Source organism: Lissotriton vulgaris, chromosome 4_1 (assembly GCF_964263255.1).
Source record: "Lissotriton vulgaris chromosome 4_1, aLisVul1.2, whole genome shotgun sequence".
Classification (NCBI taxonomy): Eukaryota; Metazoa; Chordata; class Amphibia; order Caudata; family Salamandridae; genus Lissotriton; species Lissotriton vulgaris.
Window position 1 is genome coordinate 976,927,458 of NC_141691.1, and position 144,179 is coordinate 977,071,636.

Here is a 144,179-nt window from a genome sequence, read left to right on the forward strand (position 1 = left end):
CTTACAATCAACCAATCATTTTTATTTTTTAAACCACACCCAGCCTCTTCCTTTTTCTTTATTTAGAATTTCAACTTCTAACTACCATTCCACTTCCAGAACCGATCGGAGGACGACTACAAATCCCTTGAAAATGAAGGTCTGGCTAATAGGACACAGTTATATTCACTGGAGTGAAAAATATGCAGTAAGCAGACGAATTTGCAACCTCGGCTTACCAAATGTACACATAACATGGATTGCCAAAAGAGGATTGAAATGTCACCAATTGATTCCATTGGTGAAAACTTTTATGCATCTCCCAGAACCAGACCTTATAATTGTGCACTGTGGTGGGAACGATCTAGGCACAATCACTGGGGTAGGTCTGGAAATGCTTCTAAAAGACACCTTTCGACAATTGATGACACTTTTTCCTCGATCTGCCTTGGTATATTCCAATATATGCCAAAGACAGAAATGGAATTGGTCCAATCAACATTGTGCACAATTTGAGAAAGCAAGGAGACATGTAAATAAATCTGTTTCTGCTTTCCTCAGAGATTATAGCATGGGTTCTATTTACCACAACAACTTGCGATACCACATGCAAGACGTCTATAGGAGAGACGGTGTTCATTTCACGAATGAGGGAAACAGAATCTTCCTCTGCAACATCAGGCTCTGCATCGGTACTTACTTATAAATGCAGAAAACACTCAATTAACACAATGGCTCTTTTCAGAGCCACCTTATATCTAAGCACTCAAACTTCTGATTTATCTCCATTTTCAAACTCTTGTAAAAAGATGTGCGCGACCGAGTGCGCGCACCACGCAACTTTAAAAAAAAAATATATATATATATTTTCGCCTTTAAGGGCCTTACTGCACACCCTGAGAAAACCTACGCAGCAAAACAATATCTACCTTCTCCCCTTTCCATGTTCCAACGCTTTGAAATCAACAATATATTTACTCGCAATGACAAAATGGCGGTCAACACTTCCTGATTTCCTTCGAATCGAACGTTAACAGACGTCACGCAGCAAAATTCCGCTCGCGCGCGCAGCCGCTTGAGTGCGCGCACCCGTGCGCGCGTATAGATATATAATTGACTTTAACTTTAATTTCCTCAGCAACTACTGAACGGATTTACACCATTCCAAAAAAAGCGTAATCTGCGAGCCGGACTGTACAGTTTTGCCAAATTTCTTATAAATCCATTCACCCGTTCGACCTGTAGCCGAGTCTAAAGGTCCTAAGGAAAATAACATGGAGAAAACACGTTTTGGGACCCCCCTTTTATCTCAGCCCCCACTTGACCAATCCCCCCCAAACTTTTAGGGAAGGAGCGCAGCGGACCGAGCCATCTTCTTTGAGAAATTCGCTAAGATTCTTCAACCAGGGCCAAAGTTATTCCAAATAGAATGTTGAGGATTTCCTATGGAAACTAGGTCCTAACTATAACTACCTACTGGCGACCGCCAGTAGGTAATACCCCCCAAATTTTCAGGGGCTGCTCAGAAACAAAATGTGCCATTTTCCTGAAAATTTCAGCCAATTCCGTCCACAAACGCCAAAGTTATTAGACATAGAATTTTCAGAAATCCCATAGGGAAAAAATCCTAAATATATATACCTACTGGCGACCGCCAGTAGGTAATATATATATATATATATATATATATATATATTACCTACTGGCGGTCGCCCCAGCGCCCCAGGTAATATATATATATATATATATATATATATATATATATATATTACCTACTGGCGGTCGCCAGTAGGTATATATATTTAGGATTTTTTCCCTATGGGATTTCTGAAAATTCTATGTCTAATAACTTTGGCGTTTGTGGACGGAATTGGCTGAAATTTCCAGGAAAATGGCACATTTTGTTTCTGAGCAGCCCCTGAAAATTTGGGGGGTGTTCGGCAAGGGGGGGCCGAGAAAAAAGGGGGGTCCCAAAACACATTTTTCCCATGTTAATTTCCATAGGGCGGTTGGCCTCACTTTTAGCTCGAACGGCTGAATGGATTTGCACGAAACTTGGCAAAATTGTAGGGACTGTTAGCCCGATGTGCCTTTGCTAGGTCTCAATATATGTGCTCCAGTGGATTTTGAGAAATTAACGTTCAAAGTAAGATATATATCTGTAACAGCGCTCCGGGTAGCGATCCGGTTCGCGTACTTTTCGCGTAACGGAACTTTGCGATGCGAAGCTGATTGGCTTTCCGGTGTCTGTCAACATTCTAAACAGTCCGGAGCGGCCGCCATCTTGTCTCTCGGTAGGATCGAGAGACAAGAGGAGGCCAAAACAAAGGGGGAAATTACCATAAGGGGGCATAGTAGATCCTCGTTGACCCCCTAGGTTTTATGTGGAGGTTTTAAAAGGTCCCAGTAGGGCAAAAAAAAAAAAAAGAAATTTTCTTTTTGCGTGGTGAGCGCCTAGTACGCGAACCGGAAAGCGTTCTGGGCAGCGTACTATAAGGATAAAAGAATGATAGACTTTTCTAATACTGTATGTTAATTGTTTGTTGTTTTTGTTGATTTTTTTTTGTTTTCTTTATTTTTAAAGTTTTTTTTTTATTTTGATTGTGTTTCATAATTCATTAAACTTTCTAACATTTCATTGTCAGAAATTTCAAAATTGAATATATTTTGTATTCTATGAGGGTGTAACATGTCCTCATTTTTAAGCAGGTTATCCACTGCTTCAACACATTGTAGTAGTTCCTGGTCTCTACTTTGATCCATAAAATCATCAATTTTTCCTTGGCTGCTCTCTTCCAGTACAATTGTAAATTGAACTTGCTGCTCGCCTTCCATTTTGCCTGAAATTTGGATTAAAAAAATATATATTAGTAGAGATAGGGCACTGTTGGGATTAATTTTAGATAGGCAGTTTTTATCAGTGAATTTATCTTTTGGCAGTGTATAGTATCAGAGTGGAAATAGGACTATAAAAAAGTGTATGTGATTTAACCAAGACAAGCCTAACTCTATTCATAACTATAACAGAGAAGTCTATCTAAATCCATAACTACTACAGAGGGATAGTATATATCTATCAGAAAAAGTCTACCATATTAAGTTATAGTGCACAATATACTTCAGTTTTAAAAATAACAACTTACCTTCACAAACAAGTTGAAGTGTTTGGTAGCTATTCAAATGTGATGTACAACAAGAAGTAGCAGTCAAAATGGCTGTGTTTTCTTCTCTTCCTTTATATATATTCAGGTATATAACCAATCAAATGTCAGGTAATATAAGTAGAAAATGAAAGTAACATTTTCATTGGTTGTCAATTCCAACACTTCAGATGTGTTTTGTGAAGTAATTTACCTCACGGTATTTAGAGAGGTCTACAGGCTTAATGGCTAAATGGAATTTCAATCAAATTTGTGAAAATGAAAGGGATTGTTATGTAGTATGAGCTAATCTATATTTGGTGAGTGTGTCTCCAGTCGTTTTTCTGTGAATTACTTTCCCACCTTTTTTTTGGACCGCTTCCCGGAAAGCGGTCCGGTCCGCGAACTAGGAGCGTAACGGGAGTCCACCATTTTGTGTTTCGGTCGAATTAAGATATAAAATGGAGGGCAAATAATGTTCAGAATGGGTAGAAGGGGGCACAGTACAAGTATTTTGACCCCTAGGTTTTCTGAGGGTGGCTGAGGAGGACCATATGTGCGGGGAAAAAACATTTTTTTTTTAATTTTGCGCGGTTAGCTTCCAGTTCGCGTACCGGGTAGCGCTCTTTGAGCGTAGTTTGTTGAAAATTACAGAAAAAAGTTAGAGAAAAATAATAATTGTGAGTGATCAGATGTAGGGTAGCTCTGAGAAGAGCTTTTGGGTTTATGGTACATTTTGGTACTTATAAGTAGGTACCAATGCACAGTCTTAAATTCAAAATGAAAATTCTGTTGCCCTCATCTGAGAAGTGAACTCCATCTCCTCTGTAGATATCTTGCATGTAGTAACGCAAGTTATTGTTGTAGATGGAGCCCATTCCATGGTTTCTCATGTAAGCTGAAACAGATTTGTTTACATGCTTCCTCGCTTTCTCAATTTGTGGACAAAATTGGTTGGACCACCTCCATTTCTGTCTTTGGCATATATTGGAATATACCAAGGCAGTTTGAGGAAAAAGTGCCATTAATTGCTCAAAGGTGTCCTTTAAAAGCATTTCCAGACCTACTCCAGTCAAAGTGCCCAAATCATTACCTCCACAGTGCACTATTAACAGGTCAGGTTTTGGCAAATGCATAAAGGTTTTCACCAATGGTATCAATTGGTGACATTTTAATCCTCTTTGGCCCAACCACTTAATTTCCACATCTTGTAAATTGAGGTTAGGTAAATTTCTGTTCTCAGCATACCTTTGAGCCCAGTAGATGTAACTATGTCCAACAATCCAGACATTAAACATGGTGAGAGAAGGTTGGGCTGCAGTCAGATGAAGTGTGGTAATGAAAGGGCAGTTGAAACAGTAGGAGTTTGTAAAGAAAAAAAACTGTGGATTTCCAGTCCTAATGATTCATTAGCAGTGATTGGTGTATTTTCATTTCTGAAAACAGAAAGTTAGGGTGCATGGTTGTGTTCTTTGAAAGATGTAATTTGAATGGTCAAGGAAGAAACATTTAATGAAAGATTGCACTGGATACGCAGGTGCACTGAGAGTTCAGAGTTCAATTGAAACATTGTTGTGTGAATTTGCAAACATGAGAGGTCTTTCAGGAGGTGGTTGCTAAGCAAAAAATGCAGAGAGGGCAGAGGGGGGAAGGGTTTTGATTTGAAAAAAGTGAGGGAAGAGTTATGATTGGCTAATATGAGAGATATGTGTAATGAATATCTGTATTTGTGTGCTTTCAATAGCTGCAGCCTCTGGAGTGCATCCTCTTTGTTCTGCTGAAGACAAATTGGAGTATTTCTGAGACTGTTTTGAAACTCAAAAAGTATTTGCTAAGGTGAGAAAAGATTTATTTAATTTAGATAGAGAATAGTATGATTTAAGGAGAAAATGATGAAGAAAGCTGTGTTTTTAAAATGTGGCTTTGTCTCAAGTGATATACAAATAGATTTTGTTTTTTTGGAGAAATTGTAATTGCATATTCGGTTTAGCATTCTGGCATGCAGTAACACAAGTTATTGTTGTACATGGAGCCCATTCCATGGTCTCTCATGTAAGCTGAAACAGATATGTTGTTTTTAAAAACGATTTTTGAAAACAATTACATTTCTGGATATGTACTGCTAGAGCTTCATAGGTTGTTTGGGTCATATTTATAAGGCATTTGAGTGTCTATGATGTTATTTTTCCCTTTTTAAATGGAAAGCGTTCCTCATGGGGCAAGTTTCTTGTAAATACGCTCCCACCTGTGGTTGGCAAATTTAGATTTTGATTATGGGAGTTACATAGCCATGTTAATAATGTCCCAAAAATGGTGCAAGGGCATTCAATAAAACGCTTTCATGTGTCTCAAGGACATTTTCAGTCATTTCCTCTTGAATGTAGGTATACAATTGATTTATATGCTGTGTTTAAAAATGATTTTTTGAAATCAATTACATTTCTGGATATGTACTGCTAGAGCTTCATAGGTTGTTTTGGGTCATATTTATAAGGCATTTGAGTGTCTATGATGTTATTTTTCCCTTTTTTAAATAGAAAGCGTTCCTCATGGGGCAAGATTCTTGTAAATACGCTCCCACCTGTGGTTGGCAAATTTAGATTTTGATTATGGGAGTTAAATAGCCATGTTAATAATGTCCCAAAAATGGTGCAAGGGCATTCAAAAAAACGCTTTCATGTGTTTCAAGGACATTTTTAGTCATTTCCTCTTGAATGTAGGTATACAATTGATTTATTTGCTGTGTTTAAAAACGATTTTTTGAAATCAATTACATTTCTGGATATGTACTGCTAGAGCTTCATAGGTTGTTTGGGTCATATTTATAAAGCATTTGAGTGTCTATGATGTTATTTTTCCCTTTTTTAATGGAAAGCGTTCTTCATGGGGCAAGTTTCTTGTAAATACGCTCCCACCTGTGCTTGGCAAATTTAGATTTTGATTATGGGAGTTACATAGTCATGTTAAAAATGTCCCAAAAATGGTTCCAGGGCATTCAAAAAAACGCTTTCATGTGTCTCAAGGACATTTACAGTCATTCCCAACTGAATGTAGGTATACAATTGATTTATATGTTGTGTTTAAAAACGATTTTTGAAATCAATTACATTTCTGGATAGGTACTGCTAGAGCTTCATAGGTTGTTTGGGCCATATTTATAAGGCATTTGAGTGTCTATGATGTTATTTTTCCCTTTTTAAATGGAAAGCGTTCTTCATGGGGCAAGTTTCTTGTAAATACGCTCCCACCTGTGCTTGGCAAATTTAGATTTTGATTATGGGAGTTACATAGCCATGTTCAAAATGACCCAAAAATGGTGCAAGGGCAATCTGAAAAAACGCTTTCATGTGCATTAAGGACATTTTAAGTCAATGAGGAAACACAGGTGATGTAATTCTGAAATGAGGAAAAGAAACTTCACATTTTTCAATTACATCACTAGTGTTTCCTAAGTTTATGAATGACATTGTGCAGATGAAGTTTAGGTGTGACCACAGATTCAAAAGAGGTCTGCCCTTTGTTCAAGAGTGAAGTGGACATGACTTACTTCATTGGTAGGCCTTCACATGTATTATCTCCTTTGTTTTCTTCAACAAGTGAAAATCTCATCTGCAACCATGTGTTGGCCTCACCTCAAACAAACAAAACAGGTGATGGACCGAATGTGGATCAATGACACACATTCACCCCAGTCCAAAGATCTGGGCCCAAACAAACCTTTAGATAGGCCACACCTTATCGTCAACCTGAATCAATCATTTAAAATGTTAGGGAGAGATTTATGATTGTTGTATGCCTGTTTTGTACCACTGTGTGTCATTTTTGTGAGGCGGTGCTGGTGCAAAAGATTTGCTATGTTAAATAATAAGTAGGGTGTTAAGTTTTTGATGACTGTTATTCATTTACTGTTTGGTAATAGTGGTTAATAACATTTTTTATTATATTTTTCCACAGATTCAACTGCAGATCATTTCAAAATTTGAAAAATGCCAACTAAGAACCGAATTAGAAAGGCTAGAAAACGTCAAAGACAGCAAGATCATCTATTATTGCAGCAGTCCTCTCCCCAAAATACTTGTGAAATCACCAAGAAAGCTCCGGGTAAGAGCACGAAATCATTCTTAAGAAATATTTGTAGTAAAAAAAGTATTTCTCCAAAAAATGTTTCAGTCCAGAAAAAGAAAAGCAATTTAAATGGAAAGGAAAGACCAATCAAAAATGTTACTGGTAGAGCAAGAGATAACTCTGTGCATGATAGTAGAAGGAAACAACAGTTTAGGGACATTCGAAAACGAATGTTCCGCAACAGGATAATAGTTAATTTATTAAAAAATATTAAGAAAGGCCAACAGAAAGTGGCATTTTATAAGAAGAAGAAAAATGTAGAGAAAATTATTGTTCATGCTTTTGAAATTAAGCGAAAGTTGTTTATTTTGGTAATCAATAGAATTAGGAAACTAAGCAAGGTAATTTCTGATTTCAAATCAAATAGTAGATGGAAGAGAGTAGTAAATCGTAGTAACTTTTGTGAAGTTTTTTCCGGAGAATGGATGCATAGTTCAAGTTGTGAGGCATTTTTTAATGAGGAGAGTTATTTTCAGGATAATGATTTGGTGTTTGCAGTTGACACCAGTGGTCGAGCTTATGAAGTGAAGGATGGTTGTCCAGTTGAAAAAGAAAAACTTGTGACAACAGAGACAGAAGAGGTGTTAGGTAATGAGGTTTTAGGAAGACGTCCTAAGGGTCCTGTGTACATTTGGAAGTGTAGTTCTATTTGCAGTGTGCGACAGGTTTCCATCAATTTGCTTTGTGATTTTATACGGACATTTAATAAGAAAAGTTTGAAGCAGAAAATGAAGTTGTTGCAAGATTTAGATCCTTGCAGAGTGAGACAAATGACAGGTTTGCGTGGTCATTCACTGGCTTGTCTTTCCAGGAGAGTATGCCAGAGTGTTTTTCATCATTTCAGGATGCTAGCAGTGCATCATAATAAAGTGAGAAAATTAGTGAGAATGTTGTATTATGCTAAGAGTCCAGCAATTATGCTTAAACAATTATGTGCTGCTCTTTTGCATGGTTCTGAAATAGATGGCAAGAATATTTGTGAAGAAATTGAGTTTTGTTACTTTGGTAGTAAAGATGAGAATGTTCAAATTGACCCAGAAGTAGAAGGTAATGTTGAAGATAATGTACAGGTTTCTAGTACAGATAAATTTCAGAAGGAAATTGCCACGTTTCAGATGAAATCAAGTGAGAGGCCTAATTTCACTTGTGTGTGTTGTCGACGCACTCATTATAAGAATCAGACTAAGTTAGTGGATTTATATGCAAAAAGTGAAAGGGAAAATAATAGTGAATGGAAGGATTTCGCCACATACTTGATGGTAGAAAATTGTTTTGATTTGGGATCGGATCAACGTGTGTGTACTTATTGTTGTAACAAATTAAACCAAAACCAGATGCCTGCTAGGGCGGTTCATAATAATCTTGAATTGGTTGAGGTTCCTTCTGAATTGAAGGATTTAAATACTTATGAATCTATTTTGATTCAAAGTATCCATCCCTTTCAGGCTATTGTAAGAATGGAGCCAAAGACAGGGAAGTTGCCTCCATCAGATTTACAGAGAGGATTAAAGGGAAGAGTTGTTTATTTGCCTCTAGATTTGAACAAAAACATTAACACAATTGGAGTAGAAAAAGTGGAAGAGGAACCTCTGGTTATCTTGGTTAATGGGGTTCCGACAAAGAATAAGAAAATATGGCAAGATTTAGTGGATGTTAGGAAAGTCAAAAAGGCAACATTGTATTTGAAGAAAAATAATAAGTACTATATAAATGTATATGTTGCAGAAGAGGAAGTAAGTGATGAAGAGGATAGCGATTTGTGTGCTGGCCAAATTGAGAAAGTAGAGGCCTCTAAAAGTGAAGAAATATATGAACATTATAGTGTTCATCCTTTGCATTCCAAGGAAGTCATGGGGAATGCAATTGAGTTGTTTCAAATGAAACAAGCCAAAGGGAGTCCCATTAGTGTTTGGGAGGAAAGTTTGGAAGCTCGGTGTTTCCCACAGCTATTTCCCACAGGTCGAGGAGGAAGATATGATGAGCGACCTCATCAAATTCCTGCGTCTGAATACCGGACTTTACGATTGTATGCAGAAGATCCTAGGTTTCGTCAATGTATTCCCTATTTGTTTCATCTCCTGTTTGAAAGCGATCTGTCTGGACTGTCATATGCAGTGAACCACATCTTAAAAAGTGGTATACAGATGCGAAACATCTCGGCAAGTGACTTTATGCATAAAGTCAATGTCCAAGACAGTATTTTGGATTCTCACCTAATTAATCTCATGGCGTGTCAGCGTGGTACTAATGAGTACTGGTACCGTCGTCATGGTGATTTAAAATGTATGCTGAGGAACTTAGGAACTCCAACATGGTTCCTTACTCTGAGCTGTGCCGAGTATGGCTGGGAAGACTTACTTGAATTTCTACGAGAGGCAAATGGAAATATTGAAAACATTGAATTCAAGACACCTGGAGAACTGTGTTCTTTGGATCCAGTGAATGTATGCAGGTACTTCAATCATAGATTTGAAGCTATGATGTCTTTCATCACAAATAAGAAGAATCCACCTCTTGGAGAGGTGTTGGATTTCTTCTGGAGAAAGGAGTACCAAGCAAGAGGTGCTCCTCATATACATATGTTGTTGTGGATCAAGGATGCACCTAAATTTGGAACAGATCCGGATGACTTAGTGATGAATTTCATAGAACAGTATTCTACGTGTGCTGTTCCAAACGCAACGGAGAAGAAAAGCCTAAGAGAACAAGTTCTACGTTTCCAAAGCCATCGTTGTGGAAAGTACTGTCGTCGTAAATTCAGAAACAAGGACAAGTTCTACACCAAATGTCGTTTCAACTTTCCACGACCGGTGATTTCTAAAGGAAGAATGAACAGTTTGATGTCTTCGCTGCGACATAATGTGACGAGGAAATCACCCAAAAATACATACAATTTGAAAAGGAATGAAGAGTCCAAGTACATCAACGACTACAACCCAGTGATTTTGTCCATGTGGAATGCTAACATGGATATACAGTTTGTGGCTGACAACTGTATGGCTGTGGCTCGGTATGTGACATCTTACATCACCAAAAAAGAAAAGACAGAATTGAAGGATATGTGGGAGGACATTTCCCATGAAAAGAGCCTCAGCAAGAAGTTGTACAGTTTCAGGCTGAAGATGTTGTCGCATCGAGAAATCGGAGCTTACGAATGTTGTGACCGGTTGTCTTCAGCAAGTCTCTATGCCAAATCCAGGAGTATCGTTTGGGCGAGTCTTGGTCTTGCTGCAACGCAAAATCGAGTTCTAAAACCTGTCCGGGAAATTGAGTATTTGGCAGAAAAGGAACCAAACAGTACCGACATTTTGAAGACCAACATGTTGGATACATATTATCCAAATCGAAGCAGTCACCTTGAGAATGTTTGTCTATATGAGGTTCTACAAAATTATATATTCAAGAGGAACATCAAAGAAGATATTGAGAAAGGAGTGTATGCTGTAATTGGAAGTGAGGGATGTCTGGTCAAGCAAAGAAAATGCCAATTAGTAAACCATCGAAAATTGAGTGGCGAATCTCCAGAAAAAAAGGAGTTTTTCTATTTAGCACTTTTGCAACTTTTCAAGCCTTGGCGTGCAGAAGAGGAACTGCTTGGAGATTTCCTCTGTTACGAAGACTCTTTCACTGCTGCTAAGGAGACCATAGAATGTCCTGCTTTTCCCAAATATCAAGAAATGTTGACTTTGGAAATTGAGCAGGAAGCAACGATTGCAGCCGAGATTGCCAGAGACAGTTCTCAGGACAGTCAGAGTTCTGTTTCATTGAGTCAGGATCCACTAGGAGGACCTATTATCGAAAATGAAGCTGCCACTGCTATGAATGAAGTGGAAAGAGCCATGGCACATGCTCAGGAGGATGCAGTTAACTTAGAAGACTTGGAAATACAACTCAACGTTGAGCAGAGGAAAATATATGATGAAGTTACCAAGCAAATTGAGCATGGATTAAGTCATGAGAAGAAAGAGTGCTCATGTACATTGTTGAAGCCTGTCCGACTGTACGTGAGTGGAGAAGCGGGAACTGGAAAAAGTTTCCTCATTAAAGCAATTTCATGTTATTTGCAGGAAAGGACTGAGACATCGTTGTCTTGTGTTGTTACCGCTCCTACTGGATTGGCAGCACATAACATTAAAGGTATTACTTTGCATCGTCTACTGATGCTGCCAGTGGAGCATGACACCAAATTACAATACCACAAGTTATCTGGGGATGCTTGTTGTGAAGTTTCAAGAGTCTTGAGGAAAATGAAACTTCTTATCATTGACGAAGTAAGCATGGTTTCCAATGTCATGCTTGCCTTTGTGCATTTGAGAATGCAAGAAGTTCTTAAAACTGAATATGATGTGTTATTTGGTGGCAAACACATCATTGTTTTTGGAGATCTTCTGCAGCTGACACCAGTAAAAGGACAACCTGTGTTCAAAATACTCACGCATGAAGATACCAGGAAGTGCCTAGGGAGCATTGGCAACGTCAATATATGGTTAAATTTCAATTATGCTGAACTGCATGAAAATATGCGTCAGGCGAAGGATGAAGATTACAAGAATATTCTACAAGATATTAGAATTGGAAAAGTGACCGAGCATGGGAAAGAAGCTTTAAATGCACGATTACTGTCAAATTTATATCCCGAACGAGACATTGTGCCTGAGAATATTTTTCAGAAAATTACTGAGAAGAAATCCGGAATATGTTTGATGCAAACTCTTGCAGAATGTGCCATCTTCAAAAACAAAATGTTGAATTTAGAAAAGCAAGAGATTGTGAAACTTGAAGCTATTGACAGAATAGAGCATATGGGATCAACAATTATTTTGTCTGAGAATTTGAAATCAAAATTGGATTCATTAGAGAAGACTATATCTAAAACAGCGGGTTTTGAAAAGACTTTGAATGTGTGTTTAAATTGCCGAATCATTTTGAGAAGGAATTTACATGTTGAAAGAGGTCTGGTAAATGGATCAATGGGTAATGTTGTTGATTTTGAGAAATACAGAAGTAGAGATGGTATTGAATTTTTAAAAATTAAATTTGATGGCATTGAGGAAGTACAGCTAATTGGTCGTTGTTCTGCTAGGTTTTTGCTTGTTAAAGATTTATATGTTCGCCGTAAACAGTTTCCTGTTTGCTTGGCATATGCGGTGACAATCCATAAATCGCAAGGTTTAAGTGTAGATACTGCATTGGTGAATATTGGCAGTTCTGTGTTCAAGGAGGGTATGGCATATGTGGCATTGTCACGAGTTAGAACTTTATCGGGATTGTACTTGATTGACTGTGATGTCACAAACATTTGTGCGGATCTAGATTGTGTTAAGCAATACAATAGGTTAAGAAAAGAGTATGCACCACATTTGCCTCAATATCCTTTGTTTGAGAAACGTGTGGTAGGCCGGAAACGAAGAAATATCAGTAATAGTAGGGAGGTTGTAGCAAAAAGCCCAAAAGTCGATGAACTGAAAATTGTAAGCAGAAAGAAAGTGGATTCTGTTGAAGATGTTGTCGGTTTTCAATTTGAAAACAGTTCTGGTGTCAACTGCTATGCAAATGTAGTGGTTAATGTTCTCTTTTCACTAGAGACTTTAAAAGAACAGATTGTGTTCAATTCGGAACAAAGTTTATGCTGCTTGTTGAATTCTGTATTAGAGAAATGTAGCACTGATCGAACAAAAGTAGAAAGTGTGTCTGAAGTTCGTTATCTGTTAGATGAATGTTCAGGTCAAACAGACTTCTCTGAAAATAATCAGCAGGATTATCAGGAGTTTTTAATGTATATGCTTGATGTATTGCAAGATGAGGGTGTAGATGTAGATCACCTGTTTGGGCTTTCTTATCAATGGCAGCATGACTGCGAGAACTGTATGGTATCAAGTACTACTAGTGTAGATTCAGAAAGATTTATATATTTAACTTTGCCAGACAGTAAATCAGTCTCCTTTAATAAGCTAGTAAATGCAGCGGATCACAACATGGAGTGTAGCCAATGTAAATCTGAAATGATGTCAACATTATTTATACGAATATATGGCCAGTATGTCATTTTAATGATCCAACGATGTAGGCCTGATGGATCAAAATTGTCAACTTTAATAAAAAATGTTGTTGCTTCTCAGCTGTCAATATCAGGAAGGACTTTTGTAACTGTGTTGCGTGCTTATCTAGGTTCCTGATCGATACTGTGACCTTATGCCCCTATTCGGCTATAAATCCATTTATTCCCTATATTGGCATAACCGTTCAAGTGCGATTTTCTGAAAAGTCATCTCTGGCCTCACACGAACAGAGCCACATTCCAGCATGACTCTCTGCTACTTCCTTTGCGACCAATTAGTGCAATGACAGAGCAGCAGTCACTATCTGATATTCCTAGATAACACTCCGAGTTCTTCAACAAGATAAAAACTTAGCAAACCTGGAAATCCCCGCTTGCTATGTTTTGATTAGTAATGGAACTCTAATGAGCAACTGATAACTGTCACTTCCTAGTGACATCTTTAATTGACGTCTTATGTCCAGCAAACTTGCGTCAAACCCGGCACCTGTCAGGTATAAATATTACCAACGTTGCCTTAAGCAAAGAGAGAGATACGAGCTGTGAGTTCGTTCCCTGTTGCTGATGCCAGCTGCCTGCATGACCCTGTGTTGGTAAAAACTAGCACTCTGTCGCTGCAGCCTGCTATCCTGTGGTGGTGAAGCTGCTGATTACCATTATCGCCGCTACAGCGCGAACTATGGTGCAGTACGCTTGAGGAGCCGAGCAGCCGTCCTCTGCGAAGACATCCAGCCGATTCCAGCTGCCCGCGGACGCTGTCACCCCTCCTTCCTCGACGCGCTGAGAGAAGCCGCTGCATTTCTCGTGCAGAGAAATCCAGTCCCGGCGCTTCCGGTTTACCCTCGCAGGTGACTGGGATATCGAGAGAGACCCCTGAAGGAGATACCAATCCTCCATCATTCTATTCAGAGGTATGGTGTTGACTAAACCCTTAGACGAGAATTCTTGAAACAAACCTTGGCAAAACCAACTTAACTTAAGCTACTTACTTGCTCCCCTTTCACGTGTTAGGCTTAGGTCAGGCACACTGGGGTAGGCTTAGTTAGAAGCACCAGTTGAGTATGTTAGCCTAATGTATATATGACTGTATATATGTTTTATTACTTTTAAACCATTGTATGGCTAAGAAACCATATCAATGCTTTTACAGTTCTATTTCGCAATACTTATCTTACTGTACGTACTTTTTATAATAACAATTATTGCAATTGTGGCAATACATTTCTCTTGTACGAGAAGAAAGACTGTTCAATAAATGTTAACCCTTTATTGACTAACGCCCGTCTCTCTATTCTCTACATACCGTGAAAGTAAACTGCACTAGACTGACTGAGTGAAATCTATGTCTACTGTTTCACACGACCCTAGAGATTGACTCTTGATCTGAGGAGCAAAGTTGTCATGTTGCACGGTTGTTGGAAAACTGAATCCCTTCTTGTCTGTGCCAAGGAAGCTGATCACTTCCTATGCAGAGAAGAAAGTTTCCAGTGACCTCTGAGCTAGTTGGTAACACAACCCAATTAAGTTTAGCATAGTCAGTGGAGGCCTGGAATATAAGCAGTTCCACGTCGATACTACTGTTTATGTTATTCCAATGCGCAGGGCCTAGTGGGAAACTAGGAACTACACTACATGGCGCCCAAACGTTTGGTAAGGCGATAAACTAACGCAAGACAGTTAGAGTAACTCAGTCGTGCATATTTCACACAGACCCCTTTCTCCCGTAAATACTCCAATAGACGTCTGGAGTGGGTGAAAGGTTAAAATCCGCCCGACCTTAGTAGGAAGAGATTCCTATGTAAAGCTCTGGTTTATTCAACGTTGAAGGATACAGTGTTCCAAAATATTGTGCACCTAATCTTTGTCTCCTTGGAGACCTACTCTGCAAACCTCGCATTTTTACAATGCCAGAAAACGGAACCTCTGGGGCCGCAGCAGATGCGACTCAGCAAGGTCCCGAATACACAGACCCGGATGCTATTATCATCCCGGTCCAGTTAAGAAGATCTATAACTTTAAAACTTATAGAAAACGGACTGACACCTCAAGGTGGTACAGTAATTTTCGTGATAGAGGCTCACGAGTATCGGCAGACAGAGGTATTCTATTCATGGATAAACTTTCCAGCGGTAAACGCTATAACACAAGAGTTTCACTATTACAAAATAGAGAAACCTCCGGAAGAGTACGCTCCTTTCGAGGAGATTGAAATTCCACTTAAATTTCAAGAGCACCTGCTCTGGTTTAATGGCGCCCTAAAACATAATGATCACATAACTAGGCTCGGTCCACTAGGTAGACCAGGAGCCACGTGGCCGGTTCTAGCCAGCTACACACCACATCCTGACATTGCAAAAATGTCTAAAGAAGAGCTGTTAGCACAGCTCAAAACACTAATTAAAATACATAGGCAATTAGTCCAATATGTAATGCGGACTGCAACAGTCCAGCCAGCTGTTAATTCACACCAGCTGACCCCTCACCAGGGGAACACAAATAAAATTACACCACAGAACATACAGTCATGTCTTGGTAAAACACCCGTAAAACGGGAACAAATTCCTTTCTGGTTAGCCCAGAATATCACTCAAATAGAGGCAGTATTTCCTGATACTACCCCTATTGAGAAACACAGAATCTTGACCATCTGCCTTCCTATGGGAATCGCACCACACGTGGAGGACTGTGACACTTGGGGTACAGTCTTTGCTTCCATTTACACAAAAACACACGGTGTTCCGTCTATGGCGGTAATACCAGAAGTGCTAAAACAGATTCAAAATGAATTCGGTCCAGAGCCCGCTTTAAATCTAGGTATGAAATTACTGAAAGACTTCAAGCAGGTCACGGCTATTTTATTAGCCAACATAAAGGGAGAAGCAGCATCTGTGGCGATTCACCAGAAGTTGAGGGAAACAGATATAAAAGATCCTGTTGAACTTGCAAAAATCATAGAAAAGTGCTATGAAGAATTAGGTAGAGACAGCTTGGGTGGGAAACCAGTTAAGCCCCAACTGCTCGAAAATCCTGAAAAATTATTTATTAAAAATAATTTAAACACTCCTAAAAAGAGCTGGGATGGAAATAAACAATCCACTCCCAAGGAAAAAGTTTTCCAGTCCAGAGGAAGGTCTCCTCGACGGAGGGAAAGAACTCCGACTCGAGAACGCCAGTCTCCCCAACGGGAGCCCTCTGAGAAAAGATATAACCTTAGAAATAGGGATAATATAAAAAAACCTGATAGATATCAAAGTATTGATACACGTCCCTCTCGATCTTCTCCACAGAATTCGGAAAGAAGAGGACGGTCAGACCCAGGAGAGCACACCAAGTCCAAAGACAAGGAACCTGCTCAAAATAAGAAATCTCAATTTCAGAAAAAGAAGGTAGCCAGTATTAGAGTAATCAACCATGCCGAGAATACTGAGGAAACAGTTGAAAAACGGGGAGTGGGCATTGACAATGTTGGACAGTGCAGCAGAAATCAGTATAGCGCGCAAGATCTTGATGAGTCATCTGGAGACAGTGGACACGAATGAATACATTCAGGTTGAAACTGCCGACGCCAGACTTAGCGAGCCCCATAAAATATACGAAATAACATTGCGTATAGAGGGTGATAAGACTAGGAAAATTAAGGGTCTATTTTGGGATAAGCTCTCAAAAGGCTATGATATTCTGTTAGCTGAAAAAGATTGGCCCCCAGAGTTTGTCAGGGAGTGCCCTCGTGGCGAAGAAGTGATTATGCCTGCCTTCTCGAATCACATACCGATTCACAAAAAATATACATATGCAAGGAAATGGGCAGTAGCCCAGGCACCTGCATTATATAAAAATCATGTAGGATGGGATGAGGATTCACCGCCTCACAAAATCCAACTAAAAAGTGAACCAACTGCCCAACGGCAGTATCCCATAAAGCAAGAAGCTAAAAAACAGGTCAGGGAGATCTTAGATCAACTTGAGTACCAGGGGGTGATTGAAACATGCACCTCTCAAATGAACAATCCTTTGTTTCCTGTCTCCAAGCCAGACAATTCATATCGTCTAGTTTTGGACTACAGACATCTTAATACATGTTGCAAAACCTTTGCAGTACAAAACTCGCATAGTGCAGCCCTAATGAATAACATAGTTAGGAAAAAATACAAAACGACATTAGACATTTCTAATGGTTTCTTTTGTCAAAACATTGCACCAGAAAGCAGATATTTGACCGCTTTCTCAGCATTTGGGTCACAGAAAAAATTCTGTCGACTCCCACAGGGGTTCAAGAACAGCCCAGGACTATTCTCAGCTAGGGTAACAGAGTTACTACAAATCTATGATGATGAAGCATTATCTTACGTAGATGATATTTATCTCACAGACGACGACTTGGATACTCACTTGAAAAGAGTGAACACCATTATACTTGGGTTCGCAGCAGAGGGTTACAAATTCAACTTTAAAAAGTCCCGAATTGCCCATCTGACAGTACTGTTCTTAGGGTACGAATTATCAAGTGAAGGGAAAAGCCTAGCGGACAACTTCTTAGAGAAGTGCGCTGTACTCCAAGCTCCAAAAACGCTGAAGAATTTACAATCCATACTAGGTTTTCTGAATTTCGGAAGAACTTACATCCTAAATTACGCAGAGAGGGTTAAACCTCTCTACGAACTAATAAAACCTGATTTAAAACAAATCAATTGGACTCAAAAACACACAGAAATTTTGAGATCACTGCAAACAGACATGTTAGCAAAAACAAAATTAGATACGCGTGACAACACGATCGATCTTGTAATCCGAGTCATCCCAGGAAGATGCGGATTCACGTACCTAACCTCTAATGAGGGAGAAAAGGTACCAATTTCAATTAAATCTCACTTGTACACACAAGCAGAAAAAACATTCAGTCACACAGAAAGAACTGTGAAAGCAGTGCAAATCGCATTAGCAAATGAACGAGAACTAGCACACGGCAAAAGGATTAATATCCTTACAGCGGAATCCGCCTTCGAGGCGCTATTCAGCCTGGTAAACCTGCCTACAGTGTCACTGGATCCGAAATGGATACAGTACATAGATTCTCTAGGAGCGGAAGATGTGAAATACTATTTCGCCCCGCAATTTGAAGAACTGAATGATTTAGAATATGAAGAAGAATATCCTCTGCCAATCGAAATCCTGCCTCTCCCACAATACGCCTGTATAATCTATACAGATAGCTTTGTACAGCATTTCAACGTAGAGAGAAAATCCTACGATGCAGCATGTGCGATCATTAAAGGTCGTTGGCTGTGCGGTAAATTCAGACCGAAAGTAACAAAAACTGAATCTGTAAGAAACTGTTCGGTTCAGAGAACTGAAATCAGATCTTTAAAGATGGCGCTCGAAAATGCAGAACGTGAATTCCCGACACTTATAGTGTGCGATTCTCATTTTTGCATCAACTCTTACAACAATAAACTGCAGAGTTGGATCGAAAACGATTACAAAGATGACACAGGTGCCACAATAAAGCATAAATTGCTCTGGAACGAGGTAGCTCTTTTACACAAAGAACTACAAAAGACTCACGTGATTCACGCACAGAGTCTTCGACGTGATGGCGTTCACGTTGCAGGGAATTCATTGGCTAATACAGCCAAAGCGGAAGCAACTAAACCGGCTTCCGTAGCCACAAAAAAGCGTACAGATAAGTACATAGACGGGGAAACCATGCTGGCAGTAAAAACGACCGTAAAAGGCGACTGTGCAGCACTACCCGTAAACTATCCACTCAATTATGCATACATAATCGATGCAAACTCCGTTCCTTTTGCTCGAATCCCTGGAGTGGGGGACAGAGTAATTCCAAACATGAACAGGAGAATATTTTTAATAGCAGACGCACACATGGGTTTGGGTCTACGGCACAGAGAGATCAAGGAATCACTGACTGAATTACAATCAGTATTCTGGTGGCCGGGAATGAGTGTAGAACACCAAATATATGCAAACAACTGTGAAAACTGTAATAGGGATCGCAGTAGCGAACCTTGCTACCGGCTACCAGTCAGAAAGAGCGTAACGCTGCCTACACCCCACCCTGCGTCCTATTAACAGTTAAGGCGAAAAGCACTTAAAAAATGAGGTCCCCAGCGCTCGGCTGACGCTAGAACGGTTATAAAAGATTTGCGAGTCTTTATCGGGACATACGCAATTACCACGTTCCATTCTGACCAGGGTCCTGCTTTCAGCTCTCGAGCTTATAAGGAGGCCATGGCTAGCATGGGAATTGGGTTGTGGTATTCTTGTCCGTCGCACCCCGAAGGGAATAGTGTGGTAGAAAGAAAAAACCGGGACATAAAGCAATCTATAACAGCGAAGGTATTAGGTTCAGGCGCTGGGTGGGTCAAACATTTAATAAGTGTCCAGACTAGTCTTAACAACATGCCAAGAAATTCTCTAAAAGGTTTCAGCCCATACGAACTATTGTTCGGAATTAGAATGAACGTTCAGGACCTCGATAGTCAGATGTCAGTGGTACAAGAAGAAACAACGCAGTTTGATGTAAAAGACCGTTTGGCTGTTTTACAGGAACTGAATGAAACAAGAAAATCATTAAGCAACATAAAGTTAAAGCAACAGCCAAGTACCACTGACGAGGCACCACCCGCAACAGCCCCAGCAAGGCCTGTCTGGATTCCAAAGATCGGGGATCTAGTCAGAGAAAAGATCGCGGTTAAGAAGGAATTTGGGCCTTCTTACAGAAAAGCAGTACCTGTCTTAGCAGTCACCGGAACAAGATCAGTAGTACTACCGCCCCTTGCTGGTAAAAAGGAGAACAGAGTTGTGTCTATCGATCTGGTAAAACCACAAGCATGTGGCCTATAATCAACAGTAGGCCCAGTGGACTCCCAAGAAACAACAGAATACCCAAACTTGCAACAATCCAAGAGGTTCAAACTGAAAGACTCATCACATTCGATCAGCCTGCAGTGCACAATGAAGGACTATGCAATAATGCCATGGAACTCGTGCCTCTTGAAACACAGATTGAAACAGTTCGTCAAGAAACAACACCAGTCTACACTAATGTGGCATCAGAAAGTGCTACCGAGAGACAGATTGAAAGAACAATCCCATCAATTGACAGAACTGCCTCTGGTTATTTCATCAACTTCGACAACTTCTCTGAAGATTTAAACGACCCCGAAGTGATGCCAGAAACAAAAAAGTCTTTTAAAGAAAAAGCATCGGAACTCTTTCATCAACTGAAGGAAATCTACTTAATTTCCCCTTGGCTAGAGTTCTGGTTTGGTCTAGGTGTATTTTTCCTCCTGCTTTGGCTCATCATGGTACTGTGTTTGGGAAAATTCATTGAAGGAAAATATATTACAATGGACACAGCAAGTCAGAACATCAACCTAGTCTTGAAACCACACAGATCATCCCACGTGAAGAAAAGAGAACTGTCAACAGTAAATGTCACAGCAATTCCAATACCTGGTGGGGTAGTATGGGAGAAAACAGACTATGAGATCTATGGTCCGGTCGAAATCCTGAAGTATCCTCATCAACTAAAGGTTTCCTTAAGTGACTTTGTGACACCTAGTACATTCTCTGATGATTGGGACTTTAACAGTATTAATGACATGATGTCTGATTTAGTAATGTCAGCTAGATTCACAGATCATGATTATTTACAAGGTTCATCTAGTTATGAGCAGTTATTCTGTTACACCCATTATGGGGATCATTACTTGCATAAATCTGCACAGCCTAGAAATGTTTTTATGTATAATCAATGGGAACATTGTTCTACACCACCTAAAAGCAGTTCTAAAGCATTTTTTGAGAAATTCAAATACTTCTCAGGGTTTAACACCAGTGATGCAGAAACGTTTTATTACAAACTGTTAGATAAAACAGGAATGAAAACAATGCTGACAAATTCTAAATTGATATATTCAGAAGCATTTTATGACAAAATGATGACATTTGGTTTTGATTATTGGAAAAATAATATTGAAACAAAAACAATTTGGGGTACAAAAGATTGGCAGGTGCAAGGCATAGAAGCACTATTTAGAACCTGCATGATACCAGAACAAATGTTATTTTTAAATGACACTGTACACCAAACATCCTGTCTTGGCCTAGCTAAGATCAAAGACCTTAAAACACCGTCTATTCCAAAGCCAATACCTGAAAATGCAACAGCTGATATTGAGTTAGACGTGTCACAAATTTTACATTTCAACAGAACACATCCTGATTGGAAAAAGTGGTTAATCTGGCCTACAGACACAAATAGCTGTCAAGATAGGTTCCTGAATAAAACACAGGGGTTAAAAATGACCAGATTAGACCCTAGATACTCCCAGAGACAACATCCAGGGATTATAACAACATACAGTGTAGGGAAACTCTGCCTTGAATGGCTAACTTCGTCCACACTGGCTGAAATTAAGCAACACTTGTCTTTGCTAAAAGATGGTGCTGATTTGCGCGATTTCATTCTTGGACCACGCAAACAACGTCAAAAGCGTTTCATAGCGACCAGCATCTATGCTGCTTACAACGAGGCTTGGAAAGTAAAGCAAATTGAAACTGCTGAAAAAATACGAGAAATTGATCGTATTAATTTGGAGAAATCACTTTCTGTGGTAGACAATGGGTTAATGACTCTGTCTTCCAGAATATATTCTTTGGACAATATTGTATCCTCTGCCTTTGATGTGATAGACAGAGATTTGCTAATGTTACAACATGGCCAGTCTCAATTACGCTCTATTATAGAACTAGGCTGGACGCTGCAAAATCTTCGTTCAGGCTATGTGCCTTGGCGTTTAATCAACACAACGTCATTATTTTCCAGTTTTAACCTTACTGATAAACAGATCAGTTTGGCACAGAAAGGAGCAGACTATACAATCCTGAGCATCGAAAAACTCGAGAGATTACCATTGACAATGTCAGAGAGCCCTGTCATTGAATGGATAATACACAGAATTATCACAATTCCGATAACAACTTTCCGATTTAAAAAGTGCCTTGAGTACATACCTGCTGGCCAATATGAACAATTGGGTAAAGGATATGTAAAATCCGAATGGAAATTACCATACACTCATTCTTGCTATAGTGACAGTGACAAAAATGTATTTCTTAGTGGTAACAACTGTAAACATTCACTAAGCGGTATACTTTTGTGTCAGGGTATTAATTTACACGGAGCATGTGATGGAAATTCAAACAACCTTTCATGCCACCAGCTAGTCACACCTGCAACTCAGATAGAGCCCTTCTTTATGCAACTCGCAAACGGGAGTTACATTCTTAGAACGGATCACAGATGTTGTGGCCTGACGCCAGGGAAAAGTTATCTAATACAAGTAACGTCCATGGTCAAATGTTGTATGCAAGCATTGTTCCCGAGCGGGCCTCCAGACATAGTGACTCCCCTCTGGCCTCGTCTGAATCTCTATTCTATACGAATTGATACATTAAGCAAAATGAAATCTGTGCTTTTACAGACAACCGTGCCTATAACGTCATCTAAAGAGACGTATGATCTTCTAGTCGCAAGGACGGCTACTGAAGTCCATGACCTTTTATCAACAAATTGCCCCGTGCATTTCGTAGAAATGTTCAGCCAACTCCTTAACATGTCTAGTGCAACAAGCATCCCAGGCATATTTAAGACAGTCTTTACGGGACTGCTAACACCCTTCCAGGCAATTTTGGGAATCTTTCCTAATTTTGTGCACTCCATTTTTGGCGGCATACCACTATTTTTGGGACTCGTTGCAGGGATTCTATTTTTGACCATCCTGCTACGTTATGGCAAGCCTCGGCTCAGACATAGCTCCCATGGGAATGGAAGAGACAATCCTAGCAATGCGCTACAGGGACAGGATAACTAACGTCCTCGGATTGGCCAGGCTGAGAGATCTAAACATGACCTGGTTCCTTTCATTCAGACCGATATGGCAAAATTGCATTTTACCTGTGCTACGGTGTATGCTTTGCGGCGATGAATGCGTGTTGGACAACTGTCTTTCACTTCCATCAGCAGTACCAATGGACGTCGATACTTTGCTCAGTCCAATAACGGCTCACGCATTGTGTTGTCCCCAGCGGCTACCAATCCTGATGACGGCATTCGTGGAGACTCCTGTACTACAGCCAAGTGGTAACAGTGGAGCGAGTGACAAAAGCAACATCATCCAGGTACAACATTCTGTGAGCATTGCTGGTCCGGCCTTCGATGACAGCAATCATTCTCACACCTGCCAAGTTACAGCGCTATCTAATTTGGTTGAACTATCACCTGATTTTGTAGACCAATTCTTTGCGAGCCTGTCTGATACGATGTTCTCACCCACAGAGAAACAATAACTTTTTGAGAAGCTTTCCGACACACAGAGTTCCCATGAACTCTGAATTCGGCCTTCAGTTTTGATCAACAAAAACTGCCAGGAGCTTTGGAAAATCTATTTTCTTTGAATTGGACAATTTTTTAAAATATTGACCCTCGCTTTTTGGCACGAACAATTCTTTGCTTAACGTAAAAACTATTCTTAGAGAACAGAAGCTTCACACTTCTATTTCTAAACACATCTAGAGACATAACAACATAACACCAGCCTCTAGCACACATGTTATTACAATGCATTTTTATGTGATGATTTATCTCGCATTTCTTCTGTCGGAGATACTTTATGTGTAATTCCTTTTGCATAATCGTTCATTGATTTCATATGCAATAATTTTTTGAATGATTACTATGCTTTAAAAAACGTACAGTACCTAAATTCCATGTATTACAAGTACGCCTATTTCGGATGCATTTATGTATTTTGGGGTGGGCAATGTTACACATACATCTAATTGCTTAGTTTTAGTAATTTTGATGGACATGAAAACGTGGAGTGGGTGTTGCGTGCTTATCTAGGTTCCTGATCGATACTGTGACCTTATGCCCCTATTCGGCTATAAATCCATTTATTCCCTATATTGGCATAACCGTTCAAGTGCGATTTTCTGAAAAGTCATCTCTGGCCTCACACGAACAGAGCCACATTCCAGCATGACTCTCTGCTACTTCCTTTGCGACCAATTAGTGCAATGACAGAGCAGCAGTCACTATCTGATATTCCTAGATAACACTCCGAGTTCTTCAACAAGATAAAAACTTAGCAAACCTGGAAATCCCCGCTTGCTATGTTTTGATTAGTAATGGAACTCTAATGAGCAACTGATAACTGTCACTTCCTAGTGACATCTTTAATTGACGTCTTATGTCCAGCAAACTTGCGTCAAACCCGGCACCTGTCAGGTATAAATATTACCAACGTTGCCTTAAGCAAAGAGAGAGATACGAGCTGTGAGTTCGTTCCCTGTTGCTGATGCCAGCTGCCTGCATGACCCTGTGTTGGTAAAAACTAGCACTCTGTCGCTGCAGCCTGCTATCCTGTAGTGGTGAAGCTGCTGATTACCATTATCGCCGCTACAGCGCGAACTATGGTGCAGTACGCTTGAGGAGCCGAGCAGCCGTCCTCTGCGAAGACATCCAGCCGATTCCAGCTGCCCGCGGACGCTGTCACCCCTCCTTCCTCGACGCGCTGAGAGAAGCCGCTGCATTTCTCGTGCAGAGAAATCCAGTCCCGGCGCTTCCGGTTTACCCTCGCAGGTGACTGGGATATCGAGAGAGACCCCTGAAGGAGATACCAATCCTCCATCATTCTATTCAGAGGTATGGTGTTGACTAAACCCTTAGACGAGAATTCTTGAAACAAACCTTGGCAAAACCAACTTAACTTAAGCTACTTACTTGCTCCCCTTTCACGTGTTAGGCTTAGGTCAGGCACACTGGGGTAGGCTTAGTTAGAAGCACCAGTTGAGTATGTTAGCCTAATGTATATATGACTGTATATATGTTTTATTACTTTTAAACCATTGTATGGCTAAGAAACCATATCAATGCTTTTACAGTTCTATTTCGCAATACTTATCTTACTGTACGTACTTTTTATAATAACAATTATTGCAATTGTGGCAATACATTTCTCTTGTACGAGAAGAAAGACTGTTCAATAAATGTTAACCCTTTATTGACTAACGCCCGTCTCTCTATTCTCTACATACCGTGAAAGTAAACTGCACTAGACTGACTGAGTGAAATCTATGTCTACTGTTTCACACGACCCTAGAGATTGACTCTTGATCTGAGGAGCAAAGTTGTCATGTTGCACGGTTGTTGGAAAACTGAATCCCTTCTTGTCTGTGCCAAGGAAGCTGATCACTTCCTATGCAGAGAAGAAAGTTTCCAGTGACCTCTGAGCTAGTTGGTAACACAACCCAATTAAGTTTAGCATAGTCAGTGGAGGCCTGGAATATAAGCAGTTCCACGTCGATACTACTGTTTATGTTATTCCAATGCGCAGGGCCTAGTGGGAAACTAGGAACTACACTACAACTGTAGCAATTATCTATCACGATGGTCCTTCAACAACATCAGGACATTACACAGCTTATTTAAAGTCTCGAAACGGCTGGTCATTCTGCAACGATTCTGTTGTAACTTTCAAAAAAAAATTGCAGTTTGACCTTAAAAATTCTTACCTGGTGTTTTTAAAACCAAAATTTTAAGGAAAGAATCTCGGGATTTCCTCTGAGGAATTGCAAAAGGTTTATGAAGTAGAGGGAATGTAAGTCTGCAATGCTATCTAGATTATTGGTCCAAAACTTTTAATTATAATGTCAATTTAAAAATCCAACTATATAAACCTGATGCAAGTAAGTCTGCTTCATAGTAAGCAGTATCAGTGTCATAGGAAAAGGAGAACATGAGTGAGAAAGAAGGGTAAGATATTAGTAGTCCAGGATTGTGAAAGTAATCTTAAATGTTTTCTTTTTGAAAGTTGCGAAAATAGAAAATGACGGGATTTCATTAGAAGAATTACAAGAGTTGAAAAACGCTGCAACATGATTTGGCCAAGTGGAAACATGTGGTAGAATGTGAGAAGTCTTTTATTGTATGTAACATATTTTTCAAAACGATGGAGGTTTTCTTTCAGAAAGTGGCGGGCTGAAAATATTTATAGCACAACAGAGTGGACGCTGTTCATAGGACATCCTTCGACGTTATGGAAAGTAAGTTAATTTTAAGGAGTTTTGAATTCAGATTTCTTAGGTTGTATGGGTTTTTTAAACACAATCATTTTGATTGTGGTTTTTTTCCCCGCTGTTACATGATGAATACCTTCAAGTCACTGATTTAAGTGAAATTTGATACATTCTGAGAACAGCAAAAATAAACCATTTAACATGTATAATTAATGTTCTACTTTTTGTACTTATGATATACATTTAGAAATGTGAGGTAGATATGGAGAAACTGAGGCTTCTGTAAGTGTCAAAGTTAATGCTTACAGTGCTGCACTTCTGGGTACTGTTTTTTTTTTGAAAACTGAATAGGCCTCACCTTAAAGAAACTTCTTGAAAGGACACATCTTATTTGCATCCTGAAACAATCATTTAAAATGTTAGACACAATTTTAAGATGGCTTTACATCTTTTTTGCGCTGCTATTGCATCACTATTGTGAGACATCAGCAGTGCAAAAGATGCACCATGTTCCAAAATAGGCCTCACTTCATCAGCATCAAGATACTGTTTGTTTGAAATATATATATTTAGGATTGTGTAGGGGACGTAGAGCAGCAGAGGCTTCTGTAAATGTCAAAGTTGTTGAAAAACTGTTTCTTCTTGAACCTTTTCCCTTGTCTTTTCAAATTTTAAAATACATGTTTTAATATTTTTGAAATGTTTCTTCTCTCTTTTACAGATTGAAAGTATGAAAAAATATTTTAAAAAGGTAACAAGAATTATAAGGTAAATGTTTTCTACTCTTTTTACCCGCAATACACTGCTGATGATGTCACTGACTATGTCATGAATGATGTAATAAGTGGACATGACTTACTTCATTGGTAGGCCTTCACATGTATTAATGCATACACTGCTGCACTTCTGCGTACTGTTTCATATGCTGGACTACATCTGCACTATGAGATACCTAAGCAAAGGCAACACAGGTGATGTGATTGTGAAATGAGCAAAAGAAACTCCACGTTTTTCAATTACATTACTTGTGTTTTCTAAGTTTACGAATGACATTGTGCAGATGAACTTTAGGTCTGTCTATGGACACAGAAGAGGTCTGGCCGTTGTTCAAGAGTGAAGTGGACATGTTTTACTTCAATGGTAGGCCTTCACATGTATTATCTCCTCTGTATTCTTCAACAAGCATAAATTTGATATGCAACCCTGAGTAGGCCTCACCTTAAACAAACTTTTGGAGAGGACACACCTTATCGTCATCCTGAATCAATCATTTAATCTATCACATTTAACATCTATAAGTTCTACTGCTTCATTTCTTTAATCCTTACTTTCCTGCGTTTGCTACTTCCCTCATTCCTTTCTCTATTACTTAATTATTCTACTCCTTCCAGTATTTTTCTCAGTCCCTCTCTTCTCATACTTCTTCATTCTTATTCACTCATTCTGTCTCTATTAATGTTACTGTTTCTGAATGATCTCAAAAAATTTTTTAAAACAAGAACAGTAAGTATAAGGGTAGGAAACAGACATTTATGTTACAAGAAAGACAGCTATAGGAAGTAAACAAAAGATACTGTTACTCGCAATCCACTGCTGATGATGTCACTGACCATGTCAAGAATGATGTAATATGTGACATGATCAGAAGTGGATTGCGGGTAACAGTATCTTTTCTTTACTCCCTATAGCTGTCTTTCTTGTAACAAAACTGTCTGTTTCCTTCCCTTATACTTACTGTTCTTTTTTTTAAAAAAAAATGTTGGTTCGCTCCTGGTTCGCGTACCGGAGTGCGAACTGGGAGCGAACTAAAAGAATGGACAGGGGCGACCACTCGGTCCCCCCGAACGTATGGTGGAGTACCCCGATCCCCCCGGGAAGCCATCTTGGGCGGGAGGCGAGTCTCGGCTGGTATGCCCGAAGCGGCGTAGCCGGGGCGCGCTTTTTCCCGCCCTAGAGTGGGTTGTCCTAGACACTGAAGCCGTCAGCCACGCCCCCGGAGGCGGGCGGAGGCGGGTTTACGCCCGCCCGAAGAAGGATAAAAGGAGCAACAAGCCAAAGAAGCATCCTCTTGTTCCTGTGCTCTGAAGCTGCACCTCCCCGCTGCACGTGAGCTCGAGACGGAACGAAGAGCCATTTTTGAGCGTTGTAATTTTGTCTTTGTTCTTTCAGATATCATCGTTGGAGAATGCCGGGCAAGAAGGTCGGAAAGCGGGTCGGTACCGATCAGATGCTACGCATGCTCGTAAAAGACATGGCCGAGATGAAGAAGCAGATGGCTGCAATGAACGGTGTAGGAGGCCCTAAGCGAGTCGTCGGACCAGCATTGCCGGGAGTAGTCCCCAGCGGGAGAGGCAAGAGGTCCAAAAGGGGGGCATCTGGGGGAGAGGCCCCGGTTCCTGATACACCGACTGAGGAGCCAATCCCGGTTCCGAAGGAGGGGCAACCAATCCCCGTCGTAGTCACCCCTGTGAACGGGGGGGATATGCCTCCCGAGTTGGCTGCACAACTGGCAGCGTGGTTGGGGAAAGATAGTGAGGGCACCACGGCAGATGATGCCAGGGCAGTAATGAGGCAATTGCGAGAATCTAGAGAGGCTGCGAAGGCACCATGTTCTTCTGTTCCCCCACAGGCTCCGGTGGGTGAAACCGCAGCGGGCACGAGTTCGGCAGCGACTACAGCTTCTAATTTAGGTAAGCGGCTACTGCCGATTGCGGGGGAGGGGTCTGTACCCTCACGAAGGGAGAAAGTGGCTCAGCATATTCCAATTGAAGTCAAGGAAAAGATTTGGGCTGATAAGTATGTAAACATGTTTTCTTTGCTAACTGATCACTACGAGATCGAGCATGTGAAGGGTCAAAAAGAGTTTCTGCATCCGAGTGTTTGGCGCGCCAAGATGGCCGCCTTTAAGGTCGATGAGAACATAGGTAACTGGGGCAGAGCGTTTGGCATATTCACTTCAATTATGGGGGAACGAAGGCCTGAGATGTTGACCGAGTTGCCTATATATCAGACACGTATTATGGAGTATTCTCAATCATATGAGGGCAATCAGTGGTTTTGCTATGATAATGTTTTTCGGAAGGCCAAGGAGCACGACCCAGCTTTGACCTGGGATTGTTACGACTCCATTTCTTGGCAAAAGATGGAGAATTCAGGCATGTTAAAGGCACCATTGTCGGGGGGTAACGGGGGTGAGTTTTCCCGCCATTCATCTGGGACGCCCTTTCGGATGGGTGCAGGTAACGAGCATCACTCGAAGTCGAGTGGCAACGCAGGTAAAAAGGGAATCTGTTGGAATTTTAATAGGGGAAAATGTACAAGGCCCCAGGGGTCATGCAAGTTTAGGCACGACTGTGGGGGGTGTGGACAGTCCTCGCATCCTGAGACCATGTGCAGAGCCAAAACGGGTGATAACGGAGGTAGGGGAAGCGCCAAACAGGTCTGAAATAGTCCGAGGGGCGCCTTTACCCACCCCGGTTGATACCATGGCAATGATTCCTTGGCTCAATGAATACCCGGATCATGTCTCCGCTGGGGTGTTGCGAGACGGGTTTTCGTATGGTTTCCGCATCCCAGTGGGGAATTTTCAGGGTAAGACGCATTGTAGGAACCAATTGTCGGTCCTGCAAAATACGGCGGTGGTACAGGTAAAGATTGGGAAAGAGGTGACCCGGGGGCGGGTTGCCGGACCATTCGACATACCACCAGTTGCTAACTTTGTTTGTTCCCCATTGGGAGTGGTCCCCAAGAAGGACCCGGGTGAGTTTAGATTAATACATAACTTGTCAGCCCCGCGAGGTCTTTCTGTGAATGATGCGATAGACCCGGGGGTGTGTTCGGTGCGGTACGCATCTTTCGATGAGGCCGTCGCCATGTTGAATCGCCTGGGGCCCGGTGCGCTGATGGCCAAATCAGACATCGAGTCAGCGTTCCGGTTGCTCCCGGTACACCCAGACGATCAGCGTCTCCTTGGTTTTATGTTTCAGGGTCGCTATTACATGGACAAATGTATGCCAATGGGATGCTCCATATCTTGTGCTTATTTTGAAAAATTCAGTTGTTTTCTGCAATGGGTATTCACGAGAAAGACGGGGTTTCAGCATGTTATGCATTATCTCGATGATTTTCTGTTCCTGGGGGCAGCCGGGGACCCAGAATGTGCACAGGCTTTAAAGGAATTTTGTGGTCTGATGAGTCATTTTGGTGTGCCATTGGCGCCAGGTAAGACTGTGGGGCCATCAACTTCGCTCGAGTTTCTTGGAATAGAGCTCGATTCAGAAGAAGGTTGCTTCCGGTTACCCAAAGAAAAGGTGGTGAAATTCAGGGCCTCCCTTGAAACATGTATTCGGGAGACTAAGGTGAACTTGCATCAATTGCAGCAAACTGTGGGTCAGTTGAATTTTGCCCTTAGAGTAATGCCAATGGCCCGCCCCTTTTCGCGCTCGATTGCACAAGCCATGGTCGGTCTTAAAGAGGGACACCACCGCACGAGGCTCTCGGCAGAGATTCGCCAGGACATGCGCATTTGGTTGGCATTCCTGGCGGATTTCAATGGTCGGATTGTCTGGAACAAGCCGGCGGTGTCCTCCGAGGAGCTGGGGCTGTGGACAGATTCGGCGGGGAGGATAGGTTTTGGCGCCATATTCGGTAATCAATGGTCGGCTCAAAAGTGGCCGTCATGGTGGCACGAGTGCGGGCTGACGAGTAACATTGCTTTTCTCGAACTTTTCCCTATTCTGGTGGCCCTGAAAACATGGCCTGAGGGGTTTCGGGATCACTCTGTGGTGTTCTGGTCCGATAACATGACCGTGGTTGAGTGTATCAATAGTCAGGCAGCACGTTGCAAATGGATTCTGAGATTGCTCAAGGAAATTGTGTTGTTGTGTATGCAATTGAACGTGCTCTTTAGGGCAAGACATGTACCGGGGGTACTGAACCAGGCGGCTGATGCGCTTTCTCGTTTCCGTATGCAGGCCTTCTGGGGTTTTCTGCCCACAGCGGACCCGGTGGCGGCACCCTTTCCCGAAGCTCTCTGGACTCTCGGTGCCCCGAACTACAAAACCTCGTGGGAGAGAGTTTAGCACCCAGGACAAGGAAGGCATATGAAGGGGCGTTCCGTTCCTATTGGTCCTTTTTGGGTTCTGCTAGGGGGGAGCTTTGGGGTCAAGAGGAGTATGTCGTAAAATTTTTGCTGTCTTTACATCAGGCAGGCAAATCGGTAGCTACGGCCCAGAGGCATCGGGCCGCCATTTCCTTTATGGCAAGGGCTCATGGGATCCAGGACCCGACAGCGTCTTTCGTTGTGCAGAAAGCGCTACGTGGGTGGCAACGCCTTGAGGGTCGCAGAGTAGATGAAAGGCACCCGATAGGTCTGGAAAGGTTGGCCCTGTTATTTTCCGTACTCCCTGCGACATGTTCATCCCAGTATGAAACAGTGTTATTCCGGGCCGCTTTTGCATTAGCATTCCATGGGGCGATGCGAGTAAGCGAACTGGTGGCAAAGAACAAGCAGGATACGGTGGGGGGACTGTGCCGAGAGCACATTCAGATAAAGGGGGAGACGATGAGTGTCTCGTTTCTCAGGTCCAAGACTGATCAGGGTGCGATCGGGGACTGCGTAGTCATACATCGGATTCCCGGATCTCCCATGTGCCCCGTTGTTTGCGTAGAGGATTATTTAGCGCAGAGGGCGGCATCATGGGGGGGGACCTTGTTGAGACACGCTGATGCCACCCCACTGACGAGGTTTCAGTTCCAGCGGGTGCTTGCAATGGCAATTTCGGCCGCGGGCTTGAACCCCGGCGAGTTTGGGACCCATTCCTTTCGGATAGGGGCTGCTACAGAGGCTACAGCCAGGGGTCTGAGTGTGGAAAAAGTGAAACAATTGGGGCGTTGGTCCTCGAATTGTTATAAAAGGTATGTGCGGTTGCACATGTTGTGAAGCCGATATCATGTACTCACGCTTCTTGTTTTTGTTTGGTTTACAGTTTCGCAAGCTTACGAGGCGGGGCGGACTGTGCAGTCGACCCGACACCTGGGAACCAGCGGTCAGAGATCACCGGCTGCGGAAAAAGTGGTGTGGGTCGTGGGCCACTCATACGTGAGGCGTGCCGCGGACGTATTCAAAGCAGGTGACATGATTCACATAGCTGGGGAATACGGGTACAGGGTGACCTTCTACGGAAGGGGCGGGCTCTGTATTGACCAGTTTCAATCCTTTTTCGAGGGTTTGTTAGGGCGGACAAGGTCACCGCCATCTATAATCATAGTGCATCTTGGGGGCAATGATTTAGTGACCACTGGTAGACGACTTCTTCTCGAGGCGATACTATCCACAGTAAGCTGGTTAGCGAGAAGGGTTGCAGGGTGCACAATTGCATGGTCCCATATGATTCCACGTAAGGTGTGGCGGGGGGCGAATTCGGTGTCTGCTATAAATCATTCGGTGAAGAAAGTGAATAACAAATTGGGTAGACTGTTCCGTTCAAGTGCATTGCATTCTATTCCTCATGGTTGTATCAAGGGAGACAGTATGTATCTAGAGGATGGGGACCATTTGTCCCGGGTGGGGAATGCGTTACTCATAGGAGACCTCGTAGCCTGGCTAAAGTGTTTACAGCATGACCTTTAGGTAGGAGTTTTTGTGGGGGGTCCGGATAGCCGGTCAACTATCCGGCCTGTGGCGGTAAGGTCATGATCGGTGAGCAGTAATTGGAAGATCCCTATGGGGGGGGCGTCACCCATTACGGATGGGAGCGCCCGGGGGGAGGTGGCCATTGGCCCATCAACGGGGAGGCGGTCCCTTCTAAGGATGGGATGCCGAAAGGAAAGGGAAGGCGGTCAAGGCCCCTCCCTGGATAGGAGGGGCTACGGGCCCCTCCTGGGAATTTCCCGGGGCCAGGACATCTGCGACGGCAGATGTGGTAAGTTGTGTGGGGTGGGGAGGGGGGTCTACGCTACCTTCTAGACACCTCACACGAGTCCTCGGACGACCATAAAATGGCGTCGAGTTAATTGGGGCCCCCGTCAAGACAAGGGAAATTGGTATGTGCACATGAGGTACAGCCCTCTGTGCGGTCGCCCCTCGCAAGTGAGGGGGTATTTCTGGTTTAGGGATCTGACACCGGTTACGACCTTGCCGTTGGCCCTTAACGTTAGGATGTACAATTTCAAGTTAAAAATGTATTGGTAGGATGTTAGTTTCGGCTAGGAGAACTTTTGTATTAGAAATATGTTAAGGTTAGCCAAAACATCGTAATGTGGAAATGAAATTGTACATGATATGAAACCGTTATTTTAATGTTTTTAATTTTGTTTCATATTTTAATAAATACGGCCGGGAGGGTAACTCCCTCCCGCCTTCCAAAAGTTCAGAACTGTTTCCGGTTTCCCATCCTTGGGGATTGTGTTGAGAGGGGGTGGCGGGTATCTCAGCCAGATGGAAAGGGGCGACCACTCGGTCCCCCCGAACGTATGGTGGAGTACCCCGATCCCCCCGGGAAGCCAGCTTGGGCGGGAGGCGAGTCTCGGCTGGTATGCCCGAAGCGGCGTAGCCGGGGCGCGCTTTTTCCCGCCCTAGAGTGGGTTGTCCTAGACACTGAAGCCGCCAGCCACGCCCCCGGAGGCGGGCGGAGGCGGGTTTACGCCCGCCCGAAGAAGGATAAAAGGAGCAACAAGCCAAAGAAGCATCCTCTTGTTCCTGTGCTCTGAAGCTGCACCTCCCCGCTGCACGTGAGCTTGAGACGGAACGAAGAGCCATTTTTGACCCACCCACCAGCCCCTGGAGACAGCAAGCGGTTTTGAAAGAAAGTTTTGATGTGCTAACTCTATTTTCTTACAGGTTGTTGTGATTAAAGTAGTGATTCAGTATGCAATAAAGTGGATAATTCCTTACAGTATATTTTATCGAATAAAGTATTTGCACCAGTGTTGATCAGTGATGTTTCAATAGTCATACTTTGAGCATCTGTTGTCTTTTAGTTTTAGTATTTCTAGTTTAATGTCGTATTTATTTCGGTCGGGCGGTAAGGTCATGATCGGTGAGCAGTAATTGGAAGATCCCTATGGGGGGGGCGTCACCCATTACGGATGGGAGCGCCCGGGGGGAGGTGGCCATTGGCCCCTCAACGGGGAGGCGGTCCCTTCTAAGGATGGGACGCCGAAAGGAAAGGGAAGGCGGTCAAGGCCCCTCCCTGGATAGGAGGGGCTACGGGCCCCTCCTGGGAATTTCCCGGGGCCAGGACATCTGCGACGGCAGATGTGGTAAGTTGTGTGGGGTGGGGAGGGGGGTCTACGCTACCTTCTAGACACCTCACACGAGTCCTCGGACGACCATAAAATGGCGTCGAGTTAATTGGGGCCCCCGTCAAGACAAGGGAAATTGGTATGTGCACAAGAGGTACAGCCCTCTGTGCGGTCGCCCCTCGCAAGTGAGGGGGTATTTCTGGTTTAGGGATCTGACACCGGTTACGACCTTGCCGTTGGCCCTTAACGTTAGGATGTACAATTTCAAGTTAAAAATGTATTGGTAGGATGTTAGTTTCGGCTAGGAGAACCTTTGTATTAGAAATATGTTAAGGTTAGCCAAAACATCGTAATGTGGAAATGAAATTGTACATGATATGAAACCGTTATTTTAATGTTTTTAATTTTGTTTCATATTTTAATAAATACGGCCGGGAGGGTAACTCCCTCCCGCCTTCCAAAAGTTCAGAACTGTTTCCGGTTTCCCATCCTTGGGGATTGTGTTGAGAGGGGCTGGCGGGTATCTAAGCCATAATAGAGGTTGGCAGAATTTCAAAAATTCTACCAATTTTTTTTATAATGGGGAGGTAGTTCTGAAAAGAACTTTTTTTTTGTTTTTTGTTGTTTTAAATTTTTTTTATTATTTTTCTGAACATTTTCTATATTTTTTTGTTTTTTCTGAACATTTTGTAATTTTTTTGTTTTTTGGGGGGGAGGGGGGAAACAAAAATGATTCATTGAAAAGGGCTCAACAGGAGCAACGAAAAAAAGAAGAATTTATTTTTTGGGGCGTTTCGGGCAAACATGATTATTGATAGCTTTCACTATAAGAGTAATGCTACTTTCTCGGTAGCATATTAATTGGTTGCACCGCACGCACACTTGCTTTACTTCCCCCATGTCCATTTGAATGTTCGGGACCACCTCCCTCGCCTCTGGTCCCGATACTTCTTGGACGACAGATGTTCTCGCCATTGCCGGGGGATTTTGCTGTTCATCGCGAAGCTGGGCAGCACTATAATTGTTTGGGTGCCACCTACTCGTATGCCTGTGCATCGTGTAATTTCCGAAGCTATATTTCTTGTCAGTCCCCCTTGAAAGTCGATCGTCGCAAATACGGCAAAAGACATATCTGGCATTGACTTTTTTTTGCCCTTCTGGAAATTTGAAAAATTGCCAGATGTAGTTTTCTTTTCTATTGTATCTCCTGGGCTCCTCTGGCAAAAACTCAGGCTCTTCCTGCTCCTCCTCCTCTTCTTGATCTTCCTCTTCTTCAAAGATTGCTTGAGCAGGTGGTCCTCTCTTCCCATGAGGAGGTGGAGGTGGTGGTGGGGGAACACTAGCTGAAGCAACTATTGAAGCCATTTCTCAACAATGAAAAAGGGTCTTTCTCTCACCAAGATGAAAGTCAGAGTGAGGAAAGAAGGAGGGGTTTTCATCATTTGGGAAAAGCAAAAGTTCTAAACCAATGAAAAGTGTTAATTATAGATCACATGACCTAGTATTACATCATTAGGAAACCAAAAGTGAAATGAACCAATGAAAAGTGTTATTACCGAGTCACATGACCTGCTGTGTTTACGTTTCGCGCTTTGCGCCGCTTTCCGGTCCGCTTCCGGGTCCGCTAACTTGGCGCGTCCAATGACGTATTACGCGACAACGCAAAACGTCATGCTAACGTAACAGTTACGCTAAAGGAACGTTTACCGGTTCGCGGACCGAGCCGCGGCTTTAAATTGAGCTAACGGGAAGCAGACCGGTTCGCGGACTGGGAGCGAAACATAAAAAATTTTTTTTTTTTTAAATTGTCTAAAAAACATGTAAAATATATTTTAAGATTTAAAGAAGAATACATTTTACAGCTACAGATATTAGCTTTTAAAAAACCATTGAAATTCAATGAAAAAACCATAGGTTAAAGACCATATATAGTTAGGAATTTGCATTTACAAAACCTTGAAAATTCACTGAAAAAACCATAGGTTATAGACCATATATAGTTAGGGATTAGCATTTACAAAACCTTGTTTTATTCGCACAAAACCATTGAAATTCCATATATAGTTAGTTGCACTAACTATATATCGCGCACCCACAATCCACTGCTGATGATGTCACATATTACATCATTCATGACATGGTCAGTGACATCACTGATGACATCACTGATGACATCTCAAATGATATCACTGATGACATCACTGATGACATCTCATTTATACATCTACTCATTCTTCAATATGTAAGACATATTTTAACTTTACAGAAACATATAGTTTCTGGATGATTCAGACTGAAGCTGGCGTCAGCATGAGAGCACCACCATCTCGTGGCTCCGTCGTGGTCATTCCGCGAGCAATCATGGCAGCCGCTCCCCACCGGAAGCCTGCAGGAGTCGAGGGCCCCCAAGACTTTTGTAGAATCTTCACGGCTGAGGGGACGCTTTTCGAGAATGGAGCCCAAGCCCTAGCAGGCAAGCGTCCGAGTTCCAAGGTGTCCCAGGGCCATTTTAGTGGACCAGGCCCAAAACCGAAGAGCCGTCCGCCATTTTAAGAGTCATGTGGCAGCCGCCTATCGCTGCACTGCAAGAGTGGGAGCAACTCAACAACATGGTGAGCGAGACGATGTAGCCGCAAGAGCGGGCGCAACTCAGCTGGATGGCCGCCACCTGGGGAGGCCCGTTCACGCCGCCTCCCCCACGCCCCCCCCCCGGGCCGCCCCACGCCAATTTTCGGAGCAGCATTGTAGGATACCAAAACCAGTGCGGCAGTTTACTGGACATCACCTGGGTGCCATCAACATCTCAGCACGTTCTGCTGCCTTGGGACTATTCGCACAACAGACCGCTACTGACGAGGCCTCCCTCCGCACCACCCTGGACGCCCCACGCTGTTTTTCTTTGCTGCATTGTAGGATCCCAAAAACCAGTGCGGCACCCAGGTGACATCACCTGGGTGCCGTCCAGAACTCAGCACGTTGTGCTGCCTTGGGACTATTCGCACAAAAGACAGCTTCTGACCATTGTTGCTTTTTTTTGTGAAAAATGTTTAAATGTTTGTTACAGTTTTTGTTCCGTTCGTTATATTTAAAAGTTAATAAAGTTTTATAATCCTACTTAGTTGGAGTGTTATATATTTTTTTTAAAACGGGTGAATGGCGCCTTGAATCGGGTTATTGTCATGTGTGGGCTTTGCAAGTGTACTGCTACAGGATCGGACATTTCAAACTCAAATGCACGTTCTTTTTCTTACCTTTCCGAAGCATGGAGCGCAATAGCAGGCAGAGAAAGGGTGATGCAACTATTGAACACTGCCTGGCCTGGAAGTTGCTGGCAGTGCCCCCCCCCCCGCCCGCTCCTGAAAGAGGACACACACACACCGCCGCCCCGAGTACTTCACAGATCTTTAAAAGACCATGCGCTTGTTCATGAGGCTTAAATGGTTTATCACCCCTTCTAGAACCCCTGCATCGACCCTCTGACGTTTCCTGGAAGAATTACCACGTAACACAATACCAAGCCTTGTCAGCTGAAACCCCCGAGGAATCGTGGGGCATATTATCAAGGGGGTTTATCTCCGCTTTTTTGGCTTTAAAAGCCAAGAAAGCGGAGATAAAATTATCTCCCTATTACCAAGCTGTCGCTAACACCAGTTAGTGACAGCTAAAAGGAGATAGCGACCATCTTGGGCCCCGCTTTGCATGTCAGTGATATTTATCACTAATGACATGCAAAGTGGGCGTGCCAAGATGTTAGCGACTGGAAACAGTCCCTAACATCGCTATCTCCTATTACCAACTTTTGGAGATATTCGCGCTAAGCGCGAATATCTCCAAAAGCTAACACCTGACCTGAGCAGTTCTTAGCCATGTTATCCAATGGGAGGTGGATAACATGGCTAAGAGCATTTATTTTCAAAAATCCCATAGGGAATAAATCCTAACTATATATACCTACTGGCGATAACCAGTAGGTAATATATATATAGAGAGATATATATATAGAAAGATATATATATATATATATATATATATATATATATATATATATATATATATATATATATATATATATATATATATTACCTACTGGCGGTCGCCAGTAGGTATATATAGTTAGGATTTTTTCTCTATGGGATTTTTGTAAATTCTATGTCTAATAACTTTGGCGTTTGTGGACGGAATTGGCTGAAATTTTCAGGAAAATGGAACATTTTGTTTCTGAGCAGCCCCTGACAATTTGGGGGGGTTTCATCAAGGGGGGGCCGAGAAAAAAGGGGGGTCTTAAAACGCGTTTTTCCCATGTTAATTTCCATAGGGCGGTTGGCCTCACTTTTAGCTCGAACGGCTGAATGGATTTGCACGAAACTTGGCAAAATTGTAGGGACTGTTAGCCCGATGTGCCTTTGCTAGGTCTCAATATATGTGCTCCAGTGGATTTTGAGTAATTTAGGTTCAAAAAAAGATATATATCTGGGCGGAACCTAACCACACATCTGATCTGATTGGCTGTCAGCACTTCATCCAAGAAGTGTTGGCAGCCATCTTGGGACCAATATACATGATAGCACCTCATTAAAAAGCATTGTAGTTAATAGAGGGTTTTAGGACTTTAGTTACATTATAAATCATTTGTTGATGGTACCATACTCGTTTTAGGAATTGTGGTGGGTTCTAAGGTGATTTTACCATGTGAAAAAACCTTCTGCTGTGATATCATGAATATTGTTTGAAAGAAAACTAATATCTCATGATTTTCCCACAGTGGTTTGGAAGGGGATCTATAAGCTAAACTGAAAGCATATTTTCTGTAAATTCACATTATCTTTCTCAGTCATGTGAAAATGAAGTCTGACATTCTCAGTAAAACATGTACATCCAACAAGGACAGAGATTGTCAGCTGATTCCTTTGTGTTCTACTGCAGCCTCCTAGAGTGTTCTAAAGAACAACTAGAGCGCTAACAGTCCTACTTATTACAAAGGTATGGCACACCTGAAGCCATCTTGATTGGAATAAAGTGGTAACTCTTAAAACATTTAATTTAAAAAGAAACAACATGAGGGGGTATATTTTGCCATAGAAAGTATGATTAGTGCTGCAGAATGAAAAATTAGGGCACATTTTGAGTGACTTCTCAAATCCTTTTCTATTTCATTAAAACATTCTGACATGCAGTCTCCCAAAATGGCCACCAGAGACAAAAGAGCCCAAATGTAGCCCAAATATCACCCAGATGTAGCCCAAGTATAGCCCAATGACAGAATGTCCCAGAGTGTTCTAAAGAACAACTAGAGCGCTAACAGTCCTACTTATTACAAAGGTATGGCACACCTGGAGCCATCGTGATGGGAATAAAGTGGTAACTCTTAAAACATTTAATTTAAAAAGGAACAAAATGAGGGGGTATATTATGCAATAGAAGGTATTATTAGTGCTGCAGAAAGAAAAATTAGGGCACATTTTGAGTGACTTTTCAGATCCTCTTCTATTTCATTAAAAAATTCTGACATGCAGTCTCCCAAAATGGCCACCAGAGACAAAAGAGCCCAAATGTAGCCCAAATATCACCCAGATGTAGCCCAAGTATAGCCCAATGACAGAATGTCCCAGAGTGTTCTAAAGAACAACTAGAGCGCTAACAGTCCTACTTATTACAAAGGTATGGCACACCTGAAGCCATCTTGATTGGAATAAAGTGGTAACTCTTAAAACATTTAATTTAAAAAGGAACAAAATGAGGGGGTATATTTTGCCATATGAATTATGATTAGTGCTGCAGAAAGAAAAATTAGGGCACATTTTGAGTGACTTCTCAAACCCTCTTCAATTTCATTAAAAAATTCTGACATACAGTCTCCCAAGATGGCCACCAGAGACAAAAGAGCCTAAATGTAGCCCAAATATCACCCAGATGTACCCCAAGTATAGCCCAATGACAGAATGTCCCAGAGTGTTCTAAAGAACAACTAGAGCGCTAACAGTCTTACTTATGACAAAAGTATGGCACACCAGAAGCCATCTTGATTGGAATGAAGTGGTAAGTCTGAAAACACTCAATTTAAAAAGGAACAACATGAGGGGGTTAATTTTGCCATAGAAAGTATGATTAGTGCTTCAGAAAGAAAAATTAGGGATCATTTTGAGTGACTTCTCAAATCCTCTTCTATTTCATTAAAAAAATTCTGACATGCAGACTGAAACATGCACTTTGAATACCAGCAGCAGACGTCCCTGGTGAGCAGTAGCTTTACTACAGTGATCTAATGTGCAACTAGAGTGCTAACATTCAGAATTTATGGCAAATGTGTGACACATCTGAATGCCTTCTTGATGGAACCAAAGTAAACAAGCATTGAAAATGCAATAGATCTCGCCCTCGTTTAAGTTAAAGCCATTCTGTTTGTAATGAGGTGGCTTTTTAGCTTTGCTTTTATTAGTGTTTTTTCAACTTTCATGTAAATAACATGCATCTGTATGCATATAAGTATATGTATGCATGCATTTATGTTTGTATTTAAATAGATATACAGATGATATATGTTTATATATGTATGTATATATATATATTCACTGAAAACACCATAGGCTATAGACCATATATAGTTAGGAATTAGCATTTACAAAACCTTGAAAATTCACTGAAAAAACCATAGGTTATAGACCATATATAGTTAGGAATTAGCATTTACAAAACCTTGAAAATTCACTGAAAAAAACATAGGTTATAGACCATATATAGTTAGGAATTTGCATTTACAAAACCTTATTTTACTCACACAAAACCATTGAAATTCCATATATAGTTAGTTGCACTAACTATATATCGCGCACCCGCAATCCACTGCTGATGATGTCACATATTACATCATTCATGACATGGTCAGTGACATCACTGATGACATCACTGATGACATCTCAAATGACATCACTGATGACATCTCAAATGACATCACTGATGACATCACTGATGACATCTCATTTGATATCATTCATGTGATAATACGATGAACCTCTTCAGACTCTAATTTAACCTTAGATACAATCAGTGTAAACAGACACTCACAGACTGTCACTCATCCATGGAGTTACTCACACACCTACTCAGTCATGCAAAGAATCAATCACACCTCCATTTCCTCAACTATACAGTTATACAAACTTTACTTATTCAAACATATACTAACACATATTTACTCTCTTATACAATCCCTGATACAAGTTCACAATGATCCATACAGCCACTCACACATTCACTGGCTCTTATGCACAGTTATTTATATATGTCAACTCTCACATGTACTGTGTTTTACATATGTACTTACTTTGACATGTAGCACTGAGATATCCATTCACTCACCAATACACTCATGCACACAGTCAACCACCCATACAGCTGTTTCCACATGCACTTTTGAACCCATACATCTAGTGAATCAACTGCTCACATATCTATGCACAGAGTCATACACCTCCCAGCCACCCACACACACATCCAGTCTCCCATACAAATACTTGGGCAACCAATCAATAACCCATATAGTTACTCATATAGCTACTGATCAACAGATGCAGCAGTTTACAGAACAACAGACATAATGATGTACAAATTAAGACAGTTTAGTCACTAACTCATGCCCACAGTGAGACACATTTAATCACTCACTCATACAGTCAGTCATGCACCAACTAAATCCTTCATCCAGACACTTATACATCCACTCATTCTTCAATATGTAAGACATATTTTAACTTTACTGAAACATACAGTCACTGGGTGTTGTCATCAGTGATGTCATCAGTGATGTCATTTGAGATGTCATCAGTGATGTCATCAGTGATATCACTGACCATGTCATGAATGATGTAATATGTGACATCATCAGCAGTGGATTGCGGGTGCGCGATATATAGTTAGGGCAACTAACTATATATGAAATTTCAATGGTTTTGTGTGAGTAAAATATGGTTTTGTAAATGCTAATTCCTAACTATATATGGTCTATAACCTATGGTTTTTTCATTGAATATATATATATATATATATATATATATATATATATATATATATATATATATATATATATATATATATATATATATATATATATATATATATATATATATATATATATATATATATATATATATACATATATATATATATATATATGTCAATATGCTGTATGTATTTCTAAAAATTTATAACTTTTGGGAAATTGCAATTTAGCTTTTTGTAAGTTATGTTGATGCTAAAATTAAGAAATTTATAGGGTCATTCGGTGAGGACAAAACTATCCAAGTCTCTAATAGTATGATTACAGAAATCTAGATGTGGTTAGTTGATTAATCTGAATAATTAATATAATTATAAATATCTAAGTAGATCTTTAAATAGACTGACATAGAGTATGTTTCTAAAGAAAAATCCAAATATCTCCAGCTCGTCTCCAAAATAACATGTCTTTTATAATGTTTTAGGGGAAGAATGCATACATAGGTTCATAGAATGACACTACATAGGTTTCTATTAAAAATGTTTCATTCATGACATACAATAGCTTGTTCAGCTACAGTGGAGCTCAGTAAGTGACCTTGAACTTGTAATAGAAACACTTCCTTCCCTCCAGACTGGAACCACTATTATGCATTAGTATGGCTGTGGCTGTATTGTTGTTGCTAATTGATAAGTAGATAGATAGATAGATAGATAGATAGATAGATAGATAGATAGATAGATAGATAGATAGATAGATAGATAGATAGATAGATAGATAGATAGTCACTGAAAAAACAAAGGTTAAAGGGATATAGTTAGGTGAAAATGTTGGTCACAGCATACCATTTAAGAGAAACAGAAGCACTGAAATTCACCATTTAAATTTATCACAAGGAACTATAACTCATGCCCTAAAGAAACTATAACTGGTACCCCCACTATGCCCAGTCTTGTTATCAGAAATGTAATTTCAGATTTTGCATCAATGTTATCAACGATGTCAAACAGCATGTCATATGTGATGTAATATGTGAGGTAATGAGCAGTGATAACTACTCATCTGATTTACCCCAAATTTCAAAAAAGCACACTTTCTGGGTAAAGATCCAGGCTTCTACCAAATGTGGTGTAATTCTGTGCTGTCATTTTGGCTGTAGAGCTGTTAAAATATCCCTATGGAAACTGCAAGGATATTTGTGTTTTTGGACACTCTTCTCAGCCCACACTTGACACATCACCCCAAACCTTTCTAAGAAGGAACTGAGGTGGATGAACTTTTTTCTAGGAAAGTTTTGTGTAGATCTTTCAAACGTCACTGAAGGTATTAGCAAAATAAAAAATTAATTTGGTAGGGTAACTAGGTCCTAACTCTAACGACACAGTGGTGACTGCCAATATATATATGTAACTTTAGAAGTTTGTTTTCTGAATTGCAATGTTCTTTTGTGGTTGTGTGTTTTGTACTAGTGTGTTTCTTTAGATTCCTGCCTTAAATTTCCCTTAACCTCACCCATTTTTGAGTATTCCTTTCCTCATTTTCCAAGCACTCCCCAAGTCCCTCCCAAATTTACAACAAAATAGTATGCTTATGTGTGCGGAGATCTCTGCGGCTGTGGCAGATGTCTCTGCACAAAAAAGACTGGAGAGGCGGATTTCACTGGTTGTAGGTTTGTGTACTGCATTTTGTAGCACAAAAGAAGCGCTACTTAACATACTTCAAAATGTAGTTTCTGCCTGGGCCCAGGGTTTTCAGCATGGAAATGCCTCCAGATATTACCTTGAGGTAAGTGCTGATTCAATCAGGTCAGAACAAGGGAAAATGTGACTGATTCCACACGTTAATGTACTTTCCAACCCGTGAAACGTAGAATCAAGATGTAAAGCTATTCAGCACAAAAAACTTTGAGGTGTATTAATAGTGTTTCACTAGGGCGGTTTTACTTCCCAATAATTCTCACCCTCATCTTTTAGGAAAGAAAGTTACAAAAATGCAGCATGTATCATACAAACAGGTATTCATCCACAATCAATAATTTTGTAATGCATGGAAATCAGAGACACCATCACAAGACTTATCAGACTCTGACCATAAATTTGTGTAAACACAGCACAACATATGTCTTGGGGAAAAAAAGTAAGGTGTGCCTTTTTTGGTCTTGCCTCGGACAGCTCATACACTGTCTGTTGCAGAATATTTTGTTGCCTTACCATAGGCTTAGAGCAAGCCAATTTCTTACCATTGCTTGACTTTATTGTGGCTTTGTTTAGCTTGCTTCTAATTCATTAGCATGTGTGGGCCTAACTTTCTGTTTTTGAGTATGTCCCACTCCAGGGAACATGGTGGACCCATTACTTGTGTTCTTCCATTGCTCCATTTATTTTCACTACTTTTTCCTTTTTTTAGGTACACTATGAGAGTGCATGTGTTTTTCTGCTGTCTCTCTAGTGTACATCTCTCCATCATTCACTGAGTCTGTGTTTCTCCCTAACTTTGTTGCTTATTAGCCCATTTGCTTCTTCCCTCATCACCGTATTATGCTCTCTTGGTTTTGCTACCCCCATTTTCTTCTCTCTCTCCGTTTGCTCTCCCATGTTCCTTCTCCAAGCTCTCCATGTTGCTTTCTGCCACCCGTGCCCTACTCCTGCTGCTTGCCCAATCTGTGTTGCTTCCCATCCCTGATTTTGCCCGCCCCTGTTGCTTCCTTCCCCCTGCATTGCTTCATACCCCGTTCTCTTGCTTTCCCATCTGTGTTGTTTTGCCCTACCCTTGATGTTGCTCCAACTACATTGTTTACCCCTCCCATGTTGATTCCCACCACGCCATGCTTGTTTCTTGTTGCATACCAATCCAACGCGGATTGGCAAACAAAAAAAAACGCTTGAGTGATATTGTAGGTGTGTGCATGCTTAGTGTGCACAAGCACAAAATAATGCAGCTGGCCATGTGTGGTTTCTTTTGTTTTTAAATGATGCTTTACAACATCAGGGGTGCTGTACAGCATGTTCAGAACTGTTGGCATAACCAATGGGTCACAAAGGCGAAAAATATTGGCTTTGCTAATGCTTGTTCATTGTGTCATTTCTAGATATGTTTCAAATCAAAATCTTTAACATGGATTACAGCATTGTGTTTATTCACGCTTCGGACTGATGGGTGCAACCATTTCCAACCCTACAGGACATAATGCACATTACCAATGTATTTTGAGAGTATCTCTTTAAGGAGTACTATAAGAATCAATATACAGAACCTTCACACATTTGTAAAATGTTCACAGTTTTTCTAACAACACTTTCAAATAACTGCTGCTTTGCAGATATCACTGCAAAACATGAATTGCCAGCAACAGAGATAATACACTTGTTAACAAGTACATTTATACAAATTTAAAATAAAATGTCCACTCTGACACAAGTCTAATACGCAGAGTATTTGCCTGGGCTAAAATGATACAGGTGACATTGTTTTTCTTCTCATCTGTTATGTGTTCCATCTACTAAAATATTTGTTCAAAGACGTTTCAGTGAAAATTATGTAATTATGTAATTGATCTTTGTTTCTGTGGAAGCCAAAACACAAAAACACTCCGTTAGGAGCTGTATTTTAAGACTGTAACACCATCTAAGAAGAGGTTACCACCTTGGCAAACAAAGGAAACAGCAAATACCTGTTGCATGTCATTTCACATTCTACATATCTTGAAACTTAGTTGTCTTAGAAACTGTGGCCTGATTCACAAAGATAACTGAAAATTCTGAGTAATTTCACACATTGGATTAATTTTATCACTTTGTGTATTCACAAACTCTGAGTTTAAACTCACTACAAAAGAGTAAATTACATGTCTCAACCTCCTGATTATTTATATTGGCTAACTCTTAAGTCAGTGGATGACGTCTCTCCCTGAAACTCTCCCTGATCCTTATTATACACCCCTTAATCATCCAAATCCCATCCCTATTGTAGTAAATTTGTATTTAAGCTACTGGACCTGTGTCCCACATTTATTACTAAAACCTATAGAGAACTCCACACACATAAGTATAGGAATTGCAGAGTTGAAAATATCTGCATATAGGGGGTCATTATGATTGCGGATTTTCCGCATCCTCGGGGCCGGCGGAAGCCACCGCCAGCCCCGAGGATGCGGAAAATCCGCAGCGGACTGACCAAAGACCCACCGCCAGATTAGGATGGCTGGTGGGTCCTGGTTTCCGTCCTCAGCTTTTCCGCCGCGGTCGGATTACAACCGCGGCGGAAAAGCTCTAATATGGTGACTGTGTCTTCCAGACACCGTCCACCATATTAGGATGGCCAGTAAAGTATGCTTTTCCGCGGCGGGTTTTCCGCCGCGGAAAAGCATACGGAACTTCACTGCGGGGGTCCGTTGCGGGCCCCCTAGGTGAAGGGGGGGTGGGGGGTGCACATGGGGGGTACCTATGGTACCCCCCTGCATTTGCATGCAGAAAGCGGCAGGCACTGCGCGGTGCCTGCCTCTTTCTGCATGCAAATGCAATGCGTGCATTTTTAACAATGCCGCGGGTGCAGCTTGAAGCTGCACCCGCGGCAATGTTAAAAATAGAGGATGTGACCGCCAGGGTGGCGGTCACATCCTAATTGCACAGGAGGGAACTCCGCATGCCATGCGGAGGTTCCCTCCTTCTCTGGGGTCGCGGACGGACGCAAGTCCGTCCGCGATCCTAATCGACCCCATAGTTTGTGAATTGTAATTTGTAGTATGTTTTCCAGTACTGGAGCTGCATGATTTAGGCTCCACTCTTTATACGTCACAATCGTACGAATATATTTCATATAAGACATTTGTGAACAGTGTGTATTGTAACTTTATTAATGTGTGTGATGCATTTAATCCAATTAATGAATGTTGCTATTGTAGTCATCTGAATCCATGCAGAGGAGTATTAGATTTATCATTTGTTCGATGTAATCATGTTTCCTTGTATTCATTTCTCACATTTATTCTCAATATACACATGTGCATGTATAATTGTGTAACCAAAGTTCATGTTGACTATGGAGTTAAATTAGACGGACTTTAGGCACTAACTGAAAATGTGTTTTAACCTTGGCAGTATGTCGTTTCTTATTTTTGCATAAGTATGAGAAAGATGAATTGTTTGCATTAGATGTTGATAGTGAAGCCTGCAGGGAGGAAACTGGCAGCAAAGTCTGTGAAGTAATGATCAAAGGAGGCCTTCTGTTTATCATATACCAGTATGGTGGGATGTTCAAGGCTGACCGCTGTAGTCGCAGTTTCGAGGAGATGGGAAACTTAAGGGAGTGTATGATGCTCTTCACAGTCAACAATTTAGTTGGTTGCTGGTGGTGTAAGGAGAGATAAGGATGTTTTGAAGCTACTATTATATCTAATTGCTATTTCCATAAATAGTTAGGCAGACTGTTCCCCAACGCCGAGAGGGAACAGATCTTTCTCTTGCTGGGCTTATCTCGATATGTTAAACTTCATGCTGAACGCTCCTTTTATTTCCCTGAACTTCTCCCGGAGTTCGTCTCCATGCAGACACCTTCTATGCTCTGGGAATAGAAATCCCCTTTAAAACGTATGGTCTCTATCTATGTTCAGAATGGTAAAGGGAAGTTTCTTAATGGAAAACTTGTTTGCAACCAGTTGCTTTCTTTTCGTTGTGGGTATTAACATTCTGAATCTCATACTATTACACCCCAACTTATTGAGACATTTCAGCACCCACGGCCCGCGGAGGGAGTTTCGGTGGGGCGGAGAGGCGGGGCGGGGGGTGCTAAAAACTGGAGTATGGATAACTGGAGGTAAGTAAACAATTTAATAAATAAAATGAATTTCGTAGCGCACCCTGCATCACATTTTGCGATGCAGGGCGCGCTATGAAATTTGTTTTATTAATTAAATTGTTTACTTACCTTCAATTATCCATACTCCAGTTTTTAGCACCTCCCACCCTGCTCCTCCCCGTCCCCGCCTCTCCGCCCCACCGAAACTCCCTCCACGGGCCGTGGCTGCATTTCAGTCTGCATATCATATTATTGTATCTTGTGAACTTATTTTTATTCTGTTTATATGCTGGACTGATAAATATTCTGTATAAGTCCATGTAATCCTAGTTATTGATGCCTGGTTCTTATTGTGGTGTGTATTTGTCTTCACAAGTTAGAAATTTATTTTTGATGTTTTCTCCCTTACAGCGCTTCAAGTCAACTAACAAAGGTCCATACGGCTAATGGGGAAATCTCTTCAATGATTTTACAAAAAGATTAAGGTGTAAGCACTAGGACATCATCAGTACTACAAAACATACTATAAAGTGCAGTTTGTGAATCAGGACCTATTTCGTTGCTGAAATCTGCAGACTGTGCGGCAGGTGATCATGTTTATGGGAAATGAGGCAGTTTTCAAATTATGTCGAATTTTCAAGGCCCACTGGATCACATACTTCCAGTAGCGTTCCCTCTGTCCCTTTTGTCCTTTGGTTCCCAGATACAGCTGTCAATGCAAGCCCTCTGAGCATTTTTCAAAAAGAAGAATTGGCAATTTAAATATCAAGCTCGGCGAAATAAACATAACGGGGCATATTACCAAGCAATAGCGATAATTATCGCTATTGCTTGGTTAGAGACAAAAATTTACCGCTGAGCTGCGGCGATTTTTATCGCAGATAAACCTTGGTATTACCAAGGTTTATCGCAAATGTGATAAAAATCGGCCGCAATGCATGAATATCGCTGAAAAGTCAGCGATATTCATGCATTACCGAACTAATGCTCTTAGCCATGTTATCCACCTCCCATTGGATAACATGGCTAAGAACTGCTCAGGGCAGGTGTTAGCTTTTGGAGATATTTGCGCTTAGCGCGAATATCTCCAAAAGTTGGTAATAGGAGATAGCGATGTTAGCGACTGTTTCCAGTCGCTAACATCTTGGCACGCCCACTTTGCATGTCATTAGTGATAAATATCACTGACATGCAAAGTGGGGCCCAAGATGGTCGCTATCTCCTACTAGCTGTTGATAACTGGTGTTAGCGACAGCTAGGTAATTGAGAGATAATTTTATCTCCGCTTTCTTGGCTTTTAAAGCCAAAAAAGCGGAGATAAACCCCCTTGATAATATGCCCCGAGATTTCCATCAACAGTTCAATAAATGGCAAACTAGAATGTGTTTTCCCTCAAGACCACAACACAAGGAGAGATGAGGTTCTACTGTGGCATGGAACTGGCGAGTCTTGAATCAATTTCAAATGATAATGTGGTGCCAAATTGAAAACTGACAAGATTTTAGCCAGTAGCATCATTTAAGCAAAGCGGATCAAACCCGCATGCCCTTTCACCTCTTGCCCCACTGATATCACAGAACGTAATAGCACACAGCTTTAGGCTCAATCCTACACCAGCCTAAATTGACTTAATCAGTGCTTATTAAATCTGGAGGCTGAAGTGTGTAGTAACCTGTGATAAACTGGACAAACAATAGCTACTGCTGAGCTACTGCAACTTAAAAACCCTGAGATGCAGTAATCTCACATACCACAGCATCACTGATTGCTGCAAATGACAGCGGGCCAGTGGAGAAAAAGTACTACTAAAGACAGCCTGGTGACATGCGATATAGTGAAATAGTCATAGGTCTCAGCGTAATCTCATTTGCTGGTACCAAATATTTTTCTAGTCTGGTTTTTCCATCTTTTGATGCTCGAAATTCGTCATTCAGGACAATGCATTTCATTGGGAGGTCAAAGATGGGCTTCTAAGTGTGACTTAATTCTGACAATAGTAGTACATGCTCGTAAATTTTCGATAACAAGTCACTCTTAATAAAGGGAAATGAGATACGAAATAAACTCTCAAATTTTAGTGGATCCACTTTGAAATACTGAAGGTTTAAGCAATATAGATAGTTTCAAAGAAGGTTAGCTCAGGATAGACAATGTTGCAGGAGCTTAAAGCCACAGCATACCGCCGAAGTGAGTTAAAAAATTAAAAAAGAGGTATGGTAAATCCACTGCAAATATTTCCTCTGCAGTCAACAAGAGTGGTTGGCCATAAATTGACTGGGAACCCTTGCCAAGTGCAAAAGGGCCACTTTCTTTGCAGGCCTGTTCATGTTTATTGTTTCTGCTTAGAAAACAGAATTAAATTCATGGCCGTGGCAGAAAAGAGACAGCAATGAGTTATTCACTAATTCACAGTCCACGATTTATGAATATTACCTACCTGTAAAATCCAGCATTTTTTCTCTTTATTGCTGCTTGTAACCTGTAAGTGGCATAAAACTAACTGTGTACCTGGCAGGACTTGCTATACAAATGAGAGGCAAACGCCCGCATTAGAAAAACTGCAATACATGCACATGTGGCGAGGGACATAAATTGTGCCTTTCTGTTTAACTTGTCTAATCAGCTCTCCGCATCAAAACTTAATAAGTTGCTGCTCCTCATTTAAAGGTCTAGTAAAACTGCAATTACTATGGCTGTAAGATGCCTTGTTTTAGAAAGTGCATTAAATAGTTTTATAGATATTGTTGGAAGCACTTGTGTAGTTGTTTTTATGGAAGTGAATGAGTTCATTAATAACATCAGCCAGGGACAGGGGCACCAGCCTGCAGCTAGATTAGAAGCAGAAATTCTGCTTTTGAATCTGTTTAACAAATAACATCAAAGGCAGATTTCCTTGGAGCCACATTCGTGTCTGGAATTTAGGCCTGAGAATTATTGATGCTGTTAAAAATGGAGAAAGATGCATGTATGTATGTGGTGATAGGATGGCGGTTAGATTACTGAAAGGGAGTGTGAAGCACTGTATAGGGTCGAAGGGAAGAAGACAAGTGTTTGGAATGGTGGCTGGTTTCAGAGAGAGGAAGTAGACTGTCTTCAGGTGTCCATCTGCTGCCAACCTGGCATAATGGCTGGCGCTGGCCACAGTCGGGACGCGGATAGGTGCAGACGCGCTTGCCGCAGGCGCGCCTAGGTAATCCCGTCTGCACCTGTCCGCGTCCCGACTGTAAGACAGATCTATACAGCATCAGAGCTGTGAAGTATGGGGGGACCAAACATGTATTATCCTTTTCTTTTATACTGTGTAGTTCCCACTTCTTGTGCTCAATGCAAACATAGCCTACATTTCCTGAATCAGCCAAATATCACGTCTGAATAAAGCAAGAATCAGACGGAATTTTAGACCGTTTTGATGAATATATGTTCCCTGCATAAGCATACCTTGGACATTTACAATTACAATTTGCCAGAGGAGAGTAGTTTGGATGCTCTCTTACTAATAGAAACCAGGATGATTGAGGGCTCATGTCCAGATCTGCAACTGGCCATTCATATGGACAGGGTGGGAAAAAGAGGGGGAGGGGTCGCCATCATATTTAAGAAGGCCTGCAAATGTAGGAAGTTTAAGCTAGAGGAGGTGACTGGAGCAGAATCCCTTGGTTTAAGTGTCTCTGCCAGAGCGAAGCACACTCTCTCTCACGGGTGTTGGTCTACCACCACCTGGAAGCGCATGTAATTTCATAGCATCCCTGGATCAAGCTTTAGCCCCCAAATGTATCACCTATGCAAACTTCACTATTTTAGGAGATTTTACATACACCTGGGTAGGGCAGATGACCCGGTGTCCAACACAACAATACATAGGGAGAACCCGCACCAGATGACCTAGTCGGACCATTTTTTACACCTGTTTTCTTGGGAGATTGAATGTCTGAAGGAAATCATATCCCCCTCCCCCAAACTGAAGAGTGTGAATACGTGTTGGACCAAGGTTTCTACTCCAGGTCTTAGTAGGATTCTCACTGAATCCAAATCAGTAATCACAGACTAATTCATAGAGGATGATATTGCTATTAGGTCATGGCTCACGAAGGCCGCCGATTCAGAGGCTCCTATTGCGGGAGCTAGGAAAGTAGCTTTGGCCCGTTCAGCAAGATAGTTCTCTCAGGAGTTAGTCCTGGAAAGAGCAGCATGCAAAAAACAGGAAAGGGTGTGGCATCGCCACTATAACGAAACAGACAAAACTTACAGCTGGCCCTTAAGGTTTATCATAAGAACTTAAAAGTGACGCAACAGCGGCGCAAAAGAGGCGCAGGGGGCTTGTAAATCTGCCCCATTATGTATAGGGCTCTGACACCGACTCATCATGCCCTCTATACAAACCGGCCCATGTGCTTGAATGAGAGGATCGCGAAATATAGACATGGGAGGTCTCCTCGTTTAAAAAAAACTACAAAGAGAGGGTTCCCCTTTCACAGTCAGGGTAGCCAGCATGCGGAATCAGGTGCCTGGGCATTTGAGATGTATCACGGAGGAAACGAGATTAAAGAAAGAGCTGAAAACCTATGTATTCAAACTATAGGCATTGTAGTACTCCTGACTAACCATGCCACTATTTCTGTCTCTGATCGCTTAAGGGCCAGGACACTCCTGGAGTAGCAGTGCACTGTATAAGAACCTCGCATTCATAGTTGTGTCTATAGCTACCCGAGATATGTGTATATGCGTGTTTAGTCTCCCCAGTATGCTTCATGATATGATGTACAGTCTTTGTCAAATGAACACCATGGGCCGCATCCTGATCACATTTCCACTGGTGCACATGTGCAGTAAAGGGGCAATGATCCTTTTTCAACTAAATCGTGTTCTACTATGTCTGCACAAAAAATAATTGTTGTCCCCTGGGAGTGAGGTTTCTCCGAGCTCGCAATAGTGACACAGGTTCATACTATACAGTTTTTAGAGCTGGAGAAAGATTAATCAAATGATGTACCTCACACTCATACGTTTGGGTGGTGGTGGGAAAAAGAGTGTGTCCATACAGTTGACGTAGCTGCAGTCTCACTCTGTTCAACAATTGTATGATAAGATATGAATTATGTTTATAAAGCACACTAAAGCCCTCAAAGCGCTATTGAGAGAAAGACTAATCAGCAGAGTATAACCAATCATGAAAACTGGAAACTAGAGTGAGAAAAGCCAGGTTTTAAAATGTTTTGGAAGGACACAAGGTAGTCTGCTTCAGAGATATGAGTGGGCAGGGTGTTCCACAGCTCAGCAGCAGCAACTGAAAAGGAGCGCCCTCCCCATCTTTACTTCCTAAATCTGGGAATTGTAACTTTTTTAAGGCAAGTAGATCTGAGAGACTTACTAGGTGTGTACCAGTAAAAAAGTGCATTCAGTTATCTGGGGCACAGCTTAATCAAATCCAAAGAAACAGGACACAGAGCCTTGAAGGAGATGCACTTATTATTTGGAAGCCAATGAAGAGAGCAGATGTTTCTCTGACTTAGAGCCTCTATCTTAGGGATGTTTAAGAGAAGGTGGGCAGTCCCGTTCTGTACAACCTGAAGTTTATTCATAGAAGAACTGTTAATGTTGAGGTACAACGTTGAGCTTACAATAAACAAGCCACAAAGTGACTGAGGTGATGATGACTGATTGGTACAACTCTTCCAGGATATAACAAAAGATGTTTTTTACGATCCTTAGATGTAGAAACAAGTACTATTAGTACGACTGAGCTGTGTGTCAAAGCTCAAGGTATCGTTAAATATAACACCAAGATATTTTTTTGTCTTTACTATACAGAATTCACTGCTGTTCTTCTACTCTAATCAGAAGGTGCAATGGTAGAGAATATAGACTAAGTCCCGCGTTGCATGGGTTGCTGCAGTAAAATTGCTATGTGCAAGGAAGACAGATAAGATAAGGTGCAATAGATCTATGAGTCAGGTGGACACTGCAACTTGCTCTTTCTCAAGTGGCCATTTTGTGTTCAAATTAGTATTTGCTGGCTAGAAGAAGGGAAGTAGTCAGGCCACTCTAGCACACAAAGTAACATCAATCACATGGCTCCATTTCCCAGCATTAACTTGTCTATATCTCCGCAGCTTCAAAACAATGAGTCATTGCCATGGCCTTCCTTTTCAACAAGAAACAATGCCGCAGGAGCTGTCCTGGTTTGTAGAGTGGGAGTTTGAGTTAACATTTGTTTAAATGTGCACAAAAACAAGAGATTGGCTGTTTGGGGCAGTTCATGTATGAGGGCATATGAGACATTTCAAGTTGGCCCTGAGGCACCTTCATGACTCAATAGCTGATAAATTTGTAGCTCAGATATTGCATGATTTATAGGTTACCTATTAGGCAAACCATGGTTATATCACACTATTCATTGATATTTATGATTTAGAGGCTCATCTAACAAATGCATGACTCACATGTAGGCAACTTAATGGACAAAGCTTTCTTTGTAAGTTCATGGCTCAGATTTAATAAAATGTTTATGCTGGAAAATGTTATGATTCACATTCTAGAAAATGTATGGCTTCCACATTTATGTTGTTTCTGACGGAAGATATATTGGGGCATGTTCAGTACAGTAACAACTTTATTTCTTTAAAAACAAAAATCATAAGAGTAGCGTACAGTACATAATCAGCTAATAATAAACAAATAATGAACCAATCAAATTGCTGTCACGGACGCTGAGCCTTTTCCGAGCACCTTTGAAACAGCTTGCTGCAGCCGCTGCGTCTCGCCGGACCCGCTCCGCGGGTCCCGCTTCGCGGTTTGCAGCAGCTGTTAGGACAAACCAAGGGGCATTACTTCACCTGACTGGACCGGCAGGGCTGCGAGCAACGAACGGTGGACTCCACGGACCAGGAGTCCCCGTGCGCCCGTTTCCAGCTGGGCTGCTCTCCCTGCCGGCAACGCCCCCACCTCCACGGCGTTTAAGCGGCGCATCTGCAGAACCAAGGTGGATTGCTGTCACGGACGCTGAGCCTTTTCCGAGCACCTTTGAAACAGCTTGCTGCAGCCGCTGCATCTCGCCGGACCCGCTCCGCGGGTCCCGCTTCGCGGTTTGCAGCAGCTGTTAGGACAAACCAAGGGGCATTACTTCACCTGACTGGACCGGCAGGGCTGCGAGCAACGAGCGGTGGACTCCACGGACCAGGAGTCCCCGCGCGCCCGTTTCCAGCTGGGCTGCTCTCACTGCCGGCAACGCCCACTCAGTGACCTCTGTACAGTTACAAAGAGGAAGTATCATCCCCGCAGCGCGGGAGCGCGCGGGAGGGCGCCGGGAGAAGCCCGGGACAAGGGCGGGACCGTCTGTGGCCGTCCGGGGCCGCAGGAGGCCGGGCTGGGCCCATCCTCTTAGTCCTTCCTGGTAATCCACTCTTCCCATCAAGTGTTCTTAATGTCATTTTGTTTATTTGCCCTTTTATTTGTCTTTTACTGCCCATGGTGATGTCTTTTTCTGAGGCAATGCAGGCATCGGCTGTACAAGGGTCTTCTCTGTTAGGCCCTTTGGACAAATTCTTTGCCAAAATCAAGACTGACGTAGACCGGGAGCTCTTCCTGGCTGAAAAAAGGGCGGGTCGCCGCCTTTCCATTGACAGGTTGAAATTAAGACCTTCAACTATACTGGACCCAACAACAACAGCCAGTTCATCTTCAATGGATTTAATCTCACCACTGGATCATGTTAATATTTCACCTCCCATAGATGACATTCCCCTCATTTTTCAGATTAAACCCATTGCACAGAATGATATTATCATTATTTCTGATTCCATTAATTCTCAGGTACTTGATACCCAGCCAATAGATTTAGGTACCCCCATTGCAGAACCAGCCCCTCTTTATGACCCAGACATTCCATCTCCTGTGTTCACACCAAGTACATCTGACGACCATACTAAGTGTACTTCCGTGGGCCAGCCTCCATTGCCATCACTCAGGGGCACCACAAAAAGCTCTAAAACCCCCTCTAGCATATTCTCCTTTGGCTCCCCACCTAGGAAGCGAAGAAAGAAGCTGACAATTAAAAAGAGAGCCATGCCCCCTAATCCAGCGTTACCTTCCATATTCACTATTTCAAATAAGGCTGGGCCTGTAGACCCTGCGAAAGAGATGCCTTCCAGCTCCATCTCGGTACCTAGTTACGCGGGCCTACTGGATGACATCGATTGTATTATTAAGGCATTGATCCTTCCCCTTACCGAAAGGATTAAAAGATTAGGGGAGAATGTGGAAAAAATTCTACAGGGTCAATCGGAGTCATCTTCCTCGGCTCTGAATGCCCCTATAGTCCCAACACAGCCTTCTAAAGAATCTAATACACCTAAGACAGTGTCTGGTACACCCAAGGCAATCGCACTCCCAACACCCGGGCCACGAAAACCGGCCCCGAATTCTATATCACATGCTAAAAATAGTAATAAAAGTATCAGTAAAACAAACGCACTGGAAAAACCTACGACGACTGTGGATAAACCCCATACCTCTATAACGCCTCATAGTACGTGTCCCACCAATAGCACTAACTCAAAACCCTTACCCACCATGCCACATCATTCAATTAGGAAAACACAGAACATCGTAGATTTACCCCCCGAATGCTTAAATTATGTTATAGCCCTCACAGGAGTGCTGCCCCCGCCAGAAGGTGCGCGAACATCAGGCCAACCTAAAAAATAAGGTCATCTACTGGCTGAGGAGAAATAGACCACTCCCGCCTAACCTCAATGGTGATATTGTCTCGGCCAGGCGATGTCATTGGGTAGGTTCCAGACCCAAGGATATTGAAGGAGACGTGATCCTAGTAAATTTCAAGGATCACAGATTGGTAACTTATATTAGTGACTGGTACCCTGGAATAGGGGAGGGGGGAATTTCAACTCATAACCTAAGCTATTTCTACCCTGAGGCTATGCTGAGGAAACCACCTCCCCAGCCAAGACCTTACCATCCTCATAGCTACGGTCGTTCAAAAACCCCCGGTGGCTGTAACACTCCTACATTTAATAATCATCATAAGGGCCATAACACTTCTCTTCCCTACCATCCAAATACTTTCGCCCCATTGCCATATAGACCTTCCGTTCCAGATAGCCTACCCTATGTAAAGATACTAAGGGATCAGAATCTACTCGATAACACTAATGATTTCTGGCCGCAACCCAGCCAGGCACCATTACCACCAAGAAAACCTCATAATTCCAACTTCCATTGGGGCGATCCTCGTCTTTACAACCCAAAAGACTTTTGGAATATACCTTTGTCCAATTTTTATCATCCGTTATCAGGATTAGATGACAACGAATGACTCCATGAATCACTTACCGTAGAGAAATCTTCGGAGGACCCGTGGATCAGCCATTGCACTCCCACCCACTTCTTGTCATTCAGTCCGTCTAAAAACCATCCTAAGAGTAATATTGGCAGAATAGAAGTGGGCACGGATGCACTGAATGAGCCACGGTTACCTGATCATCCGCAGTCCCAACAGCCTGTGAATAGCGGTCCCATTTCCAATCCTTTGAACCCGCCACATACCCCTACTATCAGAACACAACAACTTGATTTATCCTGTGTGAACCTAGGCAGCTCCTGTCGGGACACCAGTAATGTCAATGCCTCTAATTCACTCATCTCATGGAATGTGGCGGGTCTAGACAGCAAGGTTTCCAACAAAGCTTGGCTGAATGTTATTCATATGTATGACATCTTATGTTATCAAGAGACCTGGTGCCGTGAGGAAGTACACCTACTGGGGTACCAAACCTTTCACTCTCCTGCCATACCATCAGCCCAAGGTCACAATAAGGGGGGGCTTTGTGTCTATGTTTCTACAACTGCTAAGGTTAAGATCCATAAATTCTTCTCTAATACCCACTTCCAAATTTTACTCTTTAGGTGGGGCACATTGGAGAACATAGTACTGTTGAACTTTTATAATAATATGGCCGACATTGAACTGGAGTCCACTATGTCGAATATATCCTGTTTGTTGTCACACATTGTTGATCACCTCAAGGGGGCAATAATAATGTGGGTAGGGGATTTCAACTGCACCATCTGTCCACAGTCAGAATCTCCTTTGTGTGGTATTGCGGATCTTGGCGAGGAAAATTTAACTCATTTTGTGCACACAAAGAGGGGGATGTTGTTAAATACTTTCCTCCTTAAATTTAATCTTTGTTTTGCCAACCTGCTATGTTCCTCACCCGTGCAGTTTGAGCCAACGTTTTTTGGTAGAGATTGCAATTCAATTATTGACTTTATATTAATTTCTACTGCCAATTCTGGGATTCTGACCTTGTGTGTGGTCGGCAAGGATGTATTTAGTGACCATTACCCTCTTTCTATTCGTGTAAAAATAAAGGAACGTAACGCTAAGAGCCCTACCCTTTCTAGGTATCCCTATAGCGTAGATCTATCTAAAACTAATGGCTACGTTGTGAAATGGGAGAGGATTGTTCCCGGTGTATTTCTGAAAAAGCTACTCTCCGATTCCACAAAGGATGTTAACCTCTGTCTAGAGGAACAGGCGGACTCTTCTTCTGTTATGGCCGCCTTTGCCAACATCCAACAGGGGATAAAAAACTTGTTGACCCGGGCAGCGAATAACAACTATTTACCTAGAGAAGGGTGGTTTGATGGGAAGTGCACAAAAGCACTAAAATCTCTTAAGAAAGCTTTGGCCCTCAAACCTAGGGACCCCGACACAATTCGTAGTGCAAGGAAAGCATATAAATGTGCATTAAAAGAAAGAACCCAGGCCTTAAAAAAGCAAGCGTGGGCTACACTAAGAGAAGCCTCTGCCCAGAAAAACACCACCAAGTTCTGGAGGCTTGTCAAGTCCCTGTACCAATCAAATAACAACGGCAATAAAATAGATCTGGCAATAACAGGGGATAGATGGTTGACACACTTTAGGCAGTTGTATATGGACACAAAGCCAACTGACTCTGAGGTTCCGTGACAATTGTAAGCGATGTTTTCGACTCGCACAAATATGGTCGAGTCTGATATCTACGAACCGCAAATGACGAGTTTAGTGGGTGTGCGCAGTTTTGCTGTGCTAACCTAAACCGTTCGTCTGTTTCGTGGGTTTGTACATCTGTACCCACGGGTTCCATCTTAGATATGGCATCCATTTTGTTTCTTGCCCTCAAGTAGCCAGCGAACGGACGCTGTCCGCTTCGCGACCCTGGGATTCCCAAAACTCTTGCGGAAGACACGTTTCCTTTGGAAGTGTCTTTACGATGAGGGGGGTGATACTGTAAGGCAGATGGCCCCGCTCGAGGCTCATCTTGCCGTGCCGGTCTGTTGTCTCAGCCGTGCATCTCATTAGGCACGTCTCTTTGATGCCTGTAGCTCGTGTTTCCCGATACCACCCCCTTTTTACACCCTTTCCGATCTCCCCACTGTTTCTGCCTTCCTCTGCACCTGTCCTTGTTCCTTTTTCGATCTGTTTACTGCCGATTGGAATGTACTAATGGTGGGAAGATGGGTTTTTACAGTTGGGAACCACGAATGTTTCTGTACTTATATTCCGGACCTTGAATGCATCAAAGCGACCCCTCTCGGGGATAATTATGGGAACCAAGTTGTAAACCTTTGTGTACCATGTTAGCCTATGAGAGAAATATGTATAAAAAGGAGCGATCCACAGTAGCAAATTGAAGCAGATCCCGAAAACATACCCGTTGTGTACTTCTCGTGATCTCTGTGTTCCCTGCAGTAAATAAACCTCGAATCTTTGACGCCGAAGGAAGTGTCCCGTGTCTCTGTCATTTGTACGCCGGAACAGGTTACCAACGAAGGTTTCAGGTGTTGTCCCCTGGCACCGCTGGGTCTTAAATAACCCAGTCCTTCAGTTGGCGCCCCCGTGGGGCTGCATCAGTGGTACCGGTCCAAGCCCGACGATCGTGAGGAACTTCGTGCGAAATCTCCGAGGGAAGGTGCACTCCGCTTCATCGATCCTGTTGTCGAAACAAGTGGCCTGACGACTTTTCCCGCGAAGATTCCCGCCTCCTGACGGCTGCGACGGACTGCTGCCCTGACTGTAGACCTGTTTTGGCGCCTGGCGTAGACCTTGGTACAGCGAGACGATTGACGGGCCTTCCTGGTGACGCCATTGATCTTTGAGTTAAGTATTTGTGGGTCGCTCCCATAGTCCTTGGTTGTGGTTGCTTAGTTGTTGCATGGTTCCATTGCATTTGTGGTTCTTAGTACTTGGTTCTTTGTTGTGTTGTTTGACGTCTGCAGTCGCCAAAAATCGAGGGTTTTTGCTCTTTGCTGGGACTTGGTAAATCCCGTAACCCTTGAAGTTTGTGAAACTCGGCTAGTGTGCAAGATGCCTGGTCGTAGTACTTTGTTCAGTTGTTTCAGACGTTGTGGTACGGATTCCCGACTGGAGGACTCGTGTCCCATACCTCCGGTTGGAACTCCAACTTATGAACTCTACAGTAAACATGGGTTAGGTCCTATTACTTTTAATGAATATTGGATTCGTTACACTAAAAAAGATGGTGTCCTTAGTTGGCCACCTCATGGTAGTTTTGAGACCCCGATTTTGGATAACCTTGAGGCAAAATTGTTTAAGAAAAAGTCAAGGCCGGCCATGTTTGATGCCTTTCGGTTGTGGCGTAAAGAAGCCCGACAGAAAGAGATCAGACAGACTAAACGTAATCAGAGAGATGGTGTTGCTACTATTGTAAAGAAAGCAGAGCAGTTTCAGCGTGATAAGGAGGATAAGGAAAAGGAAGTTTTTGACAGGCTTCAGCGTATGACTATAGATAAATGTTATCCCGCTTTGCCAACAGAGTCGGATAAGAAGGAGGAATTAGTTGAGGATACTTTAATGTCCTATCTTATGAAGTCACCACCTCCGTACGCACAGGGTACCGCAGCTCCTGTGGTTCCCCCTGCTCCTGTACCTGCTCCTCAACCTGTTCTTCCGACTGTTCCTGCTCCCTTGCCTACTGTTGTTCCTACTGCTCCTCCGCCTGTACTTCCACATACTCCTTCTCCCGCTACTGCTCCGGTTCTGCTTACTCCTACTGTTTCTTCTGTTCCTACTCCTTCTCTTGTTTTTACTCTATCGTATACTTCTCCAACCACTCGACGTCGTACCCCTTCAATGGCTGCTAATTTTTTCAATTCTCTTGGACCTATTCTTGAGTCCGCTGATTCGGACGGTCCACAAAGACGTAGTCAGCTTCCTGGTAATAGGGAACGTGCCGCGTTGTACAATATGGCGATGTCATGGATGTTGCATCCTCATAGAAATCCTCCACGTTCGGTGTTGGATACGTTCAGTCAATTCAATATACCAACACAGAGGTATGTTTTTGAAGAAATGTGCAAGGTTTTGCGTGATCAAATATCGGCAGATGCCTCGGAAGATGTACTAACTGCTTAGACTAACTTGCAGCTTCAGTTCTCGAGCGGAATGGTGGTGGGTACCAACGTTCAACGTGCTATCGAGCAATTATTAGCTTTTCGTCCCTCTCCGATACCTCAAGCATTGTTCGTTGAGGATGTTGAGAGACAATTGGATCCGTCTGGTCAGTTTCCCATGCGCGAAGTTCCACCAGTGTGGATGCCAGGTGATCCTAATGCTAACCCCATTATTTTACCATATTTCCAGAGAGTATGGATACATCTTCCATGGAAACGATCAGAAGTTTTACAGGTGAAGCAATCTTTGCCTGACCCTCGCAAAAATCCTGCAGGGTATTATAAGGAATTGTCGCAGCTCGTAGACGCTACGGTAATGAATCTTGCCGATATCGATATGCTGTTTGGTAATGTCGTACCGCAACCGGTATGGGCTAAGATTCGTCAGGAAAATCATGCAAACGAATTAGGTGGAGATTGGGCAGCTCTTATTGCGGCAGACGCACAACAAACTGGCGGGGCAAAGCCTGAACAGCTTATTGCTGCTCTCCCTCAGAGAATAATTACCTTAATGAAAACGCTTATGCCAGCTATGAGGGTGAACTGGGACAAGTTGTCAGCTTGCAGACAGAAGAAAGACGAGACTGTCTCCGATTTCTTTACAAGATTTGAGGAGGCATTTATCGACCATAGTGGTCAAGATATGAGTACCGAGGGTGGTCAGCGGTTGTTTGTGGATAAATTTGTTTCAAACTTATTGCCCGACTTGAGCAATAAATTAAAAAATTCTGAGAGTGCGTGGGCTGTTTCTACGTCCGCCCAAATATTGGCTACGGCACAATATTATGAGAATAGGGAGAAAGAAGAGAATGATCGTGCCGATAAGAAGACGAAAGAACTTAAAACTAAGGTGTTGTTGCAGCAAGCGTACCCTCCGCGCTCGAATCAGAATGATTCGCAACAACGTAATCGATCGCAGTCGCAATCTAATAGGTCGCAATCGCGAAATGACTCCTCTTCGGAAAGATCTTCATTAGGGTACAATCAGTGTGCCTATTGTAGACAGGAGGGTCACCTAAAATTCTATTGCCCTGTCCTAAATGAGCGTAATAGTGGTAACACATCTAGAGGAGGTCGTGGTGGTGCTCAGCAGACATCACGTGGTAGGGGTCGAGGTGCTCCCAACGATCGCTCAGACAATTCATCAAATTCTAACAATTGTTTTGATCAACGTGGATCATTGCAAGGACGATCTGCGCAATACAACGTAGATGATTATTACGTCGATCAGAATGCTGACGACGGTAATTACTAGGACAGCCGTAGACAAGGAGAGGGAGTGGAATCAGTTCCGGTCGATCAGAGAGGGCCTTACGTCCCAGTTGCCACCTCGGGCGTCGTTGAGCCTTTTCTGTTGGACACTGGTGCAGCGAAAAGTTCCATCATGCATTCGAAACTCCCTGGCGCACCTTTGTCTGGCTTAACAAATGTTTCCGTTGGATTCTCTGGCGCCCCTGTTACCAATCCGGTTTCGTGCCCATTGCCACTCACAATTGGGCCACGTGAGCTCGAAGCTCCGTTGATTTTGACCACTGGTTGTGGTGAAAATCTCTTGGGCCTGGATTTGCTAAAACGTCTGTATGCGACTTTGTATTATACTCCTGCGGGAGTAAAGCTTACGTTGGGTGAGAGAGTTGTCTCTCCTATGTATTTGTCTCTCGATAAGCTTCCACCGGAATTGAATTCTCTTCCTGCATCTTTGTGGGCAACAGGTCCAAATGACATGGGCCTGCTCGACATCTCCCCTTATGTTGTGCATGTGAAATCTAATGTGCGATTGCCACGTATTCCCCAGTATCGTATCTCCCTTGATGGTGAACGAGCATTGTTGGCGATCATCTATGATTTGATCGAGAAAGATGTCATTGAGGAGACTCGGGGAAACGTGTGCGACAGCCCTGTACTGCCTATCCTGAAACGTACCGATCCTTCTAAGCCACCTGTTTATCGTTTTGTTATCGATTTGCGGGAGGTAAATAAAATTGTGATTCCTCAGTTCCCTGTTGTGCCTGGCATCACGGCGCTACTGACTCTGATTCCAGCTTCTGCATATTGGTTTTCGGTAATCGATCTGAAGAATGCGTTCTTCAGTATTCCGATTGCTGAAGAAAGCAGAGACATTTTCGGTTTCTCTCTCGGTGGCCGTAGCTTCCGCTTTAAACGTGCTCCTCAGGGCTACTGTGAAAGTCCATCGATTTACAGTCAAGCCTTGAAGGGTCAACTAGATGCGTTTGTGTTGCCAGCTGGTGCGGCTTTGATCCAATATGTCGACGACTTATTGGTGGCTGCAGATACTCAGGACATTTGCAAACTTGCCACTATATCATTGTTGCAGCATCTTTGTGACTTACATCACAAGGTGTCTCCTTCTAAACTTCAATATTGTTGTCAAGAAGTAACCTATCTAGGTCACTTATTGTCAAAGGAGGGAAGAAGGTTGACCCCAGAGAGAATTGCAGCCATTGCGCGCATATCTGTGCCGACAACCCAAAGAGATGTGCGTGCCTTTTTAGGTATCACGTCATACTGCAGACAGTGGATTCCGAATTTTTCATTGTTAGCAAAACCATTGGTGGCTCTTACGTGCAAGGATGTTTCAACTCCTTTACCATGGACGGAAGAATGTCAGAAAAGTTTTTCTGAATTGCGTGACGCATTGTGTTCGGCTCCTGTGTTAGGTACTCCTGACTATAGCAAGCCGTTTACACTATACGTTCACGAGAGGGAAGGTTGTGCGTTGAGTGTTTTAACGCAACCTTTCGGTGATAAGCAACGTCCATGTGCATATTTTTCCTCGACCTTGGACCCGGTAGCTAGAGCATTGCCGAGTTGTTTGAGAGCAACGGCGGCAGCCGCGGTCTCCATCCAACAATCAGCAGGATTGGTCATGGATAATATGCTTACGGTGATGGTTCCGCATGCAGTTGACACTCTTTTGAATCGTACGAAAACTCAGCACTTGACGAGTGCGAGGTTGTCAGGGTACGAGTTGACGTTGTTGGCAAGCCATATTCAGATAAAACGATGTAATGTCCTGAACCCGGCGACTTTATTGCCAATTAGTACAGAGTCAGATGAAGTAGCAGCCCATGATTGCTATTTGAGGACTGAGGAGGAAACAAAAGGTCGAGTGGACCTTAAAAACACTCCTTTGGAAGATCCCGATGGGACTTTGTATGTGGATGGTTCGTGTTTTAAATTGCCGAATGGTGATGTGGCGACTGCGTATGCTGTTGTAACTTTGAATACTGTCGTGGAAACTGCAAGATTGAATCAGAACTCTGCCCAGGCTGCAGAGCTGATCGCTCTAACTAGAGCGTGTGTGTTGGCGAAAGGGAAACGAGTGAATGTGTTTACCGACAGCCAATATGCCTTTGGCGTCGCCCATAGCTTTGGACGATTGTGGAGAGAGAGAGGTTTTATGACGTCGCATGGTACGAAAATTCAGCATGGACAGCTTGTGAATGATCTTTTGGATGCACTTACGTTGCCTAAGCAGGTAGCGATTGTTAAATGTAGTGCGCATCGTAAGGTGACGGATGATGTTGGTCGTGGTAATGCGTTCGCGGATGAGATTGCTAAGGAGACTGCCCGGAACCTTAGCACTAGAATGTATGTGACGAGTTCGGTTAGGTGGCCTACAGAGACTAGCATGTGTGAAGACACTATCGAGAGTGTGAAAGTAATTCAGAATGAGGCCACTGAGACTGAAAAGACGAAGTGGAAAGAGAGTACGGGAAAGTTGGATGTGAATGGTTGCTGGGTCGATTTGTCGGAGCACAAGAGGTGGATGTTACCAGATGCGTATGTGCTGGCTGTTGTGACAATGGCACATGGGTTAGCACATATTAGTGCGAAAGGTATTTGTAAGTTGTTGTCTCCTGTGTGGAAGAATGATGGTATTACGAAGTGTGCTGAGAGATTGGTGAAGAATTGCATGATATGTATGTTATACAATCCTGGAAAGGGGACCCCCACACCTCCTGGCCATTTTGCTCCCCCTTCATATCCCTTTGAAGTAATTCAGCTAGACTTCATCCATATAGAGAGATGCAATAATCTGAAATACGTTTTAGTTGTGGTTTGCGCATTCTCCCGATGGATTGAAGCCTACCCTCTTAAAGACAATACTGCCCTGTCCACTGCGAAAATCCTGCTGAAGGAATACTTTCCTCGCTATGGAATGCCCAGAATTGTATGGTCTGATAACGCAAGTGAGTTTGTAGGGAGTGTGATGAAGAGTGTGTGTAAGGGCCTTGGAATTAATCAAAAATTCCATAGCGCCAATCATCCCCAGTCAGCAGGTTTGGTTGAAGGGTATAATGGCACCCTTAAACTCAAACTGGCTAAGATTCAGGCTACGACTGGTCTTTCGTGGCCTGACGCTTTGCCCCTTGCCTTGTTGTCAACAAGGACGACAGTACACTCCCGAGTAGGGCTCAGTCCCTATGAAATAGTGTTCGGCCGTCCTGCGAATGTTTTGGGGGTTCCTAGACCGGGTGTATTTTCTAGTCTTGAGTACCCAATGTTGATTGATTATCTTCATGATCTGACTGCTAAACTGAGGTTAATTCACCAACAGGTTTACGAAGCACTGCCGACGCAGACGGAGGGTCCAGGCCACCAGCTCCAACCCGGGGACTGGGTGGTTACCCGCAACTTTGCTCGAAAAAAGAACTTGGAACCCCGCTTCACTGGACCCTATCAGGTTCTCCTTGCCACGAGAACTGCCGTCCGTTTGGAAGGGCGGAAAAATTGGGTGCATGCCACCCATACCAAGAAGGTTCCTATACCTTTACCGGCAGACTCGTGGGTGAGAAAGGGCATTGCTTCATCTGAAACCGAAGGACCACAGACTTTTGTACCCTTTAGCGACGCACAGCCTGTCGGAGAATCCTCAGTGCAGCAGAAAGACATCGTTGAACATTTGTTATCACAAGACTCAAGATTAGAACACTCAACTGATCGGCAGAACTCTGTTCCTTCATCGGATTCTTTGTTTGACGAACAGACACGTCCTGGGAAAACTCGATACTTTTTGCGATCCAACACCAGAGACAATTTCCGTTCTGTCCCTTGACAAATAGCATTATTCCATTTGCCACGATCAGTTCAAAACACCCGTATTATTGTGATTATTTTGTAAAAATTGAGCTTCGTTCCATCTATGTGCTTTTACTTCAACAGCTAAGAGACTTTCTGTATATACATCGTGAATAAAGATACCTTGCATCCAGGTGTACCGTAGGGCCGCGCGTGTACTCCCTTCTGGTTAGCAGGTCTTGGCGCTAGGCTAAAGACCGTCGGTTCCTGGGAACTCCTAGGGATTGACTACTGCTACACAGAACGGAGTGCGTCAAGAAACGTTGCGGACGGTAGTAGGGGATGGCGTTTTCGAAGCTGATGGACTTGGAAGAAGCTCAGGCGCAAAGATTCAAACTGCAACAAATTATTCGTACCAAATGTTTTATGTTTCAAGTGTTCCTACTGTTTCTGACTGTTTCTTTGTTATTGGCGGGTGGGGTGTATTACATGATGTCGTACTTCTTACTTTCTGTCATACCTACTCCTACTTCTGAACCTAAATCTACCTCCACTGCGTCTCCTCATTCTTTCCATATCTTACCCGAACACGAGCAGGCTAGACGTGTGGAATTCAGAAATAATTCCTTTATTCAGCTCCTTCATCAGCATCAGTTAGTGGTTAATACTACCAATTGTTGGGTGTGTGGGTTAATGCCACATACCACGGATAAGGGAATTCCATATCTGGTTCTACCTTATAGTTCCCAGGGTTCAGCTCGAGCGTTCCAAACAATGTTTCGAAGTGCACTAGATTCTTACCCCAGTCGAGAGCCACGTTCTCCCTACTCTGGTCCTGGCTCGTATCATAAGCCTTTGTCTATAGCGATAGAAGATTTGGATAAAGATATCTACGAGCCGTCGCTCATCCCAGAGGAAGAGGTACAAGCCTATAGGGTCCTGAGTAAGGTCGAGTATAGTGCGCTCACAAATGAAAAACAGCTTAGAAGCTCGCCTCCGATATGGGTCGTACCCCACATTGGTAATCTCTGTCTAATGGGTCGTGGCCGAAGATCGAAAGCTCGTCTTGGAGAGAGTGCTTGCTCCGAGAATTATATTCTGCCGATGGTCTCGTCCCCTGTGTTTCTGGCTGCCAAGGGTACATACTTTGTCTGCCATGATCGTGCGTATACATGGTTGCCCTCCGACTTTGTGGGCTCATGTTTTATCGCAAATCTGTTGCCTCCGACGTTCACTGTAGGTGCAGATTATCACAAGACTAGAGTTGTGAGAGGCGTGATTAGTGAAGAGGACACTGCCAGTCAAGAGGCAGGAGACTTTTTCAAGGGTTTCCTCCCGTTTTGGGGACCTATGGTTAATAGTAGGAACCTGAGACAGTTGACTCGTGTGGTGGAATCGACAGCTAATATCACTGCCAGTGCCCTTGGTAATATCACCACAGAACTTCAGGTGGAAAGGCTTATGACGTTACAAAACCGTATGGTTTTAGACGTGGTCTTAGCAGATCAAGGTGGGGTATGTAAGGTGATCCATTCGAGCTGCTGCATTTTCATTCCAGATAATGCTCCGACTGTCTATCAAGCCATCTCAAGGTTGCATAAAATCTCTGAGTCCATACACGTGGACGTAGGGGATTGGACGCTGCTTGGGTGGTTTTGGGGCCTGATGTCGACTTGGGGTTGGAAGATTCTGATGATCATCGGAGTTGTTGTAGTGTTCCTGTTCACGTGTTGCCTTTGTGTGCAGTGTGGTCCTGCCTTATGTGGCCTCTGTGCTACGACGTGTATAAGACAGCCGCCTGTTACCAAAGGGACTCGGTTGGACAGAGCTATGTTGCAGCAACATCTAGATGGTCTGATGAATATTGAATATGATTCTGACTAGTGCTTGCCTACATGAGGGCAAAAGGAGCGTCTGAGGTTCCGTGACAATTGTAAGCGATGTTTTCGACTCGCACAAATATGGTCGAGTCTGATATCTACGAACCGTAAATGACGAGTTTAGTGGGTGTGCGCAGTTTCGCTGTGCTAACCTAAACCGTTCGTCTGTTTCGTGGGTTTGTACATCTGTACCCACGGGTTCCATCTTAGATATGGCATCCATTTTGTTTCTTGCCCTCAAGTAGCCAGCGAACGGACGCTGTCCGCTTCGCGACCCTGGGATTCCCAAAACTCTTGCGGAAGACACGTTTCCTTTGGAAGTGTCTTTACGATGAGGGGGATGATACTGTAAGGCAGATGGCCCCGCTCGAGGCTCATCTTGCCGTGCCGGTCTGTTGTCTCAGCCGTGCATCTCATTAGGCACGTCTCTTTGATGCCTGTAGCTCGTGTTTCCCGATACCACCCCCTTTTTACACCCTTTCCGATCTCCCCACTGTTTCTGCCTTCCTCTGCACCTGTCCTTGTTCCTTTTTCGATCTGTTTACTGCCGATTGGAATGTACTAATGGTGGGAAGATGGGTTTTTACAGTTGGGAACCACGAATGTTTCTGTACTTATATTCCGGACCTTGAATGCATCAAAGCGACCCCTCTCGGGGATAATTATGGGAACCAAGTTGTAAACCTTTGTGTACCATGTTAGCCTATGAGAGAAATATGTATAAAAAGGAGCGATCCACAGTAGCAAATTGAAGCAGATCCCGAAAACATACCCGTTGTGTACTTCTCGTGATCTCTGTGTTCCCTGCAGTAAATAAACCTCGAATCTTTGACGCCGAAGGAAGTGTCCCGTGTCTCTGTCATTTGTACGCCGGAACAGGTTACCCACGAAGGTTTCAGGTGTTGTCCCCTGGCACCGCTGGGTCTTAAATAACCCAGTCCTTCAACACCATCACTCCAATAGGGCAGGTCCCAAATGTCCCACAAACTATAGACAGGAGGAGAGAGACCAATTCCCACGTCTCTGCATTCCCCATTGACATAATATTTACTGTGGGGAGATGCATGAAGCAATTAGGGATAGTGCACCAGGCAAAGCCCCAGGGCCAGATTGTACCCCGGTGGACGTGTACAAGGCTGAACCAGATTTTTGGGCCCCTTTGCTCACAAATGTGTTGAACAAAGGCAACCAGCAGGGGTTTATAGAAAGCTGGTCGGACGCAATAGTGGTCCCCATTTTTAAAAAAGGCAGGCGTGATGATCCAACCTGCTATAGGCCAATATCTTTATTAGATGGCCTTATGAAATTAGCAGGGAGGATTATCTTAAAGAGACTTCAAGAGTGGGAGGAGGAACACAATGTAGTTTTGCACCTCCAATATGGATTCAGGAAGGGTATAGGGACTGCGGAGCAGTGTTTAAACCTGGCCCTTCTCTGTGCTAAATACACGCAGGCTAGAGGTGGGTCACTTTTTATTACTTTTGTTGATTTGAGTTCTGCGTTTGATTGTGTGGACCATTTTCTGTTATGGTCAACATTGGCCGAAATGGGTATTGAGGAACGTTTAATTATTTTCATTAGTGAATTGTATCATAACTGCGGGGCAAGAGTACGATTCGGCAGGCAGGGCGAATGTACTGACAAATTCGCCCTGTCAAGAGGGGTCAGGCAAGGGTGTATCCTAGCCCCCAGGCTATTTACTTACTATATCAACTCAGTGGGCCATTATCTTTCTCTTTTTCAAAATGACTACCCTACTGTGAAAGGTCTACCGGTGCCAATCCTTCTGTACGACGACGATGCGGCTATAATGTCCCAGACCCAGGTGGGACTACAGAGGGCAGTGTCTAAATTTGCAGGTTTTATGCAGGATAGAGGGCTGAAAGTAAATATTTCGAAGACCTTTATGATGCCATGCACTAATAAGCGCAGTAAGGTGCCTTGTAAAGTGTTCCTGAACAAACAGAACATAGCCACCGTAGAGAAGTTTTGCTACCTTGGTATAATGTTTGACAGGAAATGTTGTTGGAAACAGGCAATTGACGCAAGGAAGCTGGCCTTTATCCACACTATAGGCGCCTTACGCGCATTTTCAAACAGAGTGGGTGGTAAACCAGCCAAAGAACTGGTCCAAATATATCAGGCGAACTGCGTGTCCACAGCCACCTACGGGGCGGGACTTTGGGGCATCGAAAAGGACCAAACCTTGCAGAGCTGTGAGAACCAGTTCATCAGCTACCTTCTGGGTGTCCCAAAGACTACATCCTCATTTATGACACACATAGAGGCGGGAGTCAAGCACTTGGGCGACACAATTAAGATGGCCCCAATTCTCTTATGGCACAAGGTATGGACAACTAGAGAGGCCAGTTTCAATAGGGACCTCCTGGAGGACTGCTTGGCCCTAGATGGGGTCGCAAACTTCCGGTGGTTGTCGTACGTAAGATCTGTACTTAGTGACATAGGCCTCCCTGATTATTATGTAAATCCCAGGAGCATGGAGGGTGTATCTAGATCAGTTCTTAAGAAAACACTGACCGCCCATCTGAAAATTCTGAGATGGAATACTGAAAAGAACAAACTAACCATCCTAAATTTCCAAGAAATCACCCCCAATGAAGGCATGCAAAAGTATTTAAAAGTGGACCCCAGCCCTTATTATAGAATGCTTTTGACTCGTTTACGTTTTGGTATTTTCTTTCGTATGGTTTCTGTACCGGAGATGAACAACTGGTCCTCATTGACTTTGACATGTTCGTGTGATAACATCGCACCTCAATCTAATCTGCATTTAATGTTCTTTTGCCCCTTTTATTCCACCCCCAGAAAACTTTATATAAAACCTTTGTTAAAACGCTGGGGAGTAAGAAACTGTAGGCCTGCCTTCACAAGACTGTTAAAATTGGAAGATGAGCATGTGATCTTTGCAGTATCTCGTTTTTTAGGATCTGTTATGCTGTTGCGGAAAACCATGCTGTGAAATTTTTTGACTGGGTCTTCCCATGTCTTTGTGTGTTGGTTAGTACTAATTGTATTCCAAACTGTATGGCATTGAATGAAATTTTTAAAGATTTGACTATGTAAATAGCTGCTCTTTTTAACTGTTAAATCTTATATGTAAGCTCCTATTAAGTGTGATGCTTTTACATGTATCTGCTGTGCTTTTATGATTTTACGAAAATCGAATAAAGCTTATTTTTTACTTTTTTTTTACTTACTTTACTATGAACCAATAAAAGCAGAAATCACCAGAAGCTACAGTACCATAAAAGACTAATTGGGATAGAACACATGTCAAACATGATCGCAAATGGAAACCCTCAAATATCTTGCAGAGACAAAACCGTATACAGACTTTTTTATAACTCCTGATAAAAATCCAGACACATAAAAGCAAAGGCAGGTCTTGCGTGCCTAAAACTACTGGACATCAGAAGCAGCCAATGAATTTGTGCTGAAGCATCTTAACCTCTTTGGTGCTCATAACCGCTCCCGGCCGTCCTGAGTCACGGTAGGCGTGTGCTCATGACAGCGGGGAGCCGTCCGAACATTGCCGCTCCCCCCACGCGGTGTTGATTCCCCACCTGTGCGGGAGAATTAATTAGTGGGCAGAGTTCGACAGCTCCCAGCCATCATGAGAACACGCCCACCGTGATTTATGACGGCTGGGAGCCATTGTGAGCACTGCAGCGCCACCCCCACCCCGCGGCAAAGGGGTTACGACTTGGACAGATAAAAATGATGTGCAACATAATGCAGGCAGAGATCTTGTCACACTCACACAAAGGGAGATTTGCCTTCTTCAACTAGGAGTCAGAGTACAGAAGCTGATGGAAAATGCCCAGTCTTAAGTAGACGTTACCAAACTAAGGTAAGGTTCCATCCCACTGACCTTACTCACCAAGGAGTACTGTCGGATGGAGCTCTTGCAAACAGCAGTTTTCTCATGACTCGCTGATGCCCTTGAAATATAACTCTGCTTTAGCCAAGCAACATCTTATTTAACTATCTTATCCAGATCAGAGAAGAGTTCTGGTCTACCAAGCTCTTTCAAATTCTTCATAATGTAGTGTACCCAGAGAATGTGCAGCATGTTATCCAGATCCAGACAGTCCTGGATAATGAACTTATCTAACTTCAACTCCTCTTTCACCCAAATATTTAACCAAAGCAAAAAGGGTTGGAGTTGTATCTGGTCTGTAATGTAGCATAGACCAAGTTCTTCATGGGCAACCTTAGAAGGAATCCCCTGTGGAACACTCAGAGGAACCCTCAGAAACATGTTTTTCACTATCTGGATCTGTTCGATCCAGACATCCCAGCCTCAACTGGTATACATTTAGCCTTTAAGACTTCTACCAGACTCTTGATTGGCTTTTGGCCTAGTCATCAAGAGAATTTCCCAATGCCCACTGTGGCCCTTTTATAGCATATTGCAATCTTCTTGACCAGTGTGTTCCAGTTACAGCATGAGTGAAGTAGAATGCCCAGGTAGGAAAAATGTTCCGCCCAACTGAATTGATGACCTTAACAGCAAATTACTTCATTTTGTTATTTTATGAGCCCACCACCATCATATGGGATGAAAAAAAGTAATTGATATGTCAAGAGTATCTATAAATTAAAAAATGACATCTAAAAGATGCTGAAGGACCTGTGCCTTGGGGGCAACCAAAACTGCATCATCTGCATATAGGATAGCCGGTATTAATCTATCACCCACTCTCGGGACATCCAGTCCATGTTCAGTGGTTACTACTTTGATACAATGGATATACAGAATAAAAAGAAAAGGAGCCAAAATGCATCCCTTATAGACTCCTCTCCTCAAATTAAAATACTCGGTGCGTTCGCCATTGGGCCCAGATCTTATTGATGCCGTTAGAACATTGCGTAAATCTCTCAGAAAGGCAACAAGTGCAGGTTCTAACCGCATGGGCCCCAGCTCTTGCCAGAGGTTAATTCTATTCACTCTGTCAAATGCAGAGCTGAGGTCCAAGAAAGTTGAATGCACTGAACCCTTTTTTGCTTTCATATATTTGGGAAATTAGCAACAATAGGTTGAGATTTTGCTCCACTGTTCCCCGCTCCGGTCTGAATCCATACTGGATGTTGGACACAATATCATGCTTGTTGGTTCAGCTAGTAAGACATTCCATGATCCCCCAATGAATCTTTTTGCCTTCTGTATTCACCCAAAAATTGGCAGGATGCAGGCAGGGTCAGATCTTTTCCCCTTCTTGAAAATGGACACAACCACAGAATGGCACCACCCAGAAGGTATGGAGCCATGGAGTGCTGCATTTATTGTCTGCATCTCAATGTATGCCTAGAGATTCACCAAAGACTTGAACAGGACACATGTGACCCTGTCTGGGCCAGGCGCTTTTCCCGATGGCAGGGATATGATAGCTTGGCGCTGTATTGCCAGCCTCACAGCTGACTGCACTTCCATAGTTGGAGGATAAGAGCCCTCAAAATCATTCAGGGTTGAAAAGTGATCAGTCCAGGCCTGCACAGAGACTGTCATAACCTGGACTGTGGCCTGTGCTAAACTAAACAGGGGGTGATTGAAGACCCTCCAAAATGTAGCGCTAACCTGAAATTCACTAGCCATCTGAGGATTCTCCCACAGTTACTTTATAATGTAATTCTTCTTGCCCTTCAGTACCAGTGGTGGGAGGCCTTGGCCTTATTCACCCCACCACTAACACAGGATTTATTTTTGAGAGTCGAAAACAACTCTTTATTGGCACTTGATCAGACCTAGTCAAACCACTTACATGGAGGTGGTGGCAAAGCAACTCCTGTTTTAGTGAGGGTGGTCTTAATAGATCCACTCGATGAGTCAAATGCAAAAAGAATATGGTCATTGATGCATCTGCATCTAGACAAGTAAGATAATCGGACTGACAGGTACACAACATATTAAAATCAAAATCCTCTGAGATAATTCTGGCCCATTTAACTCTATGGCCCTGATCATTAGATCCCTCTTTAAGGGCGCTGAGAGCGGATTATGGTCACTATAAATGTCCCAATCAGTACCACATTTTAAAAGTGAGGAAAATCATCCAGTAAAAACAAATATAAAATCGATTATGGACCACGCCCCCAAGCCTTTAAAAGTAGGTGTTCTCTATTCAGCAATCAAATTTTTCTTACTAAGCAAACTGACCAAGTTAAAATCAAATATTAAATTAACAAAAAAGTCACCCTGAACAGAGAGCTTAGTGTGACACTCTGAATCTGGTATATTGTATGTATCATACAGGTAGCAATCTAAGCAAGGATGTAAATTAAAATCCCCCATTAGAATCAGCCTGATGTATTGAGAGGCATGAGAAAGATAGTCATTTAGAAACAAACATAAATCGTTGAGAACATGTTGCTCTGCCTCCCCCCCGACATTGAATGATACACTTTAATGGGTAAAATCCCTAAAGCATTAATTAATTAATTGTGGGTTTCTAACGCGCTAGAATCGACTCCCGAAGGAGTATCTCTGCGCAATAGACCGCAGGGGTACCCGTCCTAGCTTTCCCTGTTAGATGGTCCCTACTGGGTATCTCCAAGGTGAACCAGGCATCCCCGGCGTATGTGGGGGGCCGTTGTGGAGATGAGGCAAGCTAATGCCCAGAGTTGCCAAGTGGGATCCCTGGTTAGAGTAGGCACTGACGTGAGAATTATCGAGTCCGCTGACCCTGGTCCACGACCCTGCCACGTCGGGAATTGAACCCTGGTCCCGGGCCGTCCTCTGCTCCCGGGTCTGCCACCTCTAACCAGTGAGCCACACCAGTCCACTCCAGAAAGGACAGAAGGACGCCCAGAATATAAGGTGAGTTGCAAGAAATCCTCTCCAAAGTACAATTCAGATCCAATTTGTTTAACATAGCTAAACTCTCTCTTGCTCTCCCACCAGGCGAGCGGTACAAAAGGGGGTGGTGATGGACGGAGCATCTGAATCAATCAAACACTCACACCCAGTGAAAAGATCTGGGTTTAATCCATCACCGTTCTTTAACCCACTCTGCCACCCCAGTTCAGACATGGCTATATGGAAATCAGTCTGACCCTGTGCCTCATGGGAACAGTCCAGCCCAAACTGCCAAGCCATGTCTTCCCTGGACCGGAAACAAGCTTCCGAGGACCGGTTTCTGGCATTCCAGCCGTCTTCAGCCCGGCTTGCTTGAATCAAGTGGCAAAGTGAGCAAGGGACTCACGTCTGAGCATACCCTGCCACACTTATGGCGGCCAAAAGCGGTACAAAAGGGGGTGGTGATGGACGGAGCATCTGAATCAATCAAACACTCACACCTAGTCAAAAGATCTGGGTTTAATCCATCACCGTTCTTTAGCCCACTTTGCCACCCCAGTTCAGACATGGCTATATGCAAATCAGTCTGACCCTGTGCCTCATGGGAACAGTCCAGCCCGAACTGCCAAGCCATGTCTTCCCTGGACCGGAAACAAGCTTCCGAGGACCGTTTTCTGGCATTCCACCCGTCTTCAGCCCGGCTTGCTTGAATCCAGTGGCAAAGTGAGCAAGGGACTCACGTCTGAGCATACCCTGCCACACTTATGGCGGCCAAAAGCGGTACAAAAGGGGGTGGTGATGGACGGAGCATCTGAATCAATCAAACACTCACACCCAGTCAAAAGATCTGGGTTTGATCCATCACCGTTCTTTAGCCCACTCTGTCACCCCAGTTCAGACATGGCTATATGCAAATCAGTCTGACCCTGTGCCTCATGGGAACAGTCCAGCCCGAACTGCCAAGCCATGTCTTCGCTGGACCGGAAACAAGCTTCCGAGGACCGGTTTCTGGCATTCCAGCTGTCTTCAGCCCGGCTTGCTTGAATCCAGTGGCAAAGTGAGCAAGGGCATGGCTTTACAGTAAATTGAAACATAGTCATCTACAAACAAATCTGCCTTTGTATCACAAGTCTCCAAGAAACTTATGATATCAAAGGGGTTGGTCTTTTCCAGCCAAGCTATATCGCCTGTTTTTCCCTGTATCCCGGCAATAATTACGTTCATCACTTTCAACTCTCTGTCAGGGCTTTTGACACATGGAATAGCTAAAGGATCATTGTCGCAGGCCTGTTAGTCCTGGTCATTAAGCCTGCATAGTTCTCAAAGTGACTTTTCAGGGGGAGGTGAAATGTCTGTCCCTGAGAATGCTGGAGACTTGAACCATCTCTATATCTCTGGTCCGCCTCCACCTGACATTGACTACCTCCAATTGTAGGTTTGTAAAAAATAAAAAAAAGATAAAGGGAGTGTTTCAGTTCTGGCACTAAAAGTAGTAGAGGGTGGAGAATTATGCAGTAGGAAACCGGCCCTTCTAGCATTGAAAAGTTCACAATCACGCAGTCCCCTTGGTACATTTTGAGTGAGTTTCCGAGCCATCCCACTCTCCGGGTCATTATAATCTCCTTAAAGAGAGGCTGGGTAAAATTGGGATTGAACCTGCTAGATAGCCATTGAAATACTTTATATTTATTTGGCGATAATCCTCATTTTCATTGAATTTGAGAGGTGAAACATTAGCCAGAACAGCCACATATGGAGTAGATGCAGGGGAAGCCGGATGGCCACCTCACTTTGGCAGACTGCCATAAAAGGGCATGCTTGGATTTTGAGCAGGAGGATGCAATGGCTTCCACAAGCTTCCTTTTGCTGCTCGCAGTACCCTATTAACCAGAGGGGTTCGATCACCCAAGTTCATAAAAGCGGACCAGTCTGGCAATGCAGAGTCCCCATGTGGGTTTAACGGTGCTGGCAATGTGCCTAAAGAGGTAACATTAGAATTAACAGTGCACATCTGGTCCCTTACTCCAACCCCCATGGAAAGAGGGAGGCTTCTTAAGGGGATCCACCTGGGGAATTTTATAGGTATCGCCACTGACAATTGGCAGGCAAGACATTTTATTTAAGATATTTGATGAATAAGCAAGAATGGATCCTGCCCTTTCAGCCAATGTTTCCACCATCCCCTCAAGTTTAGAAATTCAGTTAGCAGAGCTTTAAAGGCAGTGGAAATATTTAGCTGCAGTTTAAAAAAAAAATCTGAAAGAGACAAGACTCAGGAGGAGGTGCCATAGCAGGAACCAGGGCACCCTTTTTGCCCCCCTACTTGGTTTATATTGTGCTTGAGATGGACGCAGTGGTGACCCCTTTTTGCGTTTCATCCTAGTAGCCCCCCTGCACACTGCCATTGGAGTTGGGGGTTCAGTACTGCCCTGATCTTGACTGCGTACCTCACTGGCCAACAAACTTGCCCTCTCCTGTCAATCAATCAATCGATCAGGGGTATTGCAAGGGTGCTACTCACTGGTGAGGGTCTCAAAGATCTGAGGGGGGGTCAGCAGATCTATTTAGCTGAAGAGTCAGGTCTTGAGAGTCTTCCTGAAGATGTTCAGGGAGGGAGCACATCTGATGTCTGCTGGTAGCTCGTTCCAGGTTTTGGCTGCAATGTAAGAGAAGGATCTGTCGCCTGCTCTGGCCCTGAGGATGCGCTGGGTTTCAGCCAGTGCAAGGTTGGCAGATCTGAGGTTTCTTTTGGGGACGTGGAAGTTGAATCTGTCGTGGTATTTGGGTCCGTCGTTGTGTAGGCATTTGTAGGCGTTAGTGAGGATTTTGAAGGTGACTCTTTTCTCCACGGGGAGCCAGTGGAGTCTACAGAGGTGTTGGCTGATGTGTCCGTGCCGCGGGTTGCCGAGGACGAGTCTGGCAGCGGTGTTCTGTATAGACTGGAGTTTGCGGAGTAGAGACTTGTTGATGCCGGTGTAGAGGGCGTTTCCGTAGTCCAGTCTGCTGGCGATGAGTGCATGGGTGACTTTCTTCCTTGACTCTGGGGGATCCATTTGAAGGTCTTGTGAAGGATGCGGAGGGTGTTGAAACAGCTGGAGCGAGTATGATGCTAAGCTTTTTGGCATTGTCTGAGGGGGTACGTGGGCTTCCGAGAGCAGTCAGCCACCAGGTGTTGTCCCATGCTGAAGGGGTGGTTCCAAGGACGAGGACTTCAGTCTTTTCAGCGTTGAGCTTCAGGCAGCTGTTGGTCATCCATCTAACTGTGAGGTAGGACAGTCCTAGGGACCCCCTAAAGTATGTGTTTTTCCATCGCATTGACCTTAGGAAATGTCACCATGTGTCCCCCATGTTTGGCAGACTCTAAAAATGTTTAAGACAACAGAACTTCAACACTCGAAATTTCTTCTGATAAAACCCCCACAGCATTGTTCAGTAAGCACAACATTGTACAACTATTCCTAGGTCTCTTATCTGCCACATTCAGAGAGATCATTTTCCTCTTCCCCATAGCATTGACAATAGTGAGGTAAAGGAAAAGGCGAAAGGAGGGGGTTCAGGCAGGTCAAGGCACACAATAGATTAAAAAGTTACTCGCAACAGCAGCAGAGCACCCCTGATGCAAAAGATGAAATCTCAGAGGGGTGGCCCAGCCCACCCTCCTCCGGGCATGGACAGATGTGAATGGGTCTTTCCTTGGCCCGGGCACGGCCTGCGCTGTGGGAGTCAGAAAGCACTAATAAGCATATCATCTGCAGCAGAGCATGCTGGGAAAACACATTGGTGCCACCAGGCACGGAGCCTGATGGGTTATGAATTTCCCTGGTAGCAGCCGGGTCAAGTTTGGTGTCTTCAGAAAGACTTGCATCAATTGAACTTATTTTGTAGGTGTGGCGGGAGATCAGACCCTTCTCAATGGGTGTAGCGAGAACCACATCCACAAAATCTCAGGCGGCTCTAGACCTTAACGTAATACTGAAAACGTATTGCTCGAGCCCCCAAATTTCAAAAGGGAAAGATTTATGGCTCAATCCTTCTCAGGCAATGCTGCTAGAATCTGGAACCCACTTCCTGCAAACCTCCAACCCACTACCTTTATCCGGAGTTTCAAAACAGATCTTAAATCTCTTCTATTGCAAAGTTCTTCCAGGACTAATTCACACCTTTTCATGACCCTCAAGCCTGCTTTGCATTTACTTGAGCGCAATGTTGTAAATATGTATTCTATACCTGTATTAACCTAATTTTGCCACCTCTTGTTTTATTTTTACTTTTTAAATTATCCTGATTGTATTTGTACCTTGTTAGTGTGTAAATCTCCTTATGTAACGTACTTGGTTCTATTGTATAGCTCTCTGACACCTTTGGGTAAAGTCTGCGCTATATAAAATGCTCTAGATCTTTATATGTCGCATGTTCGTGTTACACAAGGAAAGGATTATTAATCTTCACGCGTGTAAGGATATTGGTTCACCCTTACTAGTCAGTATCTTGTGGAGTCCCTGCTTTGTAAATCGAATTTCCCTTTTGTTTCTTCAGATTTGGACTATAATCTGAACTTAAGTTTTGTCTTATCTCCGGGCTAATACCTTGTGGGAAATTACTGGATCGGAATTCGGTGGGTATTGATTTCAGGACTTATTTTTCTTCTTCTTTTTTCTTAGCTTATAGTTCTCAGTGTACGTGCACATAGACAACTCAATTTCCAGCTTAAGGAACTTTTTTGTACTGACGGGCCCCTTCATTGCCTCATTTGAAGTGGCCAGTGGATAGGGGATCTTGTACTTGCTCCTGAAACATGAGACGACCTAGTATAGACTCACTTAGGTTCGGCATACAAGTGTGTTTCGGGCTTTGTAGTTTATTTCCCGACAGTTGAACCTATTTGCATCCTTACTTGACTCCAGTTGGCAAATAGGTATGAGCGTCTTGTACATAAATTGTGAGAGGAACTATGATAGTTACATTTAGGCTCAATACAAATGTTTGCGTCCAGTTTGGCAGGGTATTTATTTATCATTGAGAGGGTATTTATTTATCATTGAGCCTTTAGGAAAGCTAGAATTCTCTCCTTTTCTGTTCTTCTTTATCAGTATTGACTTTTGTCAATAAAGCTTCTAATGCTTGCCACTTTTGGACATGAGTGGTATTGGAAATATGTATTTGAACTGTTTGTCTTTTATTAGCACTTGTGAATTAAGATATTGTTTGTTTTGCTAATTATCTGCAGATTTGAGACGGTAAACAGTCAAAATATCAAGTAAAAAATATTGAATGGACATCATATCGAGTTTAAAATATAGAATGGACAGAATATCGAATGGACAGAATATAGACATCAAAAATATCGTATTTAAGGTAAGCAATGTAATATCGAAAGTTAAAAATATAGAAAGTCAAAATATCGAAGTATATATTATAGGTTATGAAAATTATCGAATTTTTAATAATATCAAATTATTTATTGTGCTTTTATGTTATTATATGTGTGAAAAGTGTGTATTTATGTTAAAATCAATTTTAATTAATGAATTAATTTTTTTTAATTTTTGCGTAATTTAATTCTGTAGCGGGTTGTGGGTTTATAGGGGAATAGGGTGGGAAGTAATTTAATTATATTTAATTAAATATGTAAATTTATTTATTGATATTCATTTTTAATTAATAGTTAATTCATTTATATTTGGTAATTATTTAAATTTTAATTGGCAATTAATTTTAATTAATTGATTAATTACTAATTATGTAAATTTTACTAATTTATTTTCTGTAGCGGGTTATGGGTTTATTGGGGAATAGGGTGGGAAGTAATTTTTTTATAATTAATTAAATAAATAAATTTATTTAATTGTATTTACGCTATCTAACGCTTTCCCTACTGTTGCACTCACTGGAGTGGGAATAATAATTTTTACCCCTACGCTATCCGACGCTTTCCCTACAGTTGCACCCACTGGAGTGGGAATAATAATTTTTACCCCTACGCTATCCAACGCTTTCTCTACTGTTGCACTCTTTGGAGTGGGAATAGTAATTTTAACCCCTGCGCTATCCAACGCTTTCCCTACTGTTGCACCCACTCGAGTGGGAATAGTAATTTTTACCCTACGCTATCCAATGCTTTCCATACTGTTGCACTCTTTGGAGTGGGAATAGTAATTTTTCCCCCTACGCTATCCAACGCTTTCCCTACTGTTGCACCCACTCGAGTGGGAATAGTAATTTTTACCCCTACGCTATCCAATGCTTTCCATACTGTTGCACTCTTTGGAGTGGGAATAGTAATTTTTACCCCTACGCTATCCAACGCTTTCCCTACTGTTGCACTCTTTGGAGTGGGAATAGTAATTTTTACCCCTACCCTATCCAACGCTTTCCCTACTGTTGCACCCACTGGAGTGGGAATAGTAATTTTTACCCCTACGCTATCCAACGCTTTCCCTACTGTTGCACTCACTGGAGTGGGAATAGTAATTTGTACCCCTACGCTATCCAACGCTTTCCCTACTGTTGCACTCTTTGGAGTGGGAATAGTAATTTTTACCCCTACGCTATCCAATGCTTTCCCTACTGTTGCACTCACTGGAGTGGGAATAGTAATTTTTACCCCAATGCTATCCAACGCTTTCTCTACTGTTGCACTCTTTGGAGTAGTAATTTTAACACTCTTGCTATCCTACGGTAATAATATTGTATATTTATTAATAATATTATGTTAATATATATATATATGTTTTAACAAATAAAATGGTATTTTTTTATAACTTAAATTAATTATTTAATAATTTTAAGGTTATTTAAGTATTTTTAAGTATATTTTAGTTATTTATTTTTTATATTTTATTAATTGTACATTAATTTTAATAAATTCGATATTTTTACAAAGTACATATTTTTAAACCATATTTTTGATTCAATATTTTTGTACTTACCTGTTTGTAGATAGGACTTCGATATTTTGGTAGTCGATATTTTGAAGTCAATATTTTCAATGCCTATATTTTTGTAGTCGATATTATGTCAGTGATCCATTTGAGACACGTCTGCAAATTAGACATCACTTTTATATGTTTCATATATGTGTTTTATACAATTGGTATATATGTATTTAATGATATGTGGATGTGTTTGTCTGTATGTAATGTGGTGACAGTGTTGTATTGTTATGTTTACAGCCCTGAAGAAGCCAGCATGGGCGAAACACATTGGCTGTGTTGCACAATTCGCTTGTATTGTGTTCAGACGTCTCTATTAATGTGCCTTCCTTATTGTGTGTTTATACGCTATATAAAACTGCATTAAATAAATAAAATAAAATAAATTAAATTAAAATTATTTTCTAGTGCAGCAGGAGGTTACAACCATCTCGATTAATGTAGAATGGGCTGCGGTGTTCTCCTACACAAAGCCTAACTTTGCCTCCGGGTGGTGTCAGCATGATATTTTCATTAGGGAGTTACAATTTTTACTATCTACTGTCCTGATGATGGTCTTGAAGAGTTGCCCATAAAGACCGAAACGTCGACTCTCAGCCTTATCCAAAAGGAAATTCTTCTAATCTTTATTTTGGATAGGCGGTCAACAGGCCTTACAGAGATCTTGATTTATTTTCAGACATATATCCTGTATTCCTGTTTTGCATACTTTCTTTTGCATTGTATATTTCCCTTTGTGACCTAATTTTGATAAAATTCACTTTTTTGCCTATACACATGTCTATTTATTTTTTGTCTCATTGTTAAGTATTGTCATGTTTAATCAGTTATAAGTGTTTGAATGTTTTTTTAATTAATTGGAATTAATTTTGTTCAGGACAATTAAGTTACCTGTATTCGACTCAGTTTCATAGTTAAGTCAATTCAATCAAAGACAACAAACTCCTTTGCAGGCAATATTACCCATTCTACTTTATTTTTACCCAAGCCCCCAAAGGTTTACTGGGTTGCTCACTTTATTTACCATAATCTTGCGCAGACAGCTGTCTGTTGTGAGCCGCTTAACTAAGTGGTCTTTTCTGTTTTTGTCTCAATACCTATGTCTGAGGCTGAAACTTTAGCATACACAGATGAATACATCTTAAAAGTAGCATCTGGCCCTTCTTTGCTTGGCAACAAAGGTCCAGTCACACAACTTCCTTATGAATCTGATATTAATCAGCTAGAACGCTTAAAGAAGAAATTGGTAAGAACAGAGCTTCATGCAAAATTCTTAACCGATTGTCTCAATTCCAACATTATACCTGCAGGGCTTCAGATACGCAATATCCCCATCATTTTTGTTGACGATGAGGAGTTCAAAATAGGTTTCAGTTTCTCTGCAAATCGATGTTCAAGAACATGGATGGTCTTGAGTATCGAAACTGCATTTAGACAAATTAAAATCCTCACTAAGGAAATTGAGACTCTTGAAAATAAAATTACAGGTGATAGCACAATCACTAACAGCAAGGCTTTATTAGATAAAGTTAAACAAACTGTGAAAGAATTCGAAGAATTCAATTCACATAAAAAAACTGAGAAACTACAGAACGATATCAGGAGATACAATAAAGAACGTACGTATCCCTATCTTAGGAAGGACTTCTACACTAACCAAGGAGCCAATCAACAACAATCTAAAAGAGTCACTTTTTCTGAATCAGGTTCTGACTCAGGCAGTGAAAAATCATATGATCCTAATTTCCATCGATACGATCAACAACCATCTACATCTAACAAAGGTTTTTTACCACAGGACCAAAGATCAACCAGACCCCCTCGGAGACCCCAGCCACCCAAGCGAGGATGGTACCGCAATCAGTACACTCCGGGATTCCGGCAAACCCGGAACCAGTACTACGAATGGTAGAAACTGATCAAACCATTCCTATTTTCAATCTCTCCTCCCATCTATTATCAGAGCATGAAATATCGGTTTTATCACAAGGTCTCAGCTATGTACCAACCTACAAAAATGACATTTTCAACACTAAACTTGAGTTATATCGTTTCTTTTGCACCATCCGCTTACGAAACTACTTTGCAAACAATACCAGCGACCCGAAGAAAGGTATTACAGGGCTTAGAAATCCTTCAACTTTCTATCCTACTAATACAATGGTGTGTAAAGAAATCCTTACCTTTGAAAATGCAACACTAATAGAAATAGAGAATTTATTTTAAAAACCTTTAGGCTTCAAATCTAACTTAACCAGACTATAACAGCAGGCTTTACAGCATTTACAGAACCTTCCAACAGCCATACTAAAACCTGCAGATAAGGGAGGTGGAATCGTGATCTGGGATAAAACGAAATATGAGACAGAAATGCTGAGACAAATAACAGTTCCATCTCACTATAAAAAACTGAAGCGCAATCCCTCTATACGCATTTTGAAAGAGATTGAAATCCTAAGCAAACAAGGTCTTGATGGGGGCTGGCTGAACGAAAAAGAAGCCTCTTTCCTTGTAAATAAAACAGCAACCATCCCAGCAATCTACTTGCTGCCTAAAGTTCACAAAGATCAAGTGGACCCTCCCGGCCGCCCAATTGTGTCAGGGTGCAATTCGATTCTTAAGCCCCTGGCACAATATGCTGATTTTTTCATCAGACCCTTTGCAGTAGACAACCCCAATTACATCAGGGATACCATGTCTGTTATTAATGCAGTAGAGAATCAGAAGTTCGATCCGATTGGTGATATCCTAGTCTCTATGGATATAGAGAGCTTATACACCAATATTCCTCAGTCTGAGGTACTTGACCTTTTGAACAAACTGCTTGAATCAAGAACTCGACCACATCCAGTACCAACACCGTTCATTATGGAATGCATTAGAATATCCTTGTGTGAGAACTTTTTCCTATTTCAAAATTGCTACTTCCAGCAACTCAAGGGGGTAGCTATGGGGGCAATTTATGCCCCAGACATTGCTAACATTTATGTTTCTGCCTTTGAGGATGAACATGTTCTCGATGTAGCTAATCCATTTGCTGATCACATACGCAAATGGATTCGCTACATCGATGATGTCTTTATGATATGGCATGGCAGTACTCAAGAACTTGAATCTTTCCATGAATGGTTGAACACTAGAAATGTCAATCTTAAATTCACTTTGGAACACAGCTCGAAGGAAATGCCATTTCTGGACATTACCATCAAAGTAGACGACAACAGTTGTCTATACACAACACTGTACACAAAAAAACTGCTAGGAATACATTACTTAGCTACAAAAGCCATCACCCACAAGCCCTCAAGGATGGCCTTCCTTTTGGCCAGCTTCTCCGCCTTCGGAGAAACTGTACCTTTAAAAATGACTATTTCTCTGAGGCGAACAAGCTGAAACTCAAACTAATGGCACGAGGATATCCTGCAAGGTTACTTCGTAAATCAATGAAGCGAGCTTGGTACTACAACCGAGAGGCCCTCCTAAGCGTTCATGAGCGCGAGAACAAAAATGACATAGTATGTGTATCAACTTTTGGCACCCACTCTAATATCATTAAAAAAATAATCACAAAGAACTGGAATCTATTGACATCCATTCCTGAATTAACAAATAAACCACTGTTCGCCTTTAAAAGAGGCACCAATATCCGTGATAGATTGATTCATTCATATGAAGAACCGGTTGAAAAAAACTCACTGAGCAACATGCTACAAACTACACCTGTTATAGGGCATTTCAAATGTCATAACTGTACAGCATGTGTAACGACTACAACAGTTAAGTCATGTGAAATTAATGGGATTAAATTCACAGCCAAAAGCTTTTCCAATTGTAACACAACCAGTGTAATATACTGCATTCAATGTCCGTGTCATCTTCATTATATTGGTAAAACAATTCAACCTGTCAAAAAAAGGATCCTACAGCACCAATCACGCATTAGGTGCAAGAAAGAAAATGCTCCACTTGTGGAGCACTATCTTTGCTCTGGCCATAAAGAAACCGACATGATCTGGTGGGTTCTTGAGGTCATCAAACCCAATAAAAGAAATAACAATGTGGACAGAATACTCTCACTAAGAGAGGGTAGATTGATATGTATCACGGATACAGTAAATAAGGGATAAAACTCTGCCACTGAATGGCACTCATTGGCATGCTTAAAATAAAATTCTGGCTCAACTGTTATTCACCTGTTCTTTTGTAATCACCTAATAGTGTGAGACATATTTTTGACTAGCATCCTCCATCAACAACTGTTCTGAATTTCAACACAAGCTGATGTTAGCTCTAATATTGTCTGACCAATGAATTGCATTACTATGTTGTAAACTATTTTCTTGTATATAAAATTGTAAATCCTATGTGTCGATATGAACAGCAAGCTTATATAACTTTCACCATCGCATTCTAGTAGCGCTTTTTAATACAAATGTCCATGGTAGCAATGGCAATTTTTATTCTCCCTAGTGAACATACTTTCATAATTTAGGAGTAGAGTTAACTCACTTTAAAATTACACACCCGATATATTTAAAACATCGCTGTCGGACACACTAACACCATTCTAAGATGGCGCCCAAGAAAGAGGCAGAGTAGTCCTCTGTCGTTTTCCAAACAATCCAGCCCTTTAAAACACGCGATTCCGCTCTGCAGCTTTCTGCTTGCGGAATAACGACGGATACTTTCCTTGCACGCGGATGCTTTAAACAGGTAAAGGCTCCTTGTCCACATGCTCGTTCAGCCGATTTAACTACACCTTGCTATGTAATTTGGGGTGTAAATCATGCCTTTGCATTTTCGGCATTTAAATTCTTGACCTGTTTTATCTTTCTAGATTGGTTCTTGTCGAACGCAACATTGACTGTGCCCCCTTTGACATTTGTGCGAGGAGTGAGCTTAATGAAGAGAGCCTTATTAGCTACTCTAAATTCACTTAAAGGTAAATTCACTCGATCTGTGCATCATATTGCCAGGCTTATAACTCTGTTTACCCATGGGTCTAATTACCTCACCCATTTCATCCCTATAGATTGATCTATACATTTCCTTGCGACCCCCATGTAAGAGAGGACAAGATTTGACCAAGATTTGACCAAAGCTTCAAAAGCGAACCTTTTCTTCTTGAAATAGGTAATGGCACTATTTTAAATATTGTAAAAATCTTAGTTAAAGGGTAGAAGTGGTTATTGATACACCCCCCCCCTTTTTTAATGTCCACAGATACAACGCTGATTCTGCTACACATAGCGCATCTTTAAATACACGGAGCATATTATCGATATAAGGTACAGATAACATTACGCTCGTAGTTTGGTCATAGTTAACCACAATGAGGTTAACATCAAGTGCAATAAGCTCCTGTCATTTGATCTCAGGTTCATGACAAAGAAACTATGTATCTCGAATTTAGAAAGTCATGTAATCAAGTTTCTAGCGAAATAAGCCATACAACTGAAAGTCATACAATTGAAAATCAGCAATATGTTCCTTATAAGTTGTATATGAGAGCCCGACTACCTGCTCTATTTATTAATTGGGGCATGTCACACATCAGTTGGTTCAGACTGAGAATTCTTTGATACATTGAATTGCGCAATGAATTGATGCACTGTAAAATAAGTCTGATTTTGCTTTTTGTTATATTCACTGTGTTCTTATTGTCCATGTTAATATTGTTTTTTAATTTCTCATTGGTTATTTATGTGTTTTGTTAATGTGTATAGCGCAGCAATGAATGTTTAAATCAGCCATTAGATTATAGTCAAATTGTTTTATTCTATTTTCATTAGGGAGTTACAATTTTTACTATCTACTGTCCTGATGATGGTCTTGAAGAGTTGCCCATAAAGACCGAAACGTCGACTCTCAGCCTTATCCAAAAGGAAATTCTTCTAATCTTTATTTTGGATAGGCGGTCAACAGGCCTTACAGAGATCTTGATTTATTTTCAGACATATATCCTGTATTCCTGTTTTGCATACTTTCTTTTGCATTGTATATTTCCCTTTGTGACCTAATTTTGATAAAATTCACTTTTTTGCCTATACACATGTCTATTTATTTTTTGTCTCATTGTTAAGTATTGTCATGTTTAATCAGTTATAAGTGTTTGAATGTTTTTTTAAATTAATTGGAATTAATTTTGTTCAGGACAATTAAGTTACCTGTATTCAACTCAGTTTCATAGTTAAGTCAATTCAATCAAAGACAACAAACTCCTTTGGAGGCAATATTACCCATCCTAGCATGATAAGGAGGCGCCCAAAGAGTGTGTCTGTTGTTATATTCAGTTTGTTGTTCCTTTTGCTGTTTGCTGTGTCCCAGTCATTACTTTCAAGAGGAGAATAAGATGGTGTAGAGAGCCATCATACTGCTGTGTATGAATGTATCTGTTTTTATGCAGTGCAAGTCTCTGCCCACATCCATTATGTGTTGATCATGGATGACACATTCACATTTTGCATAACCGCATATTACAGCAACTAGATTACACATAATTTGGTAAATTCCGAACCCATATGTTGGCAAATACAGGGTTTTTTCGAGGAGAACCTGTGGCTGATATTGCCTCAAATTCGGAAACCCACTGCAGATATATTTGCAAAATTTGAGCGCATCCATCTCCCTGGGATGTTTCTAATAATCTATTTAGATATAGAACTCTGGATGCTAGTTCTGCGTTGTGGGAAAGGACTGCTAAATAGGTCTCAGCCACATGGTCTCTATAAAATGGAATGCCTCTCCCCGCATTGGCCAGATGTCACAAATATAGGCCGGTCCAGACACTATTTCAGGACTCTATGCTGTCACCAACAACAGTTCAAGTTATGAAAAACGATACCCTTTAAGGTAGCAATAAGAGTGCAAGAGGACCTGCCATGTGCCTGGGACCAGGTATAAAATGGTGCAGGAGGATCCCCACAGATTTGAATATGTCAGAAAGCTTTGATGCTGGAAGGCCATTTGAAAGCTGCCCTGCAGAGTCCTGTGCAGGAATGCAAATTTAGTGTTATTGTGGATCTAGAGTTTAGTGATTGTGATCAACTCCAAAATCATAGCCTATTTGTAAATTGTGCCTAGAAGCTGAAATCTCTAAAATTCATATTTGGATTACCAATTTTAGTTTTGCTATATTTGAGACATGCAATAGGGTGTGCCTTCTCCCACCTCAGTGGCATATGAGATTCATCTTTGTGACTGAAGGACTTCTCAAATGTTATGCTACCTAAACATGATAAATTGCCATTTAGAAGTCAAAAGGAAAATACAAAAATCCTCAGGAAAGTGATTTGACCTGATGTCACTGCTATCCTTTTAAGACTAAATAGATCTTGTAAAATCTACCTTCTTTGATGAAAGGGTCAGTAGAAAACTAATCCGAAAGCCATTGGGTACATCCTGGAAAAGTAAAGATGATAGAATGCTTCTGATGTCAATAAGACTTAACTGGTTGGCAGTTGATGGCTTTGGAGGGAAAGGGACAACTTTTTAATTACAAAGATATTGCCACCCATTTTAGAATATTTATCACCAATAACAATTTGAGAATTTTGGTGCCATAGTACACAGTAACTACATATTTCTGGTAAAGTGGAAGGAGTTATGTCAGAACCTTTTATGGGTTACATAAGTATTATCAACCAATGGCATGTTAATTCCCTTGTCATGAATACTTCTGTGACCCATTCACACTTAAGAACACACATTGATGTAGAAGGACTCCCTGTCTGCTGCGAAATTACTTGAATTCTGCCACCTGACATGGTATCACTGGAAAAGCATGTTCCTCCTCTGTATTGAATCTCTGTTTTAAGGACTTCATCCCAGAACTGAATGGGACCAGTTTCTACATTTGGCCCATGGGCATACTTTGGACTGCCTTTGCTGGGAATACTGCCTGCTGTAGTAGCTTACTTCAGGGGTCATAACTTCTGAGGTTTTGACCAGAGAATACCCAAACAATGTAGACTAGAACTAGTCCTGAAGAACTGCGCAAGAATTGGGTTTTGGTTAAAATACCATTTCCTTGTGAATTGTTGAACCGGCAATAATAGCATTAAATTATGGATTAATTCAAATGCTTATCACTAAATTTACGTTGAGCCATTGCCTCATGGTGTTTCTTCACTAGATAAGAGTTATCTTGCTACAATTGATACAGCTGACACAACATATTTGAACCATGAGTTCTACATTTCTGAGCTCAGACTCCAGACAGAGAGTTAGCTCAACCCAAACTTAGACCTCCCCTTGATGACAGTAGCATGATGGCTTGACTTGTTATACTGGCATGTACTTCAAATGTCTCCTGTTGGCTTCCCAACAGTTTTCTAGCTAACCACATGCATGTCTCGATCACATTGCTATCAAGCTAAGTGCATCCTGATCAATGTTGGCCCAATGGGCATCGACACATTGATTCGTACTTGAAAGGTCTGAAAGTTAGATCATTTCCCTTAGGCCCTTAACACTTCATCAAGGAATTGTTTTGAATAAAATTGAATAGTATGTAGCCCGTGCTTTTATTAAAATAATTACATTTCCTTTATACATTTTTAAACACTTGATCAGTCTACTTTGGCTCTTAAGTTTGTTTTTTGCAGTTTTCATAGTTTTTTACTTGAAGTTTGTTTGGACTACAAATTTCTTAATTGTATGATTGTGTGTTGCTTGGTTGCTCTATTATATATAACTCACACATTTTCTCTGAGAACTGTCTTACTACTCTGGCCTTGCTACCAAAAGAGAACTTAGGAATTCTTAAGAAAGCAAGTTTAACTGAATATAATGAACTGCTGGGCATTCCTTGCCAGCCCCATTACTCACACAAATCCATTGCTGGCAAGTTGGCAAAATTGCAGTCCTGTGTGGTATTTTAATTGTTGTTTCATGGAAACTTGTTTCCATGGTTGTTGCAGAATTTCATGGTGCTATCAAAAAATGATAATTTGGGAGAACTGGTGTGACATGTTTGCACGTGCATGCGTGTTTGTGTCCAAGCATGTGTGTGTCCAAGTGAATGAAGATTCATTCAGGTGTAATTTCATGCTGATATTAGGGTCATTTAAAAATCTGTTTTGGGGCCATTTCCTGACTAAGTTTGAAGCACTTATCATTTACCTAAATTTGCTAAGTAATTTCTTTATTGCATAGCTTGCAAAATATCCATTTTACAAATAATAAACGCGCAATTGCATATTTGCTCTACAAATTGGGATAAAGTGCAAAAAAGATAAAAACTAATAATAAATGTAATCAGAAACCCTGCCACCTTTCTGCTCATATCCAACTACAACTTGGTATATGGTCAGTAGATAAATACATAACCATTCACTTGTTATTTTGCAAAAGATTTACCATCGTTTTTCAATAATATCCATTTTGGCATCCGATAAAATATCAGTCTCTTATTCCCTTTTATGATCAATTTCCACTACCAAGTACAGAGGTGACCAAGTTTAAAACTGGACATTCGTAGATATGTACTAAGGTTCTCAAAACTCACACTGCAAGAATAAACATGTTGACTAAACTTTAGTCAGTTCTCAGGAGATTAGGGGTATGAAATAACCCGCTTATAGCACTCTTCTTTATTGTACATACTGCAGGCCCGATTTTTGGCACTCCGCTTTTATGAAAATTGCAATATGAACAGGCTAGCTACATGTTCAACATGAATGCATTTACCAATTTTATGAACAGTCATACTAACTTTGAATTGAATATTTCATTTAACATACCAGATTAACCCATTCATTCAACATAGTAAGAATTGTGATCAAATTACCATTTCCTACATTCTGAAGTAGTTACTTTCAACATGGGTCACAGGCTTTTAAAATATTGGGCAATGCCTTATAAAAAAAACTATGTATACAGCTAGATCCAATTCAAATCGTTCTTGCTCTATAGGTGTATGTCAACAGAAGGTAGGTAAAACCTTCCATGCCATACCCCACAATTTATTGAGCTTTATCAGGAACCGACTTTCCGAAGTGTAGTATCTAACACCGATTCGGGGTGGTGGAACCAATTTTTTTTCTGCTTTTAGAGCAAGTAAAATTGTCCCCTTTCCATATTCTCTATTATATCTAGCAAGAATTATCATTGCATTCATCGGCAAATCACAGCATCATTCGAAAGTTGTATGTTGCTTCCATTTGGAAAGATAGTGTAAGATAGGTAAATGAAAGAAGTCACTACTGCTAATTGGCACATGTTAATATGTAATTTTGGTTGTATACCAGGAATACCATCTTTTAAATATCAACCTGCAAAAATAGCATGGAAAAATATATTAACTATCAGAATATCACAAAAGTAGGATATATAGGCAAGTATATATTAGATTTTCTTTACTCCAAATCTATGAAACTGAACATATATTTATATATCATCAAGGTACATATATGTGCAGTTAAGTATAGTAAACCTATCTCTTACTTAGATATACTGAACTGCACAATATTCTGGTAATCAATATTTTTATCACAATTTTTTGACGGATCAATATTTAAAACTGAATATTCTGGTAGTAGTCTACCATTTTTCATTTTTTGGATTGTTCCTAGAAACATTGCTTTAGATTTTTTAGAAACTGGACTTTAATAGGTAGATATCTGTCCTCAATATGCAGGGACAAGAAATCTAACTGTCTCTGAAGACCTTCCTGAGTAGTAATTTAATGGGCTGCATATCTTGTCAAGTGAAACAATGTGACCACATTTGCTATAGTATTTTTTTTTTGCTTGGCATGAGCAGACAGGCTTATCTCAGAGGCAGTGTGGAAAGCATTTGTAAACACATACAGTAACCCAGTGACAACACTAGAGATGGACACCACACAAGTTGTAGTATAAAAAAAGTATTTTTATATAGACTTAACACAAGACCACAAAAATCCACAATGCTGTACTTAAAAACGGAAGAATAAGCTCAGTTCTCTTAAGATGTAAAATGTGACACTTTGAGTTCAATGTACCTTCTATTTTTCTATTTAAAATTATTTGTACAGCGCACGTACACCAGCGGTTTCATGGCGCTAAACTGACAGAGAACTGGGCAGAAAAACCAGGGGCTGAATTGGAACAATAAATGAGAAAATGATGTATTAATTAAAGAATTTGGCAAAAAGATGTGCCTTGAGCTGTTTCCGGAACAGCAGGTACGAAGTTGAAGCTCTGAGCTCTACCTTTGGATGCGTAACTATATACAACAAAAGTGTTGCAGCGAAGGTGATGCATTGGTTCCTTACATGCAAGAACAGTGATGCGGCGGGTCCCTACTGATGCATAGGGGATGCGTTGGTTCTTCTCTGCGAGGTGAGGAGATTCGTCTGTTTCTTACTGCGCTTCCGAGATGATGCGACCAGCAGTGCGTGATGCAATGAAGATCCGGTGCAATGAAACAAAGATGGTGTCTTCTTCTTGATGAAACACGATGCGTGCACACCCGTCGGCCGTGCGGCGACTCAACAATTCTTCTGACACCAACAGGCCCTGCCACACGCTTCCCGGCGATGAGGCGGCGTCTGGTGCGACGTCGGTCCTCTTCTCAGGCGATGAGAGGCGCTTCGGCGATGATGCGACAGCTGCAGGGGCGGAGACAAGCTTCTCCGTTGATGCGGCGGCATCTGATGCGATGTCAATCCTCTTCTCTGGTGATGCGACAACAGCGGTTGCGGTGGCGACACACTTCTTTTTTGTAATTTGCGCTTCCAGCTCCTTGCGACACGCAGTCCCTCAGAAAGCCCAACACAACAGTAGGCACTTCCAAAGAACTCTTGGGGAGCCAGTTAGTGAAGTCTGTTGTCCCTGAGACTTCAGCAGGAGGCAAGCTCTATCTCAAGCCCTTGGAGATCCTTCACAAGTTTAATGAAAGAAGCACAAAAGTCCTTTCTCCTCTCTTTGGCAGTCAGCCAACCACTGCAGGCCAATCCCTAATGATTAGGGATAGTCTCTCTAGGTCCTCTCCTCAGCAAAGAATTCCTATTGTTTCCCAAAAGTGATCTAAAGTTCTGGGGTCTGGGTCCCCCCTTTTATACTAATTTTCTCTTTGTTCTCTGAAGGCAGAGAGGCCTTTTCCTAGTCCAAACCAGTTTGGGTCAGTCCTGGAGCACCTTGTTTACATGACTCCTTCATTCCTTTCACAGTGCAGGGCAGGGACATCATAAACACCACAGGAGGTGGAGCCAGCATTGCGGAAGGAAGGCACAGCCCTATGCAGGTCCCAGGTGCAACTCCTCCCACCCATCTACATGCAGAACTCTCTATTCAGCCCGGTGCTGACTCACCCTGTCTCCTGGAATCCCCCAACCCCTGTCACTCAAACTCCAGACAAGGAATACACAACCTAGGAGAGGCAGGCTTGGATGGTTAGACAAGAAAATACCTACTTTCTAAAAGTGGTATTTTCAAGCACATAATGTCAAAACCAAGTTCACTAAATGATGCATTCTATCATTTTGAGTTCAGGCAATCTAAACTCGAATTTCTACCTCGTTCCCTGAGTCAGTTAGGATTATAAGATGTAATAATCAAACTGCCCATTCTGGCCTATTAGGAACAGGTAGCCTTGCAATAGTGAAAAACGAAAATGGCTGTAATTCACTATTAGTACATTCCACACATCAGGGTATGTCCTTCCTTTTACCTACAATGCACCCTGCCCTTGGGCCTACCATAAGGGGGACTAATACGCAGAAAAGAAAAGGTTTAGGGGCTGGCAAGTGGGTGCACTTGCCCAGTCAACATGGCAGTACCAGACTGCACACAGGCTCTGCAATGGCACACCTGAGACACAATTCTACAGGCTGCTTCTGTGTGTGGCATAACCAGTGGTGCAAGCCCACCAACAGCATTTGGTTTACAAGCCCTGGGCACACTCTGTGCACTGTACTAGGGTCTGACAAGTAAACCAAACCAGCCAATCATGGAGTCACTAATTCATACTTCAATTTACAATAGGGAGAGCATATGCACTTTAGCACTGATCAGCAGTGGTAAAGTTCCCAGAGTCATAAAACCAACAAAAACAGGTCAGACAAAATATATGAGGAAGGCAAAAAGTTCAGGGATGACCCTGCAAAAAGGCCAAGACCAACAAGGCCTATATAGGGGTGACTAATAAATATTGAAAAGGAAGCTTTTGACCTGTCAAAAGAGGTTATTGTGACAGGTCGAACTTGCAATTTAAAACTGCAAAAGCCAAGCTACACATGGTAGGTCTGCAGTCATGTTTGCCCTGTCACTGTAGGGAATGGCACAATGGATGCTGCAGCTCACTAGTGACATTTAACCTATAGGCCCTGCAAACCCTTTGTAGAATATAGTAGGGATTTACAGGTAAGTTTAATATGGCATTCAAGTGTATATCAATTTCATTATGCTTGAAGAGAGAGTATAGGCACGTTATCACAGGTTAGCAGGAGTACAATGCACAGTTCTACAGCCAGAGAAAATTGTCAAGGCAAAAATCTGGAGTTACACTACACAAATGACAGTACTTTCCTACATGGGTCCATCCCAACAGAAGGTGGGGAGAACTACCTACCTACCTCCATGGGAGGTCTCATCCCTGAGGCACAAAAATGTGGAAAGATCGTCAGCATTGATGTGGTCAATCAATTAATCAATCAATCTGGGGATTGTATAGCACAGCTACTCACCCAAGAGGGTTTCAAGGCACTGAGGGAGGGGGGCTGCTGGTCCGTCTGAGTGTGGGGGGTTCAGTCAAGGAGCCAGGTCTTGAGGTCCTTTCTGAACTGTGTCAACGACGTGGCTTGCCTGAGGGGGAGGGGCAGGGTGTTCCAAGTCTTGGCGGCGAGGTAGGAGGAGGATCTTCCTCCCGTTCTGGTCTTGTGGATCTGTGGAATGGAGGCCAGAGCGAGATGGGCAGGGTGGAGTTGTCTGGCGGGTGTTTGGAAGTTAGGGCAGTAGTTGACATATGGTTGTCCTGCATAGTGAAAAGATGTAGGCATGTGTGAGGCGTGGCCACTCCCAGGATGATGTTCCACCATAAAGTCCACACCCTGTCCAGAGATGGGCCACCACAACAGTTTAGGATTCTCACCACAAGTTTGCATCTGTATTAACCTGGAAATGAGTCCCAAACAGCTGCGGTTTCAGTTTCTGCAGTGCCCAGACCACTGTAAATTTGTCTATCTCAATTGCACTCCACTATTCTTCCACAGGTAGTAGCTGTCTGCTGATGAAGGCTACAGTTTGGTCCAGGTACTCATCATTCAGCTGGGAGAGAACAGCCCCTGTACCATGCTCTGAAGCCTCTGTCTGCACAAGCAATTATTAGATGCCTTGAGTACTGGTGCTGAACAGATAGCTTCCTTCAGGGTGTCAATTGCTTTTTGGACACCTCAGTTCATAGGCCCTTCTGTGGGTGCTTTTTGGAAGTCAGTTCATTCAGGAGGGCAACAATGGTGCCATGTCTCTTGCCACATTTCCTGATATACCCAGTAGGCCCATGAAGGCTCTCACCTGGGTATTTTTCTTGGGTGGTACCCAAGCCATAATAGGCTGGGTCCAGGGTTGGAGAGGTTGAACATGGCCCGCCAACTTGGTGGCACAGGTACTCCACTGAGTCTTGTCCTATCTGGCACTTACTGCGTTTGATAGTCAGCCCTGTCTATTTCAGGACCAGAAGCACTTCTTTGAGGTGGTACAGGTGATCATTCTAGCTGGAACTGAAGACAGCGGTGGCATCATAGGCTGCACTGAAGTAGTCAAGCTAGGACCTGGTTTCCCAACCCCTTGAATGTAGCAGGGGCATTCTTCAACCCAAAGGGCATATCTGTGAACTGAAAATGCCCCTATGGTGTGGTGAATGCTGACATATCCTTAGGACGCTTGTTAAGGGCAATTTGCTGATATCCTGAGGTCAAGTCAAAGGTTCTGAGGAATTTGACAGCCCGTATTCTGTCAATGAGATCATCGCCGCCTTGTGTCTAAGGGAAATATAAATATGCTCCAGATCTACTAGGATATGGTGCAATTTATCTCTCCCCATCACTGGTGCACGTTTGGCAGCGAATGCACTCCCTTGTGCTTAAGTTCAAGGGTGTTGCATTCTCAGAGGCATAGTTTTGTTCTGGAAGGGGTCATTTCCATTACAAAAATTATGCTTTAAGACTTTTCCTACTTTGTATGTGTGCTGTACAATGCAGCATACATGCAAGGTTGGAAAAACTATGAAAAATTAGCAAATGTTTCCTTTTTATGCCTGCCTTGTTGATGTATAAGGTTTTGCAATATATTATGATGCTGACTTGATCACTGAGCGTTCAGGGGCATAATACCTTCGACACGGTCTGCAATAACACTCTGAAGACACGCCTCCTGGAATCCAAGAGAAGGCCCTTGACTGGACCACGTCCTTCCTCTGCGGCAGAACCCAGAGCGTACTCCTCCCACCCTTATGATCCGAAGCCACCGTCATCAACTGCGGAATCCCCCAGGGCTCATCCCTCAGCCCGATGCTGTTCATCATCGTAAATAAATAAATCGTAAATCATACGTTCTTATATAGCGCCTTTCACCGTAAGGTCTCAAGGCGCTTGCTTTGGGAACCCGTCCTGGCCTTTCCCTGCGAGATTACCCCTACTGGGCATCCCCAAGGTGAAGACCAGGCATCCCATCGTGGTGGGGCCGTAGTGGAGATTAAGCAAGCTATTGCCCAGAGTTGCAGAGTGTGAACCCACGATTCGAATAGGCACCGAGGAGAGAATTATCGAGTCTGTGGACATTTTGAGCTCAAGGCCCTGCCGCGTCGGGGATTGAACCCTGGTCCCGGGTCTGACCTCTGCATCAGGGACTGCCTCCTCTGACCGGTGAGCCACACTTCTCCACATCGACATGGCCCCCCTCGAACAAGTAGCCCACCATCACAACCTCAACATCATCTCCTACGCCAACGAACCCAGCTCATCCTCTCCCTCACCAAAGACCCACACACCGGCAAAACCAACCTCCACGAGGGAATGAAGGCCGTCGCCGACTGGATGAGGAGCAGCCATCTGAAGCTGAACTTGGACAAGACGGAGGTACTCATCCTCGGACCCACCCCCTCAGCCTGGGACGACTCCTGGTGGCCAACCACACTGGGAACAGCACCAACACCCACGACCATGCACGCAACTTAGGATTCATCCTCGACTCTTCCCTCACCATGTCTAAGCAGGTCAACGCCGTCTCCTCCTCTTGCCACAAATCCTCTGCATGCTCTGCAGGATCCAAAAGTGGATCCTGATCGAAACAAGAAGAACGGTGACACAGGCCCTCGTCAGCAGCAGACTGGACTACGGCAATGCACTCTCCCAGCCAAACACCTATGACTACAACGCATCCAAAACGCCTCCGCCCGACTGATCGTCAATGTCCCTCGGCGCAGCCACATCACCCCCCACCTGAGAGACCTACACTAGCTCCCCTTCGACAAGAGGATCTCCTTCAAGCTCCTCACTCATGCACACAAACCACTCCACAACGCCAGACCAGCCTATCTGAACAGCAGACTCAGCTTCTACACCCCAACTCGCCAGCTCCGCTCCGCCAGCCTTGCCCTCACCATTGTCCCCCACATCCAACAAACGACCTCCGGCAGTAGATCCTTCTCCTACCTCGCTGCCAAGACCTGGAACACCCTCCCTACCCACATACGACAGACCCAAGACCTTCAGAAGACTCCTCAAGACCTGGCTCTTCGAGCAGTAGCATCACCCCCCTCCCCTCAGTGCCTTGAGACCCTCACGGGTAAGTAACACGCTTTACAAGTACTCTGATTGATTGATTGACAGCGAGCAATGGACACACGTCTGGGCATACCTATCCCACTTAGGGCGAAAAGTGCTGTGGCAACAAATGTACAGGAATTTATATAGCGCAAATCACCAAGCGGTTTCTAAGCGCTTGCTTAGGGAACCCGTCCTGGTATTCCCCTGTGAGATAAGCCCGGCAGGGTATCCGCAAGGTGAAAGCCAGGCATCCCGCCGCGAGGGGCCGTTGTGGAGATTAAGCAAGCTATTGCCCAGAGTCGCAGAGTGTGAACCCGTGAATCGAGTAGGCACCGGAGCGAGAATTGTCGAGTCCATGGACATTTTAGGACTCAAGACCCTGCCGAGTCGGGAATTGAACCCTGGTCCCGGGCTGACCTCTGCTTCCAGGTCTGCCTCCTCTAACCAGTGAGCCACACTTCTCCACCAAATGATGGACAGAATGCTAAATGAATCAAACATTCACCCCCAGTCAAGAGATCTGGGTTAAATGTATTGTTCTTTTGCTCTCTACACCACCCCAGTTTGGACCCAGCCATTTGCAAATCAGTGTTGACCCTGCTCATCATGGGAACAGTCCAGTCCGAACTGCCAAGCCAGATTCCCCCTGGACCGGAAACAAGTATCTTGGGATTGGTTTTGTTGCCGGAGGCATTGAACCCCTTTGCAAGTTACACACTAGTCTTGGGGACCCCATCCCCCAGGGTCCAAAAAGACTGTGTCCCTGGGACCCCATCTCCTGGAACACTGTTGTTGCCTGTACTGGAGAGAAAGGCATTCCCTGCACACACTCTCCTAGGCAGGAAATACAACTTTGCTCCTGAACTGGTGGGAGCACAGAAAAAATGCTACTGCCCAGGCGGGAGAGGCAGGCTTCCACCAGCACCACTATGAGTGGTGGCTGGCAAGCCAGCAGGGGCCGTTGGGGCACTGGGGCTCCCCACATGGCCACTAGTGCTTTAGGGAATCGTGGGTGCCCAAGTTTGAGCCGCCAGGACACCGTGTTGAACATATAATAAAAAATGACCTCCTCCTGGTGCTCTCCCCAAAACCCCCAGCATAAACTTGTTACGGGTGCCCCGGCTGGGTTCTACTTGAAAATACAATGAAAAAAGCTGGGCTTCCCCCACAGTGATGCCTGTGCAGCTAGCAGTGGTTGTGGGGGTCCCAAAGTGGCCCCCTACTTATACAAATACATTTTTAAAAAGTGTAGGTGTCCAAGGTGGCCACTGGGGAACCCCAAATAAAAAGGGGAAAAAACATAATCAATAAGTCGCAGGAGATGTCTCAACAATCTAATGAGTGATTTTATAAAATAAACATTTTATTATCACTAGTGGTGACTTTTTGCCAAAGCCAGTAGCTCTCCTTATATATATTAATGTGCTGACCCCTTTATTAAGCCAATAGGCCCCATGCCATTTATATTTTGGTGTTTTCACCCTTTGGCAAAGCCGGTAGGTCTCCCTTACCTAAACAGTTTAAATTGGTACATGACATAGCTGTGCGCACCCAAATCCACAACACAGGCAGTGATGGATATCTTACTTTATGTTAAAAGAACATAGATATTCACTGACAAAACTAAAGGTTTAAGTGAAATAGTTAGAAATTGAAATACTATCGTACTTTACATTTGGAAAACCATTAGAACTTCACAGAACAAATAAAGGTTAAAGGGACATTATAGTTAGGTAAAATGTCAGTGAAAATATACCATTTTAAAGGAAAAAGAATAGCTGAAATTCACCAGTTGTAGTTATCTCAGATAACTATAACTTGTACCCTAAAGTAACTATAACTCACTTATTATTCACTGCTTCCTGCAAGGAACACTTAATAGAGTCTTTTGTTGGCTAATTTGTTTATGTGTTACTGCTTTGTGTAGCTTCAATCTGGGCAGGGGGACCACCAACATGTTACAAAAGTGTTGTGGGGGTTGTTGGGAGTGCAGAAAAAGCCCAGAATTCATTTATTAAAAATAACCCTGTGCTTCCTGTGTTTCCTGTGGCATGTAGAACGTGACCCCACGAAAATGTCAAGTGTTTCCAAGCATTTCCATTTGCTGGAGCATTTGCTCTATACCTGAGGGTTGCAGGGTCATATTGGGGTTGGTCTCACGGCAGCCTTATGTTTAAAGATGTTTCAATACATGTTTCATTCAAAGGTATATTGACACAGCTTGTTATTATTAACACACAGGTTTGGATTCGATTGGTTTGAATGTTTAATCATAACATGATTGCCGTTTTATTAAGGTAGTGACCCCCTGACAAAATCAATAGCTTTGAGTTCATATTTTGATGTGGGACCCATTGGCAAAGTCAAAAGCTTTTGGTTGTACGTCGGTCACCCCTTGATGAAGCCAATAGGCTTGCTTTCATGTAATGATGTGCTAACCCCTTAACAAAACCAATATGCTTGCCTTGTAAATTGATATGGTCACCCTCTGTCAAAGCCAATAGGCCTGCTTTTTTAAAATGACACCCTTCTATATTGTGATGAGTGCTTTCAGTGTCTGGTGGTGCACAGGGGTTTTAGCTTCCCCCAGTGGGGTTGAGTGCAGTGCCTGCCAATCACAGGCCAGAGACATTATAATTAGGTATAGTAATAAGATCGTACTTGGGGGGAGTGTGGCTAACAGCCCAAGATGGAGGTCGCATTAGCGGCGAGCTCCGGGCCAGGGACGCTAATCCGCCATTAATCCTCCGCTCCTGGCTGACCTGTATTCCAGTGGGGCTGTGCTTTTGTAGCAGATATCTCAGCAACAGCTGCAGGCTGAGCGCAGGGGTTGCGGAATGCTGCTGGGTGTCCTCCCACACTCCGGAGTGATAGCGATCAAGACAAGCCTGCAGCGCCTGCGGCAGGCCTCACTGCACAGGCCTTTCCTGTTTCCCCAGATGGAGGTGGTGGGTGCCCATGCCGGTGCGCTCTTCTGCCTTAGGTCCTAGCTGGCGTCCTGTCTGCTGGGCCTTGGGCGCAGTCCCCGCTGCGGATGGTGGTGACTGTGGCGCTTCTATAAGGGGTGACTGTGGCCCCCCACCTACCCGCTGGTGCCATTGGGGCTAGTGGGGTTTCTCCTGGAACCTGCAGCGGCCTCTATCTGCACAGAGCTGAGTGAGTGCTGGTGATCCTGCTCAGCGGGTGGACTCATGATGTGGGGGTGCACAGATACCCTCTCCCCACAGCCTTGATCCTATATGACACATGTAGCAGGCCTGACGGCACCAGCCTTTCCTGTCTCCCCAGACGGAGGTAGTGGCTGTGCATACCGGACCGCCTTCCTGCACAAGGTCCCGGCTGGCGGGCTGTCTGGTGGGCTTTGGGCAAGGTCCTGCTGTGGCTGATAGTAACTGTAGCACTTTCTGTGAGGGGTGTCTGTGGCCCCCCACCTACTTGCTGGTGACATAGGAGCTGGTGGGATTTCTCCTGGGGACCTACGGCAGCCTCAATCTGTACAGACTTACAACTGTGTTGGTGATCTTGCCCAGTGGGTGGACTCGCACAGAGGGGGAGAGCCCAGGTAACCCCCTCCCATGCAGCCTTGCTCCTGTTTAGTGGTGCTGGCTGGGGCTGCCCTCATCTGTTATCCACAGTGCTTGGACCTGGGGGGTGGAGATGCCCATGTAACCCCCTCTTCCCCCTCCTTTTCTTCACTGCTTGTGTGATCCTGGTCTCCGGAGGAGGAGTGGTCACCTAAAACGACTTACCGCTGCAGTGTGCATTGATCTGTTGTGCCTCCCTCCTTCTCCCAAATGCCTTACTTCACGAACAGTGGCCCAGCTGCACAGCCCCCTTTTGGGTACCAGATCCTCTCCTGGTCTCAGGTGTGAATAGTGGAAGGGAATGCCATTCTCCCCCATCTAGTAGCTGACACGGTTGGCTTTATTTCTGGACCTACACTGTCCCGTCACTTGCTCTGCGCGCAGCCTGTTCGCGTAATCTACTCTGCAGCTCGACTGGGTCACCAGCGGCAATGGGCCGAAGTAGGACAAAGGCAGCAGCGGACACTGGCAGTGCTGGCTCGCCCCCTTCGGAGACCTCCTCGGTACAGTCTCGTCGGGCTGATGATAGAGCAACAACCCCACCTCCTGCTGACAAGCTGGACATGATACCTCAGGAGATTCGGGAGTCAAGATCAGCTATTGTGCAGCAAATAGGCACTATATCTACAGAATTGAATTTACTCAAAGATGGCCACAAGAAACTGCAGACAAGGTGAGGATCTCTGACCAATCGATTCTCACACTACTGCCGCAGGTGAAGGAACACAACGTGCAGATATAACAGATGTGTCAGCAAATGGAGGCCTTGCAAGCCTGTGCCAATGATGCGGAAGGTATTTATTATTTATTTTTATTTATTTAGCTTATATAGCGCAACAGCTACCAACAAAGGGTTTCCCGGCGCTGTGATTCAGTAATAGCTGACAGGACAACTGACTTAGATGTTGAATAGCCAGGTTTTCAAGGCTTTTCTGAATTTCATGTAGTTCACCTCAGAGCGCAAAGCCTGTGGCATGGCATTCCACAGTGAGGGTCCAAGGAAGGCGAAGGATTTGCCACCCATGCGTGAAAGTTTTATTTTAGGGATAACAAAATTGTTAGCTGTTGCAGATCTTAAAGTCCTAGATGGATGGTAGCGGTGGACCAGATTTTGTAAATACTTTGGGGCTTTTTTTGTAAAGATATTGTGCATGAAGCATAGGGACTTGAATTTAATCCTGTTCTCTATTTTCAGCCAGTGCAGCTCACGGATAAATTTGGTGGTGGATGAGAAAATAGGAATTTTACCTAACAGTCTCGCAGCTGCGTTCTGCACAATTTGCAATCGGCGGATTGTAGCTTTATTTGCCCCCATATATAACACATTGGCGTAATCAAGCCTTGATGTTATTAAGGCATTGATGACCGTTTTTTGTGTGTGTTCTGGTAGCATCCAGCAAATTTTCTTTAGCCACTTTAGGATAGCAAAGCAAGTGGCCGATGTTTTAATCTCTTGCTGGTGCATATTCAACGAGTCATCCACAATAAAACCTAGATTACGGGCCTGTGTAGTTGGAGTTGGGGGAGTACCCATTTCTGATGGCCAATGTTGGGGTCCCCAAAGTTCTTTGTTTTTCCCCAGGACAATTAACTCGGTTTTTTCACCGTTTAATTTCAGGAAATTTTTTTGCATCCACCCTGCCATTTTTCCCAATCCTAGATTTAATGTGGAGGGGTTGTTACTTCCTGATGATGAAAGGGAGAAGAGAAGCTGCGAATCGTCAGCGTAAGAGAACATCAGCAAACCGGTCTCTTCAACTATTTTTGCAAGCGGACTCATGTACAAATTAAAAAGTAATGGGCTTAAAATCGAGCCTTGTGGAACTCCGTGTTTGAAGGTAAGGGTTTCGGAGCAGGCAGATTGAGAAAAGACTTGAAACGTTCTATTCTCTAGTAAAGATTTAATCCAATTTAAGGCAGCGCCACAAATGCCTAAAGAGTGGAGAGTCCGTATTAGTACCGCATGTGACACAGTGTCAAATGCGGCACTGAGGTCAAGAAGCACTAGTGCCACCGTTTCTCCTCTGTCTATCATAGCGTGGATATTCTCTGTCACACCTAATAAAGTAGTCTCAGTTGAGAAGCCAGCCCGAAAGCCTGACTGATAGGAAGGCAACAAGTCGTGTGTGGTTATAAAATCTGTGAGACAACGATGGACATGCTTCTCCAGAATTTTAGCAAAAATGGGGAGAAGAGAAATTGGACGGAAGTCAGAGGGCACATTTGGATCAGCGTCAGCTTTTTTTAGTAGTGGATGGATCATTGCGTGTTTCCATTCATCTGGCACATGTTCTTCCTGCAAGGATATGTTTAAGAGATCGGTAATAATGGACATAGATTCCCTACTAAGTAATTTTAAAATGGAACATGGTAGAGGGTCTCTTGGTGAACCTGATTTGATTGTGGTAATTAGGTCTATGACGGTGTCAATATTAAGCATGGGCCAATTGTCTAGTAAGACGGTATGAGTATCACAGACATTGGGATCTAGGATGTCATCTTGATTGCTCGGTCTGTCAAGGAAGGAGTTTCGAGCATCTATGAGAGCTTCGTTTTGTTCATTCTGTTCTTGTTCAATGCTCTGATATATTTTATCTACTTTGTTTACAAAAAAGGTAGCTAGTTGGTCACATTGTGTTTTATTAAGGTCAGGTGGAGTTTGTAAAGTATTTGAGCCAGCCAGCTCTTTAACTATTTTAAAGAGAGCCTTGGATTGATTTAAGGCTGCAGTGATTTTGATGCAAACAAATTCAGCTTTAGCTTTACTACACATCTTTTGATAGTGTGTTAATTGTATTTTATATTCCTTCTTAGTTTCTATGAAGTAAGACTTTCTCCACTGACGCTCAGCGTTTTTACATTTAGTTTTTTCTAGCTTTAAAGAATCATTGAACCAGGGGGCAGGTGGGCGCTGATTTTTACCCTTTAGCTTTGTTTTAGGCAGACACGAGTCGATGGCTGTCAAAAGCCATGTCTGAACAGAAGCCGAAAGATTTTGCACTCTTGATTTAGTGCAAGGTGTCGTGTCTTCTAGAAAAGTATTCAGAGTGTTAATATCTAATCTTTTCCATTTCCTAACAACAGAAGTTGAAACCAACGATGTGTCTTTATTTGACAGTTGTGCTCGAAATGAGAATTTAATAGGAAAATGGTCTGACCAGGGAATAGGCAAAGCGGGGAAAGTGTCCATATTAGCAATGTTGGAAAAAATTGGGTCTAATAAATGACTAGCAGTATGCGTGGGGCCAGAGTTCTTTAAGCTTAGGTTAAGAGACGCAAGATCGGCAATGAGTTCAGTGCCATTTATACAGTGATCCTTGTCCAGGTGTAAGTTCAGATCGCCAATAATTGTGAAGTTGGCAGCATTCATGGCCAAGGGGCCAATAAGTTCTGACATATTAGTCAACCAGTTTGATGCCGCACCAGGTAGTCGATAGAAGGTAGGGCCCGCCACAACAACCTATGCATTATTAGGCTCCCTGAGGGTGTGGAAGAGCAAAACCCCACAACCTTTATAGAGAACAGGCTGAAAACCAGTATAGCCCCCACTGGTTTATCTGCGTTTTTCACGGTGAGGCGTGCCCACCGGGTACCTATGCGTAAACCTGCTTCTAGGGCGATCCCATGCCCGATGCTAGCCAGAATCCTAAATTAGAGGGACCGGGATCATATCTTCAGCCTGAGATACTGGCTCTATCCACTTTGATAATACCAAAATCTCCATCTTTCCAGACTATACATTGGCTCTCCAATGCATGCCCAACGCATGCGCTATTCCTTCATGGAGGTCAAAAACCCAGCCCGAGCTGCAGGCTTGACATTTGCACTTGTGTTCCCTGCCAAGCTCAACATTATTCACAACCAGCCTACTTTTTTTTTATACTCCCGAAAGAGCCTGGGAATGGCTGGATTGCAACTTTCCGGACACTATGCATGTTCTACGCCCCACATCATTGCAGCCAAGGGCACAACGCCCTCCACGTCGAAGGCAGAGGGGGCTTCCCACGCGGGCCACAACAGCTAGTCCCCCGTAACGACAGTCAGTATTGGAGGGCAGGTGTGAGGCCTCTGTTCAGCCTCAGCATTGCGAACTGCTCACGCACCCATCAGCACTAGTCCATCAGTGGAGGTGACCTTGGATTTGGACTCTGGGGGCAGCGTGTCATTGTTTCCTTCTGAATCTATGCAACTTAGTAATGACCCACTCGCCTAACACTTTAGTGAGTGAGTGTACTGTGAACTGGAGTATTGTGTCAAGCTTGTTTGAAATGCGTTCATTTCCGTGGGGAAACTGTCTTGTACACCATTGTTAGCACTGTGACCTATGCTTGGGCGGCCCCACTGGAAGTTGCATGATATGTCTGGCTAACATGGTCCCTTGGCCCCGCCCAGCCTGGATTAGTCCACTCTTTGTAACAGATACCTACTTCTCTAGTGTAAGCAGCCTACCCGTCAGACAAGAAGCCCTTACTGTTATATAGTGTGTTTTGTTTGTACAGTTTGGTCGACCGAAGCTTAGTTGTTTGACCTTGTATTGGAATTATGTTTCCTTGTTCAGCAGCTACTGCTCTGTTTCCTGAGAATCTGGGGGGGCCTGGAGGGGTTGGGGGGGGGTTGGATGGGTGTGGAGTGGTTCATCATTATGATATCATGTCTGTAGCAAAGTCATATAATGTCATCTCTTGGAACGTATGGGCTTGATACAGAAACAACATAGGATAGTGGCCCAGCTTCACCGTCGCCGGGCACAGATAGTATATTTATAAGAGCTTGGTAAGGTGCAGAGAAGATGGAGAGGTCAGTTATATGGCACTGCATACTCTGCTTTCTCACAAGGGGCTGTAATCTATTTACGTGCAGGAGTCCTGTTCTCACTGACTAATAGCAGGATAGATGACCAAGGGGTTATGTACTTTTGCAAGGGAAGCTGGATGGCGTAGCAGTGGTCTTGGGATCAAGCTATGCACCTAACACTGACCAAGACGCCTTCCTTTCACGTCTCTCGCATGCACTCTCGGACTGGATGCAATATAAGTGGATATAGGAGGGGACTTCAATGCAGTGTTTGATATTCACTTGGACCACTCTCACCCTCCCTTAGCTAATGTGGGGCTACTGCGCAGGCTAATGTCTTGAATAACTGGGCCGGGTATGGGGACTGCTAGACATCTGGAGACTGCAGCATGTTGGATTGCGTGAATACTCTTTCTATACCTATCCGCACTACCTGCATACACGTCTTGATCATTTCCTATGCACTCCAGACATGTTCCTCACAGTTGTGAGTAGCACTTACTTGGGAAAAACCATATCAGACCACAGCCCATTGGAATTGGTACTCCGTTGGGGTCATATCCCCACACCAATTCCCACATGGCGCCTCCAACCACCACAACTTGAAGACTCAGTGTTCCGAGATAAACTAACTACCACCATCAGTTTATATTTCTCTGAAAGCAGGGGAACTGCAACATCTAGGGCTTTTGAATGGGAGGCATTAAAAGTGACAATCCAGGGAGCCTCCATAGGAACATTGGTGGGGGTTAGGTAGGAGGCGGTCAGGGATCTTATGCATCTGGAGGTCTGGTTACGAATGGTGGAGGTGGTGGATCAGGCAGATGTGGAGAGAGGACCAGACCTCCAGGAAGCTAGGATTGATTAGGCCGAGCAATTGGAATGCTTACATATGATAGATTTGCATGAGTACATGCTGCGCACTCATGCAGAGGCAGATAGGTCGGGCACTTTACTAGCTAGACTTATTAGGCTGCAATCCACCCCTACACCTACCCTGGCCATATACAACAACAGCCATACTTTGATCACTACACATGTAGACATTAATAAAGCATTTCACAACTATTATGCAGCCCTTTACGCTGCCCTCTCTTGCGATATGACACAAGCAACTGCAACATTCCTAGAGTCAGTGGAGATCCCCACTATTACTGTTGCACAAGCTGAAGACTTAGCTGTCCCCTTGACCACTGCTGAGATTTGTGGTGCAATACAGGGTCTCGCCTGTAATAAAACCCCAGGATCTGATGGGCTCCCCATTGAGTTTTACTCCACTTTTGCAACGCCCCTGGTTCCCAACCTGCTACAACTGTATACCACTGACTTGACAGAGAGTATGTTACCCCCTACGATGAGGGAGGCGATAGTGACCTCTTATTAAAGCCGGATAAGTCCCCGACTGACCTTACTGCATATAGGCCCCTCTCAATTCCGAATATAAAATTCTTAGTAAACTTCCCATGTTATGGCTCCTTTCCTTACTCCTCCAGTTAATCCACGCAGACCAATGTGGTTTTATACCTAAACGCAGTACCTCATTGAACATCCGACGTCTCTATGCTCTTATACATTATGCCTGAGCTGATTTCCCACACGCTGGTTGCATCTCCTTGGATATACATTAGGTATTCAATTCCTTAAGCTGGTCATACATGCTGGTTGCTTTGGCCAAATATGGGATCCCTCCAGAATTTATGAAGTGGGTGGAACTGCTTTATACTAGACCCGCAGCGAGGGGAAAAACTGGTACCAACATCTCCCCAGCCTATGATGTTTTTCAGGGCACACAACAGGGTTGGCCCTTATCACCCTTGCTGTTTGTGCTCGTCTTAGAACCCCTGACACAATGGTTGCGTTGCACAATGGCTCTCTATGGTATTCCAGTAGGCCGGATATGTCACGCTGTCTCAGCTTATGCAGATGGCATATTGTTCTACTTTGCATATCTGATTGTGGACACAACACCTGTAGCCTCTCTGTTTGAGAAATTTGGGGAGATCTCTGGCTTGCACCTTAACGCCTCCAAATCTGTAGCTTTCTCCTTCTATGGTACATATCCTCGTCCTATTTTTCAATTCGGTCCAATGCAGTTCAAGGTGGAATCTTCTACCTTTAAATATCTAGGAATCCACATTTACAAGTCCACATCAGACACCATCGATGGAAATGTGGTCCGTACATTTAATAATCTTAGGGCCCAATTGGCGTTTTGGAACACTCTGCCTTTAACGATCGCCGCCGTATTGCCATCTCTAAGATGGTTGTGCTCCCTAAGTTGTTATACCACTTAGTGAATCTCCCTGTGGTCCTTCTTGCTTGGATTTATAGAGTGCTAGATACTTTATTAACCTCATTATTATGGGGACAAGGCCATCACAGATTGGCTCTTACCAAAATGCAGTTACCAAGTACTGAAGGGGCAGGGGAGAACCGGATTTTAAAGCTTATTCAATACTGGACCAGCTGCAGTGGTTGTCTTATTGGTTGGCCGGTCATAACTTATTTGAGATTGGTTATTCCCCCGGACAGTTGCAAACGGGCTCCCTACAATCACTATTATGTTCCCCGGTGCAAACCGAATGAGAGACCCCCCATATCTATTGCATATTGCACTCCAGTATTGGAAATTAGCGATGAAATATACTGGCACACCAGTACCATACGCCTCCAAAATCGCCCTGTGTGGCCTGCCCACTTTACAGGGAGTATTATCTACCACTAGATAACGCAGTTGGGCGGAGACTGGAGTGACTACAGTGAGTGACTTATTTTTAGACGGAAACTTGATGACCCATGAAGAATTCATGCAGACTTACTCGGCCCCTCCCACGCTGTTTTTAACATATGCTGCGATCCCACAATATGTGTGGAAGTACTGCTTGGTCACCCAGAAGGAGCCCCGACCTACGGACTATTGCAGACACTTCACATAATAGGTCAAGGTAGTCATCTGGTCAGATGGCTATACAGCGATTTACGGTCCGATCTCGGGCTCTCACTGTTGACTCTTCAACATAAATGGGAAGCGGACTTGGTTACCAGATTCTTGAGTATCCTAGGCGTGTCTCCCAAAATGCTCGGCACAAAACAATAGAATTGTTTGTACTACACAGGGCCTACCTTACGCCTCAGGCGATAAAGTGTATATTCCCAACCTCCCCTTCGGAATGTCCTCGATGCCACTGCCCGGAGGCAGATTTTGTACACATGCTATGGGTCTGCCCCTCTCTTGTGGACTTGTGGACGGATGTTATACTGGGCCTCACACGCTTCACTGAACGCTCTATGTGGAATCCTTCTGAAACCTGTCTTTTGGGTCTCCTTCCTCTTCCTAAAAAGGCGAAAGTATTAAGGCGTTTCACTGGCCTCATCTTGATATTGGCCACAAGGCTCATCACACAGCAGTGGAAGTCATGCAAGGTACTGCTCGAGGGGAAGTGGCGGGAGGAGGTTATACAGTGGGCCACTTCTGAGAGGAAAGCGCTGCAACATGAAGACTATAGAGGCTTGAGAAAGAAACAGATATCAATGGAGTGGGCTCAATTATTAGAACATTTCCAAATATAATATAAAACCCTTACTGATGAATGAGGTATTTTTTAGGTCATGACCCTTGTCCTCCCCTCTGGTCGTCGCCCCCCATTCCTCATCCTCCCTCTTTCCCCTCCCCCTACTTCCCCCCTCTCTCCCCCCTTGCTACCGCCCCCCCTCTGCCCGGTCCGGTGGCCCTCTGCCGCTGCCTGTCCCGCCAGATGTATGAAACAGACAATCAGTTAGTAGTAGCTTAGTTCTTTATTGTTGTTTTTTGTTGCACTCAACTCAGATTTATTACTTGTATCTCTGTGGGTGAATACTACATATATGATTGTAGACCGCATGATATTCAGCTAGGTATGACATATGCCACAGCCTTTTCCACTGTTTTTGTATATGTGATCAATATGTACACATGGATGCTACGGAGGATAGTATTTTTGTAACCTTTCCTGTTATCATATAACTTGGTAAACCTTGGATGTAAATGATACCAACGATCACATGTATACATGATGTAACGTATCCTCAGCCGCAAGCAAATTCAAAAACGTAATAAAATTTGTGTTAAAAAAAGTGATAAGATCATACTTTCTGGTCTAATTCACTGAAAAAACGAAAGGTAAAAGTGATGCTTCAGTTAGGTAAGGTAATAAGATCTTAATTCAAGTTAAAATAACCTCCAAAATCCACTAAAATAGACAGGTTAAAGTGACATTATAGTTAAATCTAGTAATAATATCTTAGTTTAAGTAAAAAAAAAACAAATCTATACTGATTTGTAGAGTAAAATGAACAGAAGATTATTAGATGATGTCATCAGTGATGTCATTTCAAATGTCATCAATAATGTCATTGAACATGTCATGAGTGAAGTAATATGCGAGCTCATAAGCAGTGAATGGCAAGGCCTTAAGTTACAGTTAGCTCAGTCAACTACACCTGGAGAATTTTAATTGTTTTCTGGTTTAAAACATGATGTTATGACTGACTTTACCACCTAACTATAACTTCACCTTAACCTTTCTTGCTTTTTAGTGAATATATACATAAATATATATAAATATACATATATATATATATATATTTGTATATATATAAATAGCTGCACACATTCGCACACAGATATATATTCACTGAAAAAACAAAGGTTGTAGGGGCGTTAGAGTTAAGTGAAAAGTTGATTTTTTTTTTATAAAGAAACCACTGAAATTCACTAGTTAAAGTTTTCTTAAGTAACTACATCTTATGTTTTAAAGTATCTTTAACTCGCACCCTTCTCATTCACAGTGTTGTTAAAAATGATGTCATTTGAGATGTGACTAAGGATTGTCAGGATTTAGCCCTCGCGCCTACCAAAAACTACAGTTCCCAGGTGATAAGGGGCTGGAACTACAAGTCCCATGAGCCTTTGCCGCCGATCGGATATAGCGCAGGTGAATCGGATACTCGGCGCTAGTGATTCATAGTTAGTCAGCGGGAGCGGCTGCTTTCGCATTTTCCTGTGTTTCCGAGTAGCGTTTCCAGCGGGAGTGTCTGCAGCGATCTGGAGGCCAGCTGGGGTATCGTTACAAGAAAACGACCTGTTCTTATGCTTTGTTTGTAGGAGCGCTATTGCGCTCATGTTCTGGAATCATAGAGCCACTTCAGGCTCCATTGTGGTTCGTGATTTGTATTACTCGTCTACCCTGGCTAGGGAGGGACTAGTTGACTTCAGAGGCTTCTGATTTGAAGAGTCAGTGTATTCAAGTGGCGGAGTGTAGGGGGAGCCCTTCACATTGCCGTCATGAAGAAATGACTCTAATTGAAATACTATTGTGGACTACAAATGCCAAAGCGGGCGGCAGTGGGCTTGACGCTGAGCCCCACCGTATTTGGTACTAAAGTGAATCTTGAAGGATTAATTAAGACATTCATATGGTGTGAATGACGCAATCTATACCAGTTGCAGTGCCACAGGAACTAGCACTTTTCTTTACTGTTTATCACGTTGTTTATCCTGTGGTCTTCTATTAAGCAGGATTTGGCCAAGACTTGATTGGATACATAGGTTACTTTACTGCGATTGATTTTCACTCTGGGGGTATGTCACTTATATGAGCAGCACATTCATTGGGTAGTGTATTGATGAATGCCTTGTTGGTAACTGTGTTTCTTAAGTACTGTAGGGAAAAGAAGGCAAGGAGAATATCGTCGTTTGGACGCTAGAGTCATAGACAGCACAGGTGATATATACCTTTAGTGAGACTTTAATGAGAGTAGCATTAGGAAGTGTGCTAATCTGTTCCTTTTGTTTTACCGCTTCCTTTCCCTGCTGTCCCTTCCTTTCCCTCCCTGGGTTTTCCCCTTTTGGGGTTTTTCCCTCACTGTATCGCTCGAATACCCTGTGATTATACATTCAGGGTGTTTGGGAGGTCCGGAGGTGGAGCTTATCACTGCGAGCGAATCCTGCAGAGTGCTGATCCTGACAGAATCACTAGCCCAAGAATTACACTCTGCCCGGTTCGTTTGTAGCGATAATGGCCACCATGGAGGACGTGTTACATGCTTTGGTGTTGGTCCAGCAGGAGCTGGCCTCGTCAAAAGCAGAAACAACCGCCTTAAGAGATAAGGTTGAGCAGTTGTCTAGAAATCCTTTCAACGCCTCTTCTCCTGCATCTTCGGTACAGGTGATAGTGCCCCCACCCATTCCTTTGGCCACGCCTGAAAGGTTCTCAGGGGATCCTCGTAAAACGCAGGTTTTCCTAACCCAGATATTACTCCACTTCTCTTGTAAACCGGCTTTGTTCCCTAATATCCATTCAAGGGTGGCTTTCGCCATATCCTATTTAGTGGGGGATGCAGCCAACTGGGCTGTGCCGTTAGTTAAAAACAACAATCCCATCTTATCAGATTGGACGGCCTTTAGGGCGGAATTTGAGAAAGTGCTTGATCGCAGGGCCACTACGTTCAGTGCAGATAAGGAACTCCTGGAGTTAAGGCAAGGGAAAAGCGAGTTAATCACATATTTGACTACATTCAATAGGTTGGTGGCTGAGGCCGAATGGCCTGAAGAAAAAAGAATGTCCCTTTTTTATCAGGTGTTAAAAGAGGATTTAAAGGATGTGGTGGCTCAAGTAGACCCTCAACCCAAAACATGTGTGGACATGATTAACCTGGCATTAAGATTAGATAGTCGGATGACAGAAAGAGGGGGTAACAGGAGAAGATGGGATAGGGGAACGTTCCATTTTGACCGTCCCTCTCAAAAGACATCAGTAGGGGCAGAAAGCAGTCCGGAACCTATGGAGATAGGAGCACTAAGAGCCCTGTTATCTAAGGTAGAGAGGGAAACCAGGAGAACACAGGGCCTGTGTATGTACTGTGGGAAGAAGGGGCATTATGTTAGAGAATGCCCCTCCAAACCCAAGTCGTCTAGTGTCAGCAGATTCAAGAGAGTAGCTGTTTCAACCACAGTGCCTGAGATGGAACAGTTGGAAATCAAAAGACCAGGGGCGGAAGGGGAACCGGAATGGAAATTAACCTCTCTATCCACAATCGGGATAGGGGAAACCGAGTCACATCTGGTCATCGGTATGACGCTTGAATGTGAGCACAAGTTCCATCAAGTGTTGGTTATGTTGGACTCTGGAGCAACAGGTAATTTCATTGATGATGGCCTGGTGTCTCGCCTGGCTTTACCACGTATTCCGAGAGAGAATCCTGAGGAAGTCCTAGCGGTAGATGGTCAGCCTTTGAAATCAGGCCATATAACTGAAAGGACCAGTGAGGTAGGGCTGTCTGTGGTTATGCTAGGGAACATACACTCCGAGCTTTTAACCTTGAACATCATTGCAGCCCCTCAGTATGAGGTAATCCTAGGCATGCCATGGTTATGTCGCCATAATCCTGTTGTCAACTGGAAAACTAAGACTTTCAAGTTCCTGCCTGAGTTCTTCCAGGATCATATGGTGCTGGGCCCTTCTGCTCACGTGGCTTTCCTATCTACCCCTTATTTGGCAGCTACGGCCGTGGAAACAAACGTACAACTCCCTGATGAATACAGTCTCTACAGAGATGTGTTCAGTGAAGTCAAAGCAGAAACCCTTCCTCCACACAGGGAGTATGATTGTCGCATAGACTTGATAGAAGGGGCTACCATTCCTACCTGCAGGGTATACGCATTGTCAGTACCGGAGACTACCCACTTGAAGGAATACATGGACCATTACCTTCGCTTGGGGTTTATCCGGCCTTCCCGATCCCCTGAAGCCTCTCCTCTGTTCTTTATTGCGAAAGCCAATGGGGACCTAAGGGCTTGTGTGGACTATCGCGTCTTGAACAAAAACACAGTGCGCAACCGCTATCCTCTCCCCCCTCATCACTGTCGTGCTAGATCAGGTGAGGGAAGCAAAGATCTATACCCGTTTGGACTTACGGGGGGCTTATCATCCGGTCAGGGTACGCGAGGGGGATGAACGGAAGACGGCGTTCAAGACACGATATGGTCTCTACGAATATCTGGTGATGCCCTTTGGGCTTTGTAATGCCCCAGCAGCTTTCCAATTTTTTATCAACGATGTTTTGAAGGATTACCTGGACCACTTTGTGGTGGTGTATATCGATGATATACTGATATACTTCCAGGATGAATCCTGTCATACTGATCAAGTGAGAAAAGTTCTGGAAAAGTTGAGAGAGCATTGCTTGTATGTGAAATTGAGCAAGTGTGAGTTCGGGGTACAAGAGGTGGAGTTCTTGGGGGTGAACCTCAGCCCTAAAGGATTGCAGATGTCAGATCGGAAGGTCCAGGCGGTCCAGGAATGGCCAGTTCCAAAGAACGTGCGGGAAGTGCAGAGTTTTTTGGGATTCGCCAATTACTACCGCCGTTTTATTGTACAATTTTCACAAACGGCTGTCCCAATTACCAGGTTGTTGAGAAAAGGGGTACCTTTTGCATGGACCAAAGAGGCTGATGAGGCATTCAAGACCCTAAAGAATGCGTTTGTTACTGCTCCTGTGTTGGCGCACCCTTTATAGAACATTCTTTTGTGGTGGAAGCCGACACTTCGGAGGAAGCGAAAGGGGCGGTATTGTCTCAGAGGGATCCACTTACAGGTCAACTCCATCCTGTAGCATACCTGTCTAAAAAACTGAGCCGTGCTGAGTTCAATTACACTATTGCAGAAAACGAGCTGTTGGCCATAAAAAGTGCTTTTCAGGAGTGGAGGCAATATCTGTGGGGGGCTTGTCATGCTGTGACTGTATACACCGACCACAGAAACCTTCAGTACATGACTTCTGCTAGGCATTTGACGCAAAGACAAATACGTTGGATGCTTTTCTTTGCTGAGTATAATTTTGTTGTGACCTTTAGACCTGGCATAGACAATAGGAAAGCAGACGCCTTGTCCAGACAAGCATTGCCAGAGGAGCAGCAGGAAGAGGTCCCTCATGCCATAATCCCAGCAGCCAAGATGTTGTGTGTGGTTTGTGCGGAGAGTTTTTTGGATGAGGTTAAGAACTCCAGGTCTTTGATGGCATGGGAAAGATGGGCTAATATCAAACCTGGGAGGTCTGTGAGACAAGGGCTGCCTTTCCAAGATGACAGTTTGTACCTACCCACAGTTGATATACAGAAGAAGGCTTTTTTATGGTGTCATGTAGCACCTATGGCTGGTCACCCAGGAGTTACTAAAACAGTGAGCCTGCTTCGAAGGTATTTTTGGTGGGATTCATTGGTGAATGATGCTACTCACTGGGTGAGGTGTTGTGAAGAGTGTGCTAGAGCAAAGGGGGAGAATACAAGTAAGAAAGGACAATTGATGCCCATGCCCACACCTTCTCGCCCGTGGCAGAATATAAGGCTGGATTTCCTAACGGGTTTGCCCTGTGACCAGGGGTGTTCAGATATCCTGGTAGTAGTTGATAATTTGACTAAGATGGGCCATTTTATTCCTTGTAAGAATCTCCCCACGGCAGGCCAAACTGCCCAGTTACTGGCTTCTCAGGTCATACGGCTACATGGCATATCTCAGGTGATTGTGTCTGATAGGGGACCTCAATTCATTGCTCGTTTTTGGAGAATGTGGTGTAAGGCTTTGGGTGTTGATTCAGCTCTTTCAACAAGCTTTCACCCGCAGACCGATGGGCAGAAGGAAAGGCTGAATCAAACCTTGAAAAAGTACTTGCGGTGTTATTCTAAGGAAGCACATGAATCTTGGGTGGACTTGTTGTGGATGGCTGAATTGGCGTATAATAACGCATGGCATAGCTCTACTGGCATGTCTCCTTTCAAGGCCAATTACAGGTATGATGCCAGCACCTTGCCCATCACCTTCCCACCCGAAGTAGGCAACCAGCCCACGGTGATGGCTCGCATGCGTACGTTGAGGAGAGTGCACAGAGAGGTGCAGAAACATTTGTTGAAAGCCAAAGAGGTGTATAAATGTTGGGAGGATAAGCACAGGATTCCTGGCCCGCAGTTTAAGGTGGGGGACAAGGTGTGGCTATCCACTAGGTACATTCGTTTTAAGCTACGAAGCGTATTCCACCCCGCTTTATTGGCCCCTATCCAATAGTGAGACAAATCAACCCTGTGGCATACAAACTCAGGTTGCCTTGCAATTTGAGGATTCATCCAGTATTTCACGTACAGTTGTTGAATAGGGCTTTCACGTCCCAGAGGAGGGCACCCCCACCAGTGGAATGCGAGGGTGGGCTTGAGTACGAGGTGAAGTCCATTTGTGATTCCAAGATGCGCAGGGGTGTACTATGGTATTTGGTCTCCAGGAAGGGCTATTCAGTGGAGGATGACTCGTGGGAGCCTTGGAGTAATGTGCATGCACCTAGAGCCATTGCTTCATTCCATCGGAGGTTCCCGGCCAAACCAGGCCCTAGAAGGCGCTTGGGAGGAGGGCGTACTGTCAGGATTTAGCCCTCGTGCCTACCAAAAACTACAGTTCCCAGGTTATAAGGGGCTGGAACTACAAGTCCCATGAGCCTTTGCCGCCGATTGGATTTAACGCAGGTGAATCGGATACTCGGCGCTAGTGATTCGTAGTTATTCAGCGGGAGCGGCTGCTCTTGCATTTTCCTGTGTTCCCGAGTAGCGTTTCCAGCGGGAGTGTCTGCAGCGATCTGGAGGCCAACTGGGGTATCGTTACAAGAAAACGACCTGTTCTTATGCTTTGTTTGTAGGAGCGCTATTGCGCTGATGTTCTGGAATCATAGAGCCACTTTAGGCTCCATTGTGGTTCGTGATTTGTATTACTCGTCTACCCTGGCTAGGGAGGGACTAGTTGACTTCAGAGGCTTCTGATTTGAAGAGTCAGTGTATTCAAGTGGCGGAGTGTAAGGGGAGCCCTCCGCATTGCCGTCATGAAGATATGACACTAATTGAAATACTATTCTGGATTACAAATGCCAAAGCGGGCGGCAGTGGCCTTGACGCTACGCCCCACCGTATTAGGTACTAAAGTGAATCTTGAAGGATTAATTAAGACATTCATATGGTGTGAATGACGCAATCTATACCAGTTGCAGTGCCACAGGAACTAGCACTTTTCTTTACTGTTTATCACGTTGTTTATCCTGTGGTCTTCTATTAAGCAGGATTTGGCCAAGACTTGATTGGATACATAGGTTACTTTACTGCGAGTGATTTTCACTCTGGGGGTATGTAACTTATATGAGCAGCACATTCATTGGGTAGTGTGTTGATGTATGCCTTGTTGGTAACTGTGTTTCTTATGTACTGTAGGGAAAAGAAGGCAAGGAGAATATCGTCGCTTGGACGCTAGAGTCATAGACAGCACAGGTGATATATACCTTTAGTGAGACTTTAATGAGAGTAGCATTAGGAAGTGTGCTAATCTGTTCCTTTTGTTTTACAGCTTCCTTTCCCTGCTGTCCCTTCCTTTCCCTCCCTGGGTTTTCCCCTTTTGGGGTTTTTCCCTCACCGTATCGCTCGAATACCCTGTGATTATACATTCAGGGTGTTTGGGAGGTCCGGAGGTGGAGCTTATCACTGCGAGCGAATCCTGCAGAGTGCTGATCCTGACAAGGATGTTATGAATGCATTCACTAAACATGTTTTGAGTGATGTAATATCTGAGGGTACAAGCAGTGCATGGCAAGGGCTTGGCCAGGTCCTACACCTAACCACCCATGAGCAGGCCGCCCTCTATTTGTATTCCTTTGCGGTGCAGCAAATCCACCTCCATTCTGCTGATGACAGCATTAAGCATTGTGGTGGATGTGCGGATCCATGAAATGGGCAAAAAAATTATGCATTATTAACTTTGACCACAGTGATATTTTAAAACTGCCCACCTCAAATGTCTGTTTTTCTAGCAGAGTCTTTAAGAATAGATTTAGCACAGTGATATCAACACCAATGAAAAAAAGAGACAAAGCCTTTTACCATTTTTTCAGCGAACTCTTCAAGCATAGGATTAGCTAATGCAATATGCACTGACCTTTTACCTCTCCTGGAATAGTGTTACTGCTTTGGATTGACAAAATGCCATCCACGCCAACAAGAAAGAATAAAAGCATCTCCTGATGCTTGCGTTTCACTCTCATTAGAGGTCAACAGAGAGGTATAACTTTGTCTTGAAACAATTGGGTGCCCTGTATAGGTCAAAACCAAAACCTCACAAGCAATAAAAGTTTATATACACAGTGGCAAACATCTAAATAATATATATATATATATATATATATATATATATATATATATATATATATATATATATATATATATATATATATATATATATATATATATATATAATATAAAAAAAAATATATAGGTCCTGCTGAACTAAAGAACTGGTTCTTGTAAAGAAAATTCTAACTGCGCTGAAGTTGCACCAAGTCGAAATCATATTAAGACTTTCTATTTCATAAGATCTTGATTTGAATGTAATTTTTCTCTGTAAATATATGTTTCTTGTACAAACTTCATGTATATACTGTTGATAAGTGAGTTTTTGGTATCAACATGGATTTTCTTTGCTTTCACTAAATCACATTATTACTTATTTGTAGGAATCACTTAGGGTCTTGGTATATGAGTTGAGGCACTTATAATGTACATTCTTAAAACCTAGTCATGAGTATACAGCACACAAATGAATTGTGAGACTAGTAGAGGTACCTAATATGGTGGTATAGGTCTATCAAGTCATGATTTGTGAATATGTATATAGTATTGTAAATAGATAGATGGTGTGTATATTTTTGTACATAGGAAGTGAGTATATATAGATATTATATTTTTCTATATGTTTATACTTTCTTTTGTATTTAAGTTGGATCTTTTTCTCCAACATAATTAATATGAACATGACTTTATACCATTTATGTACAGGATGTTACAGTCAAAGTTTTTGCATTCATGCAGCTATTTTGTTTCAGTGCCCTTCTCACTGTTTTATAAATTGTTTAACGGTGTGCACTTATATAAAACCACTATAGTGTGTTTTTTATGTCTATACACCATGTGACTCACTGAATAGGTGGAGCATCACGTAACCAAAAAAATGTGTATAAATTTGTTTGCTGACCAGGTGCGCGGTGTGTGACCAAGAGCACAAGTTGCTCGAAACACGTAACCTGAGAGGTTTGGATTAAAATCTCCCTTACTGAAGCCTTCGTGGTCCGTGTCTTCATTTCTGGCAGGAGTGTACTGTTTGAAGATTTGTATATATATATATATATATATATATATATATATATATATATATATATATATATATATATATATATATATATATATATATATATATAATTTAAATGAGTTGAGCGCCTCCGCTCTTTGCACATCTTGACGAAGCCCTCTGGCGAAACGCGTCGTATGCTGTAAAGTTCCCAAATAAAATCCACGTGGAACTACCCCCTGTGTGTGCTGCTTTCTTTACGAACAGACGGTTCGTGGATGCTTAAAGCTGTGATATATATATATATATATATATATATATATATATATATATATATATATATATTACCTACTGGCGGTCGCCAGTAGGTAGTTATAGTTAGGATTTTTTTCAATGTTAAATCTCAAAATTCTATTTGGAATAACTTTGGCGCCGGTTGACGAATCTGCCTGGAAATTTCCTCAAAATGGCCTCGCCGCGTTCCGGTCCTTCCCTGAAAGTTTGGGGGGATTCGTCAAGCGGGGGCTGAGATAAAAGGGGGGTCCCAAAACGTGTTTTCCCCATGTTAATTTCCATAGGGCGGTCGATTTCACTTTTAGCCCGAACGGCTGAATGGATTTCCACCAAACTTGGCAAAATTGTAGGGACTGGTAGCTCGATGTGCCTTTGCTATGTCTCAAGATATGTGCTCCAGTGGATTTTGAGTAATTTAGGTTCAAAAAAATATATATATCTAGAGCCGCGCCCCGGTGCGCACACCGGGGAGTGCACCGGGCGCGCCACGCGACTTGCGCACGGAAAGGTGATTGGCTCTCGGTTGTCTGTAAACATTTGAAACAGTCCGGAGCGGCCGCCATCTTGTCTGTCGGTAAAAATCGAGTCACAAGAGGTGGCAAAAACAAAGGGGGGAATTGACCATAAGGGGGCAGGGTAGACCCCCCCTTACCCCCTAGGTTTGATATGGGGGCCATTAAAGGGCCCCGCGGGGTCTCAAAAAAAATATTTTTTTCCGATTTTCGCGGGGGGAGCGCCCGGTACGCGCACCGTGGAGTGCACCGGGGAGCGCACTATGGGGAAAAAAGAATCACTTTTAAAAATTGTATGTTTAATAATTGGTTTTTTTTGTTGTGTTTTTTTTTTATTTAAGTACCAACATGTAGGTACCAATGCAGAGTGTATAATTTAATATACACCGTTTCCTTTGTAGATATCTTGCAAGTTGTTACAGAAGTTATTGTGGTATATGGAATCCATACCATAGTCTGTCAGGAAAGCAGAAACAACATGAAGGCAGGAGATGATAAAGAGATGTTAAATACACATTGGAGATAATATAGTGGGAGAAAGGAAGTAACTATGAGCAAACTTTCTATGTAACACAAAAAAGTTGCACAGTATACTATAAGTCTCACTTTATATTTTAAACATTTTTGATCTACTTGATGAATTACATATAAAAATGAATAATGGCTCCTTTTTCATCCATCGTTCTATATTAGCCTCATTCCCTTCATCCCTTCACTCTGTGACTCCCCTTCACTCACTCTCAGTCATCTTCTATTCCTCTTTTTTATTAATAGTTCCTCATTCAGACTTCTCTCCTTTTCACTCATTTTCCTTTTACTTTCTTATCTTTCCTGATTTCGTTTTGGTATCTCACATTCTTTTAGTATCTTACTTAACTTCAGTAATTTGTTCTCTTTCTATTTCTTTTCCCTTCTTTTTTCTCTTTCTACATTACTTTATTTCTGTTTTTGTATCCTTCACTATTGCTTTATTTCTTAGTAAACTTTTTTAGATTTTTTACCTCTTGAACTGTTTCTTCTATTTTAATATATATTTTGTACTAATTATAATGTGTTTTTTCTTTTGTCTTTCACAGATACAAGTAAGTTTTCATTAATTATATGGTAAGTGTGTTTACAAAATGTAGTTTGTTATCACCCTTTGCTTTAACCTCACTACTTTTCTCTCACCCACCTCACCCTTGTTTCCTTACTTTGCTTCCCTCACTTATTCTTATCCTCCATGTTTACTTCCTACCACATTCAACTTCTTTCAGTACCTCTGCTTATCCACACTCCTTCACTTACCGTTTTTACTGGTTCACTTAGTCCCTTTCTGACACTCCTTCCTTTACTCTCTCTCTTCTTTCTCTCTGTCACTCCCTATGTCTTACCCTTATTCACTTATATACACCCTCTTTCACTCCTCTTTACTTACACTCACTGCTATTTTCTTTCCCTCCGTCACTACTGGTTTTTTTCTCTGGTTCCGTCACTATCTGTCATTCCCCATACTTAAGTCTCCTTCCTTTTACTTTCATCACCCATTCACATTTTCCCAGAACCTCTGCTTTAGTCTTCTTCCTCTTTCTTCTCTTCTTTTGCTCCCTTATTCATTTTCTTTTTCTCAGTTACTTTCTCTTACACCTTTTCTCTGTCTTACTATCTATTACACAGTCCCTCTGTGTTCCTCCCTCTAGCTCTCTTTCTCTTAACACCACTCTCTCTGTCCCCATTCCTCATGCTCACTCCTTCATTCTTTTTTTTTTCTTTTTTGTTGGTGCGCTGACGGGACGCGCACCGGTACGCGCACCGGGACGTTCACCGGTACGCGCACCGGGAGCGCACCAGAGTCGAATATGAAAAAAAAAAATACTATATTTAAACAAAAATATTATCATAATATACAATGTAGGGTTCATTTTTAGAAAAACATACCTTTCTCAGCTAAAGACATTTGCGAAAAAATAACCTTAGAAATTCACTAAAAAGTACATAGGTATGAAGCCCTATAAAAAGTTAAAAATTAGCAGTTAAAAAACCTATGAAATTCACAGAAAAAACCAAAGGTTTCACACCACTTATAGTTAGGAATTTGCATTAAAAAAACCTATGAAATTCACTGAAAAAAACAGAGGTTTCACACCAGTTATAGTTAGGAATTAGCATTTAAAAAACCTATTAAATTCACTGAAAAAACCATAGGTTTCACACCAGTTATAGTTAGCTGGAAATTTTACTGACATAAAACCAATGAAATTCCACGGTATAGTTAGTTGGACTCACTATAACTTGCGCGTGTAATGCACTGCTGATGACATCACATATTACATCACTCATGACATGGTCAGTGACATCACTCATGACATCACTGATGACACCATCCTTGTGACAGAGTGACAGACCTCCTTTCACTGTAAAGTAAACCTTGAAACACATATTCAAAAATAGAAACTAACATTTTCAAAAAAGTGGATATACCCATACCAGTTACAACAACCAATTCAGTAATTCCACCATCTATGTACACATTCACACATTCACCAACAGTTTTATATAGTCACTCATACATATACTCACTCATCATATGTAGTGATACCCCTATACATCCTGTTACACACCGACAGTCATCAAAAAGTTACTCACACACACACTCACACATGCAAATAAACTAATAAACATCCATTTATTTGCATATACAGATATACACACACTACCACCTTACTTCTAAGGAAACTTACACATATTTACTCTCTTAAACAATCACTTATAGAAACACATACTTATTTAAACAGGAACTCTTACAATCTCTCACTCTCACATATACTGACTTATATACATCAATGCTCACATATACGAGATTAAAATATATCTTGTTACTGATAAAGACACTAGTGAGACAGGCATGCAATCACTAATACACACATTAAGCATGGGCGAATTTTGCGAATTCGCGATCCGCGAATTTGCGGATTTGCGAATTCGCGATCCGCAAAATTCGCGAATTCGTGCGAATTTGCAGATTTTTGGGTTTTTGCGTGTTCGCGCGGTTTTTGCGTGTTCGCGGGGTTTTTTGCGTGTTTGCGGGGATTTTTGCATCTTCGCGAGCCGCTTGCATAGCGAAGTTACCCATGCAGTCGTTTATGGGAGAGGGAGAGAGAGATAGATAGATAGATAGATAGATAGATAGATAGATAGATAGATAGATAGATAGATAGATAGAGAGGGAAGGAGAGAGGGAGAGAGAGAACGAGAGAAAGAAAGAGAGGCCGGATCTCTGAAGGGCCAGATTCTTGAGTTGCCCCTACAGAACATACAGCTTTTTATTTTTAGCAAAATGCATATGAAAATTGTGCTGTAAAGGTCTCTTTTAGTTTAACCCCTCCTGACAACTCAAAATGGTGTATTTGCCATCCTCTCCCTTCTTCCTGTTTTTTATATCTGTAAGTGCTTCCTGATGAGGTTTAATTCCTTGGACAGGTGCCTCGTTGCCTACTTGTAACTATTCTCTGACCCTGCTTCAAGGGTCAGAGCAGGGTCAGAGAATAGTTGCAAGTAGGCAACGAGGCGCCAGGAAGCAATTAGCAGCAGGTGTCCAAGTTGAAGTTAATTTGTTTGTAACCCTTTTGTAAAAGGTTACAAAGAAATTAGGTTCAACTTTTGCACCTGCTGCTGTAACCCTTGCTTGGCTGAAAATTCGTCCCCGCTGATTCGCGGATTTTACCGCGATTTCACGAGATTCGCGGATCGCGAAATCGCGGAAAATCCGCAAATTCGCCCGCGAAACGGATTTTACGCCCACCCTTAACACACATATACACATTCATCCACTCATACAGTCCTTTACATATGCTGTTTTCAAAAAACATACAAACAGTGAGTCAGTCATTGATGCATCTATGTGCTAAGTAACACCCCCACCAAACCATACAGACACTCATACTGATACTAAAAAAAACATATAATAATCCATATACACACACTACTCGCTAATGTATGTATTCACTAAGATACACTTAATAAGCCAGTTAACCAATCATTTTTTAAAAAAAACATCCATTAAGACACTTATTGAAACATTTATTCTTCCTTCGACTTTTACATATACATATATAAAACATATTTATTTTTCAGAAAGACACACATTCACTGGATGGTGTCATGAGTGATGTCATGAGTGATGTCACTGACCATGTCATGAGTGATGTAATATGTGATGTCATCAGCAGTGCATTACACGCGCAAGTTATAGTGAGTCCAACTAACTATAACGTGGAATTTCATTGGTTTTATGTCAGTAAAATTTCCAGCTAACTATAACTGGTGTGAAACCTATGTTTTTTTCAGTGAATATATATATATATATACATGTATATATATATTACCTACTGGCGGTCGCCAGTAGGTATATATAGTTAGGATTTTTTTCCTATGGGATTTCTGAAAATTCTATGTCGAATAACTTTGCCGTTTATGGACGGAATTGGCTGAAATTTTCAGGAACATGGCACATTTTGTTTCTGAGCAGCCCCTGAAAATTTGGGGGGGGTTTCGTCAAGGGGGGGCTGAGACAAAAGGGGGGTCCCAAAACGCGTTTTTCCCATTCATTTTTCCATAGGGCGGTTGGAATCACTTTTAGCTCGAACGGCTGAATGGATTTACACGAAACTTGGCAAAATTGTAGATATGGTTTGCCCGACGTGCCTTTGCTATGTCTCAATATATGTGCTCCAGTGGATTTTGAGAAATTAACGTTTTTAAAAACAGATATATCTGTGACAGTGCTCCGGTTAGCGCTCCGGTTCGTGTACCTGACGCGTAACGGAACTTCGCGAAGCTGATTGGCTCTCCGGTGTCTGTCAGCATTCTAAACAGTCCGGAACGGCCGCCATCTTGTCTCTCGGTAGGATCGAGAGACAAGAGGTGGAAAAAACAAAGTGGGAAATGAGCATAAGGGGGAAGAGTACATCCTCCCTGACCCCCTAGGTTTGATGAGGGGGCTTTGAAAGGGCCCCGCGGGTCAAAGAAAAAAAAATTATTATCGTTTTTTTTGCGGGGGGAGCTCTCGGTACGCGCACCGGGAAGCAGACCGGGAAGCGTAATATTGGGAAAATGGGATGAAAGAATGTTCAAATATTGTATGTGATTGTTCTTTTTTATTTTTTTTATTTTATTTAAGTACCAAGATGTAGGTACCAATGCAGAGTCTAAAAATAAAAATACACCGTTTTCTTTGTAAATATCTTGCATGTTGTTTCAGAAGTTATTGTGGTATATGGAATTCATAGCGTAGTCTGTCAGGAAAGCAGAAACACCATGGAGGCAGGAGATGATAAAGAGATGTTACATACACATTGGAGATAATATAGTGGGAGAAAGGAAGTAACTATGAGCAAACTTATTATGTAACACAAAAAAGTTGCACAGTATTTTTAAAGTCTGATTTTACATTATAATCAATTTGCAACTAGTTTACAAAATACATATAAAAATGAATAATGTCTCAAACAATTTTTGAATTATTAAATAAAAATTTATTTTTCTTATTCGTTTTCAAAATTAAAAAGAACTTCTAATAATTCATTGTCAGATTTTTTTTCATTTTCAATTAGGAAATCTACTGATTCCACACATTGCAGAAGTTCAAAGTCTTGTGATTCATCATAGAATTCAGAGTCAATTTCTGTATCTGTGTTGCTTCTTGCAAAAATTTCCAAGTTAGTTTTGTTCTCTCCTTCCATTTTTGTGCTGTAAAACGAATTTTTAAAAAATATATCAGTACAGATAGGGCACTGTTGGGTTTAAGTACAGACAGGTAGTTTGTTTTTTTAAACAGTGATTTTATCTTTGGGCAGTGTATGGTATCAGACTGGAAGTAGAAATATAAAAAAATGTATGTGATAAAGCCTAAGTTAATTCTTAATTATACAAGACAAGCCTAACTCCATCCATAACTAAAACAGAGATGTCTATCTTATTCTATAACTATTACAGAGGGATAATATATAACTATCAGAAAATGTTTTCCTACTTAACTTAAAGTGCAGAACATACTTCAGTTTTTAAAATATCATCTTACCAATCAAAAAGAAGTTTAAGTTCTCAGTTGAAATGCACTTGATATGTACTTCAGGAAGTAGTAGTCAAAATAGCTGTGTTTCTCTCTCTTTCTTTATATATATTCAGGTACATAACCAATCAAATGTCATAAAATAATAGAAGATATTGAAAGTAGCATTTTGATTGGTTGTCAATTCTAACACTTCATAAGTGTTTTTGTTAGGTAATTTACCTCAGGATATTAAGTCAGGCTTACAGCATAATTTTCTTAATGGAATTCCATCAAATTTGGGTAAATGGTAGGGACTGCTAAGTAGTAGGCCCTATTCTATATTTGATGAAAGTGTCTGTAGTAGTTTTTCTGTAAATTACTTTCCCACCTTTTTTTATCGAGCGCTTACCGGTGCGCTCCCGGTACGCGAACCGGCAGCGTTACGGGAGTCCTCCATTTTCTGTATTGGTTGAATTGAGTCATAAGATGGAGGACAAAGAATGTACGGAATGGGTAGAAGGGGGCACGGTAGACACTTTGTGACCCTCTAGGCTTTCTGAGGGGGGATTAGGACGCTGATATATGCAAAAGTAAAAAAATTAAATTTTTAAAAATTTCGCGGGGAGAGCGCCCGGTACGCGCACCGGTAAGCTAACCGGGGAGCGTACTTTGGTGAAGAAAAAAAACACACAAAAAAAAAACGTTTTGAATGATAAGAGGTAGGGTAGCTCTGAAAAGAGCTATTGTGTTCTGTGGATAATTTAGGTACCTACAAGTAGGTTCCAATGCACACTTTTAAATAAAGGACGAATATTCTATTCCCTTCTTCGGAGAAGTGTACACCATCTCTTCTGTAGATGTGTTGAATGTTGGAACGCAAGTTATTGTTGTATATTAAACCTATTCCATAGTCTCTCATGTAAGCAGAAACAGATGTATTCACATGTTTCTGTGCTTTCTCAAATTGTGGAAAAAAATTAATTTGACCACTTACATTTTTGTCTTTGATATATATTGGAATATACCAAGGCAGTTTGGGGAAAAGTGGCATTTAAAAGAAGAATACATTTTACAGCTTTTGATATTTGCAATTAAAAAACCATTGAAATTCACAAAAAAAAACATAGGTTATAGACCATATATAGTTAGGAATTAGCATTTACAAAACCTTGAAAATTCACTGAAAAAACCATAGGTTATAGACCATATATAGATAAGGGATTAGCGTTTACAAAACCTTATTTTACTCACACAAAACCATTGAAATTCGCATATATAGTTAGTTGCACTAACTATATATCGCGCACCCGCAATCCACTGCTGATGATGTCACATATTACATCATTCATGACATGGTCAGTGACATCACTGATGACATCACTGATGACATCATCCAGTGAATGTATTTATTTATTTATTATGCAACTTATAATGCGCAGACTAAACCCGAAGGTATCAAGGCGCCTATCAAAATCAATCAACAAAATTTGCAGAGCACCACTACGGGTATGCACGTGTAAAAAGGTGAGTCTTTAGCGCGGATCTAAAAGTTTGGAGAGAGGGACTGGATCTTACTTCCAAAGGGAGGGCATTCCACCATTTAGGTGCCAGGAAGGAAAAGGCCTTACCTCCCCATCTTGCTTTTCTGACACGGGGTACAGAAAGGAGAAGTTTGTGACTGGAGCGAAGATTCCTACTGGGGTTATGCTGAGAAAGAATGGATCCCATGCTTGTAGGGCTGGATTTAGCTAAGGCTTTATACACCAGGCACATGGATTTGAAAAGGATCCGGTACTCAACGGGGAGCCAGTGAAGTTGTTTTCGGGCTTCGGTGGCAGAGGCACGTTTCGGTAGGTCAAGAGCAAATCTCGCTGCCGCGTTCTGGACCACCTGCAAGCGCTGTAGATGACTCTTGTTCAGTCCTGCATACAGCGCGTTGCAGTAATCCAGTCGCGAACCCAAGAGAGCGACAGCAAGTTGCTTTCTTGCCTGGGGTGACAAAAAGTGCCTGATTTTCCTTAGAATGTGGATAATCCCCCAGCAGGTCGAAACAGTCCTGTTGACCTGTTGGCACATACTAAGGTTGGGGTTGATCATAACTCCCAGGTTTTTTGCTGACGAGGTGGGCTCGGGACATACGCCTAGCGAGTTCGGCCACCACTCCGCCGACCAGATCGTTTCCTTTCCTCCAAAGACCATCACCTCCGTCTTCTCCCCATTCAGTTTTAGTGAATTGTGGATCATCCACTGGCCAACTGCCTCCATGCAAGATCTAAAATTGGCGGCAGTTGACGTAGCTGGCTGGGAGAGAGAGACTAGGATCTGAGTGTCGTCCGCGTAGGAAACTACCTCCATCCCAAAAGATCTAATGAGTCTGGCAAGGGGGGTCACATAGATATTAAAAAGGGTAGGACTGAGCGCAGACCCTTGAGGGACCCCACATTGCACAGACAGGGATGGAGATAGAAACGATCCCAGCATTATCCTTTGTTCTCTATGGTCGAGAAAAGAGGAAAGGAGTCCCAGAGCAGGCCCGCGGACCCCAATCTCCCTCAGGTGAGATGTTAACACCACGGGGGACAGGGTATCGAAGGCCGCTGTGAGATCTAAAAGGATCAGGAGGGAGGTCTGACCCTCATCAACTCTAGTGCGGATGGTATCCAGCACTATGGTGAGGGCAGACTCGGTGCTATGTTCCCTCCTGAAACCATGCTGGGAGAGATCCAAACAGCCCGAGCTCTCCACAAATGCAGCCAGATGTTTATTCAGATGGGCTTCGAGCATCTTTGCGGGAGCCGGGAGCAGTGAGATGGGGCGAAAGTTTTTTAACACCCCGGGGTCCAGAGAAGGCTTTTTAAGCAAAGGTTTTACTACAGCATTCTTCCACTGCTGGGGAAAAATGCCTTCCTTCATCGCTCTGTTCATGATGTCAACCAGAGGAGGAAGGAGAGATTCTCTGCACTGCTTGAGGATCTTTAGCGGGCAGACATCCAACGGAGAGCCAGATTTGGTTTTATCAAGCAGGATTTCAAGATCCTGACAGGAAAGGGGAGGAAAGGAAATCAAATGCTGATGTTGAGAGGATTCAACAACACCGGGCTCAGGAAGAGCAGGCAGCAAAGGAACGGCGGTCAAGGATTTTTGAACCTCCAGAGCAGCATAGATGTCGGCGATCTTTGACTGAAAGAAGGCAGCTATCTTGTTACACAGGTCCTGAGAGGCAACCACAGGATCCGGTGTCTGAAGGGCCGTAAGGGAATCAACAATCCTAAAGAGTTCTCTAGGAGATGACAATGAGGAAGTGAGTGCCGTGAAATATTCCTGTTTGGTCTTAATAACTTCCAGTTTGTAATTTTTAAGCAGGACCCTATGGGCTTCTCTATCCTTAGGGGCCCAGCTAGAGTGCCATAAGCGTTCCTGCCTTCTTACTTCCTGTCTCCGAAGCCGGAGCTGTTCGGAGAACCAGGGAGCTGAGGGTCTTTTCCTAGCAGAATAACAAGATCTTGCAGGAGCGAGCTCCTCTAAGGCCTCAGCAATGGTGTGTATCTGTAAAGTTAAAATATGTCTTACATATTGAAGAATGAGTGGATGTATAAGTGTCTGGATGAAGGATTTAGTAGGTGCATGACTGACTGTATGAGAGAGTGATTAAATGTGTCTCACTGAGTGCATGGGTTAGTGACTAAACTGTCTTAATTTGTGCATCATTATATCTGTTGTTCTGTAAACTGCTGCATGTGTTGATCAGTAGCTATGTGAGTAACTATATGGGTTATTGATTGGTTGCCCAAGTATTTGTATGGGAGACTGAGTATGTGTGTGAGTGGCTGGGAGGTGTATAGATGTGTGAGCAGTTGATTCACTAGATGTATGGGTTCAAAAGTGCATGTGGAAACAGCTGTATGGGCAGTTGACTGTGTGCATGAGTGTATTGGTGAGTGAATGGATATCTCAGTGCTACATGTCAAAGTAAGTACATATGTAAAACACAGTACATGTGAGAGTTGACATATATAAATAACTGTGCATAAGAGCCAGTGAATGTGTGAGTGGCTGTATGGATCATTGTGAACTTGTATCAGGGATTGTATAAGAGAGTAAATATGTGTTAGAATATGTTTGAATTAGTAAGGTGTGTATAACTGTATAGTTCAGGAAATGGAGGAGTGATTGATTCTTTGCATGACTGACTAGGTGTGTGAGTAACTCCATGGATGAGTGACAATCTGTGAGTGTCTGTTTACATTGAGTGTATCTAAGGTTATATTAGAGTCTGAAGAGGTTCATCGTATTATCACATGAATGATGTCATCAGTAATGTTGTCAGTGTTGTCATTTGAGTTGTCAACAGTGATGTCATCAGTGATGTCACTGACCATGTCATGAATGATGTAATATGTGCCATCATCAGCAGTGGATTGCGGGTGCGCGATATATAGTTAGTGCAACTAACTATATATGCGAATTTCAATGGTTTTGTGTGAGTAAAATAAGGTTTTGTAAATGCTAATCCCTAACTATATATGGTCTATAACCTATGGTTTTTTCAGTGGATTTTCAAGGTTTTGTAAATGCTAATTCCTAACTATATATGGTCTATAACCTATGGTTTTTTCAGTGAGTATATATATATATATATATATATATTCACTGAAAAAACCATAGGTTTCACACCAGTTTCACACCAGTTATAGTTAGGAATTAGCATTTAAAAAACCTATCAAATTCACTGAAAAAACCATAGGTTTAACACCAGTTATAGTTAGCTGGAAATTTTACTGATATAAAACCATTGAAATTCCCACGTTATAGTTACTATAACTTGCACGTGTAATGCACTGATGACACCATCCAGTGAATGTGTGTCTTTCAGATAAATAAATATGTTTTATATATGTATGTTAAGGTCGATGGAAGAATATTTGTTTAAATTATTGTCTTAATGGATGTTTTTTTAAAAAAAATAATTGGATATCTGCCTTATTAAGTGTATCTTAGTGAATACATATATTAGCGAGTGAAAGTAGGTCAGTCTCTCTGTCATCAGTGATGTCATGAGTGATGTCACTGACCATGTCATGAGTGATGTAATATGTGATGTCATCAGCAGTGCATTACACGTGCAAGTTATAGTGAGTCCAACTAACTATAACATGGGAATTTCAATGGTTTTATATCAGTAAAATTTCCAGCTAACTATAACTGGTGTTAAACCTATGGTTTTTGCAGTGAATTTGATAGGTTTTTTAAATGCTAATTCCTAACTATAACTGGTGTGAAACCTATGGTTTTTTCAGTGAATTTCATAGGTTTTTTAAATGCTAATTCCTTTGTATATCGAGTTTCTAACTTTTTTTTTTTTTACAATTTGCTGTTTTTTTTTAAGTATTCATTTTTTTTATATAATTTTTTTCTTTTGCGCTCTGGGTGCGCGCTCCGGGAAGCTTTCAGCTAAGCTCTCCGGTAAGCTTTTCCGTGAGCTCACCTGAAAGCGCACCCAGAGCGCTACTGTCGTTCGTGAAAAAAATATGAATGAAAAGTTAATAATAATGCAAAACATTTCGTACCATACAAATAAAATTAGTTTTTTTTAATAAGGAAAATGATTATGCATTTCTGTAAAAGTTTGATGACGTCACTTCGGCGCGCAACGTAAGTGCCCTCGGAAGCGCCTACGTTCGCGCCGCGTAAACGCACGCAAAAGCGCCTACGATCGCGCCACGTTTGCGCCCCGGAAGCGCCTACGATCGCGCTGCGTAAACGCACCCGGAAGTGCTCCGGAGCGCGCAGCGTAAACGCGTCGGGTCATGTGACCCTAAAATAACACTTTTCATTGGTTGCTAACAGTTTTTTTTACAATGAATGAAATCCCCACCCATTTCCTTCACTTCTTCTTTCACTTTTGTGACTGAAAGACCTGTTTTTTGCACCTGGATCTTTTGTGAATTACCATGGCTGCCAGAGAATCCAGCAGTGAGGATGAACCTGAGTTCATCAATGAAGAGCCTCCTACCCCAAAGGTGAAGGAACATTTCATATGGAAATTTTTTAAGTTTCCAGCAGACCAGAAGAAGGTGAATGCACCAAAAGTGGAGTGCAGGATCTGCAAACAGGTCCTGTCACGGGGTAACCCCCAAAAAAAGTACTCTTTTGGGAACTTTACGATGATCCGACATGTGGAGAGGAGGCACCCCCAGAATTTTGCCCGGGAAAGTGTCAGGGCTCTGGCACAAGAGGTTCCCAGAGATGGGGCCTCTACATCAACCGGAGGAGCAACTTCTTCTGGGAGAGAGCAATCGCAGGAGCAGGTGCCAAACATACAACCTGCATTTAACCATGGGGTCGTCAGATGCAGATACTGCAATCAACTCCTCACCTATGGGGAGCAAAGTGTCCAGCTCATGGTTCGAGCATTGGAGAACCATCGCTGCCCTTCCCACCCCTAATTTTTTTGTTTTCTTTTTGCTCCTGTTGAGCAGTTTCCATTCCCTGTTTTTGTTCCTGTTCAGTTAAAAGAAGAAAACCAAAAGTTCTTTTCAGAACTACCTCCAATTCTCATCAAAGAGCTATATTCTTAAAAAAATGAAGAGTAAGTGAAATATAGTGCATTGATAATTGAAAGGAGAATGAGTAAGAAAGAACAGAAAGGTATGAGAGGTGAAAGGAAGTGAAGTAGGAGGAATGAAAGAAGGTGAGTGTTAGAAAAGAAAGTTATGACACAGTGAATAAACTGGAGGCCTCATTTCTGAAAAGTGACGCATCGCTACGTGAAAACAGCGATGCGTCACTTTTCTGGACGCACTCCTTATGACATTCCAGATATGTCATATTTAATATATGACTAATCAATTCGCAAGGAGTTACAGATATGTCAGTATTTCTGACGTATCTGTAAACACAAAAGTAACGCATTGCTGGAGTGCGTCACAAAAGTGACGCAACTCCAGTAATGTGTCCTTTCACATGGAAAAAGCACCATGTGAAAGGTCTGCTGTGAAGCAGGCGCAAGATTTTGACGCAACAGCATCCTAAAAGTGACGCACTGCGTCGTTATTACCAAGCTTTTTGCGGGGGAACACCCCCTCTGCATGCATTATACCTGACGCTATTTTTAAAAAGTGACGCATCTAGGTACATGGGTCACTTTTTAAAACTCTGCGCCACATTATATCTGCATCAGGCATAATGTATGCAGAGGGGGCAATCCCTCGCAAAAAGCTTGGTAATAACGACGTACTGAAATCTATGAGATTTCTCTGCGTCACTTTTAGGATGCTGTTGCGTCAAAATCTTGCGCCTGCCTTGCGTCACTTTCATGTTTACAGATATGTCAGAAATACTGACGTATCTGTAACTCCTTGCAACATGATTCGTCATACATTAAATATGACACATCTGGAATGTCATAAGGAGTGCGCACAGAAAAGTGACGCATCGCACCAGCAGTGTAAAAAAATGTGCCTCGTTGCACTATATTTAAAGGACGCAACAGCATCCTAAAAGTGACGCAGTGAAATCTCAAAGATTTCACTGCGTCGCTATTACAAAGCTTTTTGCGGGGGAACACCCCCTCTGCATGCATTATACCTCACGCAGATATAATGTGGCGCTTGATTTTAAAAAGTGACCCATCTACCTAGATACGTCACTTTTTAAATATAACGCAACGAGGCGCATTTTTTTACACCACTGGTGCGATGCGTCACTTTTCTGTGCGCACTCCTTATGACATTCCAAGTAACGCATTGCTGGAGTGCGTCACAAAAGTGACGCAACTCCAGTAATGTTCCTTTCACATGGAAAAAGCACCATGTGAAAGGTCTTGCGTCAGTCTAACACCTGCTGTAAAGCAGGCGCAAGATTTTGACGCAACAGCATCCTAAAAGTGACGCCGTGAAATCTCAAAGATTTCACTGCGTCGCTATTACAAAGCTTTTTGCGGGAGAACACCCCCTCTGCATGCATTATACCTGACGCTATTTTTAAAAAGTGACGCATCTAGGTACATGGGTCACTTTTTAAAACTCTGCGCCACATTATATCTGCGTCAGGTATAATGTATGCAGAGGGGGCATTCCCCCGCAAAAAGCATGGTAATAACGACGTACTGAAATCTATGAGATTTCTCTGCGTCACTTTTAGGATGCTGTTGCGTCAAAATCTTGCGCCTGCCTCGCGTCACTTTTATGTTTACAGATATGTCAGAAATACTGATGTATCTGTAACTCCTTGCAACATGATTCGTCATACATTAAATATGACACATCTGGAATGTCATAAGAAGTGCGCACAGAAAAGTGACGCATCGCACCAGCAGTGTAAAAAAATGTGCCTCGTTGCACTATATTTAAAAAGTGACGCATCTAGATAGATGCGTCACTTTTTAAATATTGCGTAACAATGCGCATTTTTTTACACCGCTGGTGCGTCACAAAAATTGACGCACAGGCGGCGCAAAACTGGCAGCGCAAGGCCTTCATAAATATGGTCCTGGATTTTCCCCGTGCTTCGCTTCCCGGTGCGCGTACCATGCGCTTCCCCCGCGCAAAACGAAAATAAAAATAAAAAATGTAATGCCCCGCAGGACCCTATTTTAGCCCCCACATCAAACCTAGGGGGGCAGAGGGGGTCTACTCTTCCCCCTTATGGTCATTTGCCCCTTTTTTTTTCAAACCCCTTGTGTCTCGATTTTACCGAGACACAAGATGGCGGCCGCTCCAGACTGTTTAGAATGTTTACAGACACCCAAGAGCCAATCAGCTTTCTGCGCACAAGTCGCGTGTCGCGCCAGGAGCGCACTCCGGTGCGCGCACCGGAGAGCGCCTATAGATATATATATTTTTTTGAACCTAAATCACTCAAAATCCACTATAGCACACATCTTGAGACATAGCAAAGGCACATCGGGCCACCAGTCCCTTCAATTTTGCCAAGTTTGGTGGAAATCCATTCAGCCGTTCGGGCTAAAAGTGAAATCGACTGCCCTATGGAAATTAACATGGGGAAAAACGCGTTTTGGGACCCCCCTTTTATCTCGGCCCCCGCTTGACGTATCCCCCCCAAACTTTCAAGGAAGGACCGGAGCTCGACGAGGCCATTTTCAGGAAATTTTCAGGCAGATTCGTCAACCGGTGCCAAAGTTATTCCAAATAGAATTTTGAGATTTAACATTGAAAAAAATCCTAACTATAACTACCTACTGGCGACCGCCAGTAGGTAATATATATATATATAATATATATATATATATTTTTTCAATGTTAAATCTCAAAATTCTATTTGGAATTACTTTGGCACCAGTTGACGAATCTGCCTGAAGATTTCCTGAAAATGGCCTCGTCGAGCTCCGGTCCTTCCCTGAAAGTTTGGGGGGGATACGTCAAGCGGGGGCCGAGATAAAAGGGGGGTCCCAAAACGCATTTTCCTCATGTTAATTTCCATAGGGCGCCGGGCGGTCGATTTCACTTTTAGCCCGAACGGCTGAATGGATTTACACCAAACTTGGCAAAATTGTAGGGACTGGTGGCCCGATGTGCCTTTGCTATGTCTCAAGATATGTGCTCCAGTGGATTTTGAGTAATTTAGGTTCAAAAAAATATATATATCTATAGGCGCTCTCCGGTGCGCGCACCGGAGTGCGCTCCTGGCGCGACACGCGACTTGCGCGCAGGAAGCTGATTGGCTCTTGGGTGTCTGTAAACATTCTAAACAGTCTGGAGCGGCCGACATCTTGTGTCTCGGTAAAATCGAGACACAAGGGGTTTGAAAAAAAAAGGGGCAAATGACCATAAGGGGGAAGAGTAGACCCCCTCTGACCCCCTAGGTTTTATGTAGGGACTAAAATAGGGTCCTGCAGGGCATTAAAAAAATTTTTTCGTTTTGCGCGGGGGAAGCGCATGGTACGCGCACCGGCGAAGCACGGGGAAAATCCAGGACCATATTTATGAAGGCCTTGCGCTGTTAGTTTTGCGCCTCCTGTGCGTCAATTTTTGTGACGCACCAGCGGTGTAAAAAAATGCGCATTGTTATGCAATATTTTAAAAGTGACGCATCTATCTAGATGCGTCACTTTTTAAATATAGTGCAACGAGGCACATTTTATTACACTGCTGGTGTTATGCGTCACTTTTCTGTGCGCACTCCTTATGACATTCCAGATGTGTCATATTTAATGTATGACGAATCATGTTGCAAGGAGTTACAGATACGTCAGTATTTCTGACATATCTGTAAACATAAAAGTGATGCGAGGCAGGTGCAAGATTTTGACGCAACAGCATCCTAAAAGTGACGCAGAGAAATCTTATAGATTTCAGTACGTCGTTATTACCAAGCTTTTTGCGGGGGAATGCCCCCTTTGCATACATTATACCTGACGCAGATATAATGTGGCGCAGAGTTTTAAAAAGTGACCCATGTACCTAGATGTGTCACTTTTTAAAAATAGCGTCAGGTATAATGCATGCAGAGGGGGTGTTCTCCCGCAAAAAGCTTTGTAATAGCGACGCAGTGAAATCTTTGAGATTTCACTGCGTCAGTTTTAGGATGCTGTTGCGTCAAAATCTTGTGCCTGCTTTACAGCAGGTGTTAGACTGAGGCAAGACCTTTCACATGCTGCTTTCCCCATTTGAAAGGACGCATTACTGGAGTTGCGTCACTTTTGTGACGCACTCCAGCAATGCGTTACTTGGAATGTCATAAGGAGTGCGCACAGAAAAGTGACGCATCGCACCAGTGGTGTAAAAAAATGTGCCTCGTTGCGTTATATTTAAAAAGTGACGTATCTAGGTAGATGGGTCACTTTTTAAAATCAAGCGCCACATTATATCTGCGTGAGGTATAATGCATGCAGAGGGGGTGTTCCCCCACAAAAAGCTTTGTAATAGCGACGCAGTGAAATGTTTGAGATTTCACTGCGTCACTTTTAGGATGCTGTTGCATCCTTTAAATATAGTGCAACGAGGCACATTTTATTACACTGCTGGTGTGATGCGTCACTTTTCTGTCCACAGTCCTTATGACATTCCAGATGTGTCATATTTAATGTATGATGAATCATGTTGCAAGGAGTTACAGATACGTCAGTATTTCTCACATATCTGTAAACATGAAAGTGACGCGAGGCAGGCGCAAGATTTTGACGCAACAGCATCCTAAAAGTGACGCAGAGAAATCTCATAGATTTCAGTACGTCGTTATTACCAAGCTTTTTGCGAGGGATTGCCCCCTCTGCATACATTATACCTGATGCAGATACAATGTGGCGCAGAGTTTTAAAAAGTGACCCATGTACCTAGATGCGTCACTTTTTAAAAAATAGTGTCAGGTATAATGCATGCAGAGGGGGTGTTCCTTGCAAAAAGCTTGGTAATAATGACGCAGTGCGTCACTTTTAGGATGCTGTTGCGCCAAAATCTTGCGCCTGCTTCACAGCAAACCTTTCACATGGTGCTTTTTCCATGTGAAAGGACACATTACTGGAGTTGCGTCACTTTTGTGACGCACTCCTGCAATGCGTTACTTTTGTGTTTACAGATACGTCAGAAATACTGACATATCTGTAACTCCTTGCGAATTGATTAGTCATATATTAAATATGACATATCTGGAATGTCATAAGGAGTGCGTCCAGAAAAGTGACGCATCGCTGTTTTCACGTAGCGATGCGTCACTTTTCAGAAATGAGGCCTCCAGTTTATTCACTGTGTCATAACTTTCTTTTCTAACACTCACCTTCTTTCATTCCTCATACTTCACTTCCTTTCACCTCTCATACCTTTCTGTTCTTTCTTACTCATTCTCCTTTCAATTATCAATGCACTATATTTCACTTACTCTTCATTTTTTAAGAATATAGCTCTTTGATGAGAATTGGAGGTAGTTCTGAAAAGAACTTTTGGTTTTCTTCTTTTAACTGAACAGGAACAAAAACAGGGAATGGAAACTGCTCAACAGGAGCAAAAAGAAAAGAAAAAAATTAGGGGTGGGAAGGGCAGCGATGGTTCTCCAATGCTCGAACCATGAGCAGGACACTTTGCTCCCCATAGGTGAGGAGTTGATTGCAGTATCTGCATTTGACGACCCCATGGTTAAATGCAGGTTGTATGTTTGCTACCTGCTCCTGTGATTGTTCTCTCCCAGAAGAAGTTGCTCCTCCTGTTGATGTAGAGGCCCCATCTCTGGGAACCTCTTGTGCCAGAGCCCTGACACTTTCCCGGGCAAAATTCTGGGGGTGCCTCCTCTCCACATGGCGAATCATGGTGAAGTTGCCAAAAGAGTATTTTTTTGGGGGGTTACCCAGTGACAGGACCTGTTTGCAGATCCTGCACTCTACTTTTGGTGCATTCACCTTCTTCTGGTCTGCTGGAAACTTAAAAAATTTCCAGATGAAATGTTCTTTGACCTTCGGCTGAGGAGGCTCTTCATCAATGAAATCATTGGAGTCATCTTCACTGCTGGATGGTCTGGCAGCCATGATTAATCAAGGAATATGGAACAGCAAAAAAGGCAGGTCTTTCAGTCACAAAAGTGAAAGAAGAAGTGAAGGAAATGGGTGGGGATTTCATTCATTGTAAAAAAAAACTGTTAGCAACCAATGAAAAGTGTTATTTTAGGGTCACATGACCCGACGCGTTTACGCTGCGCGCTCCGGAGCACTTCCGGTGCGTTTACGCAGCACGATCGTAGGCGCTTCCGGGGCGCAAACGTGGCGCGATCGTAGGCGCTTTTGCGTGCGTTTATGCGCCGCGAACGTAGGCGCTTCCGAGGGCACTTACGTTGCGCGCCGAAGTGACGTCATCAATCTTTTATAGAAATGCATAATCATTTTCCTTATTAAAAAAAACTAATTTTATTTGTATGGTACGAAATGTTTTGCATTATTATTAACTTTTCATTCATATTTTTTTTCACGAACGACAGTTGCGCTCTGGGTGCGCTTTCAGATGAGCTCTCGGAAAAGCTTACCGGAGAGCTTAGCTGAAAGCTTCCCGGAGCGCGCACCCAGAGCGCAAAAGAAAAAAATTATATAAAAAAAATGAATACTTAAAAAAAAACAGCAAATTGTAAAAAAAAAAAAAAGGTTAGAAACTCGATATACAAAGGAATTAGCATTTAAAAAACCTATGAAATTCACTGAAAAAACCATAGGTTTCACACCAGTTATAGTTAGGAATTAGCATTTAAAAAACCTATTAAATTCACTGAAAAAACCATAGGTTTCACACCAGTTATAGTTAGCTGGAAATTTTACTGATATAAAACCATTGAAATTCCCACGTTATAGTTAGATGGACTCACTATAACTTGCGCGTGCAATGCACTGCTGATGATGTCTTATTAAGCCAGTTAACCAATCAATTTTTAAAAACCATCCATTTAGACACTTATTTAAACATTTATTCTTCCATCAACTTTTACATATACATATATAAAATATATTTATTTTTCAGAAAGACACACATTCACTGGATGGTGTCATCAGTGATGTCATGAGTGATGTCACTGACCATGTCATGAGTGATGTAATATGTGATGTAATCAGCAGTGCATTGCACGCGCAAGTTATAGTGAGTCCATCTAACTATAACGTGGGAATTTCAATGGTTTTATATCAGTAAAATTTCCAGCTAACTATAACTGGTGTGAAACCTATGGTTTTTTCAGTGATATATATATATATATTGATATATATATATATATATATATATATATATATATATATATATATATATATATATATATATATTATATATATTTATATATATATATATTTATACACACATATATCTTTATATACCCACATATATATTTTATACACCCACATATATATTTTATACACACACACACACATATATACATATATTTATCTTCCCTACTGGCGGTCACCAGTAGGTAGTTATAGTTAGGACCTAGACATTGTTTGACCAATCTTCATGAAATTTTCTCACAAAAAGTGTCAAAGTAGGTCATGTGTGTCATGGAAAGATTTGGGGTGATTCGTTCACTGGGGACCAAGAAATAGGGGTGCGTAATAAGGCTGTGTTTGTAATGTTAATTCCCGTAGGAATGCATGGTCGAACCTATAGTCCAAACTGCTGGACGAAATTACACCATATTTGGCAGAAAGTTAGATGTCGTTACGCATATTGTGATTTTTTTTATTTGGTTTAAATCCTTCCAATAGTTTTTGAGAAATTTAAGCCAAGCTATTTAGATATATCTGGCCGCAGATATTTTGTCATGGTTTTGCGATGAATCGTGAATGTGCACTCCAAAGGGAATGCTCTTATTGACTGGATGCAACCTGAACAGAAAGTTACCCCTGCTGTTTTATCGTCTGGAATGGTTCCCGTGGCTGAACATTTGTGTGAAAGCTAACATAAGAGGTCAGGGTGGAGATACTCTGACCCCATGTTTGAGAAATGGGTGTGTTATTGACACAAGTTATATGTACAATATAATTTTTTTAATCACACGTGATATTTGCTGTGATGCTGTGAACACCAGTGTGGCCCCCCATGTACCGTCGCTGGGATGTTATGACTATCGCAAAGTCATTGTGAATATTGATGGAAATATAAAAATAAATATATATATATTTCCAAACACTTGCTGGTGACTGTCACAGACTCATGTATCTACCAATATATCTAATCAGACACTCATATGCCCACTCGGATACCCACTCACACTTACACATCCAGTCATATACTCACTCAGATACTCAGGCACCCACTTACATACCCATTCTGGTACTTATGCATTCACTTACAGACTCATTCCAAGAGTGACACATAGATGTACAGACCCACTAAGAGGCTCATGCACCTACTTAGAGACTCAGTCTTAGACTCATGTGTACAGTCTCATACCCACTTCGAGACTCTTACACATGCTCACAGGCCCACCTGTGCACTCATGAACCCACTCACAGGCCCACTCATGCACCCACTTACACTCCCTCTGAGAGTCATGCACCCATGTACAGACCCACTCAGAGACTTATGCACTCACTTACAGACTCACTCACACACTCACCTATGTACTCACAGATCCACTGAGACACTCTTACACCCATTCACAGATCCACTGTGACACTAATACACCCATTCATTCACACACCCATACAGTCACTTCCACACTTAGTCATAGACCCTCTCTGAGACTTATGGACTCAGTCAGTCACTCACATACTCAGAAACTCACACACTCACTCACAAACTTACTGAGATATACATGCACATACTCACTCACCCATTCAAGTCTCATGCATCTACTCGCAGACCCACCCGAACACTCACCCTCCCAGTCACAGACCCACTCACTCATGCATTCACCCATTCACTCACCCACTCAGAGATTCATGCTCTCACTCACAGACCCATTGAGACACTCATATACCCACTCACAGATCCACTCAGACACCTATAAATGCACTCACACAGCCACTCATGATCTACTTAAATACTTATGCATCCAGTCAGTTATACACTCAGAGACTCATGCACCCACTCACAGTCACACTCAGAGACCCATACACCCACTGACAGAACCACTCAGATACTCACACTGCCAGTCATAGACCCACTAAGAGGCTCATGCCCTCACTCACAGATCCATTCAGATACTCATGCACCCACTCAATCACCCACTCAGACACCAACCTAGACACTCATGTATCCAGTCACATATCCAATCAGACATTCATATTCTTACTTACAAATGCAAAAAGGCACTCATGCACCTACTCACAGATTTAATGAGAAACTTACGCAACCAATCACAGACCCATTGTGATACTGATGCTCCCACTCAGTACTGAGGCAGTCATACATTTTGTTATAAAACTATTGATAGACTGATGGATTATCTCGGAGATCCTTTGAAAAACGTATACAGTGAATGAGAGACTTAGTGAAACAGTGATGCATGCAGTCATAGAATGTGTCAATATATACTTTTTACACATTGAGCAAACCATGCACTCTTCATGACTACACCGCGATGATGTTGGTAGTCACAAATATAAACTTTTTTGTAAAGGTTTTTTTTTCCTTAATGGATCATAGAAAGAAAAGTTAAAACAATATCTTACTAAACATATAGGCTTAAACTTTATTTAAAAAATGTCTTTAAGTGTATTTTTCAGTATGTGAAATACATTTACTGATCACAGATTCTCCACAGTAAATGCGACAATGTTGTGTTGACTCAAAAAAGTGTTAAAAATAAAGCCAGTTATTAATGTACTTTCTGATAAACACATACCAAATCAAACAATGAGTGGTATATAACATACATATAATATACAATCTGCAATTATAGAAAGAAAATATGAAAATCTTAGGGGCTCACTTAAAAAAATAGACGTTACAATTAAGAAATAAAATTTAAAGAAACCTTAGAAATTCACAGAAAAGTCAAAAGGTTACAGGGACGTTATAGTTAGGATCTAGC